The sequence below is a fragment of the Emys orbicularis genome, chromosome 24, assembly GCF_028017835.1.
Source record: "Emys orbicularis isolate rEmyOrb1 chromosome 24, rEmyOrb1.hap1, whole genome shotgun sequence".
Classification (NCBI taxonomy): domain Eukaryota; kingdom Metazoa; phylum Chordata; order Testudines; family Emydidae; genus Emys; species Emys orbicularis.
In genome coordinates this window covers 5,069,376-5,189,824 of record NC_088706.1, presented here as the reverse complement: position 1 = coordinate 5,189,824, position 120,449 = coordinate 5,069,376, and the positions used below count along the sequence as shown (strand labels likewise).

The 120,449-nt window shown below is 47.7% G+C and overlaps 1 protein-coding gene across 1 annotated transcript; it reads right to left on the bottom strand.

Moving 5' to 3' along the window:
- Positions 1–16,477: 16,477 nt before the first annotated feature.
- ONECUT3 (one cut homeobox 3) lies at positions 16,478–106,754 on the bottom strand. Its single transcript, XM_065422273.1, has 2 exons — positions 105,719–106,754; positions 16,478–16,770 (listed from the first exon to the last, which is right to left on the bottom strand). The coding sequence occupies exons 1-2, from the start codon at positions 106,752–106,754 to the stop codon at positions 16,478–16,480; spliced, it is 1,329 nt and encodes a 442-aa protein (XP_065278345.1).
- Positions 106,755–120,449: the final 13,695 nt, after the last annotated feature.

The following is a 120,449-nucleotide window of genomic DNA, read 5'->3' as shown; positions in this document are numbered from 1 at the left end:
TTTACCTGCGCTAACCACTAGAGGGGGCAAAGAGCCATCCTGTGTTAGTCTGGATTACATCCTCTATTCTTGGGAACAGCTCCGTGGGGGCAAAGGTTACCTTCTGCAGCTCCTCATTTTGGGGGGGAGGAGGAGCTGGGCTGCAATGGGGCTCTGCGCCTTTGGGGGGGTATGTGTAAAAATCCAGGCAAATTTGACTCCTTGTCCTTAAAGCAAAATGCCCCTGGGATGGGGCTTAAATTGTGACTCTTGTGGTTACTTTTACGGCCCCTTCCAAGCCAAAGGGGAAGGCCAGGGGATCTCTCAGGGGGCAGCGAAGACTCAGACGGGAACGTCCAGAGGTGGAAGAGGAACTATTCAAACATAAACGAGAGCTTTGGAAGGGAGATAAACCCAGATGCTTCAGGGCATCAGCTGCCCTCTCTTACAGAGCCAGAAGGGATTTTCTCTAGGGAGCAAGTTATCCCACGGCTGCTTCGGCAGGGTGTCTTCCTGGAACTGGCAGTTCTGGGGGAAAGGCTACCGGACTAGATGGATTCTTACGGCCCACAGGGATTTTTTTTAAGGGTGGGACATCTCTCAAATGGAAGGGACTGAAATAAAAGATCGTAGGCTGGGGCGAGGGAGGCTGGAATAACTCCAGATTTGCCTCGTTGAGACCTCAGGAATTCTGCATCGCCAGTTACATTTCTGAGGTCAGTGATCAGCAAGACATCAGTTGGTTTACGGGCAACAAAGGCAAATCTGGGTCCATAATAAGAGGAGCACTTACCAGAAGAGTGTGTGTTAACTGCCCCAGCTTTAAGCATCCCCCCTGAGCCATGGTTCTGGTAGATCTCCCAAACCGAGCTGTGCTGGTCCTGAATGGGCGTTTGAATGGGAGATCCACCAGCTAGCCCAGTAGATGGCACCAGTTCCTCTGAGTCAGCTGGAGCCTAGAGGAAGCTGCGATCTTTTTTGTGTCCCCGCGTGTGCTCCTTAAAGATCCACCCCATCCCCGTGTTCTCTTGGACTGGTTAATAACCCTGTCTCTTCAAAACCATTGCAGCTTCTTTCTGGCTTGAATTTGTCGAGTTTCAGCTTCTGGCCATTGGAAAGCCAAAAGCCTGAGCCCGTAAATGTTTATTTTAAACAATTATACAAACCTGATCAAATGTTTTCACTGGCTTGTTAAATACAATTCCCTGTAAGCATCCCCCTGCAGCGTATGCAAACCAAAGCTCACAGCTCAGGATTCGCACTGGAAATTTGGAGCACTGACCAGATTTGCAAGATATTTAAGACCCAGTTCCTCACAAGTAGGGTGACTGGACAGCAAGTGTGAAAAATCGGGACAGGGAGTGGGGGGTAATAGGAGCCTATATAAGAAAAAGACCCAAAAATGGGGACTGACCCTATAAAATCGGGACATCTGGTCACCCTACTCACACATATTTAGATGCCTAACGTCTATTGAAATCAATGCGATTTAGGTGCTTAGCCTACTTCAGCACTTTTGAAAAAACCCCAAGGCACCTACATATCTTTGAACCTCTGGCCCCAAATCAAAGCATCAATTACCCCCTTTACTTCCCTTGTGGTTCACCTGCATGGGAAACTGACTAGAATCAAAAGTGAAATGGACTCATCTGGTTTCATCACCCAAGAGAAATGAATAATCCGGGTGCTTTTTGCTGCACAAGGAAGGCTATTTTGAGATAGGGGTTTACGTGTGTGGTGAAAAATATCTGGATTATTCCTTCCACTTGGATCCTGAAACCAGATGAGTCAGTTTCACTTCTGATTCTAGTCAGTTTCTCTTTCATCTTCCCAGGCACATGGACCAAGACCTTCCCTTTATCACAGCATGCCCTGGCAACAGGGACAAAATCAGATCCTCCCAAGCATTTGAGCAAAGAAAGGGGGGTATCTGTTAGCACTACAGAATTTAATATACACAGATTAGTGGCTCTGACCCCATCCAGCGGAGAGGGTAGTGGTAACACATACACACTAGGCAGATCCTGAGGAAACCATAAACGTCTATGGTATCTAGCCAGGTTACAGCAGCCGAGGATCTGGCCCATGATTTTTAAGCCTCCTTTTTCAACCAGACAGAGGAAAATTAAATCGTACACAAGATCCCACAGCGCTCTCCAAAGGCCGAGTAAAACCGTGCTATTGTCTGACATACATGCTCCAGGGTGAATGACTAGAAAATAATTTATTGAAGAAACAGAAAGCTGCAGAAACTTACAACACAGTCATGAACAGCAGAAGATGAACAAATAGAGATTTTTTTTTTTTCCTTTTAAAATCTGCCAACAGGCTGGAGTTAAGAATACCCGGTAACCTCCCCCTGCGTGACTCACCGAAGAAGCCCAGCCCCCCAACTCCAGAATACACAGCACAGTTTGGATAAAGTGCCTAACACATACGACTCTTTTTATTTTTATTTTTTTAACCTTTGTAAATAGCTTAAACAAACATAATTGCAAGACACAGAGGAGTACCAATTGCATTTCGCTGTAGAATAGACCCGATCCCATGAGATTACCAGTGACACAGTAGCAAAATAAATCAATTCAATTAAAAGAAAAAGCCATTTCAAAATTAAAGAGATGCAATTCCCCCCAACCCCCCCCAAAAAGTTCATGCAGTACCAGGGTGAGTGTCACCTATTGCTATAGAAAAAAGACAAGTGATTGTTTTTCGAGGTGTTTGGGATAGTCCATTTTGGTTGTTCTCGGGATGATTTCTGGCCAACTTTATTTATTTATTTATTTTTAAATTTCAGAAAAAAAGGAACAATTTTTTATTTTTATTTTTATTGATTTAAAACAAACAAACAAACCCCAAAGACAGAAAGACAGAGGTAAGAGGAATTGGATTCCACACCAGGCCGTGTGAATCCAGAACCGACCCTGGCTCTCAGAGCCTTCTTGGGGTAACTGTCCCCTGAGACAAGGGAAATGACTCCTAGATTCATAGATTCCAAAGCCAGAAAACAGGACTGTAATTTGTAAAAACCGATTGAGTTAACCAGTGTAAACCGCTGCGTGGCCAAACAGTCTGGTCCAACTTGGGCTGGTTGAGCCGATACATTTCCTGAAGCAAACCAAACCGAGCAGAAAGCAGTTTCAGGGGTTCACACAGCGGTTTGCATCGGTTTCACTAAACCGATTTAAAATCACTGTGGCAGCTTTGCAGGCGGATGAGACGTTACATGCGTGTAAATGGTGAGTATGTGGGGAGGATGATGCAAAGCCCATTAAAGTCAATGGGAATATGTCCATTGACTTCAACAGTTTGGGACCAGGCCTTCCCTGAAATCAATGGAGTCATGCAGGTTTTAAACCGGGGGCAATCAGGCCTGTAACCTCTAAACATTTTGCGTTGCTTTCCTGAGATGCAGTTGGGAGCCGGAGCCTGCCCTCCTTACCCAGGCTGGCTTAGGGGCATTAGGAACAGGCCTGTGATTGACGACTGGAAGTTTCTTGATCGCTGGAAATGGACAGAGCTGGAGATATTCTCCCACTCGCCCCTGCACAGAAAACACATTCAGGCCTCCTCTGCTATAGCCCCGCCCCTCGGCTCTACGGACCAGGGGTGATCACCCAAGTCAAACCACTGGATGCGTATTGGCATTCAAGCCATGGGGGTGGGGTAGCTTGGGGGGCTCTCCTTGGCTGCTAGGTTTTCTAAGCAGCTCTCAACAGAAGCAGCTCATTGGGAAATGACAATTGGAACTGCCCTCCTACAGCACCTTAGGAGGCGCTCAGAGGCCCAGCCCCTCGATGTTATCCAGGTTCCTGAAATCAGTGGACGTTAGGAACCTAAATACCTTGGTGGATCTGGGCCAAAGTGCTTTAGAAACACCGATGAATTAATCCTCACTCTCACCGTCGGGCAGAGGAATGATCACTATCCCCATTTTATAGGTGGGGGAAACCGAGGCACGGCACGGTGAAGCAATGTGCCTGAGAATGAATGCCCAAAAAAGAGTCCATGCTTCCCCCCCACACATCCAGGGGCAGTTTCCCCTGCTTTTGCAGGCTCTGAAGTGAAAATGATTCCTCATTTTCATTTCCTGCCTGGGTTCCCTGCTCTGCACCCCCTACCGATGGCCTGAATTCCGTGGCTGAGAAGTGCTGCTCTGGAAGTTGCCCGGCAACCCTGTGTCTAATTCTCAGGGTAGCTGCCATTCCAATGGGATGCCAGCATCAGCGGGTACCGCCCAAGACCTACCGAGAGCAAACAGCTACATGGGCGAGGGTGTAGGCCAAGCCCCTTACAACAACCATCAGCCAAAAGCCAGACCCCCAAAGCTTTTGAGCCGCACCCCCCTCAGCAACACGTGTGCCAGGTCCAGGAACAACAAGCAAAACGGCAGACACAAGGGATGGGGAACGTTGTGTCATCTGGGAAGGCACCAGGGCTTCCTTGCTGGATCGCTGGGGAGATTCAAACATGCTCAGCAAGTGCCAGTATTCCCTGTTCTGCTGGAGATGCGCGTTTGACTCTCTGCTGGACTCGGGGGTCTCCAGAAGTGTCTTTGACTCATTTCCCCACTTCCTGGGGCCCTACAAAGGCTCAGAGCTCCTCTCTGTGGGCCAGATCCTGGCGACCAGCCTGGGACTCAAATGCTCTGCTGAATCGGGGCCTGGGGTTCCAAGCGCGCTCACACTTTTTGGTCCCGCTTCAGGAAGATGCTTAACTTTAAGCACATTCGTAGTCCCATTTCCCCCATTGCTTGAAGTCAGGCACCCGCTCCAGGACCCTGCTGACTTGAGGACCCCTCAAGTACCCCTGCCTTTCTGCTGGGGAGTTTCTTCTCATAGGGAACTGGACTGAGAACTAGCAAACTCATGGTCACAAAACAGTTGTCAGACGGGCATGACATGGGTAGAATTGAAAGGGATGACCTAGGGGAACTTATACATTCTGATTTTTACAGTCGGCACAGCAGGATTCATGCTGGCCACTTCTTTAAAAGAACCTTTTCAAAAGAAAACAGGTGTTATTTTGTTTGACAGTTTTCACTTTTTCGTTTTAAACAAAATGACATTTTTTGTTTCCTTTTAAAAAATTTCATTTCACATTTTTGCATTCCCCTCCCTAACCTTTCCCCACTCCCCACTGTTACAGAGCGGAGAGAAGGAAAAAAAAAACCTAAGAAAATGGGATTTTTTTCCCTCGCCATTTTGAAATGAACAATTTTGAAAATTAAAAAAAAAAAATTGACTTTCCTTTCAAAATGTTTCATTGCACATTTTTAATAATGTCACAAATGACACGTTCCCACACACATACAAAAAGTTTCGGACAAGACCCCATTTTTCTACTAAAAACCTTTTCGCTGCAAAAAGTTGGCCCAAATCAAAGCAGACTAGAAACTCTTACATAGACACCTAGCGTGGGCAGATTGGACCAGAAGGGGACAAACCTTGCAATTTTGGAAGTTAGGGATTAGCTGATCAAAAGCAAACCCCACTCAATTCCAGCTGTGGGACGAGTGCTCCAGCCCCCAGACACTGAATTAGAGAGCTGCATAGGGTAAAATTCTGTCCCCCTTTCCCATTGCAATCAGTGGCTTGAGTTTTAGTGGGGCCAGAATTTCACCCCTAGAATTCCACATTCCACCCATCCTCCAGGTATATGGGGATTGTTCTAGCACGTTGCACCAGCTGTTTGCTCTCCGAGGGTCTGGATGGAGAGCCCAGACCCAGGAACACTTGGCTCTCCCCCCCACATTGAGCACTTTTCATCCCTAGATCTCAAAGCACTGCACACATTAGCCCCATTTTACAGTGGAGCACTGGGGAGTGGAGCAGGGAAATGACTTGCCCAGAGGTCAGTGGGGAGAGCCGGGAACAGGCCCCCAAGTCTCCTGTCTCCCAACCCAGGACCAGTGGCAGGTTTAGAAATCACTAGCGCCCCTTGCTGCATTGCACCCTCGGCTTGTAATCCTGGATACAACTAGCTGAGCAACGGGAAGCCACAGGTTGGTCAGCAGCAGAATTCCACCTCCAGGAACAATCAACTGCTAGTCACCGGCCATTGCACTTCCCAGGGCTGCCCCACAGGGTCCAGAGCGTGCGTCTGCTTCCCACAGTACGAAAATGTTCTTCAGGGACACCCCTGGTTGCGAGAATGGTCCTTAGGACACAGCTAGGATTGTCGGTCGTTACCTGTACGGAAAAATCTTTGGTATCATGAAAGGTTGTTCCTCAAGCCATTTTGGTGACTGTCTGGGCAGCCGGCAGCGCCAAGGGGAACCCTGTGGGAGACAGCGGGGCACTGGTGCCGGGGTTGGTTTCCCTGTGACTCAGCCTCTCCTCCCCCGGGCAAAGCCAGGAACACTTGCTGCAAGAGGGGAGAGAGACGGAGGCCAGATTTGCCGACCTGTTCGGCGTTAGCCTCCCCCGGTGCCCACCCGAGTCAAGGCCGTTGACTCGGATGGGAGCGGAATGAAGGCGACGCTGCTGAGCACGTCTGCGAAATCCCCCCTTGCGCCCGTCACTCCGCTTTGTTGGGGCCACTTGCTCGGTGCCGGGCTGTGGAAACAAGCTCTCGGATGTGGGAGGCCCGTTAACCCCACGGAAGCGCTGTGAGCTTGGACTAAGATTCCAAAGGGACCCGAGTTTAGGCCATGCCAGGGAAGCTCCCCTGCTCCAGGAAGGATGGATGGGGCCGTGAGTGTCCCAAGCACAAGTTTCCTGCCCTTCTCCTGCCCAGCAGCTGGCATCTCCGTGACCTCGGAGATGACTCCTTGTCTGCACTGTAGGTGAGGACGTCCTGCGGAGGGAAATGTGGACTGAAGTGGTAATGAGATCTGGGGGAAACCCCTGTGCATGGAGAAGGTGCTGGTGCAGGTGGGGTGGAGGAAAGTGGGGATCTCTGGGGGCATTAGGGGAGGGAAGAAGGGGCAGGGAGGTGATGTGACAATCCCATTTATTTCCCAGGTGAGGGTGGGGCTGCTGGAAGAAAAATATTTTGAGTGCCCCCCCACTTAAAGAGCCCAAGAGCTGGGGGGGCCAGGCCAGCCTCTCATGCTGCAATCCAGTGCCAGCTCTGTGGATGACGCTAGGCAAATCGCCAGAAAGGCAAACCCAGTGGGCACCGATCCTGGCTCCTCCAGGCTGCATCAAGGCCGGGGGGGCTTTGCTTGATGGGCTGGGGTTGTTCAAGGAGTCCCCGTTTGAAGGAATTCAGCTAGCCTAATTAACCCCGTGTGGGCCAGGGAACTGCCTCCCCCTGCCATGTGCGCTAGCGATACAGACCAGGCTCCTTGCACAGCCGGGGGGACTGGGGATAGCAAATCCCTTTGCTGCCAGAAGAGCTGCTAATAAGCAAAGAAATAAAGTGAGGCCAAGGTGCCAGGAAGCCAGCTTCTGCCACTACGGGGAGCAGCGGTAGCAGTCACGGCGGGCAGCAAATGGGAGGCAAAGCTTTTCCCTTTTGCCCTGAGAATGGCTTGCCACTCGCCCTCTGGGACCAATAGGCCCAGGCCATGTGGGCACCCAGGGAAGCTTTGGATCTCAATTTCACTGGCGTAAATCCGGAGCAACCCCGCTGCAGTGAACGGAGAGTTACTCCAGTGAGTGGGGCTGCTGGGAGGAAAAGCAATTGGCGTTGAAAAGTCCGGAGAGCAAGGCTGAGAATCCATTGGCAGCCCCAACCGGTGTGGCTGGCCAGGCTGCCCAGGCCGGAGGCCATCGCTACCCCTAGAAGTCGGGGCTGCGGACTGCATAACCCACTGGGCCTGGTACAAGCCGAGACAAGGCAGCAGGGTCAAGGAGAGTGCGGGTGGCGGAGATGCTGTCTCGTGCTGCCTATAGGGGGCACTGTTAAGAACTGTCTGCAAATCCGCTCCAGTCCGGGCAGAAGCTGTATGTTGCCTGCCGCAGTGGAGAGCAGAGAAGCTAAGATCTAGCTCTTCAGGGATGGGGGCGAAGAGGGGCCTGCCGAGGGTGGGGAATAGTCATTTAAGGCATTGGCTCTTGTAGCGTTTGAGAAGCAGAAAGAGGTAGTTTATACTCTCCCCCCCTTCCGGTGTGGCTATTTCCTCGTCGTTTCATGCTCCCCCGGATATTCCTACCCTCCACCCCCATCTTTGGACAGGTGGGGCCGGGTGGACAGACCAGGATGGGGAAGGCTGCACTGCGCACATTTCGGGGACGGTGAGCTGGTTATATTTTGCCCCATGGATGGAATAGGAAGTGGGTTCTCCCTAAGCCTTTTAAAACCTTCCCCTGGCCAGCGGGACTGGGCAAGCCAACCATCTCCCTCAGCTCCCCCTGCAGTGGGTGGGGCCCCACCACGGCCCAGTCCACTGTCAAGTGTTGTCGGACCCGATCCAGCAAAGCAGGCGTTCGGCTGTAACTTTGATGCAATGACCCACCCGCTTAAAGTCAAGCACATGCTTACGTGCTGTGCTGAACACCCAAAGAGAACAGCGGTGGCAGGGTCTAATGCAAGGGAAACTGACCCGGGTTATCCCTCCCAGGGAGTTACGTATTCCCTGGGTCATATGCTGGCACAGGGGTGTGAATTTCACCCTGAGTTAAGGGCAAAAACGAGCAGTCGGTTTAAACAGCGACAATTATAATGAGATTTAACAACACAAAGAGACAACCACCCAGCTCTCCCTGTTGTGATTCCTGGTGTGTATGAGTAATGAAGAGACAGCAATTTAAGCATGGGTGTACGCACCCCCCGTGTAACAGGCACGGGATAGGAGCCTCAGTGGACTACAGCGGGGTAGCGAGGGAGGAGGGTGTGAAACTACAGCTTAGCGGACCCAGGTTCAGGCCCTTCCTGTGTGAATTTGGGCAAGTCTCCGTGTCTTAGGTTCCCCATCTGCCCCTGCCTATCACAGGGATACATGCATTAAAGCGTGTCAGGCGCTCTGAGCGTGCGGGACGTGGGGCCACAGAAGTACCGAGCCTATCGAAACAGACTAAAACTGGCTCTTTCGTCCATCCTGGAGCATGAAAGCAGAACTGTGCATGGCCAGGCATCGAAATGCTTTCCAAGCCCGCTGCACTGCGGGAGCCTCTTTTCCCCTTTGTTTCTAAAGCTGCCAAAGGATTTGGAATTAATGGGATCTGAGCATCCAAATCACTTCGGTTGCTTTGAAACATCTCAGCCCAGTTGTCTTCCTGGCCTGGTTAGATCCTGGCACCGGAGCCTTAGGGTAGGTCTACACTTACCCGGTAGTTCGGCGGCGAGCGATCGAACTTCTGGGTTCGACTTATCGCGTCTTGTCTGGACGCGATAAGTCGAACCCGGAAGTGCTCGCCGTCGACTGCGGTACTCCTGCTTGGCGAGAGGAGTACCGCGGAGTCGACGGGGGAGCCTGCCTGCCGCGTGTGGACCGAGGTAAGTTCGAACTAAGGTACTTCGAACTTCAGCTACGTTATTCACGTAGCTGAAGTTGCGTACCTTAGTTCGACTTGGGGGGTTAGTGTAGACCTGCCCCAAGTGGCTAAAACAAAGGGGATGCCGTTTGCTGGTGTGTTCATTGGTTTGGGCCCAGGCTGGGCTGTTTCCCTTGTCTCAGTGAGCGCAGAGGCCTTGCTGCTCAAGCTCCAGGGGTCACCGCGATTGATTGTCTCTCTCTCTCTCTCCTGCGCAAAGACACTTGTGATTTGCTACTAAGTGAGCCAACAGATCTGCTTAAAACAAAACAAGGTGACTCAAGATTACAAGGAAAAACTTTCAGAATGTGGGTTTTTTTCAGAGGTTTTTTTTTTTTGGAGGGGTGGGGAGGTCAGATGGGTTGGACTGCCATGATGGTCACTCATGGATGTGATAGGCCTTGTGCCCCAGACACTCTTACCCTGTTTGCTGGACACTAGGAACTGCCATGTGACTCGGTCCAAACCCTAGCCTCGATCAGCATTCCCCCCCCGACCCCTCACTGTGGGGGAGGGGCTTCTTCTAAGCTCCCCGGTGTTGTTACAACACAATTATATACAAAGGAAAAGAAGAGAAGAAGAAGAAAACTAAAGAAATAATCGTCTCCCATGAGCACATGATTTTGAAAAACATGATCCATGCAGAGAAGTCCGAGTTAAATGAAACCTGGTGGACAAAATGCACATTGTACCCCCCTCCCCCCCTCCCCCGAATAATTATTACATTACTTCAAGAAAGAGTATATTTTTCATGCATAAATCAAATTTTCATCTTGTCTTTTTTTTGTCTTTTTTTTCTTCTTAAATTACATTAGAACACAGAACACATATAATAAATACTCTCGTAAGACATGACTCAGAGAAAAGTAACACATCCCAACGCAAAGGTATCGTCCTCATCAATATTCATTTTTCTTTTTTTTAAAAGGACTTGTTTAAATATGAAATCTGTAAACTCCACGGGTCCTTTTTTAAAATCTTTCTCTCTCTCTCTCTCTCTCTTTTTATATCGTGAAACTAACCAGCTTTCGTTTCCTTAACATTCAATATGTCTCCCATTGAACGCGTCAAAGAAATAAGAACATGCCGTCTTCTGCAAAATTATAATTTAACAGTATAAAGCTTCAAGTCACAAATTCCAAAAACTAGCTAAGTAATTTTTTTTTTATCACATAAACTATACATTAAATATTTTGAGGTATTTCAGAGAACATTGTCAAAGGCTTGTAAGGTCTGTGCTGGGCCTAAAAAGGGCTTTCCCGTGCATGGAAAATTGTCTTTGGTATCAAAAGCCATGTGGGTATTGGGCAGAAGGCTGTTGGGGGGAAGAGGTCTGGGATGGGTAGGGCCAGGAGAAGGATTTGTAGGGTGTGTGTGTGGGGGGGGGTAGGGGAAGTATCGGGTGTGGGTGGCTTAACAAGGCTGATCACCCAACCTGCCTATTTTGAGGGCTTCCTATTGCATTTTTCCTTGGGAGGGTCAAGGAGAAAATTAGCTTTGGACTGTGTGTTTTCAAAGCGGCCATTACTGTCAATGGGAACGGGCATCTAAATCTGTGAGGCGGCTCTGATAATATCTCAGCCTTGATCTTTGCCTCTTCTTCACTAGGCTAAGAACTGAGGTTTGGAGACCTGGCCCCAGCGGAACCAGACAGAGTTAGCAGGACCATGTTTAAAAACCATCTTCTCGATCCCTATCTAGGTTTTGCTTCTGATCTAGTCTGGCCCCATGCAAATAGTAACCAGTTTGTGCTGCAGATCTTTGATATCACCAAGGGGGGGAGTAACACATTATTTCTCACTCACTGGTCAAAGCAGGGTGAGGAGTGGGGAGTGATCCTCAGAGGCCAATGAAAGTAATGGAAACAAGTCTCCAGGGGTATCTACACAATGCAAAATGTGGGTGAAAGGGGGTAACTTAATGAGGGGACCACCCTGAAAGTGACTTTCCAGGGAATATTGAACTTGTGCAAATGCTCATTGTTCCCCCTGGCGGATGCACACTCTGGAACTGATTCTTCTCCCACGTACACCAGTGTCTCCAGTGGAGTTGCTCCTGATTTCCACCGGTGTGCATGGGAACAAAATCAAGCCCCACATGCCTTTATGCCCCATCTAGTACATTGGTGGGTAATACCTCAACTGAAGTCTAAGAGCCGGCTTCTGATCTCGCTGACCCTGGTGTAAAACCTAAAGTGAGTGGAGAATTACTCTGGATTTATGCTGGTGTCAGTAGTTGACGCCTAGATTTTTAGCCCAGAAGGCACCATTATCTAGTCGGACCTCTTGCATAACACACCAGGGATCAGGGTCTGGCCCGATCATCTCCCCAAAAAGGATAACATACCCAAATGACTGAGGCCCCTTTGCAAATCTGGGCTGTGATTTTTTTTTTTGATCTGGAGGCGCTGCCACTTTAAGAGGCAGGCGGTAAGGCCAGGAGAGGGTGGTGGTGTTGTGGCTCTTCTACGGAGCTAAGAAATATTAGGGTAAAATTCTCCTCCTCGCTTCAGCGCTTGCCTGTATAGTGCGCGCGCCATTTTGTACACTTGGAGCTTCCAGTGAGGTCACAAGTGAGTATCTCTGTCCCCCTCTAGTGGTGGCTGGGTCGCTTAGCTCAGGCAGGAGAGGCTCATGTGCTTCGACCCGGAGATCTTCGGTTTGAGACCGGCTGATGACAACCAGCCAGGGGGCATGGCGCTATATGAGGAACAAGGGCAGGCTGGCGAGGGGCGGAATTGCCTTGCCCAGCCCCCATGCAAGGGTGGGCTCATTCTCAAATTCCCTTCCACTCCTCCCAGGTTTGGTGCCACCTTGCTTCGATTGTTCCTATCAGACACGCGGAGCCATGGACTGGAGGATACCCTGGGTGGGATCTCCTGACCCGCATGCCCACAAACTAGGGTTCAGGATCTGTATTTCGTGGCTCCAGACCATGTTCTAAAAGAGAGGGTCAAAGAAAGCTAAAGGCACAAGGCTAAGCGTCCTGCTGGAAGGATGTTCGTGTGTCCCGTATAGCATCCTCCGGGATGGGATGGAGGCTCCCAGTGAAAACATGGATGGGATGGATCTGAGCAGAGAATTTCCCCCCCCCCCCTTCCTTTCTTTCTCCCTTTAGCCTTGGTATTTGGGAGCCTCACCCTGCCAACTTCTGTAGCTGCTACTCCTTGGGCTGTGACCATCCTGCAAAAAGCAGGGAGGGGTCAAGGAATGCACCACCCTGTCCTACACAGGAGGAGGAGGAAGGGAATTTTTAACAGTGAAACACGCTTACATCTCTTTGGCATCTGCCAGGCTACAAGAGGGCCTCAAACAAATCTAGCTCCCGTTTCATCCCTTGACTTAAGGCCTGCGCAAGGGGGGGTGGTCATGGCCTGGGATAAGTGAGGGGGAGTTGATGGTGGAGGGGGTAGGGGAGTGGTAGGCATTGGGCAAGGGGGAGGTTCAGGGTGAAAGGGAGGTAAGGGGGGGGGGTTTCTGCCCATGAGGAGCAGAAACGGGGGGGGGGGGGGGGCAGAGGGGTATTTTTCTGTCCCAACACCCAAAGGCTGCAAGAATTGCCAGAATCCATCTGCTTAGAGAGCTGAGGTAATAGTGAGTCTCTAGGACAAAAGCAAAGAAGCAACAAAAAAAAATGGTCACACACCTTTGGTACAAGAAAAAGGCACTCGTCTACCACACTACCATCCGGTTCTCTCTCTCTTTCTCGCTAGGGGCTGGAAAGGGCTGCATGGGAGGGCTCAGAAAAGGAGCAGGAGTCTGGGGCGGGGCTGGAGGAAAAGGGGGGGAAGGTTTTACTCATATACCTGTCGCAAAGGTAGCTGGGAAAGTGGCGTTTCCAGCACAGACCAGACAAGGGGAACAAAATCTTTGGTATCAGACGTGATTTTCAAATCACAGAAATTGAAAACTCAAGTGAGGTAGCCTTTATTCTCGGGTTCTCACTAGAAATGTCTTTGCATCCTTGGGGCCTGCTTTACTCAATTTTTTTTGTCACTTCCCAAACCAAGGCCCCTTCTTGGCTTCTCAGCCCTTGAATACTACTAGATGGGGTTCAGGAATCCATCACCATCACCGCTTCACGACAAGACAAGAAGAAACAACGTTAGGGGAGTCTCGGTGGCAGGGGGGAGGGAAACGACGTTGGCTTTTCCATGACTGGTCACTTTTGGTTGGCAGAACGTGATGTGGCGCCTGGCCTTTGCCTTCCGTCCCTCCCGCTCTCGCGTTTGCTCACGCTTTTCTAGTAGTCAATTGTTACGTGTGATTTGGTCAGAACCATATCGATCTGAGCCTCCCTTCCCCCCGCGTTTGGTTTGTCCCAACCTCACCTTTCCCAATGATTGCTTTGGTGTGACTGTCACAAGGCGTCCCGATAGCCTATGGGGACAATTCTAATACCAATCGGTTATTTATTTCTTTGTAGGTCTATTTCTTTCCTTTCTTTCTTTCCTTTTTTTTCTTTCTTTCTATCGTTTTTGTGTCTATAGCTGTATCTCTATAGATAGCTAGATATTTTCCCCGTCTTTCAACAAGGTGCCTCGCTGTTTCACAACAGATCATTTTTCAAAGTAAAGTGAATAGAAGAAACCGTAACGCTAGATCAAAGATGGTACTGTTTTACCCGCATCAATTCAATATTGTCCCTTTTTTAAAAAAAAAATTCCCAGTGTGGGGAGCGGCCTCCCCTTTTTCCTCACCCCTGTCTTGTCCCCGCCCATGCCTCCTCCTCTCCCCAAGGAGGCACTGGAGTTTTTTATGGAGGCATATGGGAGGGAGGGTTAGTTGGTTGATAGCAGATCTTAATCATCTTTCCTTGTGATTGCTTTGTATATGGCACGAGTCACCATTGAGAGCTCAGAGGAAACAATCATTTTGAAGCTAGTACCATCTCTCTAGGATTTCGTTTTAAGGCAGGTTGTTAATTGGCACAAAAAAAAATCTGTCGTCTTTCGCAAGTTGCCGGGGTTTTTTTAGGTGAACTTTTTTTTTTTTTTTTTTTTGGTTTTAATTCCTGTTTTGTTTATTTTTCTTTTTTCAATTTCTCCCCCGCTATATATAAATGTGTGTGTATATATATATATATATATATATATATATATACACACACACAAAAACATATGAACCGTGTATATATATATATATATATATATATATTGCAAACGGATCCATATTTTTTGGTTTTCTACCGTGCACCAGTGTCGATTCCGTGACGATTTTGATTTTCCTTCTTTGGTAACAGAGACGAGGGAGGGGGGCGGGGAGGGAGGGAGCGGAGGAGACAGTGCATGTGTTGGGGATGGGGAAGAGAGACAAAGCAGTCAAAACAGAGCTTTGTTTGGGGTTGCTTATAAACCAAAACTGAAATAAAGGTGAAGATCACGGGCTGAGCCAGACTGGCCTCACCGCTCCAGTCCCCAGGAAAGAGCAGATCCTTCAGGCGAAGTCTTTCCTCTTGGGTTTTTTCAAAGGATTATTTTAATACCCGATTTATGTCGCTAAAATGTGCTTCTTGACCTGCTTGAACTCTAGGTGACACAGTGCAATTCAACGTAGCAGCCTCCGGCGCTGGCTCCCGAGTCCCCCTGCTTTGGGAGCAAGGTGAGCAGGGTTGGGGGAGTGTTGTGACGTTAGCGTCTCCACGTTTTTCCTTGGGCGTGGAATATCTTTGGAAGGAATCCTAGGAGAAAAGGATCTCCTCTTGGGGGTTTTCTTTCTTTTTTTTTTTTGGACCTCTTTTGTGCACTTGGCGTCATGACTGGTGGCCGTGATGGATGCTCTTGGGCACTCCTCAGAAGATCAAGTAATCTTCCCTGTGTAGGGTCTCTTGGCTGCGAGGTGGGGGTGGATGGAGTGAATGGGGAGAGGGGGCGATCTCTTCCTCACAGCCTACAGGTCTCATCCTGATGTGCCCGGCCCCCCAGGGGGAGCTACCGCTTGCACTGGGCTAGCTCGCGTGCAATAAGCAACACCTGTGACTACCACCCTAGTGCTTTGCTCTCCTCTCACGCTGGCCATCTCAGGGTCTTGAAAGCTCTTGACACAAACATTCACCCTTAAGCCTCCGGTCCCCGAGGAAGCATTGGCGCCCCAGGTGTTGGAGGTGAACGGAGGGTTTGGGGACTCTCTCAAGGGCCCTACATCAAGGCAGCGGCAGTGGGATTAGAACCCAGGAGTCTACTGCCCGTTCGCTATGCTCTCCCTGCTAGATAACACTGCTCTGCTCTCCCTGTGAGCAATAACACTTTAAAGGGAGCAGAGCACCGACCCTCTCCCCAGCCTTGGGTGCTCAGTTACCTTTAAAGTGTACATCTCAGCGTATCCTCTCTCCAGGTGCCCGGCACCTGCCCCCTGGGCTCGACGGGCCGGATTTTTAAACGTACGCAGGTGCCTACAGCTGCAGAGAGGTGCCTCGTGGGGTTTTGGGAAGGGTCTCGGATCCGAACTCCCGATGAAATCAGTCACTGAGATCAATGGGAATCAGGCACCTCAGCGCTACGTGCCTTGGACAGGCTGGGCCTGAATGCCTCAAATCTCCCCCCCCACACACACACACGCTCAGGGACTGAACATGTGGAGAGCGCGGGGCTGAAACTCACCCCTCAATCTCGTATCTTACAGGGGGAGGGGAAAGGCCAATAACGTGCGATGGAAAGATGAGCCCAGCAAACGCGGCAGCGCATGGGGGGCGGGGGTGGGGCACAGTCTCCTCCGCTGCAAAAATCAGGAGCCCGCATCCTCCCCCAAGGGCCTGGGGGTCACTCACTCCATTGGGAGAGATTCCTCAGAGCTCTGAAGGGAAGGAAACCGCCCTGTTCCGAATGGTTCCCCTTTGAAGCGAGCTTCTTCCAGGGCTCGTGCGTGGCAGCGAGACACGGGACTAAGCCAAGGCCCAGGGGGCAAGTCGCAGCATCTCTGCACGATGGGTTTGGTGTGGTGGTTTCCCTGCAGCACCCAAGAGCACCCACCTGGATGGCCAAGGTTGGCGTGGCTTGTTGTGGGATGGGCGGGGGGATGTGGTTGGCTTTGTCGTGAGGAGGGAGTGGCTGGGGGTCGGGGAGGGACAGAAGAGGGGCGTCATGCTTTGGAGAAAGTGCTTGTAGAAGATGAGGGAACCCCAGGGTTGGCGCCCGCATCCTCCTGCCAGCGGTTCATGCACCGCCGGCGGGCGTTCATGAAGAAGTTGCTGACGGTGTTGAGCTCCAGGCCCAGCTGCTGCGAGATGGTCATCTGCATCTCCTTGGAGGGGCGCTTGTTCTCCTTGAAGATCGCGATCAGGGTGCGGCGCTGCAGGTCCGTGAAGACCAGCCGCTGCTTCTTGGGCTGCAGGTTCCTGTCTTTCTGCTGCTCCTGTTCTTTGCGTTTGCAGGCTAGATGTTCAAAAGAAAGAACACGGCCATTAATTGGGTGCGGGCCCATGGTGCCCTGCGCTCCTTTCTCACTACTTCCGCCCTCACTTTCGGCCCATCCCCCTCTGCCATCTCTCCATCTCTCTCTTCCTCTCTATTGCCTCTGTCTCTTGAGATGGGACCAAAGGTGTCTCCTTCTCCTTCCTTTCTATTGCCTCTGTCTCTTGAGATGGGGCCACCTGCCTAAGACATGCCATGCAAGTGACAGCGTGGAAGCCCTTGGAAACTTGCAACTCATGGGTCACTCCAATATCTCCTTCTGGCAGCAGGGCTGGAATTGGAGGAAACTCATGGCTTGATTTTGCCCTCCTCACCCTCTTGCAATTTGGGGCCTCTTAATTCCTAAATCCTGAGTGGGGCTAATACAGGGAAGCATGCAATCCTCTGCCAAGTTTACAGCCCTAGAGCGGAGGTTCCAGTAGGCCCCATTGGAAACCTTCTGTTGCTCTCCATTGGCGTCTGCTGGTCTCTGCTGACCTCAGTTGGACAACCAACAAACCTGTGAACCAGTGGATCCTCAGACCTGTGGCTCTGCCCCTAAGCCCAGATGCCAACTTAAAACAGCAGGAAACAGCTGAAATTTTCTACTTGGACTTTCTGTGACGGCTGCTCACGTTTCCTGGCCCACACCAGTGGTTCTCAAAGCAAAATGAGGCAATGATCATTCAGCTCCCAGAGTGGATTGTGACGGGGTTTGCCCTCATTTCCCCTCTGTCTGTGGAATGGACTGTGTGACGGTCCAGGGAATCTAGGCTTCCCCAACTGCCTTTGCTACCCTCTTTGCTCCCTCTCCTGCTGGATTCAAGTCCATTCTCAGCACGTCACTGATACATTTCTGTCCAACAGAACCAGGTTCCATAGTTAAAAATCCCCCCAACGCCCCCGTCTCGGCGCTGAGCAATAGGTCACCCCAGGAGGTGCGTTCCCCTGCGGGTGGCACACGGAAGTTGTGGGCAGGGGCTGAGCAGATTGTGAGCTCTTTGCACAGGGACCATCTTTTCGCTTTTTGTGTTTGCGTGGCGCCTGGTCCTGGGACATGACTGGGGCTCCCAGGGGATACCTCCATAATAAAATAAATAATAATAATAAATAAATAAAGCCCCATTAAACTCTCTGCACTCTGCATGGGGGCTGAGGCAATGACTAAATATATGGATTTTACTTGGCACAAATGCCCAATTTTTGCTCTTTTGGGGAAAGCTTTTGCCATGTTTTGTTTTGTTTTTTAAAGGAAAAAAACCTCCTTGTTGAAGCAAAATGCATGGCTTTGGGTTGCCATTTTTCTGCAGTATATGTTAAAGTTGACTGGGAGTTTCAAAAGTGCCCAAGTGATTTAGGAACCTTGGGGGTGTCTACACTTCAAACGCTACAGCGGCACAGCCCTGGTGCTGCCGTGTGGACACTCATTACAGCACCAGGCGGGGTTCTCCCATCCCTGCGGTTAAGCCACCTCCCCGAGAAGCAGTAGCTAGGTCGACAGATGAATTCTTCCATCACCCTAGCCCTGTCTACACAGGGGGTTAGGTCGGCAAAGCTGCATCCAGGGCCGGCTTTAGGAGCTGCGGGGCCCGATTCGAATACCCGGCGGTGGGCCGGGTCTTCGGCGGCACTTCAGCAGTGGGGGTTCCGCTCTGGGTCTTCCGTGGCACTGAAGGACCCCCCGCCACCGAAATGCCGCCGAAGACCCGGAGCAGACCCCCCTGCCGCCGAAGTGCCGCCGAAGACCCGAGTGGACTGCCGCCGGGTGAATAAAAGAAATTTAAAAGGCACCTAAGGCGCGGGACCCTCTTAGGCATAGGGCCCGATTCCGGGGAATCGGGGGAATCGGCCTAAAGCCGGCCCTGGCTGCATCTCTCAGGAGTGTGGATTTTTCATGTCCCTGAGAGAGGTTCCTATGCTGATATCCATGTTCTAAAACGGCCCTTCGGGTGGGACTTACGGCGTGTCTACACTGCAAACAAAACCCCGTAGCAGCGAGTCGCAGAGCCTGGGTCTCTGGCTCGTGCTATGGCGCTGAAAATAGCCGTGCAGACGTTCCCGCGTGGGCTGGAGCTCGGGCTTTGGGTTCCATCCCCTTCGCCAGGTCTGAGAGCCTGAGCGGGGACGTCTACACGGCTGTTTTCGGTGCTGTAGCATGAGCCTTGCGAGACCGAGGCTGTAGACCCAGGCTCTGAGACTCGCTGCCGTGGGTCTCTTTTGGAAGTGTAGACATACCCGGAGATTCAGCGTTGCAGTGTCGGACTTGTAGGTGCCCTGTTGCCCGCTGGGATACACAGCCTTGAGTCAGGCGCCCAGGCTTCCTGTACAATGCACGGGCAGAGCGAGGTGCACGGAAGCCAGCACAGTGAGCGGGGAGCCTCCTTAGCTAGCTCGTCGGAAATGCCGAAGACAGGGCGGGGGCTCAAAGGAGTGAGGTGAGTCTGAGCTGGGGGGGGGACGCACCTCGCTCCACGCGGGAGCCAGAACTTGCGTAAGATGTAAGTCAATGGCGCTGTGACCAATTACTGCTGCTGCTGATCTGGCCCCAGGTCCCTACCACATGGCGAGCTCTCTCTCTGTAACTGCCCTTTGTGGATCAGCCGGGTGAGTGCGACATCACACACACTCAACACCTTCTCAGCTGGAGGATCTCCCTGGTGAGATATTGGCGCTCAGCTAATGGGCACGCTCTCTGCTCATGCCTTAAGCTCTTAGGCAAACAGACCCCGGATGCCATCAGCCCCCATGCCAGCCTCACATCAAAAATATCTGAGTCTCATCAGGAGTGGTTTGTTCACAGGCTTTGGCCAGCTGGAGCAGAAGGACAGGTTCCACTTGCAAGGATCTGAGCTGGAGCGGGCGGGTGAGGTTCTCTGGCCAGCAATGTGTGGGAGGTCAGCCTAGATGATCAGGATGGTCCCTTCTGGCCTTAAAGTCTATGAGTCTATGGCCTCAAAAACTCTGTGGGAGCTGGACTGCTTGAGAGGACAGATGGGCCCATGGGCATGCATAGCCCGCCGTGTCCTATAGCTGTTGTGAAATGGAAATCTCTTAAAAACCAACACCAAATAAGGAAGAACAGAGGATACAAATTAGACTGGTGCATTTTGTTGGGTTTCATGGGTATGACATCCCCTACAGCCAATCAAGAAGCTCCATTTTTGTGTCCAGGATTCCAAGGCCATTTCAGACTCGTTTCTCATGGGTCTGGCAAGGTTGGTCTGGTATTTTCACCTCTTTGCTCTGCCCACCTGCCATTTAACACTCTTAAATAGTATCCTCTCCTTTTCCCGATGATTCACAGTGAGGAGCACAATCCATCTTCATTGCCAGTGACACAAGGTAAAGGTTCCTTGCCTGTTATTTAATGGTTTTATGGGGTCAGTTCAGGAGAGCTATTATTGCACCTTCTGAGGACACTGGGACTTGGTCTCAATACTTTGGCGAGGATCTTATGTCAGGGAACTCTACTAGAGTTTGTCTACACTGGAATTTCTAGTCATGTTTTCCCATGTGCTAACTAACATGAATATAAATGCTAGTGTGGACATGACACACATTTGTTCCTAGTTGTGTTCAGCCCTAGGTTGCACGTTCTGGGCTTGATTTGCCATTGTTCTGTACCTTGTATGGTTATTTACACCAGTGCATAGTGGGTGTAAAACAAACCCATTTTGATTTTACCGCCACTTTGCACTGGTGTAAAAGACTGTACAAGGTACAGGGCAATGGAGAATTTGGTCCAGACTATCCTGTCTACCCCCGAATTTACGATTGTGTTCTTTAACATGTGTTAAAACATGACTAAATATTTAAGTGTAGCCACACCTACAGAGTCAAAGGAATTACTCTAGAATTGTAGCCATGTAAATGAAAGCAACATCTGATCTCTAGAGTTCCAAGGTCCTCCAGAAATGTAGTCATGACACTATTCTAAAAACTACCCTCTAGCTTGTGGTATTTATGGAGACGTCATCCAAAATCCAGGTAAGCCGGGGTCATGAGCACCAGAACCCTGGCATCTCTACTTAATGATGCACATCACCTTTGTCCTAGCAGTGAGCTGTCCTGGAGCTGAATTCTGAGGGTCCTTATTCACGCTTTGCTCATTGCAACAAAGCTACCATTAACTTCAGTAGTAGTTTTGCCTGAGCAAGTACAAAAAATGAATAAATAAAGTCCTGAAGATTTGGCTCTTTGGTAGGTGAGCTGGATTTTAAAAAAAAGGGTGCGTGTGTGTGTATGGGGGGGACCTGTGAAGATTTTTTTAAAGCTTTGCCCTTTTTTTATTTCAAAATTTCTCATTTCCAAAAATTTCAAATAAAATTTCAAAACGTCTTTGATCACCTCTGTACTTGGTCAGAAAACAGAGGGGAAACATAAAAAAAAAAATCCTCACAAATTTCCCCAATATATATCTATTTTTAATGTCCAGTAGAAATGTTATCAGACCTCAACAGCGTTGATGTGTAAATGGGGAGATATTTAGTGGGCAGGAAAGGGAGGGTCTCATTTTATACGGTCAGTCCCAATGTAAAGGCATCGTTCTGAAGCCGTCTGCCCTAATCTACCGGTCCCAAGCATTCCCTTGTGTCAGGCTTTGTGACGTAAAGGGATCCAGAGTGCAGGGAAAAGTCAGACATGTGGGGCTGATTCTCCACTGCTATACACCTTGTGTGTGGTCACGTACACCCGTACAAAGTGAGTGTGAAATCCCCTGGGATCAGCAGAGGAGTGTTCTACACCCACAAAGATCAGAGCGGTAGAAAATCACAATGGGATATTACTCTGTATTAAGGCCGACTTAAAGGTGAACTGAAATTAACTGTGGCCAGGTCTACACTACAGACTTACATCGGTATAACTGTGGTGCTCTGGGGTGTGAAAAATCTCTCCCGTCGGTGTAGGAGTGTCTTCACTTACATGCCGCAGCTGTGCCGATGCAACGTTTTCAGGGTAGACCTGCCCTCAGATCCCAGCTCGCTTTCCGAAGATTTGTAGAGGCTTAGGGATGGATTTTGGAGAACAGCCTTTCATTTTGCATGCGAGATCACTTGCATTTAGACATCTAAACTAGGTAATACTTTTAAATTTTAAAAAGCTATTTCTCCACTGCAAAAAATAAGCTGTGTTTTCACAATAAGCTAGCTAGCCACCTTGAAACGCTATCTCAATATAAAACACACACTGTAGTTTTTAACCTTGTGGTGGCTAGCGGAGATCAACCCTAGGTGGGGGTATATGTAAAAACTAGAGTCATTTATAGGGGAGACCAGGTTACCTAGTGGATAGAGCTCTGGATGGGGACTCAGGAGCCCTGATTCTGTCCCAGATTCTACCACTGGCCTGCTGGGTGACATCAGGCAAGTCCCTTCCCCTTTCTGAGCCTCAGTTTCCCCATCTGTAAAATGGGGATTGTAATGCTGGAAGACCAGGTGCCAGCTCATGCCAAGGCTTTTAGGCCTCACTGAACAATGCATAGCTGGACACCCGTCTGTCTCACCTGTGTGTTAGTATTGTTAAGATAGGTATTGGACTGAGATGGTGTATAGTGTTTAGACTTTATGAAATGCTTGTAAGTCACTGCATGCATTAATCTCATGCACAACTTTGATTTCCCATGCTATAAGGTAATTCTTACGTGTTTGTTCTGGCTCCTTGTTCTGTTACTGTAAAATGTTTGGTCTGAAATTATGTAACTCACCAAACAGGGGCAAACTTCACCTAATGCTGGATGCCTACAGGAGGCGTTATCTCCTGCCCATCAGGAAGGACTAGTGAATGCAAACGAGCCATTGTGGAACAGGCACTTTGCTGATTGCTTCCCCCCCAGACCTGAAGGGGGTACATGCCCAAGCCCTCATCCCATCACAGCGTGAACGCTGGGGGAAGGGAATTAAAATGCCTGTTAGAGAGAACTTCCTGGAACTCTGAGAGGTGCGGATTTCTAAGCACATGCAAGGAGCCCCCCAACTGTTTCGCATGGGTTAACCCTAAGGGATATTCTGAGTCTGCTTACTATAGACGTTGCTATTCCCTTTTGACACCTGACTGTGACTCATTTGTGTGTGTTTGCTTCCCGGCTTTAACCTTGTAAATAACGCTCGTTTCTTTTTCCTAGTTAATGAATCCTTAGTTAGTTGACTATAGGCGTGGCTACAAGCATTGTGTTTGGTGTGGGAGCTAAGGTGCAAATCGACCTAGGGTAAGTGACTGGTCCTTTGGGACTGGGAGTAACCTGACTTTTTTGTGATCTTTGGTGTAACATGACCGTCTATCACAGAGTCAAGCTTGCCTGGGTGGCAAGATAGACCGGAGTGCCCAAGGGGACTGTCTGTGACTCCATGGTAAGGCTGTATAGCGCCGGAGGAGTTTACACTTGTTATGTGATTGGTGAAATCTAAGTATAGAACTTGCAACCAGTTTGGGGTTTGTGCCCTGCTCCTCAACAGTCTGCCCTGAGGTTGGTATTCTTGCTCGTGAGCCACGCCAGACGGCATGAGAGGGATAATGATGAGGTGCTTTGAGATCTCTGGAAGAAAAGAGCTGTGTTATTCTGAGCTACATCAAGGTACAAACTACCTCTGCCTTGTCACCAATGCCAGAGCTATCTCAATATAATCCTCCCCCCCCCTTTTTTTTTCTGCAGTGACTTAGGGTCTCGTATTTCAATGAAAGTCAATGAGATTTAGGTGCCTAAGTCACTTAGTTGCTTTGAAAACGTTACTGTGCGTTTCAGGCATGCACAGCTCTTCGCACTATGGTTTGTGCAGGTAGTTTATTGCAGGAGCAAAATGCATAGATCTGAAAGCCAGAAGGGACCACTGTGAACTGCATAGTCCAGGCCAGAGAATGCCACCCAGTCATTCCAGCCTCGAGGTCAACAGTTTGTGACTGAGCTCAAGAATATTGTTTTAAAATATATCCAGGCTTGATTTAAAGACTCCAGATGATGGAGAATCCATCACAACCCGGGATAAGTTGCTCCAGTGGTTAATTACCTTTCCTGTTAAAAATGTGCTTCTTGTTTCCAGTTTAAATGAAATTGTAGGCCTTAATGCGGCTGCTTCTAATCCTGGCCTTTAACATGAGGAATAGTGAGAGTACATTTTAATTGCAATTCAGTTCCTCCTAATTACTGGCAAAACCCATTTCTTTTTCTGAATTGCTTTCTAAGTTCGCGTTCATGTACGAATCCTATTTCAATTACAGGCACCTTGAACTAACAGTATCAAGCTAACTTCTGAGGTCCTCCACTTCCAGCCAAAGTTGGGCAGGTCTTGAGCTGAGTGAATCATTTGTCCCAAATCATTTGTCCAGCAGATTTACCCTCTTCGCCTGCTGCCTGGAATAGACACAAGCAGGTTGTAATTTCCTCAAATTTATTCATTAATCAATTAATTTTAGGCATTTTTTTAGCTCCATGGACTGCTCCCAAACAGATTCTGTATGCATTCCATGCTTCTGTCAGAGAGAACCGATTGGTCATATAAATCCCATGGTGTGGATTCTGTCCCCTGATTGGCTGAGTGCACCATATTTGCTTAGCTCTAGTTAGGACAGATGGTTTACAGGAGACAACAGATTTGCCCAAGCAAATATATTCAGTTCAAGCCATTTTCTCTCTGGTAATAACGGTTAACAGAAATAAGTTTCCTGGCCCTTGCAAATGGCCCTGAATCCAGATGCTCTTTCTTCAGTGGAAACAAACATCCTACATAACAAAGATACTTTTAACCCTTTGTGGTACCAGGTGGAGCCTGTGTCCCATAAGGTCCCTCAGTCAAACAACCGGCAGATGAATGTTGTAGTGGAAAAACCTACCCTATGACCATCAGATGCTTGCAAAACAAACAAACAAAAGAAACCTTTTATAGAAAATTTGACTTTTTTTCCAGACACCAATTTTTAAAAAACAAAAACAAACCAAAACAAAGCAAGCAAACAAAACCCCCGCAGATGTGCACAATCGGAACAGTGAGTGATGTGTTTGCTACAACAATATTCCCTCCTCCACCTTCACCCCCGCCACCTCCCCGTTCGCTGCAAGACACGCTTTTGTCCAATCCTGTGCTCACACTCGACAATGTTACAATCGCGAGCCAGAGGCAAAGGTGTGCAGCAGGTCAAACCAGTGTGGACAGTGCAACTGCAATAACAATGTGGTATTGGCGTGTATAGGAATTGTTAACGTTGTGGAGAAAGCAAAGACATAACAGGCGTCAAGGCTATTTACTGCCTCTTGCTACCTGTGATAGAATGGTCACCGTCTGCCAACAGTTACTACCCAGCAATCTCTGGGCTAATGTAACATCTTCCCTGTGCTCAGAGTAGGAATTAATGCGCATGGCAAATGTTGACTTTCTGTTAGGGACCACTGTATAAATGCAGCAGCATCTCCCTCTGTTGGTGTGTGGCACAGCTCCAGCTTCTGGCTATGGGTGGCATAATAGTCATAGCTCCCGCTCTCCATTGTCTGGGCTATAGAGTTATACATTTTTAGGTCACAAAGGACTTGATCATGTTCTAGTCTGACCTCCTGAGTACAATATGTCTGTACCCCCTCTTTGCTCCTTATCCTTTATGTGGCAGAGCTGCAGGACCGCCCCATATCTTTTATCTGCAAATTCTTCCTGCCACTGACTGTACATGGCAGGGCCTAGATTTTCAAAAGTGACTAGTGAGTTTTCAGGGCCCAGCATTCAGCACCTTCTAGGGCCCTGGTTTTCAGAGGGCGACTGCTCAGCGCACTCTGAAAATCAGGTCAGTCTAAAGTGTGTCCAGGTGGGCAGGGCCCGCAAAATGCCCAGCAGCTTTTGAAAATCTGTGCTGCCTCTTGTAGCTCTTGTCTCCTGCTGTGTGTGGTATGGCTGCAAATACCTCCAGCTTCTTGCTACATGTGGTCGGTCTACGGTAGCTTGGTGGTTTGCATGGGAACTCCCATGTGGTATGTGTGAGGTCGGTGTGCTCTCCCATAGGCAGATAATAGGCCGTATTAACCCTGGGTAAAGCTACAGGGATGACCTGCAGGGTTGAATTTGTCCTTTTACGTTCCCCATGTATTGATTATCCTCTAGACAAGCTGTATTGGATAAGCATAGACAATATTGGTTATTCGGTGTTTCAAGTTTTTAAACCCAGCATTTGTTTCTAAACACAATTATTACGAGTAATTATTAATAATCATGCAATAATGAATTACTGTTGGAACACTGAGACCTCAGATATAGTGTTCTGATTGGTTGGCTACAAACAGGGCTGCTGTTGAAAACAAAGTATAGTCTTAGTATTGCTACTGAATATATTTGTCATAAACAAGTGATATGCTTAGGACGGGGGGACCATGGTCTGTTGTGATCGAGCGGGTTAGGCAGAATGCTACGGAGCAAATCGAGTTGGGTTCTCATTCTGGTGCTGATACTTTTCTGTCTGTGTGACATTGGGCTAGTCATTTTTCCTCTCTGTAAGAACATAAGAATGGCCAGACTGGGTCAGAGCAGTGGTCCATCTAGCCCAGTATCCTGTCTTCTGACAGTGGCCAGTGCCAGGTGCCCCAAAGGGAATAAACAGAATAGGGCAATTTATCGAGGGCTCCATCCCCTGTTTGTCTAGTCCCAGCTTCTGGCAGTCAGAGGTTTAGGAACATCCAGAGCATGGGGTTGCGTCGCAGACCATCTTGGCTAATAGCCACTGATGGACCTATCCTCCATCAATTTATCGAATTATTTTTTGAACCCAGTTATACTTTTGAACTTCACAACATCCCCTGGCAATGAGTTCCACAGGTTGACTGTGCGTTGTGTGAAGAAATACTACCTTATGCTAGTTTTAAACCTGCTGCCTATTAATTTTATTGGGTGACCCCTGGTTCTTGTGTTATGTGAAGGGGTAAATAACACTTCCTTATTTACTATCTCCATACCAGTCATGATTTTATAGACTTCTCTCATATCCCCCCCTTAGCCATCTCTTTTCTAAGATAAACAGTCCCAGTCTTTTTAATCTCTCCTCAAATGGAAGCTCTTCATCCCCCTAATCAGTTTTGTTGCCCTTCTCTGTACCTTTTCCAGTTCTAATATATCCTTTTTGGAGATGGGGCGACCAGAACTGCACACAGCATTCAAGGATTTATGGGGTGACATTGTGACATTTTCTGTTTTATTATTTATCCCTTTCCTAATGGTTCCTAACATTCTGTTAGCTTTTTATGACCACTGTTGCACACTGAGGGGATATTTTCAGAGAACTATCCACAATAACTCCAAGATCGTTCTTGAGTGGTAACAGCTAGTTTAGACCCCCATCATTTTGTATGTACAGTTGGGATTATGTTTTCCAATGTGCATTATGTTGAATTTATCAACACTGAATTTCATGTGAATTGAATTCATTGAATTTCATCCATTGTGTTGCCCAGAGATCCAGTTGAGTGAGATTCCTTTGTAACTCTTCACAGTCAGCTTTGGACTTTATTATCATGAGTAATTTTGCATTGTCTCCAAATTTTGTCAACTCCCTATTCAGGCCCCTTTCCAGACCATTTATGAATATGTTGAAGAGCACAGGTTGCAGTACAAATCCTTGGGCCACCCCACTATTTGCCTCTCTCCATTGTGAAAACTCACCATTTAATCCAACCCTTTGTTTCCTATATCTTTTAAGCAGTTACTGATGAGAGTACCTTCCCTCTTATCCCATGATTGCTTACGAGGCTTTGGTGAGGGACCTTGTCAAAGACTTTCTGAAAGTCCAAGTACACTATATCCACTGGATCACCCCTTGTCCATAAACTTGTTGACACCCTCAAAGAATTCTAATAGATTGGCGAGGCATGATTTTCTTTTCAAACGCTGCATTGTGTTTGTCTGTGCATCTGATAATTCTGTTCTTTACTATGGTTTCAACCAATTTGTCTGGTACTGCAGTTAGGCTTACTGGCTTGTAGTTGCCAGGATCGCCTCTGGAGCCTTTTTAAAAAATGGGCCCTGAGGTGGATTTACATTCACTGGGGAAGCAGTACAGGTGTCTCGCCTCTTCTGCATCTTAACTGAATCTGAGGCATGTGGGGAGCCTCATGGAGATACAGATAGCCAGGCCTAGAGGGAATGGTGTGGGATGTTATACTGCCATCTAGTGGCAAGAGTGAAGCACAGACAGTTGAATAAAGATGGCTGACTTCTAACCTGTGGTTGTATAGGGTTGGCTCAGGGACCCACAGATTCAAAACAGCCCAGAAGAATCTTTAATCCTTGAGGCTCTCTGACAACAGCAATGCTTCCCAGGTGCGGTATTAGCAGCCCCAAACATTCAAAAAATCTTGAGTCAGGCCTCAGATAATCATGAGAGCAGCTTAAAAATCATGCGATTCAGAAAAAAATTGGGTTCATTTTATGTATATTCTGGTTGTGGAGCCTGTAGGTTACACTTGGGTCACGTTTTCAGGCAACCATTAGAGCTAGAAACTTCCTTTTACTGAGATTCTCCCCTAATCCAAGAGCCAGGGACTTAAAAAAAGAAGAGCCAAATATGGCAACCCTTGGGATAAAATCACGAGCATTAGCCACACTGTGGCTGTGCTATCGCTGCCCTTTCTACACCCTTAGGGATTAGCAGGACTATAGAGATACTAAATATTAAACCCTTAGTCTTTGTATTAAGTTGAGACCCTGTCTGAGATCCCCAGGATGCTGGGTGCTGTGCACACGGATAAAGGTGTGTCTCCATTGCAGCTGGACGCAGGCCCTCAGCCCGGATGACTCGTGTTAGTGGGGCTTGAGCTAGCACGCTGAAAAGAGCAGTGTGGACGTGGCTGGCGGTGGAGCAAGTCCAGGGCTTGGCTGGGCCTGAGAACCTGAGCTGTAGCGTCCGCGCTGCCAGCACGAGACTGTCTAGCCAGGCTGGGAGGTGCAAGCCCAGCTGCCGTATAGCCCGACCCTAAGAGCTCACAATCTAAATAGACGACAAAGGGATGGTTCTCCCCATTTCACAGCTGGGCAATTGACACCGCAGGAGATGAACTGACTGCCTGAAAGACACGGGAAGTCTGTGACCCAGCTGCGAGTTGAGCAAAGATCTCCAGGGTCTCAGTCCACTCCTTCAACCAGGAGACCTTCTGTCTCTCAAAAGAAGCCTATCATTTAAGGGCTGAAGGTCCCTGGTTCAAATCCTGCTGCCAACCCATACAGGACTGAGAGGCCATAATAGTGGCCACCTGAATGAGGCTGAATCCTAGCTTATGATGTGTCAAAAAATCTCCCGACTCTAGTCACTAAGGCTGGGATTTGATTCTTAGCGCTGATATAGCACTTTTCACCCAGAGAGCTCAAAGCACTTTACAAAGGAGGTCGGTATCATTATCCCCATTTTACAGCGGAGGAAACTGAGGCACGGGGAGGCATAGAGATTCACCTAAGGTCACCCAGGGAGTAAGTAGCGGAGCCAGGGATAGAATCATACTCCCCTGACTGCCTATCCTGGGCCTTGTGGAGAGGATCACGGTGCCTTCTTTGGGATTTGGACAGCTTAGGCACTTTCCAGACTTAACGTGCTGAAAGGGGTGGACACAGGCAGGAGAGATGCTGCAGTGAAGTGGATCAGGAAAGAACCTCCCTGGTTCTTTCTTTCTTTCTTTTTTTTCTTTCTTTTTTCTGCTGATGCAGCTTAACATGCCTCTTCCCAGTTCAATCTAATTACAGCTCTGTGCAAGAAAAATCAATAGTGACTCTAGTCAGGTCTATTTACAATGGCTATCTAAACCCCACACTGATGGATCTTTTTCATATTTCTCATCCCTCGCAGCTGCTTTCCCAGGCAGGCTTTGTCTGCCAGGAGCTGTCTGGGCGTCCTCTGTCTGGAAGGAGGCCCTGACCTAATACCGCACCAACACGGTGGAAATGGGAGTGGGAGAGGTTTGCCACATTTGTGCAACCTATGCTGGAAGAAAGCCCAACTCTCACAAAGGCGGGGCTTCTTGGTCAGCCAATCGGTGCCCTTGGATGCTGCAGCCTCCCCCAAAATGCGGCATTCTGGGAATGGTGGGGGCAGGTCAGAGGCTAGATGGACCCTTGGTCTGACCCACTATGGCCGTTCTTGTGTCCACAGTAGAGCTGGGTGGGAACTCGATTTTCCATTTTGCAGGAAATTCTGCGCTGTCGCCATTTTTTCTGTTCAACTTTCTCAAGACATTTCCCCCCCAAAACGAAATTTAATCCAACTGGGCCCGTTTCCATGAAACGTTTGGCTTTTAACGCATCAGCCTTTTCCAACAGAAAAGGTTCCACTGGAAAATCTCCAACTAGCTCCATTAGGCAGTGCCTCTCACAAGGGGGTAGGGACCTTAGCTGGGGCCACTGCATGCTACTGCAATTCTAACGATAGTGACGAACTGTTAGGATGTAGGGTCCCTTGCTACTGGCATGGGAGGTGGGGGGGAAGAGAGTAGCCAGCACTTCCCTATACCCTGCTGCTCCTGTGTTACCATATCAGCCACTTGGTGCCACTCAGGCCTGGTCTACACTATGACTTTAATTCGGATTTAGCTGCTTTAATTCGAATTAACGCTTGACCCGTCCACACAACGAAGCCATTTAATTAGAATTAAAGAGCCCTTTAATTCGATTTCTGTACTCCTCCTCGACGAGAGGAGTAGCGTCAAAATCGGTATTGTTAATCCGAATTAAGGTTAGTGTGGCCGCAATTCGATGTTATTGGCAATTAGATGTTATTGGCTACCCACAATGCAACGCTCTGGAAATCGATGCTACTACGGTAGCTTGGACGCACACCACCGAATTAATGATGCCTAGTGTGGCCGAATACATTCGAATTTATAAAATCGGTTTCCTAAATTCGAATTATATAAATTCGGATTAATCCTGTAGTAATAACAGAATAGCTTGTAACGAGGAGTTCATTTGAAAAAACTGCAAACTGCTCGCCTAATGGAGCAAAATTCGCTGACTACATTATTTGCTGGGAATTAGTTACTCGACTCCAATCACTGACGCAAGCCCGTGGGGAAGAGGATTGTTCTGTACAGCACTATTTTATAAGGGTGCCTTTGGGTAGACAATTAAAACTCAGGTCCGGCCCACTTGTGGTCATTAAAGTTCCACTTCAAAGCTGCAGGAATACGTCAACTTGTGTCTATGCACCTAGAACAATGATGTCCCATCTTGATGGGAGCTTTTGCTTGCTAATGCAATAATAAAATAATAATAATAATTTTTAACGTTGGGGTTTTAACCAGAGGGATGTGGCCAAATTCCAGTCTGGGTAATGAATTATATTTTACCAATCTGCAATTGCAGTTGGATACATTCTTCTTCTTCACTTCCTGTCTCAAAGTGTTATTTTTATTAATGTTACAGGCGCTGTGGTGCTCGGTGTTGTATATAGCAAGAGACAGTCTCTGGCCCCACAGAACCTAACTAGACACTGGGTGGGAGGGGAACTAGAGTGGAAGTAACTCACCCAAGGTCACACGTCAGGTTACTAGCAGTGTGAGGACCTGAACTCAGGTCTCCAGTGCTTAATTTGTAATGAAAGAGGTGCCAAGGCTCAAGTAATTTTTTTACTTTCATCACTGATGTGGCAAGGCCAGAGGTGCCAGGGCTCTGAACTGCCAGGCCCAGAGGTGCCGGGCTCTGAACTGCCAGGCCCAGAGGTGCCGGGGTCTGAACTGCCAGGCCCAGGGATGCCGGGGCTCTGAACTGCCAGGCCCAGAGGTGCCGGGCTCTGAACTGCCAGGCCCAGGGATGCCGGGGCTCTGAACCACCAGGCCCAGGGATGCCGGGGCTCTGAACTGCCAGGCCCAGAGGTGCTGGGCTCTGAACTGCCAGGCCCAGGGGTGCCGGGTTCTGAACTGCCAGGCCCAGAGGTGCTGGGCTCTGAACTGCCAGGCCCAGGGGTGCCGGGTTCTGAACTGCCAGGCCCAGAGGTGCCGGGACTTAGCCCTGACACAAACTAAGCACTGCAGGTTTCATAACCCTCTGCACTAGCCACTAGCCCACGCTGTCTGCCATGCAGAGTGCAGTTGCCTGCTGTTTAAGAGCTGATTTGCTTCAGTGGTTGGTAAAGGGAACCCCGTACATATAAAATTTGCAAAGCACCATGGGATAAAAGCTGCCATAAGAGTATTGCTGTTAACTACTCGGGTACTTATTCTCTGCAGCCGGAGTAACTCCCCGCGGTGCCCAAGAGGGTTTCCATTCAGGGACGCTGGCTTGGTGGCTCTCTAGCCCCATGCTCTGTTAGACCTGGACCTTTTTATCCGGGTGTGGTCACATGTGCAATGAGTTTGTCGTTCTCCTTTGGCTCCACCCCATGGTTTGGGCATGAACGGCAGGGCTACGTCTACACAGCCCGTGGCAGCGAGGCTCCCAGCCTGGGTTGACTGACGTGGCTTAGTGGGGCTGGCGCAAGCGCTCTGAAAATAGCTGTGTGGACAGCGCTTTGAAGTTGGGGTTAGGCTCTGAAACCATCCCACTCCCCCACCACCAGCTTCAGAGCCCGAGCTCCAGCGTGAGCCGCAATGTCTGCATGGCTGGTATTAGTGCAGCGGGGCGAGCCCGAGCCGGTTCACCCAGGCTGGCTGTGTACACAGACCCTGGAAGATCAGAACTGACCTGCATTGGCAGAGCGGTGTTGGGGCCTGAGAAGGTAAGAGCGTTGCACAACAGACCTGGTTCGCTGGCAGGGCGGGGAGCTCCAGAACTGGAGCGACGGGGCAGGGGACCGTAGACAGGCCTGAGATGTGGTGGCAGAACTGGGCGGGAGCTCCAGAACTGGAGTAACAGGGGGGCTGCGGTCAGGCCTGAGGGGTATTGGGCAGAGCTCTGTGTTTATAGTATTTGCCGGCACTGTACCTGGCTCAGCCCTGCCTCTATTTCATCAGCACTGACATTTACCAAACCGCCCCTAACCCGCTCGCCAAAACACGAGCAACTGCTAGTTCCACACCTGACGCTTTCTATCTAATTTCTGCTTCAAAGGGCAAGACGAATATTTCACTCTGCTGCTGCACAGTCACTAATTACTCGGCCTGCCAGGCCTCACAGTTCTTGCCTTTGATTGATTAAGTGTGTGTTGGGGTGGTTTCCCTGAGAGTTCAGGCCCCTTCTCTATGGCGCTGCTGCCTGTGGGCAGACGGGGCCACAGCCTGAGGCTGGCTGATGGATCCAGTCCTCCTTGGATCGGTTGCCTCAGTGCTGTAGCATCGGGGCTCTGCTCCCCCTCCCCGGGCTGGCTGGAGAGGGTTCCCTGCTCCCCCACCCCACCTGCGTCAGGCTCAGCTGCTCAGGTTTAGGGCATGTGGATGGTATTAAACCACATGCTCCTGTAGCCACGGTTGGTGCCGCTCCACAGGGCGACATTATAGGCAAATTATTAAAGGAGCCAATTTGTATAGCTGCAAATAGTTTGTGTAGAGCCATAAACGTCAGCTTTAAAAACCAGTGTGGGTTTAGTGGGGGCGGAAGGCAGTGGCCTGGCAGGCCTGGTGAAGGAAGCGCTCTCCTTGTCTTCAGTGGAGGCCGCCCTGTTAGCATGCCTCATGCACAATCTAGGGGGGACGGGACCTCCTTTGTGGGCAGGTCACTCTCCATCCCCCTGGCACTTCTCTGACTCTCTGCTGAGCCTGCGCACAGCTTGGAATGGGGGAGCTGGAACTGAGACCCACCAAACTCATCTCATGGATGCCACCACACCTCCATTAGAGGAGGACAATGTTCAGTCCCTACTGGGCTGGGCTGGATTCAAACCCGCGACCAACTGAAACATCCAGCCAGCCCCCTAATAAATGCTAATTGAAGAGAGGATCTCACGTGGAGATGCCTTTGGAAATCTAAGCTCCTGCAGCTTTTTACCGCTGTTAGCTCTGCCAATGGCACTCTGGGAGCGGCGCTGGAGTCTATGCTATGTTTTCCTACCTTCCAGTCAGCGGTAACTGTGCAAATCTGCTGCTGGCAGTGGGACACCACGGGTGTCACTGCGGGATTAATTGGAAGACGTTAAGGTGGCAGGGACTGGGGTGTCACTGAGGGCATTGGTGGCCCTGCATTATGGGTGATGAAGCGTGAGATCTAATGAGTCCAGCTTGGTTCTCAGATCCCAGGGGGAGTTTGCAGGGCTGGCAGGTAGGAAAACAGCCTCTTCCTTTAAGCTGAGTGCATTTGCGACTGAGATCGTAATTAGCGAGGCAGGAGAAACATGCAGCCCTATGATCGCCTCCCCCCCAGTCACTTGCAGTAACAAGCAGACCCTCGCTTTAAAGCTCAAAGTGATCTGCACTGGCCATTAGCTGTTTATGCGGCTCACTTGCTAGATTACAAGACAACGTCGAGGAATGGACAGGAAACCCCCTTTGCACCAAAACGGTATTCTTTAAAAAAATAAAGACACCAGCAGCCCTGGAGATTAAAGTTCTCTATTCAGACACAGGGCAGGTAATAGAATACCTAGCTCTTACTGCATCACAATGGTAGTGTTTTACGTACACGCTGCACTGGTGTAAGGGATGAGACAAGGTGCAAGGCAAGGGAGATTCACACCCTAGAGCTACTTGTGACAAGGGGTGTCCATTCTATACATCTTTGTTTCAAGCAACATTGCTCTTCTAGGTGAGAGAGTGATAGAGTGGTTAAAGCACAAACTTGGGACCTAAGCACTCCGCGTTCAATTCCCTGCGTTACCACCGGCTTATTGTATGACCTTTTGCAGGTCTTACTCTTCCTGTGCCTCAGTTCCCTATCTGTACAATGGGGATAATAGCATGGCCCTACCTCGCTGGGGGTGTGGGTTGTGAAGCAAAATGCACGAAAGGTTGCAAGATACTCTGGTACTACAGCAACGGGTCTATGTAAGGGGGGAGGGATAGCTCAGTGGTTTGTGCATTGGCCTGCTAAACCCAGGTTTGTGAATTCAATCCTTGAGGGGGCCATTTAGGGATCTGGGGCAAAAATCTGTCTGGGGATTTGTCCTGCTTTGAGCAGGGGGTTGGACTAGATGATCTCCTGAGGTCCCTTCTAACCCTGACATTCTATGACCATAGATAGGATACTCCAGTGTGGCATGCACAAAAAAATCTGCACAAAGGATTTCCCATTGCATTTTTCTATTTACCACATGGGAAGTATCACAACATATGGTGTACCTCATGCCCCAACAACAACTAGGGGGTGAAACAAGACAATCACTGTGCTCTCGAATGAACTTGTGCAGGAAAAAGACAAAAATTGGAGCTCATCTGTGGGCGAATCCCTTTCACAAAGCGATCACTCTACAGCTGACCTCTCAGTGCTCGTCCTCAAAGGAAACCTGCACAACACCTTCAAAAGATGAGCCTGGGAGCTTACATTCATAACTTTGCTAGACACTAAAAAATCATGGACTGAACAGAGCCACTGGATTTATGCCTCATTACAACAATCTGTAAGCACTAACCTGCCTCCCCCTTTTTGTCCTATGACTGCAGGACTGTTCACTGGCCTTTTTACCTTGAATGGTCTCTTGAGATGTGTGTTAACTACTTATGCTAAACAATCTTAGTCCACCTTGTATTTAGCGGTGACATGCTGAGTGAGTTTCCCAGACCTGAAGAGCTCTACGTAAGCTCAATAACTTGTATCTTTCACCAACAGAAGTTGGTCCAATAAGAGATATTACCTCCCCCACCTGGTCTCTTTACTGGGGGAAGTGTAGTCGTTCCATTCAAATAGTTTCACTCTTTCCATAGAGGATTTTGGTTTGGTGCAGAGGAAAGTATTTTTTCAGAAAACAGAGAGAAAATACTTTATTTTTGTAGTAGCACCTAGAGAATCCGTTCAAGATCAGGGCCCCATCTTGCCGGGTGCCGAACAGACCCATAGTAAGAGAGAGTCCCTTCTACAGAGAGTTTACAGTCGAAACAGATAAGACAGAAAGAGGGTGGGAGGGGAAATAAATAGAAAGAGGAAGTGATTTGTCTAAGGTCAAAGAGTAGGTCCATGGCTGAGCCATGATTATGACCCACCAGCGCGATTCCTAGACCCGGGCTCTACCTGGGGCTGTTGGACCCCAGCCAATCTAGTCCCACTCAGCTAGTACGTCTGCTGTTGGGTTTGGTCTTGTTTTAAAAGACTATGGTGACCAGACTTCCTCCACTTTCCCCAGGAAACTACTTCGTAGGCAAAATCTCACCATCGGGTTTATTCTTTGACTTGTCCTGCTCTGTGAAAAGGCCCATATTTATCAATGGGCCACTCAATGGCATGGATAAGACAGTTTCATTTGTATCAAAATAATTCAGTTGAACGATGGTGGTGCAGAATAAGGAGGCAGCGTGGCTAGATCACTGATTGAATCTCAGAAGACCTAGGTCCTCTTTTTTTCAACTCCGCCACTGACCTGCTGGATGATCGTGGCCAGCTCACGTCACCAATCTGTGTCTCAGTTTCCCCCTCATGATACTGACCTCTTTGTGAAGCACTTTAAGATCTACGGATGCTAAGAGCTAGGGATATTACGAGTAGTTGCCCTGACATGGATACAATCCTCCTATGGCAATGCAGCTCAGTATGGAAATATGAGACGTGGGGCCTGGTTTTCACTTCACTTACAAATGCGGAAATCAGGAGTGATGCCGCTGAGCTACAGCTGGGTAAGTGAGAAGAGAATCGGGCACTTCAAAGGTGGTTTCCCCCCAGAAGAAGAGCTCTCTAAAAATGGCCTTGGGAGGCTCCATGTTTATGGTTGCTCAGTGACTCCAGATCAAACGTGCTCAGCTTACAAGTAAAAATATATTTTGTCCAAATGCCACCCCTGCAAACACCCCTGGGCTCCACACGCTGAGCTAGCCTCCATTCTTCTGCATCATTACCTGTAACTAAGAGTCTGCTGCGGGGCTTATCAGCCCCTCCATGACCCCTCTGTAGCCCCACGGCGAGGTGTCACTGATTGGAACTTAGCAAGCCATTCTGTTGGAACCAGCTCCCACTCCCAGACAGGGCCGGCTCCAGGCACCAGGTTACCAAGCAGGTGCTTGGGGCGGCCACTTCGGAGAGGGGCGGCACGTCCAGCTGTTCGGCGGCAATTTGGCGGACGGTCCCTCACTCCTGCTCGGAGCGAAGGATCTCCCGCCGAATTGCCGCCGCAGATCGCGATCGCGGCTTTTTTGTTTTGGTTTTGTTTGTTTGTTTGTTTGGCTGCTTGGGGCGGCCAAAACCCTGGAGCCGGCCCTGCTCCCAGAGCTGAGCTGTCTCTGCAGGGTTAACGGATAGTAGCAGCTTACTTCTGGCATTAAGCTCTGCACACCTGACTGTGAAAAACACACTGGGAGCAAGTCCGAAGGGGACATTTTCTTAGTCAACTTCCAGAGTAGAACTAGTGCCGAGAGACGAACGGCACAGAAACGACCGCCTCCTGTTTCCCCCAGACGGGTTTCTGCTCTTGGGTAAGTGTCACAGAGACGGGGGAAAGAGCATTTTCCTTGACTTAACCTTGACAACTCAAAGCAAAATAGCCACCAAATCATTTCTAAAGGGACATAATAGAGACAATCAAGCACCGATTATGCCTCCCAACATGAGCGCCGATAAGCATTTAACTAATACCTGATGGCTTTCCAGGCCTCCGCAGGCTGTCAGCCAGCAGTTTCTCTATTATACCCACCAAACCTCTGTTTTCTCAACCCCGGTGCTCTCTCCCTCTCCATTCATCTGCAATACAACCTGTAATTTTCTGCCCACTTTGCTTAAGTGCTGGCGATTTGTTGAAGTCACAAAAGACAGGCAGAGCTTTTCAGGGCCCACATGCTGGTTGTAAGTGAGGTTAGAAAAACACCGGGCTCTCTTTTCTCTTCTCTGTCAAATAGGCTTGAACTAGCCCAGGGGGGGAAATCTCCTTCAAGGTTCGGTTTGAATGAGTGTTCGGAGCTCAGGGGGGTTTATCCGAACATCTCTGTTGGAAATCAGGCTGGGAATAGCTTTCCCGGTAAGATTTCTGGCACAGCCTGCTCAGAGATACAGCGGAATCCCGAATAGCTGAACCCCCAGCTATGTGACTGGCCTTCCTGAGTTGCTGTCAGTATGTCCCACTCTGCTATAAGCCGAGCACTCAATGCAAATGTATCTCGTGTCACCTAAGTGATTTGGAAGACCAGATTTCTTCTAGACTGTACTGAGAACTGCCTTCCTTATGGGCATTTTGGTGGTTTGTTCCAGCCAAAATTGGGTCCTATTGGATGCTAGAAATGGGCCAAACCAAAACCCAAGACGGGATCACCAGACTTTGGATCTGAGATCCAAGCTTTGTGTCTGCCCTGCATGAACTCTCTCCTGCCTTCCCACCCCCCAGCCCAGATCTGAGCTTTGGGGGAATTTTGAGTCTTGATCTGCATTTCTACAAAAAATGTAGAGTCCAAGGTTGGTTTGAGTCTCTAGTGAACAGAGAAGCTGCAAAGAAAAAAACAACTTGTGCCCTTTTTTGCTTGATGATGTAACAAGAAGGCCTGAAAAGATTTGTTAAATACACTTTTTTTACCTGTAAAATTCAGGTCCTGAAGCTAAATATGAGTCAACAGTGTGATGCTGTTGCAAAAAAAGCAAACATGATTCTGGGATGTATTAACAGGTGTGTTGTGAGCAAGACACGAGAAGTCATTCTTCCGCTCTACTCTGTGCTGGTTAGGCCTCAACTGGAGTATTGTGTCCAGTTCTGGGCACCGCATTTCAAGAAAGATGTGGAGAAATTGGAGAGGGTCCAGAGAAGAGCAACAAGAATGATTAAAGGTCTTGAGAACATGACCTATGAAGGAAGGCTGAAAGAATTGGGTTTGTTTAGTTTGGAAAAGAGAAGACTGAGAGGGGACATGATAGCAGTTTTCAGGTATCTAAAAGGGTGTCATAAGGAGGAGGGAGAAAACTTGTTCACCTTAGCCTCTAAGGATAGAACAAGAAGCAATGGGCTTAAACTGCAGCAAGGGAGGTTTAGGTTGGACATTAGGAAAAAGTTCCTAACTGTCAGGGTGGTTAAACACTGGAATAAATTGCCTAGGGAGGTTGTGGAATCTCCATCTCTGGAGATATTTAAGAGTAGGTTAGATAAATGTCTATCCGGGATGGTCTAGATGGTATTTGGTCCTGCCATGAGGGCAGGGGACTGGACTCGATGACCTCTCGAGGTCCCTTCCAGTCCTAGAATCTATGAATCTCTAGTGAAATGGTGACATCACAAGAGGCCAGGAATTGAAAGCAATTGAGAGAGGAAGGGGTTTTTAGTCAGATGGGTTGAAACACGTTTTTTTGTTAAAACATTTAACTGCGATAACTAATAAACATTTCTGAGAAAAGGAGCCCATGTTGAAGATGCAACACCTCCTTCCTGCTCTTTTTGAACGATGGTATGACTCAGAGCGTTCACAAGTCACATATACCTCCAAGAAGTCCTCTGGCAAACCCCAGGCAGACCAGACTTCCCATCCCTAAGGTTTCTAGTTAAAATCCAACCACTGTATTATTTCCCCCCCGGTTTTCAAAAAAATGAAACAAAAAATGCAATTTGAAACTATTTCTTTCCCCCCCCCCCAATTATGTTGGTAAAACAATGCACGTTTTGTTGAAATTGGCTTGTTTTTGCAAAGCTGTTCGGTTTCAACAAAACTGTATTTTTTTGGATGGAAAAGGATTTCAGTCAAGAAAACTGACCAGTCCCTGAATCCACAATAGCCATCACTAGTAATAAACTTCCCTCTGGAGAAGAGCATAGACCAGTGGTCCGCAACGCAGTGCCCGTGGGTTCCATGGCGCCCGCCGGGGCATTTATGTGCGCCCGCCTAGTGCCCAGCAGGGGAGAGAAGCTGGGGCCCCACGCCTGCTGGGGACAGAGTACTCCGGGGCTGCGGGCGCCGGTGTTCTCTGTCCTCGCGGCTTCTCTCTGGATTCATATATTATATTAAATATCATGTTTTTCGTATTATTTAATGTACAAATACAAAATAAGCCTTGAAAAGTTGTTGGCGCCCGCCACACTCTTCTGAAAACATGAATGTGGTACTGGCCACAAAAAGGTTGGGGACCACTGGCATAGACAGTCATCCTTCACATCTGTCTAGAGACACGGTAATTACTGCATATCTGGGAGCAGGTAGTCCAGATGGATCAACAGCTCTAGTTCATGCTAACTAGCTTGGCTCTTCCAGCTTACTTCATAGTAAAGAGACCGCATTGGGTTGTAATAAATTATGAAGAGGATTCCTTATTGAGGCTACTGGACACAGACACAACCTGTGGGACTTTCTGGCACATGTAGCTTCCTTTAATCCTGGCTGGGTCCCAGCAGTCATGCAATGGACTACATTGCAAACCCATATCTCACACACACACAAAAGTATTTGATGGCAATATTGTCAATGTCTATCCACCATAACCTGAGGGAAACCGCAAGATTGTCAGCTGTTGGGGACAGGGAATATCTTTTCTCTGTGTTTGCACAGCACCTAACACAATGAATCCATGACCGGGGTGTCTCTGTGCAATCATAAATTATAATAAGCTAGAGGGCTTGCACTCTGGTCTCCGGTCCTGCTTTTCACCACATGATATAGGGCTGGGGTTTGGACAGTGTAGGTTGCTGATGGATATTTCACTTATCACTAAATGCAGCATATTCATATTTTTGCTCTCATATAGTACCTTCCACCCACGCCTCCCAAAGCACGTGAATTAAGGCCCATAAGACGCTAGTGTAAGCATTATACCCATTTCACAGCTGGAGAAATTTAAAGAGATTTGCCCGGGCTCACACAGTGAGTCAATAGCAGATCTAGGAATAGAACCCGGGAGTCCCAACTCCCAGTACTAATCATTAGGCTACACAGTCCTACCAGGGACTCCCATGCTAAACCCAGGAGTCCTGGCTCCCTGTCCCCTCCTCTACATTCGGCAACATTCCCTCCATAGCTAAGAAATGTGTCTTTTTTGTTTGATGAAACTTTTTTTTATTTCTTGCCCTGAAGACTCAAAAGTCACGGGGAATTTTGAAGAAAACTCCGCAGTTCTTTTTAAAAATTTCCGTTTAAAAAAAATTGGCAAGGCTCTATCTTGAATCCAGGGCTGGGGGAAATCTCAATTGCTGATGCCCCACTGTGCTGGCGAAGTCCTCCTCTGCCACAGAAAAGCCAGTGGTTACAGCAGTGCAGCCAAAAAGCCACCCAACTCTGCAGTGGCGATTTTCAGAGCCCTACTCAACTGACTCAGGCTTGTGCTATGGAGCTAAAATAGCCATGTAGATGGTCGGGTTTGGGCTGGATCCTGAAACGCAGCGAACGGGGAGGGCCTTCGGCCGGAGTGAGAACGTCTACACTGCTACCTCTGCCTTGTAGTAGGAGCTGCCAGTCGACCCAGGCTCCGAGACTCGCTGCCCCAGGGTGTCTCTGGCAGTGGAGACATGCCCAGTGAATGAAAGCACCCATACAAATGTGTGTTCAGTGTAAAGGCTGGGGCCACACTAGCGCCAGGGGATAAGCCCCCGGGGAAGCCTGCAGTTACTTGGATTCTCTCTGTGATTAATAGGAAGGCAGGCCCGGATCGGGCCGCTGGGTTTCAGAAACACTGGGCAGCCTCTATTCCGTTTGAAGTCAACCTTTGCTTCTTATATGCTTTGGGGCGAAATGTTTTCAAACTCCCCCCCCCCGCCCGCCCAGTGATTTAGGAGCCTGCGTCCTGTTGATTTTCCAATGACACTTGAGCATCTAAGTCACTCTGTGTTGCTACAGTGTTTCTTGGGTACCCATCACTCAACTCCTCTAGAGGGAGCAGGGGTTCTCCTGCTAGCTGTCCATGGTACTTATATGACCCCCTGAACTTTAATATGTATGTGTCTCACACACACCCCGCCCCCCCGGCAGGTAGAGCAATGCTATTATCTCCATTTTACAGGTGGGGAACAGAGACACAGAAAGGTTAAGTGATGGGGCCAAGACCACATAGGAAGATTGTGATAGAGCAAAGATTCAAACCCAGGCTAGCTTTAAGTTTAAGGCTAGCCCTCTAACCACTGGGCCAGTTCGGCTCTCTCGTGGAGGTACTTACTGTAGCTGGCCGAAGGGGGGGGGGGGAACAACAGTAAAATTGTTTTGAAAACGGTTTCAAAGTTTTTTAGGTTTTATAAATATTTTCAAAACCTGAACTATTGTCACCAGCTCTATAGCAGGGGAGGGGGAAAGAAAAAAACCAGAAAAAAATTAATGATTTTTTTCCAACTTTTTCCTGCTTTTTTATTTTTGAAAAATTTAAAAACTGACAGTGTTGCTTGAAAGTTGAAAAGTTCTGATCAGCTCAACCTACGACCATCGGGTCCAACAAGGGTCCATGCTTCCGCATAACTCTGCAAAACACCCACTGACTTCAACAGAGCCAGGAGCCTACCCCCTCTCTTTTCTTCTCAGACCCTGTGGGATACCAAATACCTGGGATTTGGGAAACCTAGTTCAACTACTGTATTGCCTTCTTGCACAATATCCCTCATGGCAGGGCAGCCCAGGAAAACACCAGGTGGGGGCTTGGAAATAACTTGGAGAAATCTGGGATTTTGTAACTATTTATGTCTAGAACGAAAAAGTGCTCCCCCCACCACGCACACATGCAGTGGAATGGAATGTACCAAACATTTCCAAACTCCAGAATCCACAAAATTCTAGAAGATCCCAAACTCTAGAACCACTGCACTTCCTAGACGTTCCAAACTTCAGGCAATGAAATTCTAGAAACCTTCCATTCAAAAATGTCCCCAAACTCACGCTGTTCCTAAAAAGGGGCCAAACTCCAGATGCCATGACGTTCCTAAAGCTTCTAAACAATGGAGTTTGGCTTCTTCTCTCTGGAATATTAGCCCTGGCAAATGTTCTGCATCTCATTCAAAACACACACCCACACACCCACACCACTTTAATCTGACAGTAAAAAATAAATATCTTAAAGGAACAGGCAAGGTGTGAATACTTCCGGGGCAGTACAAGCTACAAACATCAAGGCATGGAGAGGTGAAATGACTCAAAGGTTCACCTTACAGGTGAACGGCTCAATCAGGTGTAGAACCAAGGTCTCTTGAAGCCCACTCTAGTGCCCTGTAACTGCACTGCACTTGCTTAAAAGCTTGAGATCCTCAGCTGAAAAACTCTAGAGAAGGGCAAGGAATTTTGCTTATTCAACCACCTGACCCTGTCTCATGACACTGAAAACAGATCATTGCATATTTCAAATGGAACGTAGCATCTCAAACGTGAAGGCTGTAGAGGGGTCACTGTTGCAGTTCAAATGCATCACCTCCCAAGTCCTCAGGATGGCAGCACTGCCCAGCTTTGCAGTGTCCCAGCCCTTGAGACACATCTTTCATTTGTTTAGTGTATTTCACTCTTAAGCACTTTGCAAAGCGCAAAGGAATCACTTAACTCATCACTGGGATGCGGTCCCATCAGGATGGATCAAGACAACTGTTTAACTGGATGCAGCAAGGTTGCACAAGACCTTAAGATAGAATAACTGGAAGAATCCTATATCCAGTTAAAGAGAGGGAGGAGTTTGGGGGGGCGGGGGGCAGAACGCAGTTGCATGCACCTTTCCAGAAAACAGGAACTCTCGCAAAAAGCATTGGGGGGGGGGACAGTTAATGGCCCTTGATCGCATCATCAGTTGCACTGAAGCAGCACAAAGCAGATGAGGATCAGGGTGAAAGGATCTGGTCCGAGTCTCTCCAGTTGTGGGGATGGTGACAGACCTGAAGATCTTTGGTGTGAGACAGTTGCCCGAGCGCTGACCCACCGCAGCGTCTTTGGAAACCCAAATTAGGAAGCCAGACATTTAGGAGGCCGGAGCTTGTGTCTCTAACTGTGCAGCCTGCATGTGGTGGGCTGGGATTTTCCCTTCACTTCCCGGGAGTGGTGGAAAGTTGTGCTCCAGTTCTGGCGAGAGCCCATCGGTCATTGGTGTGCAGTCTGCATGCTCTGGGCAATCTGCTCTCCCACGCAGACCACTGGCAACATTTAAATCTCACGCTGCACTCCGCAAATTAGGGTGTAAGGCGATACACAAAGCTCCTGTGTGCGTCGCCGTGGGTATTGTCTCTTCCTTAAGATGAACTTAGTCGTTGGGGAAAGGCACTGGATTGAAGATGCTGGAAAGGGAAGGTCTCCGTTTGTCCATGCAGCCTAGACAGGGCAAGATTCCCCAACATCACGCTGCCCTGCCAAGGTGTCTCATCTGTGCTCACACCGTAGTGTTAGAGGGGACTTTGGTCTGCATGGCCCATTTCGCCCTTAGCCTCTTGCTGAGCTGGCCACAAAGCATGCCAGACAGGGCCAGCTGCCCTGAGTCTTTAGGATGTGGAGGAGTGGCACAGAAACCCATGAGCTCGTTAAAAGCAGCTGGCCAAATTGCTGTGAGATGGTAACACCTGACATAGCGCCGGTGTGGACAGTGTGAAACTTGGGGGAGGGCTTTTACACACCCGTGAGCGACGTAAGCAGTAGTGTAGATCTGTCCTAGGACTCAAGAAACTAGGATTCCTATTCCTGACTATGGGTACGTCTACACTGCCCGGATCGGCGGGTAGTGATCAATCTATCGGGGATCGATGTATCGCGTCTCGTCTAGACGCGATACATCGATCCCCGAACGCGCTCCCCGTCGACTCCGGAACTCCACCAGGGCGAGAGGCGGAAGCGGAGTCGACGGGGGAGCGGCGGCCATCGATCCCACGCTGCGAGGACGCGAAGTAAGTCAATCTAAGTCAATCTAAGATATGTCGACTTCAGCTACGCTATTCTCGTAGCTGAAGTTGCGTATCTTAGATTGATCCCCCCCCCCAGTGTAGACCAGGCCTATGTCACCACCCTGTGATCTTGGGCAAGTCCCTTCCCCGCGCAGTGCCTCAGTTTCCTGTCCCACCCTTTGTCAGTCTTGTCTAGACAGACTGTGAGCTCTTCGGGGCAGTAACAGTCTCTCATTCTGTGTCTGTGCAGCGCCTAGCACCATGGTGCCCTGCTCTCAGGTGTGGAGGCTGAGTTGACTAGTCCCCATTGTGACCCTCATTGCAGAGTGATCCCCTGGCACTGGGGAAGGGCAGCTGCATCGAGGTTCCCATTGTGTCCATTGCTGGCTGAGCTCTTCCTCTTTATCGTCTTCGCAGTCAGTGCTAGTTAACGTCACAAGAGCAAATTGGTGCTAATAAAGTGCTGGAGTAAGTCAACTTGGCAGGCCAAGGCCATCGGTGCCAGACGGTACCTGCCAGGACCTGGGGTGGCTAAACGCACGCCAGAATCTACAGGGGAAAATCAGCCCCTGCTGTGAGCCGAGGTAAGTCCTGGGAAATGGATTATTGGGGCTGGATGTAACGTATCATATTGGGAGGAAGGACACTATCGACACAGTGTGTGGATTTTGACCCTCCTGGGAGATCGGGACCACCCTCCTTTTCTTTATGGCTAGACTGGGGGAGGGAGCCTGAAACTTTCTTCTGTTGTAACATGGGGTCACGGCACGGGAAAGGTTGAGAATGGAGCTGTGCAGAGGACAGAAATTCTGTTTCACAAAGGATTCTGAGATTTCAAAATGTGTTCTCAGTCCCCGTTGGACCAGAGCCCCAACGTTTCAAAACTGCCTGCGAAAGAGAATTCTGGGGGAAACATTTGTTTAAGATTGATCAAAATGTTTCAGGTTGACAAACATTGAAATGTTTTGTTTTGATATTGACCTTCACTTAATTTTCCATTACAACATATATTACGGAAAAAACAAAATGAAAAACCATTTCAAAACGAAAAATCAAAACATTTCATTCTGAAAATGTCAAAACAGGATCTTCCCACCCACCCCCACCGCTGCCCCCCAGCCTTTTCTCCTAAAGGAAATTTCAGCACAATCAACACAATTTTGTGAAGCATTTCGATTTCAAGAGAACTGCACATTCTGACAGAAAACGGCTCCATCAAAGTTTTCCCAACCACCTTAAGAACTGCTGGCCTAATAGTTAAATCACAGGACTGGGGGAGGAGTCGGGAAACCTGACTCTGTATCCTGTAGCCTCAATACAGGATCTCCTTTCTATTTCACAATAGCCACCATAATGTAATGTTAAACTGTATTATACTATTCAGCCACTAGGTGGCACTGGTTTTAAAATACCTTATTTAAATGAACCTCCTCAGGGATACCTTGCAGAGCATAAAAGATCTGATGATGAGCTCATCTGGTGTGTATAAGCAAGCTCTGTAGCCAGTCCACATCTGGTATAGGAACATGACATGGTGTCAGGAGTAAATTAAGAACAGAAACAGAAGGAAAACAGCAACCAAGATTGCAGACAAAAGGAACAAAGCTACAAAGGTTGCAGGATCTCATCAACATGCCACTCTGCAATACGCCAGAGAAGTTGACAAACCTTTACAATGGACAGACTGAAAGCAGTGTTTTGCAAGATTTCAAATTGCAAACAAGTTCCACAGAGACATTGGAGATATACAGGTATCTTCTTCAATTTGTGGTATGCGGAAGCAGGCAAAGCATATCTTTAAATCCTTAGATTTTACTAAAGACAGTCACAACGATGACTATGAAAGGGCTCAGGCTATGTTTGATGCATACTTTATACCCCAGAGAAATGAGGTTTATGAAAGACCATGTTTTCACCAGAGAATTCAAGAACCAGGGGAAAATGTTGAAGGTTTTGTAAGAGTTCTGCATCCATTGGTTGAAAACTGATTTTGAGAATGCAAAACATGAAAATATCAGAGACCAGCTGCTTATTGGGTTAAGAGATTAAAAACCTTTCACAGCAGCTACAATTGAAGAGAGATTTACCCTTATCCATAGCTATACAGATACCAAAGCAGTCGGATATCAGAGGGGTAGCCACGTTAGTCTGTATCCACAAAAACAATGAGGAGTCTGGTGGCACCTTAAAGACTAACAGATTTATTTGGGCATAAGCTTTCATGGGTAAAAAACCCACTTCTTCAGATGCATGGAGTCAGAATTAGACAAACAACAGAACAAAAGGCAGGATCAACTTAAAAAAACAGAAACTAGCTTAGAAGCTTAAACAGACACTTGCGTATTAAAAGTCATTGTCAGAAACCCCCCCGAGGCAAGGAGAGAGAACTCCCAGGCTAAGAGGGACAAATTCCAGCCTACATGCACAAGGTGTAGAGAAAGTCATATCCCAAGAGATGATGCATGTGCAGCCAGAGGCACAAGGTGTAATAAATGCATGAAATATGAACATTTTGGTGCTGCTGCCTCACCAAAGTAGTCAGGGAAGTTAACTCATAACTGAATATTCATAGCAAGACTAATGACTTTAAAACTGACTCAGGAACTGACATCACAGACATTTCAGAAGCGACTTACAGTCACCTTCAACCCCTCCCAGAGGTGAAGTCACTGACTAGCCTTAGAGGTATTCTGAACTGCATGGGCCAGTTCACCACAGAAACAACTTACTGCCAGGTTCCCAACAAGGGCAGTCAGGACCAAGGGTCACAGCAGGGCAAACCTGAGGCTGGGAGTAGAAGAGGAGTTCATAGTCAGGTCCAGGGCAGGGTTGATACAAAAGGTCAGAGTCTGAGTCAGGAGGCAAAGTCCAAATCAAGCCAAGGTCAAGCCAGGAATTCAAGAGCAAGGACCAATCATAATAGCTACAGAATTTCCACACTGTTACCTGGACAGTTCCTGGAACGCCTTTGGGGTTATATAGGGCAGGGAGCCAGACGGGAGCCATGGGGCTGCTGTCTTTCATCCCCGTGAGGTGGAACTTCTCAGGGTCTGTGTCCTCAGCAGGTCATGGGAAGTGGAGCCAAAGTAGCCAACACTGCTGCTGGGTGGCAGCTTGGAGATGCCAGCTGACTGGTATCTCTACATGTCTGGGTTCTACACCTGTGGGGCCTTCCCTTTACAAAGACAAAAGCTTTGCATTCAGACTGCATGTGATCAAAGGACCACAGACCAGCAGCCTTCTCAGCATGGCTGCCACAATGGGCCAAATGAGAAGGGTGGAAGAACTTGATGGAATATTTGGTGATATTGGACTTTTGAAAGGAGATCCAGTACAAAGAACTTTGAGACCATGCTGAACCAGACAGTGTACAAACACCTGTCAGGATTCCTCACTCCATCACTCCAAAAAGTATAAACTGAGTTAAAGAGAATGGAGCCGATTGGCATAATCAAGAAAATCTCTGAGCCAACAGCCTGGTGTGCGCCAATGGCACCAGTTATAAAGAAAAATGGAAAAATACAAATCTGTGTAGATCTTAAAAGACTTAATGAAGCAGTAGTGGGAGAAAAATACATTCTTCCAACACCGGATGATTTCCTCCCCAAAATGAAAGAAGTTACAGGATTCCCCAATCTGGATTCTGCCAAATTCCTTTAGCCAAAGAAAGTGCTAAACTGACTACATTTATCATACCCTTTGGGAGATTTTGCTTTCAAGGCTTACCTTTTGGGATTATCTATGCACCTGACATTTTCCAAAGAAAGATGGCAGAACTGTTAACTAACACAAATGGAGTTGTAGTTTTCAGGGATGATATTCTAATATATGGATCTTCGATAGAGGAACATAACAAAACCCTCAATGAAGTCCTAAGCCTAATCAATCAGTCTGGACTGAAACTAAACAAGGAAAAATGCATTTTCTGCCCACCCCAAATTGAGATTTTGGGACAGACGATAAACAAAGATGGAATCGGTCCTAGCCCTGAGAAAGTAAAACCAATTCAGAATTGAATGCACCAACTAATGTACCAGAACTGAAACGTATACTGGGGATGGTAAATTACCTTGGTGGATATCTACAAAAACTTTCTACAGTGACAAAACCACTGAATGAATTGCTAAAGTCCACCACATTTTGGGTATGGGGGCTAAATCAAAATTGCCTTTAAAAAGGTAGAAGAAATGATCTCAGCAGCTCCAGTTCTCCAGTGCTATGATGTGCACAAACTCACAGTGGTAAGTGTGGACACAAGCAGCTACGGCCTCGGTTGTGTATTGTTGCAACAACACGGCTCTGAGTGGAAGTTGTCTCGTTACTCTCACACACTTAGAGAAGCTGAAAAATGCCATGCATAGATTGTAAAGGAGTGCCTGGCAAGCAGGTGGGCATGTGAGAACTTTTACAGCTGTCTGTGTGGACTGGATTAGTTTATATTCATAACAGATCATAAACCACTTGTAACCTTCAACAGAGGAAAAGACCTGCATGAAGCAGTGTTGAGATGCCAATGTCTATTACTAAGGTTAATGTGATTTAACCCAATTGCTAAATATGCTCCTGGACAAAAATCTGGTAGTAGCAGACACTCTGTCATGGACCCCAGCATCACATTCAACTACCTGTGAGCTCAAAGATGACATAAAGGCGTATGTGGATGCTGTGGACACACACAGGCCAGTGTCAGAAAGGAGACTATTGCAGTTACAAAAAGCAACCTCTACAGACATGCAACTTCAGGAAGTTCTAAGTTACATTAGGGGCGGTTGGCCCAAGTAGCTAAAGGACTCCAGCGGAGGGCAACGAAAATGGTTAGGGGTCTGGGGCACATGACTTATGAGGAGAGGCTGAGGGAACTGGGGTTATTTAGTCTGTAGAAGAGAAGAGTGAGGGGGGATTTGAGAGCAGCCTTCAATTACCTGAAGGGGGGTTCCAAAGAGGTTGGCGTTAGGATGTTCTCAGTGGTGGCAGATGACAGAACAAGAAGCAATGGTCTCAAGTTGCAGTGGGGGAGGTTTAGGTTGGATATTAGGAAACACTATTTCACTAGGAAGGTGGTGAAGCACTGGAATGGGTTCCCTAGGGAGGTGGTGGAATCTCCATCCTTAGAGGTTTTTAAGGCCTGGCTTAACAAAGCCTTGGCTGGGATGATTTAGTTGGGGTTGGTCCTGCTTTGAGCAGGGGGTTGGACTAGATGATCTCCTGAGGTCTCTTCCAAACCTAATATTCTATGATTCTATGACACTAAGGAAGTGGCAAGAGACTACTTTGCGGTGTGTGGACAATTAAGCAAGTCAAATGCACTCATGATAAATTGCATTGTACTTCCAAATGAAATGAGAGGAGAAATCCTAAACCTCCTCCATGAAGGACATCAGGGATGAACTAAATGCTATGAATGGACCAACCAGTCAGTTTGGGTCAGCAAGGACATAAAGAATAGAGTATCTGCTCGTGAACATTGCAGAACTAACAGAACAACACAACACAAGGAACCTTTAATAACAACACCCCTACCAGACAGACCTTGGAAGAGATAGGTGCAGATTGATGTGAATTCAGAGGACATCCATACCTGGTTGTTGTGGACTATTTTTCCAGATATAAAGAAATAATGTACTTGAAAGACATAACATGTTGCAGTGTTATCAAGAAACTGAAGAGCACTTTTGCTCCCTTTGATATTGCAGAACAACTAGTGACAGGCAACTGACCACAATTCACGGCAGTAGAAGTCAATTCATTCTGAACAAAATATGATTTTGATCATATTACTAGCAGCCCACATTACCCACAAGCAAACGGAGAGGCTGAGTGATCTGTACAGACAGCCAAGAAAATCCTACAGCATTTCTTGCTCTTCTGATTGACACCAGTAGCAGCTACTGGATATAGTCCAGCACAACTCCTGATGGGAAGACAACTCAGAACTACTGTTCCAACGTTGGAAAAGAATCTAGCTCCAACATGGCCAGACATGAAGAGAATAGCCAAATGGGATTAAAAGGCTAAAAGAGCTTATGAACACTTTTACAGCTGACGTCGCTCAGTTAGAGAACTGCTGGGTCTAGAACCTGGTGACCGTCTTCATGTCAAATTGGATGGAGAAAAGGGGTTGAAAACTCTCATAAAGAAAAAGAATTCAGGGCCCGGATCATACGTGATTGAGACCAACAGTGGAGAGTTCAGCAGAAACCATGGACATCTACAGTTTGTTCCTCAGAAAGAACAAGCAACAGAGCAAACTCTATAGATGGCAGATGCAGAACAAGAAGAATACGACTCAGGGATTCCAAACCGACCAAAGCTAGCCGTTGCAACTAATGGACACCCAGATGACCAAATTGTTATGCGTTCAGGTCATGTAATGAGAAACCAGGCTGATTCAGAGAGACTTACCAGACTGATATGTACTAACTTCAAAGACAGGGTGGGAGTGTAAATATTGTAAATGCAGAACTTAAAGGGGGAGATGTAGTGGAATGCTAAAGTGTATTATACTGCTCAGGCACTAGGTGGAGCTGTTTGTAAAATAGTTTATAAAAAGCTAACCTCGGCCATACCTGGCAGTGCATTAAAGGATCTTATGATGAACTCAGCTAGTATGTATAAGCAAGCTTTGTAGCCACCCTGCATCTTTCCTCTGATACATACAGTGTAAGCTCTTTGAGGCAGGGATCACCCTTTCGTTAAGTGTGTGTACAGCAGTGGGGCCCTGATCTCTGATGCGCATCCCTACTTAGACTGCAAGCTGCTTCGTGCAGGGCCCATTTCATTCTGTCTTTGTACAGTGCAGGATGGGGGTTCCTTACTGCTACGGAAATAATAATATTAAATATCCTGCTCCCACTGAAGCTAGTTGCAAAAGTCTCGCTGACTTCAACGGCACCCAGATTTGTTTCTTACTGACTCGACAGGAGTTGAGAGCCATAGCAACTTGAGAAATAAAATAATCATATTTCATTCTAATATCGCTACATCATATTGAGTCCTTCTGAACTGATCTCTGGGGAGAACTGGCAGCCAGGATTGGCACCTTTCAATTATCAATCAAGGACACATTTGTGTCTTTTTGGTTTTTTTAAGGGTAGGAGGGTGGTGGGAGAAATTGACAATAACCCTCATTTCCTGATTAACATCTAATCTTTCCAGGCCTGCTTATCAGGAGTGAATCTGAAAAGGCAACAGCTGAGCTACCCTGTGGGTTTTGTCTGATTCATTCCTCAAATGGATGTATTCTTGTCACTGGGCTCCATTGTATAACGGCGTAATCCTGCTCTCACCGAAATCAGTGGCTGAGTGAACTCCCCTGCAGCGGAATCAGACCCGTAGCCAGTTTACAGGTTTCTGTACAAGACTTGGTGGGTGCAGTAGCTCTCTGTGAACACAGGAGGTCACACACCTACGTCCAGAAGGGGTCCAAGGTTCACAGCTGGCTTTCCGCTTTGGCCTTATGTTATTTAAAATACGTCTGTCGGCGACGCAGGCTTAAGGGCAGCGAGGCGACTGCGGCAGGGATGTTGTCATGGGGCAGCGGGATCCCCAGACCCCTCATTCTCCGTGCTGCCTTTGTGCCCCAATGGGGATGAGGGAGCTGTGGGTTTGGATTCAGCAGCTTCCTAACGCTGTGGTGCACCAAGGGCCTGATTCAAAGCCGACAGGAGTCGAGAAGAAAGACGCCCATTGACTGCAGTGGGCTTTGGCTCAGGCCCCGCGTGCATGCCTGCAAACAGCTGATAGCACTTACAAAACTTCCTCTTTCTCAGGCTTCCGCCTTCACACTGCATCCGCCGCCTCTTCACCGGCAAGGCCCTCTCTAAATCTCAACCCACCTATAGTTCTGCCCCGATTCAAGCTATCCCTTTCCTTCTCCCTTTCTCTCTTTACCCCAGAGGTGCCGACTTTGTGATTTCCCCGGGGGTGTTGGACCCCCGCTGCGTCCCAGGCCCCGCCCCCACTCCACACCTTCCCCCAAGCCCTCACCCCCACCCTGCCTCTTCCTGCCCTGCTCCACCTCCACCCTGCCCCTTCCCCGCCTCTTCCTGCTCCTGCTCCTGCTTCTCCCCCTCCCCACCCAGTACCTCCTGCACGCCACTGAACAGCTGATCGAGGTGGGCAGGAGGTGGTGGGGGGAGGGGGAGGAGCTGATGCACGGGGCTGCCGATGGGTGCTGAGCACCTTTTTTATTTTTCTGTGGGTGCTCCAGCCTTACCGCACATTTGAAGAGCATGTACTTTCCCCCACTTTCCCCGCAGCTCCAGATTTCACCAGTGCAGTGTCGTGTTTGTTCCCAGCTCACTGTTCATTCCCCCCATGCCCTCCTAAAGAAAATGAAAAGTTCAGGGGCTTAAAAATCACCCAGAATGGAAGAGAGACTTTGTGTGTGTGCAAAATTGTCATTTTATTTTTATTATCGTCGCATCTAGGAAATATTTGCAAGGGCGGGGCGGGGGGGGCGGGGAGGGGGAGTTGAACGTCCTTAGCTCAGCTCTGTGGCTGGCTGCACATGGGATAATATTGCAAAAACACAATGCTCTGTGAAGGTGGCTTTGATTATTTTTTTTTTAATGAATTCACTTTGCCTGGGATTTGCTTCCCACAAAGCTTCTGGTGAAAGAGTTTGCTGGGAGGGGAGGGGGCATTTTGGGGGAAATGGTGAATTTAAAGGAGCATGTACATAGGAAAAGCATGAATTCAGAATCATTTGTGTTCTCGTTGGAAACCTCATTCTAAATTACATGCACCAGCCAGGGAGCAAAGATGTTCCATGTAACCTATTGTCCAATCAAAAGGGCTTGGGTCCAGTGACCCCAGGAGAAGCATATGTACAACGCCCGTTGACTTCAGTGGGAGCTGCGGATGTGACACGCTGTCTGACTAGTTCTTTGGAGGATAACAGTCTACAACTGCTACCAGCTCTTAGCTCATGTAGTAGAGGTCTGTGATGCCGGCTTGAGGGCCCCAGGTTCAAACCTTTCTGATGACCCACCATTGCAAAGGGAGATATGAGAGGCATTTTATTGGGGATTGGTCCTGCTTTGAGCAGGGGGTTGGACTAGATGACCTCCTGAGGTCCCTTCCAACCCTGATCGTCTATGATTCTATGAGTGTGTTACACATGTGGGCAACTGGTGATGTCATTGGGGCTCTTGGATTTCAAACGCTCACGACAAACTGCTCTCAAGTGAGCTACAGGCCAAGAATTATTCTCAGAAATGGGCTGGCACCACTCCGGGTCCAAATGGAAATGTCATGCTATTGTATTCCATTTCAAGGCGAAACACTCTATGCCCATTATGCTGAGGAGCAGCAAGTAGATCAGGAGAAGGCAGATAAAGGAGGAGTCCATGAGCCAAGGTTGCCTGCAAAGCCAGGAACTCCCCTGAGCCAAGAACAATCCCCATTACCCGAATAGTTCCCAGCAGCCAAGACATGTGGTAAAGCACAGTCATTCCCAATCTAATTGCCTTCCTCCTCCTTCCAGTTCTGTAGCATCAGCCAACTGCCAGATCATTGATCTATAGAGTGCACAAGGAATGTAACTCATATGCCATTTACAAGCCACTGTCTCACAGCAGGGCCTGATTCTGATCCTAGTGTAAATCAGTTGACATCAGCGCAGTTACCCCTGATTTTAGAGCTCGTCAGGAAAATATAGTTTCCACAAAATAAATTTTCTGCAGGAAAATGGTAATTTTGCCTCAAATTTAATATATTATTTCATTATGAGTCAGTTGGACATTGAGCTGTGTCCACCTGCACGTCTGCTGTGCCTTATGGGAGTTGTAGTTCAGGGGCCTCGTGTCCTTTATGGGCCAGGCTCCCTTGCTCGACTACATCTTCCATGATGCACTCTGGGCATGTCACAGCAGGGAATTATGGGAGGTGTAGTCTGACCAAGGCAGCTGGCCCAATGGGAGAATGGAGGCATGAGGCACTTGAACTACAACTCCCATGAGACACTGCAGCAGCTAGAATGAGGCCAACCTGACTTGAACGAAACATTCTGACATTTCTGAATGGACATTTTCTGGGAAATTTTCATTCTGCGAAAACGTGAAATTTCAATGTTTTGTCCCAGTTTTGGACAAACACAAATGTTGACAAAGCAGCATGTCCCTCAAGATGGGACTTCTGATTTCAGATCAGCTCCGTTTGATTTATACCCCTGAAGGCGAGGTGAGGAGCACCTCATGTTCCATTCATTGCCCTGATAAGATCACCGGCGAGTTTGTCCCTGAGACTTTCATGGGAGCCAGACCTGCTTACAATTGGCATGAATCTGGCCCCAGGGGCTTATAATCAGGTTTCCATTCCATTGGGAGCCAAGACCTCAAAGGCTTAAACAGCCCAGATAAGCTCATAATGAAATTCCACTTTGTTATTTATATATGACAAATAGCAATGTCATATTGTGAGGAAACAGCTGCGAGCACAGGAGAAATGTACCCCAGTGGGTCATCACAAGAAAAAACTCTAGTGGTGTGTGTGGCGGGGGAGGGGCTGTTTCTAACTGTATCCTTTTTTACCGTTTCAAAGGACAGCGTGACCAGAGGAGGCTGTCTGGGGTTTTGCTGACTCCCCGCACCCATAGAGTTCCTTTGCAGATTTGGCTGGTTCCTGGGGACTAGGTGTTTATCAGTGGGATGACTCGGAGCTGGAAGAGTTATCTACAAGAATTAACAACCGTAACAGGAAGCTGTAAAGAGAGAGCAGAAGCCTCAGTGGGTGTGGAGGGGATGAGCTGGGGCGTGGAGTTGGTCAGAAACTAGTAAAGGCTGGCATGGATTAATCCTTGCCCTGGAGCAAAGGGGGAACCGAGGATGAGATTATACATGTCTTTGCCTCTGCAGCTGGGGCAGTGCACCCTTAGGCTTGGGGCAAAGCAGCTATTCAGTCCTGAAAGAGTAAAACTGACGAAGCAAACCAAATGCATTAACATGAAATAACCATAAACACTGACCTCAATATTGTGCCCTCCGTCCTGAAGGCTCTCAAAACATTTCACTCACTGTAGAACAAATCCCTACTAAGCCTTATTCAGTTATTATTTTGGTCAAACTCCGATTCATTCCAATATAATAAGACTGAGTGATAACTTCAGGAGTTGGACCTACAAACAGAAGGATCACGTCCCTTTACCAATCAAGTGCAACCACCTCTGGGGTTGTTTAACGGCTGCAAAGCCACACAAGTGTTTAGGAAGGAAAGTGAAGATGAATCCTGATCTCAAACTGACTTCAAACAGAAAGGGGTTTGGTGGTAAAACTCTTCCCACTTCATCTGTAAATGTATGTAACTATGAGGCCTTTAATGTCAATCATTGGGGTTCTCTGATCTGATCCAATAGATGTTAAGAGCGGGATATTGGAAGCCATTTTGCGGGTCATAACAACAACTTTCCTGAACCCACTAACGTGTGAACAATTTATGTAGCACTCCTGTAACAACAGATGACCAATGATCAATTTCAGTAGCATTAGGTTCTTATTGATATAACGCTCCCAACTCCAGTGAATCCCATTCAAATCCATCTCATTGTTAGATGATGAAGAGAACAGATGTCACTCCCACTTGGCAAAATTACCATGCTTGTGTGCACTAAATTAATATGTTATAAATCAGTACGTTTGGCTTTTTCTTTTCTCTACATTTTATTTTGGTAAAGAGAACACCCCTGTACAATACAAGGGAATGGAGCATTCCAACTGATACCCCTAAAGGACACAAAGGCATGGAACATTCCAGCTGACACCCCTATGCAACAAAAAGGATTCCAGTTAATACCCCTACACAACTCAAAGGCATGGAACGTTCCAGCAAATACTCCTATGCAACAAAAGGGAATGGAGCATTCCAGTTGACACCCATACACAATACAAAGTAATGAGAAGTTCTATGAACTGTGTTATAGAGAAGGTCAGACGAGATGATCACAATGGTCCCTTCTGGCCTTGGAATCTAGGAAATCTACGGAACATTCCAGCCAATACCTCTACACAAGGCATGGGGATGGAGTATTCCAACTGACACCCCTACATGATGCCAAGAGATGGAGCATTCCAGCCAACACCCCAACGTGATTCAAGAAGATGGAACAGTCTAGTTAACACCCCTACATGATGGAAGGGATTACAACATTCCAGCGGACACCCCTACACTACACAAGGGAATGGAGTATTCCAGATGACATGGCCTACACAGTACAATGGAATGGAATATTACTGCTGACACCCCCCACACGATGCAAGGGAATGAACCATTCTAACCAAGACCCCTACATGACACACAAGAATGGAATGGTCCATTTCTCATACATTTTCTGCCCCTTTTTGAAGGGCTTGTGGGATGAAGCCTGGGTTTGGCCCCCAGCCTTAACCAATCAGCAGCCTCTATTCCAGTCCCATGCAAGACATCCCCTATTCCAACACAGACGATAGACTCTTGGGACAACATAGTGGAATGGAGAGCACTGATTGGCTGGTAGCCCAGCCTGCATTCACGATGCAACATGAAAACAAGTGCTAATGTGGTTGGCAGCCCTGGGCCACTCTGGGTGCCAGGAATAATAAACTGGCCTTTGATGTGTGTCTATAAAACAAATGTGGGTCATTTACACCCATAACAGTAAAAGGATTAGCAGCTGGCTATCTGGGTGTCTGGCTGGGACACTACTAACAAGATTAATGGGAATATTTACTCCTGGCATAAGGGAAACGATCTACTCAAACACTCGGGCTTCCCAATAAATCTGCATATGGGATGGATATCAAACTGGAAATACTCAGAGCCAAAGCAATTCATCTACATGGGAAATCAATGCTTTTTTATTATTTACCAACAGAGACCATCCCAAGGCCAAACAATGCAGGCAAGTCAGAGCAATTATCGTTGCTAAGCTTCGTCTGCATGGAAAGGAGCTAATTGAAATGAAGGCTGCTGACCCTTGCGATGCTAAATTTGATTTGATATATAAATATATACATGTGAAATAATTACTTGTAATTAACGGAACATAATGAAAAATTAATGTTCCCTGTTCTGAGCAGATTCTCTGTGGAATATGGTCTTGGATGAAATTGTGGTATGTAACCTATTGCATAAATCAGCCTCTTTACCAGATGACTGGAGAATAGCTAATGTAATGCCTTTTTTTTTTTAAAAAAGGCTCCGGAGGTGATGCTGGGAATTACAAGCCAGTAAGACTAACTTCAGGACCAGGCAAACTGATTGAAACTAATGTAAAGTAAAATAAAGAACAGAACTTTGAGACACACAGATGAACGCAATATGTTGGGGAAGAGTCAACATGGCTTTTGTAAAGGGAAATCATGCCTCACTGATCTACTAGAATTCTTTGAGGGAGTCAACAAGCATGTCGACAAGGGTGATCCAGTGGATATAGCGGGGTGGGCAAACTACAGCCCGGGAAGCAGAGGGCTTCACACGCTGCTCTTGCCTCTAGGTACCTCCCCCGAAGCTCCCATTGGCTGGGAGCGGGGAACCGTGGCCAATGGGAGCTTCAAGGGAGGTACCCACAGGCACGCAGAGCCCTCTGTGCCCCCTCCCCCAGGGGCAGCAGGGACGCAGTGCCGGCCATTTCCTGGAGCGGCGCGGGGCCTGGGCCAAGGCCAAGGCCAGGGCAGGAAGGTAGGGAGACTGCCCTGGTCCCGCTGCGCGCTGCTGCCACCCAGGAGCCCACACCCCGAACCCCTCCTGCACCTGGCACCCCAACCCCTGCCCTGAATCCTCTCCCACACTCCTCACCCCCACCCCCTGCCCTGATCCCCCTGCCGCACCCCTCCTGCACCCCAACACCCTGCCCTGAGCCCCCTGCTTCACCTTGCACCCCTCCTGCACCCCAACCCCTGCCCTGAGCCCCCACGTACACTCCGCACCCCTCCTGTGCCCCAACCCCTGCCCTGAACCCCTTCCTGCACACCGCACCCCCTCCCACACACCGCACTCCCTCCCACACCCCAACCCCCTGCCCCAGCCCTACATTCATGGCCCTGCAAGCAATTTTCCCACCCCGATGAGGCCCTCGGGCCAAAAAGTTTGAACATCCCTGGGATATAGTGTATTTGGATTTTCAGAAAGCCTTTGACAAGGTCCCTCACCCAAGGCTCTTAAGCAAAGTAAGCAGCCATGGGATAAGAGGTGTAACCCCCAGGGAGATGACCTAGATTCCTGGGGCTCTGTCTGCTGGCAGCTCAGGGGGAGCCAAGGCAAACTCAGAGTCTTCCCGGCAACCAATAGGGAGTGAGATGCCCCACCCAGGGACCTGAGGAGGGGGGAGAAACCATTTTGGAGTCAGTCTGGAGCCAGCCAGGGCAAGTGCAGGACTGGCTGTGTGGGGAGCTGGGGAGTCCCAGGCCTGCCTGCAGGGTTCCCCCTGAGAACTGGCCTCTACGGACCTGACAGCAGATCCCTCAGCTGGGCTTTTCCTTCTCCACTGATGATTCCCAGTTTGTAGAGTTTTGCTGGGAAACTTCCCCAGCCAGGCTGAGTTCGCCCTCCAGCTCCCTAGGGGAGACCAGTCCCCACATGGTCAGCTCTGCTCTGGCTGCTAGTCCAGGGCTGCTGCCTGCTGGGAGTGTGTCTGGACGCTGGGCTAGGAGACGACAGTTTGGATTTTAGTACAGTTGTGTAACCTGCACCTTGAGCCCAGCACCCCTTTGTGGGGAGGGGAAACCCTGGGACCGAAGCAGCCTGACTCTTGCCTGAAGAGGATCCCAGCCAGGCCAGCAGAGATCAGCCCCTCTGCAGTGACTGAGGGGTCCAGAGTCAGCTCTGAACCTGAGGATCATTCATGGAGTTTGTGAGTGCACCATCTTTTAGTTAGTCAGTCAGGGAACTTGTTTTGGGGACCTCCTACTCCCTGAACGGTGTCCTCGAGCCAGGGAGTGAGGGTCTGGGGATTTTATAACCTGCTGCGTATTACACCTGTGGAGGGACTTACCACCTCCTCCCACTTGTCAGTCCTTTGAGCTGTACTGAACCCCATCAGCCACACTGCTAAACCACTGCAGAGATCTCGTGGTCATCGGTCATCACGGGCCCCAACAAAGTACGCGTACCAACGGGACACTGATCTTACATTCGCTACATCAAGTCACGTGACTGGGGAAAGTCACGGGTATTAGCAGCGTGGGCACCGGTGAACTTAACAATAGTGTTACCCAGTTATGTTATATTTGTCTCCTGTTTAATATAATTATTGTGTTGAATATATTGTATGTGTTTGTGTTATTTCTTGGAAGTCTCCAACTATCTGGCAAGTAAGTGGGGGTTATCCTGCGGTTAGAATTTTCCTCCCAAGCTGCCCTGGTGACCCTGCCAGGAAGGAGCGAGGGGGGTGGAGGCACCGCCGAATAAATTAATTTGAAAAAATAAAGAAGATACACCCTGCTGAGTGGGTGGTTGGATCCAGAAGAACCCAGACCTGTCCATCAAAACCTGTAAGCAAATTGGCATTAAAGAAGGTAACTGGGTGGAGAGGGGGCGCTACAGAGGGAAGGTCCTCTCATGGGTCAGTAACAGATTTAAAGACAGGAAACAAAAGAAAGGAATAAGTGGTCAGTTTTCATAGTGGAGAGAGTACATAGTGGGGTCCTCCAAGGATCTGCGCTGTTCAACATATTCATAAATAAGGCTGTTTATGTCACGGAGGTCATGGAAGCTACGGATTCTGAGACTTCCAGAGACCTCCACAACTTTCTCAGCTTCAGCCCAGGGGCCGAGGGACGGGAGCTGGCAGGGCCCCGGGAGGATTCCAGCCATAGGGGACAACCTCCTCATGGGGCCCCTGCAAGGTTCCAATGAGAGGTGAAAGCCTCCTGAAGGGGCCCTCCTCAGGTCCCAGCAATGGGCGACAGCCTCGCGTGGGAGGGCGGGCACCTTGGGCGAGCGGCTGGGAGTGTCCTGTTTTCTTTTTGAGAAATATGGTCACCCTGCAGTTCCCAACCGCCGTGGGTGGAGGGGGCTGTTGTGAAGGCCAAAAGTATAACTGGGTTAAAACAATAATTAGATCAGTTCATGGAGGATCGGTCCATGAACGGCTGTTAGCGAAAATGGTCAGGGATACAACCCCATACTCTGGGTGTCCCTAAACCTCCAACTGCCAGGGACTGGACAACAGGGCATGATGGATCACTCAATAATTGCCATCTGGAACTGGCCACTGTTGGAAGACAGCCTATTGGGCTAGAGCATGGGTGGGCAAACTATGGCCCGAGGGCCACATCCGGCTCTTCAGATGTTTTAATCCGGCCCTCAAGCTCCAGCAGGGGAGTGAGGTCTGGGGCTTGCCCCACTCTGTGCATGCCATGGCCTGGAACCGTGGCCAATGGGAGCTGCAGGGGCGGCGCCTACGGATGGGGCAGTGTGCAGAGCCTCCTGGTCACACCTCCGCATAGGAGCCAGAAGGGGGACACGCTGCTGCTTCCGGGAGCTGCTTGAGGTAAGCGCTGCCCAGATCCTGCACCTCTTCCCCCTCCCGCACCCCAACCCCCTGCCCCAGCCCTGATCCCCCTCCTGTGCTCCGAACCCCTCAGTCCCAGCCTGGAGCACCCTGCTGCACCCCCAACCCCTCATCCCCAGCCCCACCCCAGAGCCAGCACCCCCAGCCGGAGCCCTCACGCCCCCCCCCCAGCACCTCAACCCCCAGCCCCAGCCTGGAGCCCCCACCTGCACCCTGAATTCCTCATTTCTGGCCCCACCCCAGAGCCTGCACCCCCAGCCGGAGCCCTCACCCCTTCCCGCACTCCAACCCCCAATTTCATGAGCATTCATGGCCTGCCATATAATTTCCATACCCAGATGTGGCCCTCAGGCCAAAAAGTTTGCCCACCCTGGGACTAGAGGGACTATTGGTCTGACCCAGTATGGCCGTTCTTGTGTTCTTATGTTTGTCTGAAGCCAATCCCCTCTGAGAAAGCAATGGCAGTTCCCAAAGGCCTTCTTGACCATTCACCCGCGTGAAGTGGATGTAATAGTCCTGGACTGGTCACATATACACAGCGCCCGAGAGATCCCAGCAGTGGCAGCTGGTAGATTATGGTGATTTGGGCTTAGAATCTGATCACATACGTTGCTGAGCTCCTCCATCAAATTTACATCAACCCAGGGGCTGCCTTGGCCTTTTGCATTCCCCATTTCGTAGGGAAAACTGACTGGACACAAATTTTTGGTCAGCTCTGTTCAGAAGCTCAGATGCCAGTAGAACACAATGGCTTGAGGGAAGTCAAAATAAAAAAATAACTAACAAGCTACAGTCCTGACACTTTGCTCGTACGGTGTCTGTCAGTCACTGTCTGTCTGTCTTGTCTAGTGACATTGCAAGATCTTCGGGGCAGACACCAGGCCTTCTTGTTGTGTTTGAACAGCTCCTCGTACAATGCGGCCCTGCTCCTGACCTGAGCCTTTGGCCACTACTGCAATTTATAACAGCAGTAACCATCATACTGGGTTACTTGTAAGAGTGGAACTGAAAAGCCAAATAAAGGACCGATTTTTAGAGCTGATAGAAAAATGCTAATTTTTTTTTCCAGGAAATCTTTTTAAAAAAATCATTTTTTTTTTAAATTTTGGCTTTTTTTTTCAATTTAAAAAACTAAAATGGAAAAAAATTGTTTTGAGAAAACTGTTTTTGGTAAAAATGTTCCATTTTCATTTTAAAAAATTGGGTTTTGCTTTCTGATTTTTCATCCCAAACCTGGCAAATGTTGAAATTTTCAAATTTTTCCTGTGAACATTTTGGGTTTTTGCTCACAATTACTTTTTAATTATTTTTTTTTTGACTCGCACTAATGGATATGCATTTATCTCCATGATTTCCTTAAAGCCAGAAAATGTGACCGTTATCTGATAAAACTGTTGAAGAACTGAAAGCTGAACTCTCAAGAGCAAAATTATTCTCGGTATGACTGGGACATACATGCTGGCCAGTCAAGTGAGTCAAGCTGTAAGCTTGGGACTTTTAATACACCATTTTGACATTTTTAGTTCTTCTCCCAAGGTATTTCAAAGAGTAATTGCACAGATCTGTGAAGGATTTACAAGATGCTGAAGTTATAACGGATTATGTTTTAATTTGGGCTATGGACCTTAAAGGACACAATGAAAGACACAGACAATTTTTTACAGCGAGCAAGACACCTTACGCTGAACTTTAAAAAGTCCTCAGCTGATTTAAAGCGGTTACCTCTATAAGTTCTGTCTTAAGCATAGGCAGTGAAAGGCTGGCCCCATTGAAGTCAATGGCAAAACTGCTATAGACTAAAATGGGGTCAGGATTTCACCCTGATGGTTTGACTGGTGATTCGGATAAAATAAAAACAATACTTGAAATGCCCACTTTACAATTCATAGATTCCCTGGCCCGAAAGGACCATTGTGATCATCTCGTCTGAATTCCTGTGTAACATAGGCCAGAGAACTTCCCCAAAATAATTCCTCGTGCAGATCTTCTACAAAAACATCCAATCTTGACTTTAAAATGTCAGGGATGGAGAATCCACTATGGCTCTTGGTAAATTGTTCCAATGGCTAATTACCCTCACTGTTAAAAATCTACACATTTTTTACAGTCTGAATTTCTCTGGCTTTAACTTCCAGCCATTGGATCGTGTTGTATCTTTCTCAGCTAGACTTAAGAGCCTATTATTAAATATTTGTTCCCCATGTAGATATAGATGACAATCAAGTCACCCCTTAACCTTCTCTTTGTTCAACTAAATAGATTGAGCTCCTTGAGTCTATCACAATAGGACAGGCTTTCTAATCCTTTAACTGGTTTTGTGGCTCCTCTCTGAACCTTCTCCAGATGATCAACATCCTTCTTGAATTTTGGACATCAACACCGGATGGAGTATTCCAGCAGCGGCCGCACCAGTACCAAATACAGAGCTAATGTAACTTCTCTATTCCTCTTCGAGATACCCTTGTTTATGCAGCCAAGGATTGCTTTAGCCCTCTTGGCTGACTGCTTGTAATGGGTTCTTCAGAGATTTATGCTGATGATAAACTATTTGACAAAATTAACTCCAAATCCATCCATGGTCAATAAGCCCATAAGGGGACTGGAAACTGACATTGCCTGGCATTGAGAATTCAGGCATTGGAGCAGTTAGGTACATTGATCACCAATCCACCAGTTTGAAATGATTATGATTTGACTAAGCCAGTTGCATTATCTGTAGGTGCATTTTCTGAAGATCTAAGTACATGCCTCATGCAGGAAAGACAGACAGCTGTATTGGCATTAAGGTTCCCCCACAAGGCAGAAAGGAACTACATCCAGACTGAACAGAAGGTGCCGGTGTGACAGATTGCCCCCCCCTTTAAGGTGCCACCTGATGTACTGGGATACCACTGAGCCTGCCTGTTCCACCAGCCTGGGCTCCCTTTACCCTGTCTTGCTGAGCCAGGCTCTTAAGCCTCCTCTAGCACACAGACAGGCAGGGCCACACCCAGCTGCAGAAAGACACAGACTCTGAGATCAGCTCTGAGAAGACTCAGCTTAAGGGACTTGCCCCAGGACTCAGGTGCCCACCTCCCTTGGAGTGCAGACCCAAGGGTATATTGTCTTGCACTGTATAGAAAGATCTGCACAGCGCAAGCTCATAAAAATTTGCCCTCTCCCTCAATGTGAAGAGAGATATGCACAGCTTCTTGCACCCCCAGATATGGATTGCGCAAACTGGGTTTAATAATAAATAAAAACAAGTTTATTAACTATAAAAGGTAGATTTTAAGTGATTATAAGGGATAGCAAACAGAACAAAGCAGATTACCAAGCAAATAAAACAAAACACGCATACTAAGCTTAAGATCTTAAAGAACCTGGTTTCAAGAAATAATTTCTCACCCTAAATGTTGACTTAGGCAGGATGCAGAGTTTCTGTAGCTCAGAGCTCCAGTTATTTCTTCTTACAGACTGGACCCCTGTCTCAGTCCGGACTCACCCCTGCCTTTCCCCTCAGGTTAGTTCCTTTGTCCCTCCAGGGACTTTCAGCAGTCTTTCTTCTTGGGTAGGCAATGGAGGAGAGCCTAGATTAACCCCCTCCCATGCCTTAAAAAGGATTTTCCTAAGGCGGGAAACCTTTGTCTGATCCCCATCCCCTTACAGAGGAAAAGTACCAGCAGTGTCCAAGGTGGTATTTTGTATCAGGTGACAGGACCACCTGATCTGGTAGTGTCACAGCTATGTCCCAGGACGCCTCTTGGGAAGGACAGAGTTTAGTATCCTCACAGTCTTATTGTTTCTTCCTAATGGCCCATCAAGGCTGTGATGGCCGGTTGGCTGGTGGGTGTCTCTCAAATACACACACCGTTGTAATTGTTACATAGTCAATATTCCTAACTTTAGATACAGAAACGATACAGGCATACAAATTGGATAATCACATTCAGTAAGTCACAACCTTTCCAATGATATCTTACATGAGCCATCTTGCATTAAATATATCTTAGTTATGCCATATGCATATCATAACCATATTTCAGGTTTCAGTGGTAGCCGTGTTAGTTTGTATCAGCAAAAAAAACCAAGGAGTCCTTGTGGCACCTTAGAGACTAACAAATTTATTTGGGCATAATATGGGCTGTAACGCCACAACTGGTAATTATACTTGGTTGCCTGTCATATATGGGAGAGAGAAATGCTGCATGTAGAAACTGATAGCAAGCCCCCTGAAAATGTCTTTAAACACTAGGCCCAATTATGCCCTGGCTTATACACCGTGCAATTCCATTGGGATGTAAGTAAGGACAGAAATGATCATCTCTTTATCTTTAGCATCAACTAGTATGCAATTTACGATTCCAAAACTGCAGATGAGAGTTGGATGAACTGTTTTGCCTACACATTTTTTAACCAAAAAAAGGGGGGGGGGGAGGGGCTTTTTTAAGGGGATGAATTTTTTTTGCAAAAAGTTTTTATTTCTTTCAAAATATTTAAAATTTCATTTCTTTTAGGTTTGAATTGAAATTTTTTGGTTCACCTGAATTCAAAGATAAAATTTTTGGCTTGTTTCAATTTTTTATACTCCCACCTCTTTTTTATTTCCAATGGGGGGGGGGGGAATTGGAAGAGGGGGGGGGAAAGGCACAGAAAACCAAAATGCAATGACAACTTTCAAATATGAACTTAAACAAAAAAATGTTTTGATTCATTTTGTTGAAAAATTCCATGTAACGTGTTGCAGGAATTCCTTTTGTGCATGAAATACTTGCCATTTTTCAACCAGACTTGTTGGAGATTAAACTGAGATTTTCAAAGCTGTCTAAGAGATTTGCATTCCCAGTTTCCATTAAAACAAATGGCAACTGGATGTCCAAACTGCCTCAGCTACTTAGAAAATCTTATCCAATTTATATTCCACATCAAGATAATGGCTAAGTATAGAGGGCAAGAGCACATTAAATCCATCTCTGGTCCTTATCTGGCCACCATTATCATCATATCTGAGCACTTCACAACCTTTTAAATGTATTTATCTTCACAACAGCTCTGTGCGGTAGGTGCCAGATGCACAGAGAGATGAAGGGTATGTCTTCACTGCATTGTAAACCCGGGTCTGTGGGACCTGAGCTTGTGAACTTGATGTTTTTCCAAGGCCATGTGTGAACGTCCATACTGGATTGTAAACCTGGGTTTACAATTGATGAACCTGGGTCTGGCAGCTGTACTAACACATCCTTACTGCACCACACGGACCGTCTGCGTCCACACTGCAGAATGACCAGCCCCTGGACCCGAGTCGCAGCAGGACTCAGGCTTGGACCCTCTCCCAGAAGGGTCATAGAATCATAGAATATCAGGGTTGGAAGAGACCTCAGGAGGTCATCTAGTCCAACCCCCTGCTCAAAGCAGGACCAACCCCAACTAAAGCATCCCAGCCAGGGCTTTGTCAAGCCGGGCCTTAAAAACCTCTAAGGAGATTCCACCACCTCCCTAGGTAACCCATTCCAGCGCTTCACCACCCTCCTAGTGACCCTCCTAGGACCCTAAACAATTTGAGGGTGTTTTAGCTGAATTTTGCTACTCAAACCCAGCTCCCGGTCAACACTTACTGAATTTCAGGACTTGTCTCTGGACCCCACACAAATGGATGCTAGCTAGTGCCGGATGGGAAATGGTTCTCCTATCCTGGGAACATTTGCAAGCTTTCAAGAATTTTTGCCGTTCTGCCCTGGGACGAAAACAAGACCTTTCAGCGTTTCTTGTGAAAAATAAAAAGAGCAGGAAGCCCACCCGAGAAAAGTCAATAGCCAGGTGTCTAGGGCACTCACCTGGGCTGTGAAAGATTCGGGTTCAAGTCCCTGCTCTGAATCAGGCCTGGTGTACACTAAAAAGTTAGGTCTACCCAGCTACGTCATGTGGGGGTGTGAAAAATCCATCCCCCTGAGCAGTGCAGCTAAGCCCCAGTGTAGACAGCATTAGACAGACAGAAGAATTCTTCCAACGACCCGGCTGCTGCCTCTCGGGACAGTGGATTGCCTACGCAGACGGGAGACCCCCTCCTATCGGCATAGGCAGTGTCTACACTGAAGTACTGTCGTATTTCAAGTTTAGAGAAGCGCTCGGGCTTGAAAGTTCTTCAGGCCAGAGATTGTCTTTCCCGGTGTGTTTGTACAGCGCCTCGCACCACAGGACCCTGATTTGGGGGAAATCATCAATAAGGTGAGAGAGGCTCCTCCACCCGGTCCCTTGAGTTTTGGTTTCATGAGTACCCTGATTGCCGAGGGGCCCCTTGATGTGCGCACGGAACTTGAGGACTTCTTAGGCTTGGTCTACACTTGAAAGTTTCCCTGCTCTCGCTATGCCAGTGAGGGACACGACTGTTTGTGCTAACATAGCTCTGCCCATCCATAAAAGCCCTAGTGCGAATACATCTGTATCAGTGCTTTTCCTGGCACCGGTTTTTCCAGTTCCTGAACTGAAATAAACGACACTGGTAGAACGGACCTTTCTGACAATATAACTGTGTCTACCCTAGGAGGGTTTTGATGGTGTAACTATGCCTGTGTAGTTAAATCAGCAAAACTCTCTGGAGTGGACCTGCCGTTAGAGTTATCTCGGTATTACGCAGTTGCTCTCCTTCTCTGAGTTTATTTACACAGGCATAAATCCAGAATAATTTTGTGGATTACAATGGTATTGGAACTGCTCTCTTTCTCTTTTGTTTTTCTATGCTGCCTCTAATGTTTCCTCCCTCTCTGGCTGGTTGGTTCTCTCTCTGTCTCACCTGCGGGTGATATATGTTTTATTGAATCGGGGTCGTAAATGCAGCTTGGAAAGAAACTTCCAGCCCGGCGCTACCTTTAAAAAATGACCCCCATGCACACTGTTCCTTCTGGTAAAGAAGCAATTAATCATGGGAAGGATGTGATAGATTTGTAATCAGATCTCTAGGCTGCCTCCCCTCCCACGGCATGCATTTCGCAGGCCTGGCTATATTTTTCCCGCTCCCCTCTGCTCCATGCTCTGTGTGTATTGGGGGCAGGGAGAAGCTGGAGCGGATCATTGATCCTTGAGCCTGTTGAGTTTGTTGAGCACCCCGTCGAGTAGCTTTAACTACGTGTTGGACGTTGCTGGCACACCGGTTTGATAGGTACGTGACTGGCTGTAAAGCTGGCAGCAGGGTTGTAACGAGGCCGGCAGAGAAAAGTGGCTGCTGGGGATGGGTATTTCTGTCTGAACAATGGAGTCGGACGGGATGCATATGCGGCATGTGGGGGGGGTTGGGGGGGGGTGAGGGCAGGAGTGGAAGGGGAGCGGTTCCATTATGATTGCATATAAAGATCCTGTTGGAGCTGCCCTGGGGGCTCCCCACTCTCCTCACAGCTCCCCCAAAGGGTGGAGAAAGTGGTGCACCAAAACCTACAGCTGGTTGGAAAGTTTTCCCTTGAAACACTTTTTGATTACAAAAGAAAAGAAAAGAAAAGAAAAGAAAAGAAAAGAAAAGAAAAGAAAAGATGGTTTTCAACCAAAATTAAATGTTTTCATTTGGTAGAAATTTTCAGTTTTGGGGGTTTTTTTTTACTAAAAAATGTAAGAAATTTTGGCTCTTGGTTTTCAGTGTTTTGGGGTTATTTCCCCTCTCTTTCTCTCCTTTTCTTCCCCCATCTCTTTTTGTCCCCTTCCCCCCCTTTTTTTTAAACAGGAAAAGGGAAAAAGAAAGTAAAAGAGAAGGGGGAAAAAACACAAACCAAAAATCATTTTTTTCAGGGAAACTGAGGCACACTGAGTTGAAATGATTCCAAGGCCACACAGAGGGCTAGCGGCAGAGCCGGAAATGTAACCCAGGTGTCCTGACTCTCAGACCCTTCCCTCACCAAGCAAGTAACATTTCTGTTGACTGGTATATATTCCTTATTATCTCTAAATCTCCACATTCCACAACAAGGAGTAATGGTCTCAAGTTGCAGTGGGGGTGGTTTAGGTTGGGTATTAGGAAAAACTATTTCACTAGGAGGATGGTGAAGCACTGGAATGGGTTACCTACGGAGGTGGTGGAATCTCCTTCCTTAGAGGTTTTTAAGGCCCGGCTTGACAAAGCCCTGGCTGGGATGAGTTACTTGGAGATTGGTCCTGCTTTGAGCAGGGGGTTGGACTAAATGACCTCCTGAGGTCCCTTCCAACCCTGATATTCTATGATTCCCCTGCACTGAGGTGCTGGGAGAAGTCACACAAACAAGAATAACCGGAATGAATTAGAACATCATCAAATTATCATCACACTCATGGCAAAGCCCAACAGGATGTAGCCTTCTTGTAGATCGAGCGCCACCCGGACCGATCTCAAAGGCAAATAAAGTGCTCTCAAAAAGATCCCCAAGCAGAACATTCCGAGGGGAAAATTTGAGGCACCAGACTGGGAAAATGTTCCTCCAGACATCACTTTTCCAAGAGAAATGACACTGCTTGGAATGCAGAACACATGATTAAAGATCAATTCCCTGACTCTATCGATTAGCAGCGCTTCTAGTGTGAAAAATGGGGAGAGATGCCGCTCCTTCCTGCAGTTTCAGAATTATAGACTCATGGCACTGACACATCAGGGGCCAGAACCAGCCATGGTGTCACTGCGTTGAAGTCACCTGTTACTCCAGGCAATATTTTGACCCATGGCATCTTTCTTTCTTTCTTTCACAGATTTCATTGACAATTTTTAGAAAAACAACAAAGTGGGCAGTATTCTATGATGCTATAAATGGCTGCAGCGGTGCAACCTATTGGGGGAGGGATAGCTCAGTGGTTTGAGCATTGGCCTGCTAAATCCAGGGTTGTGAGTTCAATCCTTGAGGGGGCCATTTAGGGAACTGGGGTAAAAATCTGTCTGGGGATTGGTCCTGCTTTGAGCAGGGGGTTGGATTAGATGATTTCCTGAGGTCCCTTCCAAGCCTGAGATTCTATGAACCTTTGCTAGCAGCTGTCCATGTCGCCTTGTTTAAGAAACCAGACCCCAAGTCCCATGCAGAAAGACACATGCTGAGGCACACATCCAAACCTAGTTCCCACCCTCTCAATGCTCACGCACATACATGGACAAGCAGACAGAAACCTGTATGGAGACAGATGTACACACTCATATGCCAACATGTGTGCAAATACTACTCCCACGCTTCCCATACAAAGACCTGTGCAGATACACACGCATGTGACCCACATACCAACATGCTGAGGCATTCAAGGACCCAAGGACCCATGCAGATACTCTCACAACATAACAAGGAGTCTTGTGGCACCTTAAAGACTAACAAATTTATTAGAGCATAAGCTTTTGTGGGCTATGACCCACTTCTTCAGATGCATGGAGTGAAAATTACAGTAGGCAGGCATAAATATACAGCACAGGAAAAGATGGGAGTTGCCTTACCAAGTGGGGGGAAGGGAGGTCAATGATTCAATCAGGGTGGATGTGTCCCATTCCCAACAGCTGACAAGAAGTTGTGAAGGTCAACAGAGTAAAAATTACTTTTTGTAGTGCTAACGGGGTGGATGGCCCATACTCAACAGTTGATGGGAGATTACTTCTTGTAGTGACCCAGCCATTCCCAGTCTTTATTCAGGCCTAATTTGATGGTCTCAAGTTTGCAAATGAATTCCAGCTCTGCGGTTTCTTGTTGAAGTCTGTTTTTGAAGTTTTTTGGTTGAAGAATGGCCACTTTTAAGTCTGAAATTGAGTGTCCAGGGAGGTTAAAATGCTCTCCCACTGGTTTTTGAATGTTATAATTCTTGATGTCTGTTTTGTGTCCATTTATCACTCCATACATCTGAAGAAGTGGGCTGTAGCCCACGAAAGCTTATGCTCTAATAAATCTGTTAGTCTTTAAGGTGCCACAAAACTCCTCGTTGTTTTGGCTGAAACCGACTAACACGGCTACCGCTCTGAAACTTCTCACAAACATGATGCCAACACACACACACACACACACACACACACACACACACACACACACACACACACACACACACACACACACACACACACAGCAACGCAAGCCCTAACTCAAAGAAAACTCCTACCTCCATAACATACTATGGGCTTAGTCCCGTCCAGCCTTATCCCCCCCCCCTTCCAATAGAGATCACACCTCTTTTCCCATCTTGCTACTGGACTTGGATGGAGAAAGCAGCATTTGGAGTGGGAACAGGCAGACACTGGGGTTCAGGTCTGAGGCTGCACCAGGGCTGGGGAGCGGAGCATAACCCAGCTGAAACTTCCTGAGCCGCTGTCATGAGATTTCCAACCTCCTGGGCAGCTCAGACACCGTGGTGCTGGGTGAGAGGCTAGACAGACAGACAGATGTGTACGGGGATAGAGAGAGAGAGATGTGTATGGAGAAAGAGGGTGACAGCAGCTGGACCATCTCTGTAAAACAGATCCTCTCTGGGTTTGTGTCTGACCCAGACCTGAACTAGTAGATGTGGGCTGGGAGCTGGAGTTTTGCCAGCTTCCCGCCCCATGCCTCAGTTTCCTCAACTGTAAGGAGTGGGGGATGTCACTTCCCTGCCTCACAAGCTGCATTGACTGCCTTACGGTAGCCCCTTCAAGATCCGGGCCCATTGTGGTAGGCGCTGCAAAGACACATGGTGAGAGAGAGCCTCTGCCGTGAAGAGCTCACAGACTGAAATAGGGACAGGTGGGAAATCAGAGGCACAGAGAGAAGTGGTTGGCCAAGGTCACTCGGTCAGAGGGCTCTGGTATCTTGAATCCCAGCCCAGTGCCTTTCTAATGGACTCATTAGCACCCATGAGTCTCTTAGATACTGAAGGGACGGCAGCCCTATAGCCAGGGGAGCATCAGATACCCCCGTACGCTCTGCCTTCCCCACTGGAATCTGCCGCTCTCTCTGGGCTACAGAAGCTCCTGCAAGCAGCTGATGGCGCCTTGAAGTGGGATAACAACCGGAAGCAGATCCGCTCCCCTTGTCTCTCTCCCTGGCACATGCACGAGAGAGGAAATGGGGGGCAGAGGAGTCTATCAGTGGCAAGAACGCAACACGGACTGATTCAGGAACTGAGGCGGGGCGGGAGAGAGGTGGCGATTCCTCTGTTTGTCTCTCTCCAACCAGCGCCCACCCATCCCGATGCTTGGGGCAGGGACTGACTCTTTGTTCTGTGTTTGTAGAGCACCCGGCGCCATGAAATCCTGGCCCATGATGGGGCTCCTGGAAGCAACCACAATCCAAATAAATAAATGAACCGTCAGCATCGTCCCCTTCAAATATCGGTCTCTGTAAATGTTACCATGGAATCAGAATATCCCCACTCCCCGCCTGAATACAAGAGAACAGATGCCCCGGGGCACAGCCACGCCCAGGGAGCTCACCCCTGGCATGTGTCTGGCTCATTTGACTTCGCAGCCTTTACAGCCCTGCAGTTCAATGAAACGTGCTCGTGGCGGGGGAGAGATCTGCAATTGCAAAGCATTCCATAACAGTCTCACAAATATCTAGGAGTTACACTTTAGACACCAGCCCATGCCCGACAGCCACTCAGAACATCACGTGACGAAGGATAAGCCTAGACGCTCATCTCCAGGAGCACAGGGCCCTGCCACTTGACCTCAAGGGAGAACGGCCTTTGGCAGCCAAGTGCATATGACACACAGCTGAGTAGCATAATTCCATCCAGTAGAGGGCAGCAGTGATGCATACACCCTAAACCAGTTCCTTACATTTCATTGGAGAGCAAGAGACGAGGAAATATTTGGAATTATCCGGAGTTAGTTAATGGAAGAAACAGACACGATCTGTCGTGCAGAGAGAGAAGACGCTTACGCCATCCAGCATCAGCATCCTGAATGCAAAGACCAAGCAGGGGAGAGGAGCAGGGCTCCCTGCCTTCGGGTGAACACTTGAGCAGGAGAGGGAAACCACTGGGGTGGTGGGTCCTGGCATTGTGCCTGGCATGGAAGGGGACATCAGGGATGGGAAACAAGATCTAAGATGCAGGCCAGGGCGGAGCAGTGCATGGCCTTGAAGGTGAGGATTAGAAGTTTAAAGGCAAAGCTAGAAGCAGCATGGTCTTACATAAAAACATAAGAACAGCCATACTGGGTCAGACCAAAGATCCATCTAGCCCAGTATCCTGTCTTCCAACAGTGGCCAATACCAGGTGCCCCAGAGGGAATGAACAGAACAGGTAATCACCGAGTGATCCATCCCCTGTCACCCATTCCCAGCTTCTGGCAAACAGAGGCTAGGGGCACCATCCCTGTCCATCCTGGCTAATAGCCATTGATAGACCTATCCTCCAGGAACTTATCTAGTTCTTTTTTGAACCCTCTTGTAGTCTTGGCCTTCACAACATCCTCTGGCAAGGAGTTCCACAGGTTGATTGTGCATTGTGTGAAAAAATACTTCATTTTGTTTGTTTTAAACCTGCTGCCTATTAATTTCATTTGGTGACACCCCCCCCCCCTAGTTCTTGTGTTATAAGAAGGAGTAAATAACACTTCCTTATCTACTTTCTCCACACCAGTCATGATTTCATAGAGCCCCCCTTAGTCGTCTCTTTTCCAAGCTGTACTTGGTACAGTACTTAAGAAAGAAAGCTAGGATCTGGTCCCAGCTCCATCATCAGTAATCCTGGGCAATTGGCTTCCTCGCCCCTCCTTTGTCTGTCTTCTCCATTTAGTGTGTAAGGCCCTTAGGGCAGAGACTGTGTCTGTACAGCACCGAGCACCATGGGGGGCTCAGTCTCTGTTGGAGCCTCTAGTTGCTACTGTAATATAAATACTGCTGGTGCTATGGGGTTGGGGGAGGCAATAGAAAGATCCGACGTGGGGAAAGGTGTCCTGGGACAGGGCCGCAAGGAAGAAACAGCCACAGGGTGGGTGGGTCCCATCTCTCAGAACAGTTCTTGTCGTGGGTTGTGATTGGTGCTGGTGGTCATGACTCAAAGGAAACCCAGGGTCAGAATATAATGGAGCATCACAAGGGAGGCCTTCTGCCCATCCTCAGCTCTTTGCGGGTTCCAGGACTGCCAGGAAGGAGCCCGGCAGCTCAGGATTGAGGGCATCAACAGTCAGAGGGGTGTGCGTGTGAGTGCGTGCCTGTCAGAGCCCAGGACTGGCATAGAAAGGGGCTGCAGGTGGGGACTGAGGGGCATGGGCAGAACTGTACGTGGGAGAGGGCCCAGGACTGGGATAGTGAGGGGGCGAGGAGAAGGCAGTAGCTCAGGACTGGGGTGCATCAGCAGAGCTATATATTGGGGCAGCTGGCAGAGCACCCACCTTCCTTACATTTGGGTGTGGAGTGGGTGCTATTATTTTCTCATGTTCATGTGCTTATCCTCCCTCCCCCCCAAAAAAATACTGTACAGCAAAGGGCATGTTCTGAGCCTGCACCACACAAGTTCAAAGCCCCGTTGATGCAATTGGAATAGGCAGGTACATGGCTTGGATCCCCTGGCCATTCCGGCACAAGCCCCAGTGACTTCCTGGAACCAGAATCCATAGCCCCCTCTAGCCAGGAAAGGGGGCCCAATTGAAAATAGCCCTCACGCTGCAGTGGGCTACGTACATCGTGAAGAGTCATTGCCAAGGTCCATATTGCTACTGTGCTTTCCAGCGTAGCTACCGTGTGGTCGGTTCCGCCCTGCGTTATTCTGGAGCCAGCCCTTTACAATCAGTGGGATTGGTGGGTACTCAGCATCTTTTTAAAATGAGCCACTTCCTTGGAAGTGTCAATATGGATTTGGGGGACTCACTTTTGGCACCCCAGTTTGAAAATTTCCACTCCCTTATCGTGTATCGCCGAGGGGCTCAGAGAGCCCCCATCCCTGGAGTATCTGAGCCCCTCACAGCATCCCTGTGGGGAAGGAAGGTCCCCATTTTACAGCTGGGCAACTGAGATACAGAGAGATGAAATGACTTGCTCTAGGGCATGCAGGAAGATTGTGGAGAACAGGGAATTGAACGCAGGCTCCCCAACTGTTCATGATACAGAGATGGTAGATAAAAAACATCAAATACTCTTGCTGGGAGGTTGCACCATAAGAGCTTTATTTCTTAGCACTGAGAGCAGTGATGCATATGAACCCCAAACCAGAGACCGACAAAGCAGGCTGCTCCCTCAAACAGAGGCACAACCCGCCCCCCCCCCCCTTACTCTAAGCTGGCTGGCTGCAGAACTGACTGCAGCTACTGCTGGACTCAGAGGCGTAGCGAGCGCCCTCCGTACCCTCCGACCGGAGGGGGCCCCGCAAGGAAGGGGGCCCCTAAAAGTGGCAAAATAAATACCGCATTCCAGTTTCTGCATTGTAAGGGGCCCCGCCCGGACATATGTTCGGAGGGGGCCACCGTTTGGAGGGGGCCACGTTCTTTGTTGCAACGGCCTTGGCTGGACTCATACCGCATGCCTCTCCACAGAGCCCCTTGCCTGCAAGCAGGCCCAGGAAAACCCTGAGAATTTAAAGTGATAGCTCAATACTCCACACCAAGCCACAGGCTAGCATCTAACCACTGGGATGTCCTTCCTTTCAAAGCCAATGTGAATTACACAGGAGTGTTCCTCAAACACCTCTGTCAGCTCCAGTCCGTCCTTTCATCAGATTTCACTCACAATGGCAATTGCCAGCTGCATAGCAACATTGGTTTAGTGGTGCTAACAAACTCAACTGGGGAATTCTTCCTAATCAAACCCCACCTGCCACCCGCTCACCATGGGGCTAATACTACTGTATATACGGTAAATCTCTTTTAAGAGACCACCCACCACAGGAGCAAATATCAGTCACCCAGCAGAGGTGACCTTCAGCCAACTGGCAAAGCAGATTGTGCTGCAAAGTCCAGGAGCCCTGAATGTTATCCAGGCCACAGACAAGAAATCCTCTTGTGCACCCTTTACCAAGATGACAGTGATGAATATTAATGGTCTCTTACTCATCCAGCCAAAACATTTACTCTCCTGGCAAGTGGGTGAGCAGAATTTTGACTCACTGGCAAAATGTGTGTCATGTCCCCCTCTAGTGGCTGGTCCACACAGAGGATAACAGCCTCCTACTGCTGCCGGCTACTTGAGTTATTTCTTTAGCTCAGCTGGTACAGCATGGTGCTTTGAAGCCCTGATTCAGCAAAGAATTTAAGTAGGTGTAAAAGACCCACTGAAATTAAATAGATTCCTAGTGACTTCAATGGGGCTTAAATACATACTTCAGTGCTTTGATCAGTGCTTGCCAACCAAAGTCAGACTGATTTGTGTGTAGACAGAAGGGGGGCTTGGGCTCAAACTTGAGTCATAGAATCATCCCTGATTATGAAGTGTAGGACAGAAAGGGACCTTGAGAGGTCATCCAGTCCCGTCCCCTGCCCTCAAGGCAGGACTATGTAATAACTGCACCATCCCTGGCAGCGCTTGTCTAACCTGTTCTTAAAAACCTCCAATGGAGATGCCACAGTCTCCCTAGGCAATTTGTTACAGCGCCTAACTTAACTGAGTCAGAGGCCGACTTAGTGCACGGTGTAGAGATATTCTAAGCATTTTAAGAGCCTAAGTCCCATTGTCAAAAGGGGCTTAGGCATGTAGGGCCTCAAAGATATGTAGGCACCTAACTCCCTTAGGTTTCTTAGTATCTGAGTTATTTTTGAAAATGGGACTTAGGTGCCTAAGTCACTAGGTACTATTGAAAATGTTCCTCTAAGTGCTTTGCTGAATCAGGGCTTAGCTGGTTGAAGGTCCCAGCTTCAGAGCTCACTGGTGACTTGTAGGAGTGGGGTCTTGTACTTAATACACATGGCTGCCTTTCAAGTTCACTCTAAAATGGGCTCCCCCATTCCGCACCCTGGGAAGCGCACACACACACACACACGCACGCACATGCACATGCACACACTCAGTCTCGAGGCAGTTTGGGGCCTCTTGGATGCCCACAGAGAAGCAATGACTCTCATGTGCTTCCCCCCTCCAGTTGTTGTAATTATTCGCCAACAACTATGGTTAGGTCACTTGTGAAGCCTGAACCCCAGGCCTCCGGCTTTAAAAGCTTGGACCGCTGCTGCTTGAGCTGAATGACGAAGGTCCATGACGACGGAGAGGTAGTGGCGTTCTTAAATATCAATACGTGCTTGAGCCACTAGAGGGGGACAAAGAGCCACGATCGGTTGCCGCAGGGCAGTAGGAGGGGTCAGCCCTTCTTGACCTCACTGCAGCCAGCTCTCCTGTGCCGGCTGGATGCACTATGGGACCGCCTTTGAAGGCCACTCAGCAGTTGCCTCTGGAGCAGAAGATGGCAGCCCTGCTGCTTAGCAGAACTAGGTGGTCTGGGCATGTCAGACCTGTGCTCCATGACACCCAGTGGCACCCCCATCTGCTTCCAAGGTGTTTAGATTAATTTACCCACCGCTATGGTGCTCTGGGACCTGGCTATGAAGAGACCACTTCTGCCCCGCCCCCATTCCTTCTAGACTGTACGCTCTCCACACAGGGACTGTCTCTTATTATGTGTTTGTACAGCACCGGGCACAGAGCAACCCTGACCTGACGGGGGCCTCCAGGTGCTGCTATCGTACAAGTAATGAATAAATAATAACAACGAAGAGTCATTCCTGCCCTTTGCGGACGTTTATACATTGACGTTTGTGTGTGATGCATCCTGATGCCACAGTGGATGTACTAGAAATGATTAAAATAAAAGAACTGAGTAGCATAGCTAGGTCTATAAGCATATCACACACACGCACTCCCGGGCACCTGCGTATTGCTGTCCACTCCTGTGCTTTCGGGCCCTGCAACGGACAATTGAGTTCCACTGTCTCCGTTGCTCTTTCCTCTCTGATCAGCTGCACCCTGTGGCGGCTCTGAAGTCAGACGCGTTGATATCCCTGTGAGACCCTGATACCATCGCCCATCAGCAGCTCCGAATAAACTTGCAATCTTAGCCCTAATGGAGCCAGCCTGTCCATTATCCGCCACTTATCTGTGTGGGGCTGGGCTGCTTCACACAAAGGTGAATTGACCCAGGGGAGAATTCAGGGCTAGAAACTTTAAACCTGATCCAAAGTACGCTGAAGTCAATTGACTTCCAATAATCATCCTTTTTGTCGGTGGTTTTAGCAACGCATTTTACAAAGGAGGTTAGTATCATGATCCCCAATTTGGGGATGGGAAACTGAGGCACGGGGCAGGGAAGTGACTTGACCACAGTTACCCAGCCAGCCAGTAGCAGAGCTAGGAACAGAACGCAGATCTCCAAGGCTTTCTCCACTAGGCCGTATTGGCCTATGGGCTCTGGCTCAGGCCTCCTTCTGTGGGGGTGGGGGGAGAGATTTGAGGGGAGGGATGAAGACTAGGGATGGGGGAGCCTTGGCCTTTACATTTTTCTCTTGGGATCTATTACTGTGATTGCCATTGATGAACTGAGCAGCCAGGAGCCACGTCCTCCTGGGACCGGAAGCCCCACGGTCGTAAAGAGAGACACCCCTTCCTGCCACTGCCAAAATAGCCATTCCCAGCCAGAGGGACTGGGCGGGGGAGGGTACTTAGTACTTCTACATGGGAAGTGGATATTAGATACCTCCCCTGGGATAGATATACTAGATACCGCTGCAGTGGTGTTTGGTAGGGAGATGGTGCTGATTCTGATGTCCCCTCTTTATCCCATCTGCTAATTAATTTATAAATGGTACCTGAGTCTCATATACAGGCTGGCCAGGATCTGTCCCATAATTGTGGCTCAGGCACTGGACTGCAAGCTCAGAGATCTAGTTTCAGTTCTTGGCTCTGCCGCAGACTCTCCGTGTCACCCCAGGCAAATCACTTAATTGTGTCATGCCTGTTTCCCCAAATGGGGATAATACTTCCCTACCTCCTGTGAGGATAAATTCATTGAGGCTGGTGAGGTGCTTGGATGCTACACAGAATTAGATGTGGGCGGGAATGTTTTCACAAAACATTTTTTGTTGGAAAAATGCTGATTCATCAAAACCAAAACTCCACAGGGAAGAGAGTCAGTTTTGACAAATTTCTCATCTTGAAAACATTTTGAAATTAATAAAAAAATTAGAAGTTGTTGAAATGCCCCATTTTGACAGTTTTGAAACACAAAAAATTGCAGTTTTCTGGTTCAAAACAACTTTGTGCTGCTAAAGGTAAGCTAATCACAGGACAACTTTTTTTTAAATGATATTTTATAATGGTCAAAATCAAACCAAGAGGTATCAGAATTATCGACCGAACCAGAAAATGTTCCGTTTTCTCAAATTTTCTAATTTTTGTTACAATTTGGAGGAAGAATTTCCGAAGTCTCAAAAATATTCTCAGGATGGAAAAACCTATGTCATCACAGATGAGCCCTTTGTAGGAATATTGTACATGTTCCTTTGGTCAATTGCTGTCTTCCCCTTTTCTTGCATGATCTGTTTCTTCTTCTGCTATTTCTCATTTATAACCCATGTATTATGAGGCTATTCTAGGACAATCATATTAGACTAGTTGATAGGGCAGCCAGGATGCAATTCCCATCTCTGCCACTGTCTTGCTGCATGACTTCTGGCAAGTCACTCTTCTTCTGTTCCTGCTCTTTGTCCTTCTTGTTTATTTAGACTGTAAGCTCTTTAGGGGTTTGCATATACAGCACCTGACACAATGGGGCCTGGATCTTGGTTAGGGCCTCTATAAACACAATTCCTGCATAAATAACAGACCCTGATTGAAAAATTCACCCTGTTTTATTTTTGATGACGCATCAATTAAATTTCTCTTCAATACTTTGAAACTCAGAAATAATCAACCAGCTCTAGTAAATAATAATAGTCCATCCTGACTAATAATAAACTATCTATCCTTTAACAGTGAGAGTAATTAACCGTTGGAACAATTTACCAAGGGTCAGAGTGGATTCTCCATTTTTAAACCAAAATTGGCTGTGTTTCAAAAAGACCTGCTCTAGGAATTATCTGGGGGATATTCTCTGTCCTGCATTATACAGATGATCACAACTGTCCTTTCTGGCCTTGGAATCTATGAATATATGGCAATCTCCAGAATTGTTCTTGTGATTACAGGCATAGGCGTGCACAGCACATTTCATTAGGGTGTGCACCCAGGGAGCCCCGCCCTAGTCCCGCCCCCACCCTGCCCTAGCCCCGCCCTGCCCCCATCCACTCCCTCCTACTTCCCACCCCGACTGCCCCACTCAGAACCTCCAACCCCCCCTGCTCCTTGTCCCCTGACTACCCCCTCCTGGGACCCCTGCCCCAACTGCCCCCCAGGACCCCACCCCCTATCTAAGCCTCCCTACTCCTTGTCCCCTGACTGCCCCCCTAGGACCCTACCCCCTACCTGTCCCCTGACTGCCCCGACCTTTATCCACACCCTGGCCCCCAGACAGACCCCCAGGACTCCCACGCCTATCCAACCACTCCCTGCCCCCTCACAGGACCCCCAGAACTCCCGACCCATACAACCCCCCCTGCTCCCTGCCTGCCCCAACCCCTCTCCACACCCCTGCCTCCTGACAGCCCCCCCCAGAACTCCCGACTCATCCAACCCCCCCCCAGCTCCTTGTCCCCTGACCACCCCCTCCAGAGACCCCCTCACCCTAACTGCCCCCCCAGGACCCTCCTTGCTCCCTGTCCCCTGACTGCCCTGACCCCTATCCACCCCCCACCCCTGACAGACCCCGGTACTCCCATGCCCCATCCAACCCCCCCTGCTCCCTGACTGCCCCCTCCAGAGACCCCCCCGCCCCAACCATCCCCCCAGGATCTCACCCCCTATCCAACCCACCCTGCTCCCTGTCCCCTGACTGCCCCCACCCCTTATCCAACCCTCCCGGCCCCGGACACCTTACCATGAGGCTCCTAGCAGCATGTTCTGCTCCACGCAGAGCCAGACACGCTGCCCCGCGGGAGCGGGCAGCCCTGCCCCTCAGAGCACTGTGCACGCAGCGGCATGGCTCCGGATGAGCGGGGAGCGCGTCTGCCTCCCCGTGGAGCCAAACACTGCCCCGCGGGAGCGCGCAGCTCCGGCATGGCTCCAGGGGAGGGGTGAAGGCAGGGGAGGGGCCGGCGACTTGCTGTGCTCGGCCCGGGAGCGTGGACCCCACGGCTTGCCGCGCTGGGAGTGGGGCCATTTTCCCACCCCTGCATTAGGGTGGGCCTGGGCACACCTGGCACACCCTGTGCGCACGCCTATGAGTACAGGCAGACTCACTGAATTATAATTTCCTGGCTCACATCTTTCCCCCTGTTTAAAATGGGGAGTAACATGAACCATTCCCCAAACTGCCGGTGCTCTCCCTGCTTCCAGGGGAAGGTATCTGCTGATGTGGTTAATTGCTCCTCAAAGGGTAGCTTAGGATGCAAGCTATTGGGGCCTGGTGATTTGAGTGTGTTTTAGTTTTTTGAGCGCAAAGCAATGAGGAGCCGTAGTCCCCACTGGGCTCGGTGCAAACACAGAACAAAAAGACAGTCACTGTCCCAAGGAGCTCACAATCTGAGAACAAAAGCCCCAGCTGAGATCAGGCCCTCTTGTGCCAGGTGCTGCATAGACACATAGTGAGCAGGAGTCCCAGGGCCACCGACAGCGGGTTCGGGCCCCGGTGAAAAAAAATGTTTGGGCCCCCCAGCAAGGGCTGACCGGCTAAACAGGGCTGACGAAGCCGGGGAAGCCAGGCCCCCTTCCGGACGGCCAGGCCCTGATAATTTGTACCAGCTTCTCCCCCCTCTCATCGGCCCTGAGGAGTCCCTGCCCTGCAGAGTTTACAGTCTAAACAGACAACACACACAAGGAGGGAGAAAGCAGGGGTAATTGACCAAAGTTTCAAAAAGCAACTATTGATTTTGGGTGCCCGTTTTGAGACCCCTGACGAGGACCTGGTTTTCAGAAAGTGCTGAGCACCCTCCCTCTTCAATCGCTAGCCACTTTTAAAACCCTTGGCCATTCCCTCCGTTTACCGGATGGGAAACTGAGGGTACGTCCAGACTACCCGCCGATTTGGGGGGTAGTAATCGATCTATCGGGGATCGATATATCGCGTCTCGTCTAGACACGATACATCGATCTCCGAACGCGCTCCCGTCGACTCCGGAACTCCACCAGGACGAGCGGCGGTAGCGGAGTCGACGGGGGAGCCGCGGCCGTCGATCCCGCGCCATGAGGACCCAAGGTAAGTCGAAATAAGATACGTCGACTTCAGCTACGCTATTCCCGTAGCTGAAGTTGCGTATCTTACATCGACCGCCCCCCCCAGTGTAGACCAGCCCTAAGTAATGTAAGTGGGTTGGCAAAGTTCACACCACCAGCCTGCAGCACGGCTGAGAACTGAGCCCAGCTCTGCTATAGACTACCCAGTGCTTTAACTATGTGACCATCCTTCCACTCATGCTAATGATTTTTACGCCATCATCCTTACTTTCCCTTTGTAGCTTGACTAGGATGATGACTGTTTTCACCAGTACGTTGGCCAGTTAAGCTGGGTTTACAGCGGCTTTGCCTCACGGGAGCTGTGTAGTACCCCAATGAAGCGGTCTCTCTTTAAAGAACTGGTATGCCACAAGAAGCTACCAGCTAGCCTCCGGGCAGTGTAGCCTCGTGATTAGCACTGCATGGGGATTAAGCAGACCTGGGTCCTACTCCTGGCTCTATCACATCACACGCTTTGAGATCAAAGAGCTCTGTCTTCTTCTCAGAAACACCCAGACATAAGCGCTTTGGCCTATCAACAAACCTAAGACACCGCTGCACTTTTGGATCCATTTGGTAGTTCTCCATGGATCTTGACCCCAGTTTGTACACCTTCTCAGATGTGCAGTGCCCCAAACTGGACACAGTCCAGTAGGCAGGGCCATGGCGTGGCTTTGGGCAAAGGCAGAACAATATCTCTTGCCATGTTCTTCAGATGCCCTCAAAGGTCCTCCCCTGTTGCAGCTGACCGTGAATTCCTTCTGTTGTTAGTGCATTCCACCTCGCAAGGCACATCTCTAGGATCTAGGAATTGGGTAATATCCCTTTAAATAAATTGGAAGCCCTCTAGTGAGAAACCTGTCTTCTCTTGCACAAGCCCCCAGAACCTATCAGAGCAGCCATGTCTATTTGTAGCTATGAGTCAGTGTGGTTTCTTCCTACTTTTAATATTGTTTCTTTCTCTGGGGGGGTCCCCTGTCTATTTAAAGGGGCACTACTCAATTCCTAGACACTACAGCATCCCACTTTATCTTCTTTCTTTTTTAAAAAAAGACCCAAAATGTGTTAAAAATCCACCATCCATGGTGCAGGCCGCTGCCTGGCTGGGTTTAAATCTTTCCGGAGATGAGCTATATCACTTGAGGTATTCACAAGATTTCCAATTTCCATTTCATCAGCAAATCCGGCCACTCTGTTGGGACAGCCCTGCACGAAGTCATCGCTGGCCGTTAAAATACCCTCCTCGTGACCCCTTCTCACTGCAGCCCTTTGCCATATACACGTTTTTTTCATTTGTTGTTTGTTTTGGCTTCTACCCGCTTAGCCAGTCTGCTAACAAACATATAGACTTGTGTCCCAAGCTGCCCAGTCTCAGAACCAAGTGCTTATGTGGTACTGATGTCTAGCTGCAAAATATCCCATGAATTGCCTTTGGGATTAATCCTGCTTCCTGGAAGGAGCTGAAAACCCAATGTTTTCAAGGCAGTCAACAGCCTCTGGCATGATCTATTTCACATGAATCCCAGCTGGTTCCCCGTCATTACTCCTGTGTACACACCTTCACACCATTCAATAGATCTATCCATGATGGCAGCCTAGAATTTTACCTGCGACTGCAGACAGACCAACTTGATCATGATTTCCTTTCTTGCACCTTCCCCCACACCCCACTGTTTAAAGACAGAGGTTAACATGAGCTACTCCACAGTCTTCTGGTGTTGTGACTAATACCGGGGGGTGGGGGGGGGTGGGGGAAATATAGAGAGATATGGAAGCTACCGAAGCTAGTTTTTATTGGCCTGATCCAAAACCCACTGAAGTTAATGGCAAGCCTCAGGGGCACCTGCATGTTATGCGTACCACTGGCAAGTCGAGGAGGAGCAGTGCTGGCCGCCCCACTGCCCACTCAGACTGGGCCCCGTGTCATGACAGAGGGGCCGCAGGGCCAGGCCTGAGATGTACTGGTACCCCTGTGCACCAGTTTGCAATGCCACTCACTCAATTTTGGCCCCACCCACCCATCCCAAATCTGAGTGGCCAGTGCGGGGGCCAGCACGGCTCCTCCTTGCTGTTGCCATGGGGCCAGCTCCTGCATCAGGGCTCCCCCGACCCGAGGGTCTGCCTGGCCTTGCCCCGCTTCTGCCAGCCCATGTCTCCTCTGCTGTGCCAGTAGAACTTGCTCATGGAGTGGGAGGGGAGCTGCGGTGAGCGCCCGCGTGTGGGAACCAGACACAAGGAGTTTATACCATGTGAAAATTTTCTGGGAGCTTCCCTGGGAAGATTCCTACTGACATCAGGGGGTGTTGGATCAGGCCGTATATAACATTGTCCTTATATTGTTATTTATTATTTGTATTAAGGTACCACCTGTGAGTTCAGGTCACGGCCAGATTCCTCTGCTAAATGCTGTACACACACAGGACAAGAAAATGGTCCTTGCAACTCACAGTGTGCCCGTCTGGGCCTAACCCTGTTCACCAACTCCTGGACCCCGCGAGAAAACTGTGCGCAGCTCAGCAGACCCCCACCTCCCCCCCACTCCTCATTCTATTCTACTCTGTCAGTTCTTATACCACACTCATCACACATAGTAACAATAAGCAATGTGCCTAAGATCTGTCACCCGTTTGTTCTCTCCTCCTCTCCCCAGGGGGACAAGTGTTTGCAGGGCAGTGTTTTGGTTTGGATTTTATATATATGTGGTAGGTGGATGGCTGTGTACACACACCCGGTGCTCTATATTTATGTTACAGAAGACAAGATCAAACCAAGGTCTGGCCCGTGGAGGAGAAGGTGCTGAGGTTTGTGATGATCCTTAGCTCCTGGGGGAGTTCACTGCACAATCTTGGGCCTGTCCCGAGAAAGCTTCATCTCCTGGTCCCCTCCTGTTGTCTCAAGTCCTTATCTCCCTCCCAACTCACTACTTTCGTGGGTGTTTCGAAATCGACAAGGACCAAAACTCCTTGCAGTCCCGTAGCACTGCCCCGCCATGTCACTTCTCCTGCCAGACCAAAACTAAAAGGGTATTTTGACCAGCAAACCACCCCTGGCCAGGATCAACGGGCTGGTCTGGGCAAAAGTCCTGCCTTTTCCCCTGGCAGAAGACAGATTCTATCCCGCAACCTTTATCGCTATGTATTATTTGGATGACAGTAGATTGCAGACAGGATCAGGGCCCCATTATACCAAGTGCTGCACAGACACAGAGTGTGAGACAGTCAGTCGTCCTAAGAGCTAACAACCCACCTGAATTTGACAAATGCTGTAAAAGTCCAGGAAGCTGCTGGCATGAGTAAAACCTGTTTGCGCACTCAGGGCTAGCACCATGCAGGAAATATAACGACGACATAACCCTGTTTTGTCAGTTATCCCCTGCTGCGATGGGTAGCCATGTTTTCCAGCGGAACCCGGATACTGCGAGATAAAGCCATATGAAAATAACGAAAAAGCCTCAACCCAGAGTCTCAACCCCTTCTTAAGGCCACTGCTTTCCATCCTGAGAACCTCAGACTCTCCTGCCTTGCCGTTTGAACTTAACAAAACGATAAAATATTGGATTTGTTTTCAAGAGGAAAATCCAATATTCTGTCTGCGATTCCAGCCTCTGTCGCTTTTGATTCTAAGGTTATCCTAAGGAAATGCTCCTCGCCCTGCAAATCTACCTCCCTTTCCATGATAGCCTGGGAGGGAGAGACTGTTCTTTTTAAGCCTCATAATTTTTCATGCCATGAAGCAATTTCTTTGTTGACCAATGCTTAAAGCTGTGCTCACAGATATCCCCAGACCCCATGAAGTCTGCCTTGCAACTCCTCCACAGCAGTACTTAGGCACCAGAAATGGGGTTTTAATAGATGTATTTTCAAATTAGTTCTGGGGCTTTCAAGACTTATCAGTTAAATGAGCTTTTTCAAATTGATTCAAAGGTCACTCCGAGAGTTTTCTCTCCTCTGTTATCTCTCCCTTAAGGTTTCAGTGGCAATCGGCGAAAATAAAATAAAATAAACCTCACAACCACACACTGCCAAACAACCTGTAAAAATCTGCCCCCAAAAATGACACAGTACAAAAAAATCTGCATTGACTTTAATCCAACGTGGAGAATTCTGATCCTCTTTTCTGGCACATTTTGTGAATGTTTTTCCTTTTTAAGCCAAGCAGCAAATGAAAGGACTGATTCAAATAAATGTGACCAACGAGGTGAACGTTTTGGGTGGGATATTTGGGTTTTCAGATTAATAACAAAGCCGGGGGAAAACACGATTCTTCTCAGGAAACAATGACATTAAAAAAAAAATAGTGTGAATTCTAATTTAAACCAACGCATCAGGGTGAGAGGGAGAAAGGGCTTGAGAACAGATTGTTTTTAATGGGATTGAGCAGATTTCATTGTAGAGAGGGGGAAAAGATTTAATATTTAACTCACAGTAGCTTTTATTGGACTCTTTCTGGCCATTGTGATTATTAGCAAACAGAAAATGTTTTGGCCCTGGAACGGGGGAATTTGAAACTAACAAGATAAAATGTACAGAAAAAAACAACATGGGGGGCAGATTCGCTCCTCTGGGTCCGCCCTACGGCGTGTTACTTGTAGGGAAATTTAAGGCAAATCCTTCCCAGAAACTGACCGAGTCTAAATAAAGAGGTTTCGCTCTTAATTATTTATAATTGATGGTGAATTGTTTCAACATTTCTACGGGTCTGATCGTTCTGTCTCCACTTTAGTGGGCAGGGAAAGGAGCAGATGCCAGTATTTTATTCTTCCGTGACCGGCATCGGGGCCAAATAGATTCATGTGTGTTTGAGAGTAGTTTCTTTTTTAAAAAACCCACCACCACAACGAATATTGCTCGCTATTATGTCCTTGAATAACTCAGCCACAACAGCCGCAAGGGGAATGGGCGAAAGAAAAAGGAAAGTCCGACGTGGTTTTAATTTGTTTTTCCAGCTCGCTGACTCTCCGTTTTGGAATCAGCAGGTTTCAAATCTTGGGGCTTATCCCGGCATCTTGTCAATCTCACGAGCGAGGAAACAGGAGCGAAATGTTTCCCGTTGTGAGCACGTGTTGCGGCTCCACAGCAGATCCCAGCGCCCCCCGGCAAGACGGTGATTTCAATTTCACTTTTTCAAATCTCGCCTTCCATTTTTTTTTGTTGTAGTTGGATAAATATTTCCCGCCGCCAAACGATCGTTTTCCACCAGCGCAGCCAAATTAAAACGTCTAGAAAGGCAGAGAAAATCCCGCCATCAACCCCGGGCTCGGCTTTGTGTTTAAAAGGGGCGCACGAATATTGGGCTCCTTCTCTGGTGCTGCGTCATCGAATGAAGAAAAAGTCTAATTACGCGATTTCCTAATACCCCGGTTCCTTTTTTGCTGAGCGTATTTCGATCAAAAGTTCAACGGCTGGGTAGAAAGATAGAGTCATAATAGAGTTCTGGGGCTACAGGTTATAGTACGATGTATCTGTATGTGCGTGGTACGTATGAAGAATTGCACCGGGAAATATTAATATGACATTCATTAATTCTATTATAGACTACCAGAATACGTGTACATATCGCGATCACATCTGTACCCACCTGGGCTATAAATTCCATATTTGAATAATATATCATTATAATATAAATATCTATAAAAGAACAATAATATATCGAGGACAATGGACATGTTACGATAAAAAACGTGTGTGTATATGTGATATATACAAATACCATATATATATATATACATGTACAGAAATGTTTGGTTTGCAACATATTTTCAAATACCAATCGTTTATATATATTATACATTTTCATTTGATATGAGGTATGTGTATATATAAAACACATACCATATACAATTAAATATACCCTATCTATCTATCTATCTATCTATCTATCTATCTATCTATCTATCTATCCCCATACACCCCCTGTATCTATCTATCTATCTGGTATATATGGTATTTATATATATATATGGTTAAAATACTATATATATATATATATATATATATATATATATATATATATATATATATATATACACACACACACACACACCATATATACCATATATATATATATATGGTTAACATACTCTCTCTCTCTCTCTCAAAATACCATATATATATATATATATATATATATATATATATATATATATATATATATATATATATATATATATATATAAATACCATATATATACACACCATATATACCAGATAGATAGATAGATAGATAGATAGAGTGGGTATATTTAATTGTATATGGTATGTGTTTTATATATACACACACCTCATATCAAATGAAAATGTATAATATATATAAGCGGCTGGTATTTGAACATATGTTGCAAACCAAACATTTCTGTTTTGTTTGGGCAGACGGTAGCAATCTGAGATTTCATCCACACTAACTGTGTAACTGCCCCTCGCTCTCCTGATGATTATTGGGAGACTCGTTACATCCGCATTCGATCACAACAGGTGTTTTTCTCGATTTTCAATGAGTCACATATTTTTTTTAAACACCCCCCTGCGCAGACGGCTCCTTAGCGCGCAGAGGGGCTCTGGGAAAGGGATTCTAAGAGGTGCTTTCTGGGGCTCGGGTGGTGAAATCTCAAACCCCAAAGGGGCTGGATCAGAGAAAACCGGAGTGAACATGAACCTCCTGGCGCACAGGAAGCGGTGTATGGGGGGGCTCTTTACGGCAATCGACTCCAATATTTCAGGGGTAGTTGGGTTCATACGGTAATCTGAGAGTAGCTGCTTATTAATGTCTTACTATTTGTGTTGGTTGGTTGGTTTGTAAGCCAGAGGACACAAGCCAACAGGGTGTGCTGGGATTTTTTTCAACTGCAGGCTCAGTCTTTTTTTTTTGCCAGTCTTCTCGGTGGGAAAGTGCAGGCAGCCCCCCTAGTCTGTCAAAGTGGGCAGCGCCCCCGGCCCGATCGACGCCCTTTTGCAAATATTGATCGGAGGCCATCGTGAATGAAAAGCGAAATTCGAAATATGTATCGGTCTGAGTGCATTAGCTCTTTCCCTCACACACACACACACACGTGCACTAACTGGTCTAAATCTATGTATCACACACACATCTCACGTGCACACATCTCTCTTTCCAGTTCCCACGCAAACGTCCCGCGTCACCAGCGCTTACACACACGTGTGCTAAAGGCCTGGCTCGCTCGGGGATTGCCTAGAATTCTCTTACCCAACCTTGACACAATTTTCAACTTCGGACACACACGTGTGTCCGGAGGGGAAGTCAGCGTGGGTGGAGAACCTCGCTTATTTTGGATGGAGGAGCCTGATCGTGGTGGCTGTGTGTCTGTGAGCATACGCGTACCCACATGGCGCGTGTGGGTGTGCGCGCTTGCGATAGGCTCGTGTTAACTTTACTCAGTTTCCCCAAGTACAGACTTTCCCTGGCTGGGATGGGAGTTGGGTTTTTTTGTTTGTTTTTCGCCCTGTGCGTGTGTGTTGCTTGATGGTGTTGAAAATCGCCCACCTCCCTCCCACGACGTTGCTGCGGCAAACCCAGAAGCGAATGGGGCATTTTGAAAAGGGGGTTATTATGTCGTATTATATATAATTCGTGAGCTCGATTAAAGATCCCACTGGGCTGAACTGAAGCAGGAAGTAAACACCGATCAGAATGTTACCAGAGGGAGGTCTGTGAATATCCTACTGGAATCTTTCTTTCTTTCTTTCTTTCTTTCTTTCTTTCTTTCTTTCTTTCTTTCTTTCTTTCCTCTTATGTTTTCCACGTTCTTTCTTTGAAATATGCTATGTAAAGTATTTCCTTTAATAAAAGCAGGCTTCTCTCCCTAGACAGATTAACTGCTTTCCCTAGCTATGTATATTTAATGGTAACGCGCATGAATGTGTACTGTACGCTACTGAAGAAATATATACACATAAACAAAATCAATGCCGTTCCCGAGAGTATAAAACACACATATAGAGACAGAATATATATGTGTATGTGTATATACATGATTTAATTACATGTCATATATAATTATATATAGTTCACAGTCTATGTTTAATATATATTTACCTATATATAATTACATCGTTTGTATACACACATTTTTTAATATTTACAAAATACTTCGCTTTCATATATGCCTGCACCATATAATATAATACAACTCACATGCATATATAAAAACGAAATATGCGGCATGTGAATCTGAGATCTAAATATCGTATAAACACACACATCCAGTCTATATGTCTACAATCCGCACTCTAATACACACATTTCGATGGCTCTCTAACGATTTGCGAATATGATTTTTCAATATATCGAACTGAATTTTGTCAAGTATTATTCAACATCATGAACTTCAAAACCACCACATTAAAAAGAAACCGTGGAAATAAAGCGACCCCAATAACAAGTCCATCCTCTCTCTGTTCGCCGCCGGCATTTTAACAAAAAGAATCCTATTGACTCGCTCATAAATCTGATCCGCAGATCAAATGGTTTCTAAAGCCTTTTTTGATTTCTTGCGTGCAAGTGCATCTCATAGGAGCGGGAGAAAAAACGCCCGATGATTTATTAGCTGGGCGCTAATTCAAGTTAAGGACAAATAAATTAGGAGAAGGTGGACGGATTGTGCAGTTCAACGGAAACAACTATGGTATTGACTCCCCCCCCCCCCCCAATAATAATAGCAAGTGAATTTTCTATTTCTGGGTCTATTAATAAATCTTTAGCCAGAATGGATTTGATGCTTTTCTGGTAAATCACCCATAGGTGCTGGAACTTGGGGTCCCGGGGGTGCTGAAACGGTTTCCATCATATCTAGGGTTCAGTGGCTCTCAGCACCCCCACTCTACAACCTGTTCCAGCCCCCCTGAAACTACCTATCGCCGAGGAGCAAAGAGACTCCGTGACACGTATCCTGCCTTCAACCGCCAAACCTGCTCACAGGAAAACAAAACAAACCCACGCCAAAGACATTGGAAATGACCGAAAATGTGATTGAGTCGGAAACGTACGGTAGTGACCTATTGTATTTCCACATTGTCCTTCCTCGTCAAATTGCAGAAACAGTCATATCTGTATGGCTATATCTAGACATGAATGTATTTTGATGCACACGCATACAGACATATATGTGTGCAATACGGAGCTGTTCCTACAATTTGACGAGGAAGCACAAATGTAAAATGTAATGCAGAAATAAAATGCATTTCCAATTCTCTCTCTCCCTATACGGCGAGAGAGGGGCATTGACAGAAAGATATTGAATTGGAAATGTATTTGATTTATGATTTTGTTTTAAAATTGGGCTCCGTCGTAAAATTGTAGACACGGTCATATATAATCTCTCCCTGTCTCTCTCGTTATTTTCCCCTTTTCGGTGGAGGATTTACTTGCCCTATTTCAACAGCATTTTCTGTCATCCGCTCCCAGATGTGTTTGGGTCGAACGGATGTTTGTCAATATCTGCTCCTGCTGTTTCGTGCCCAACACTGAGTCCGGCCAGAGTTTAGGTTCCTTTTCTAGTCGCTTCATTTTGCGTGATTTACGAACAAACCCACCCCAGAAAGTCTTTTGATCGTTGCTAGAGAGCGGTGGTGGGAAAACATCCCTACCTGGAGAGAGAAATCAGCTTCTGCATTTCAACTTAGGACACTTTGGTTTCTGGGCAGCAGGGGGAGGAGGCAGAGGGGAGATCAGAGACCTGTTGTTTGGTATTAAACAATTCTTCGCATATACCTAGATATTTCATTATACAGTGCTTACAAAAGAATAACACCTTAGTCTAGATAATCTATATCTATATATAATTATGCATATAAATGTTAGTCTATCAACCATCACCAACACATATTATCTGGCTAGCTAGCTACATTTAAATAGACACATACATGTAAATCTCTCTCTCTGTTACTGACCTCTGTTATTTCCCCCCTCCTAAGGCAAAGGAATACCACATTCCTTAATGACTCCACTGGATGAGTCTATAAATGTTCCTTGCCTGTCTGTATTTTGATGTGTTGCGCATCCCTGCCTAGCTGGGTAATCAAATGTCCGTAGCGGTGGTTTGGGGCTGCAGGCTTCTTGATGCCACTTGAGGCGGTGGCTGGCTTGGTTCGGGGGCAGGGAGTGGCGAGGAGACGGGAGAAGCTGCCTTACCAACAGACAGGCAAAGCCCGGGCTGGGGATCGATACAGGTTCAGTTCAAACCAGCTCGAGATCCGCTCCCGCAGAACGCCCAGGGCAGCCGGGGCTGGGCCGGCCAATGGCAGCCATCCGCACCCCACGCCCGGAGCGTACTTGTAAACCCGTAACTGGGCCCGGGGGAGTTGGTGTGCCCATGTTCTGCTACATTAGCACTTCTGCGGGGACACACTGAGATAGAGAAGGGGGGGGGGAGAGAGAATGATTAGATTTGGGGTTTTCAACAGGGCCCAGCTAAGACTACTGAGGCTTTGAGCTAGTTAACTAAATGAGTAAGTGACTGATAAATAAAAGTGAGAGACAGATGTGTATGGAGAGAGATAGATAGATAGATAGAGGGGGGTGTATAGGGATAGATAGATAGAGGGGTGGGGGAGAGAGAGAGGGGGTGTATAGGGATAGATAGAGGGTGTGGGGGAGAGATAGATAGAGGGGTGTATAGGGATAGATAGATAGAGGGGGTGGGGGAGAGATAGATAGAGGGGGTGTATAGGGATAGATAGATAGAGGGGGTGTATAGGAATAGATAGATAGAGGGGGTGTATAGGGATAGATGGACAGATACGCATGGGGATAGATAGATAGATAGATAGAGGGGGTGGGGAGAGAGGGGGGTGTATAGGGATAGATAGAGGGTGTGGGGGGAGAGATAGATAGAGGGGGTGTATAGGGATAGATGGACAGATACGCATGGGGATAGATAGATAGATGTGCATGGAGATAGTAGATAACTAGAGGTGTCTGTAGATAGATGTGTATGGGGCTAGATAGATGGATAGATGTGTATGGGGCTAGATAGATCGATTGATTGATGTGTAAGTGGACAGACAGATGGATACATAAAGTGTGTATGGGGAAGAGAGAGATTTTTTTCTGAAACGTTAAATATGCTGCATGGAAAACACCCCAGTGTCGATTAGCCCCGCTCATCCCTACTGCTTATGGCTACTTACAGGCTTCGCCACTGCCTAGATCCCTATTGGGCGCTGAAACAGACAAGTGGGAAGGCATCTGTAGCAGAGATCAGAGAGCAGAAGCTTCCTTCTCTTCAAGGAACCACCGGTGGCTCTTATGAGCCGGGCGATGCTTCCAGCCTTCCTGCGGAGCACCCTGCCCACTGCCCCCTGCCCCCCAGTGGGAATGCAGTGGGGCCACGTGCGGAGGAGGTGTGTGACTGGGAAATGCATCTGTAGTGAAGACCTACAGGACAAAAGATGAGCCGCTAGGGGCTTGCCTCTGTGTGCCTGTGATGGGCGGAGGGGAGCCAGAGGCCCCAGGTTACTCGAGAAATGCTGCCCGTGTACAGAGCCACCTCTGGACACAGACGTTCATCCACATGGCCACTGCACTCTGTGCTGATGTCCTGGCAGATCCCCGGTTACTTCCACGGGCTTTGGCTTCGGCCCTACGGGTGCTTTCAACTGCCAGATCTTTTCCACCCACCCACCCTTGGGCTGCTGGAAAGACCCCTCCCGTTGCACGTTAGTTGGGCGAACTGCCCGCCATTGCGAATCATAGACTCATAGAATCTCAGGGCTGGAAGGGACCTCAGGAGGTATCTAGTCCCGCCCCCAATTCCCTAATCTCCAGCGCACAGGGGTCCCGTTCTCCAGGTCCCCTTTGGAGGCTGTTACAGGAGCTAGGGCCTTGCTCCTGCTCTGGTTCCCGGGCTGAGCTGCGGCCCAAAGGCGGCCAGAACATGCCGTGGAAGGGGATTCAGATGGCCTCTGGGAGGTGAGCACCTGTGACCATCTCATCTCATTCTGGTTCCTCACCGCATCAGAGCGCCTACCCTCTGCTCACTCCTCCATCTCCTGGGACTTCTCTCCACGTCCCCAACCTCTGAGCAGCTTCAAAGCAAATTAATCCATCGGCCACAGCCCGGGTTTTCTTCCTTTCCATCCCAACGCAGAACGGGCCCCGCCCCAAGGAATCTATTGCGAAGTGCATGCTGGGTACTAGTCACTCTTGGTCTAAGATCGGATCACTCACAACCCTTCAGAGGGGGGGTCTTGATGCAGTAGCCAGGGGGAGAGTCCCCCTTTGCCTCCACAACATACAGTCTTGGGAAGCGCCCGGATGTTGGACATCAGTATCATTCGTGTGTATAGAACAATGAGGATCTAACCCAAAAACTATTTTTACTTGTTTCTCCCCCTGCCAAGCGTATACAGTCCAATCGATGCTCTCTAAAACAACTGGCTCCATGGGGTAGAGGGGTACAAGCAGTGGTCTCAGTATAAAGTCATCTCTGCTCTAAAATATATTTTTCTGTAACATGTGTGGCACATAGCACATACATGACAGGATCGCATTTGAGGAGTGGACGGAATGAGGAGGGTTGTTAATTGCACAGCGGTGGTGTAATGAAGGGATGGGGTGGGAGTGAATTATGATCACATGGGGAGACAGCTGTGGATTTTAGTGGTTCAGTGTAACTTGATTTTCGGATTGTTTTAAATATTACAAGGGGCACGCAGCGCATGACAAGGTGTTCTAAAAATCTAAATAAATATATAGACAAATGTCACGTTGTCTGGACGTTCATTAAGGATGACCTGGAAAATTCACTTGAGGTTTTCCCACAAAATACATTTCCAAATGTACCCCGATAAAACCATCCTACAATCGCCATGCTGCACAACTCAGATTCACCCGCGCCAGTGCACACACTAATGCACAAACACAGGACACACACGTTTACTGTGTGTAACATCCTCTACATGGCTTCTTCTCTGTGTCTGTTCTGGGTTGGCCTGCACGAATGTTCACATTTAGTTTACACGTCTGGTAATGTGTCTTCTCATAATCTCGACCCACGTTGTTCGCAGCGTTGGTCCCAGGATATGAGAGAGACAAGGTGGGGGAGGTCGTGTATTTTATTGGACCAACTTCTATTGGTGACAGAGATTAACTTTTCTTCAAGCCCTGCAGCTGGTCTCTTTCACCAACAGAAGTTGTTCCAATAAAAAGGTATTACCTCCCCCACCTTGTCTCTCTTACACACATGCGCACACACTTATGCACCTACACATCCATATGGGCACACTCACGAAGTACACACGTATGCACAACAGAGAGAACTTCCACATCGCTCAGCCTCTGGGTGTGTCTGTGCCCTTGTGTATTAGGCTCTGCGTCTTTGTGGGTGTGTTGCAGGTGAATCTGCTTCTGGAGGAGGGGGTGTACTTGTGTGTCTCTTTGTAACTGCGCTATACCCGGGTGTGAGTGCTTGTGCGGTTGTGTCTGGGAGCCCTTCTGTTTGTGCACCTACCCCCAGGACTCCCCAGGGTCCCACTCCCCCCTCCTCCCCCACCTCTCTCTTCCTAAGCAGAGTCTGAACCGGACCTAGGCAAGGAAGTGCGGAGAGGCAGAGAAGACAGAAGTTTGCAGGGGTGTATGGGGGGGGAGATTTCCACGAGGCAGGCAGAGGTAGAGATGGATGGGCAGGCGAGCGAACGGTCTATAGGGCTAAAAGAAACCTGTGGGGATGTAAAGTTCCATGAGAGGGTAAGGGTCACGATGGGACACTTGCCTGGCAATAAATCATGGCCTTATGTAAGGCCCCCTGGTGGTTACATAAGATGAGGCCTTATGTAAGGCCCCCTGGTGGTTATATAAGATGAGGCCTTATGTAAGGAACAATTGAACCAATCGGTGTGGGGCTATACATGTGATAAACACATGATTCTCCTTCTCGTCCAATCAGTAGATGTGTAACACTGGTCTACAATTTTTGAGAAGTCGTCGGCTTCAGAGATAAAATGTGCTATTTATTATGTATTTTGATGTGTTGAATTCAAATATGACAATTAAAACAACTGATTGGCTACTGTTTCTAAGATATTTAAGTTTTTACATTTTATGTCTATGTATATTGTGTAGATAGTAGAGTTTTAATCATAAATTGTAAACCTAGGTCTTTTCATGTGTTTATGGTTGCTTTACATGATAATATTTCACCTGTCCTGTTTATGTAACACTTTAAAAATCAGCCAAAGGGTTATATAAATAAAATTTATTATGAAACAAAAGGCAAAAAACTATTATGTACATAGTTTAGTCCTATTCAGTGTCTACTCGGCGCTTCTTGGCTTGTCTCTTGTATTCATTAAATGGAGCATCTCTTGTCACTGTCCAGCAATAGTCTGCAAGCATTGATGGGCTCCATTTGCCCTGATAGCGTTTCTCCATTGTTGCAATGTCCTGGTGAAATCGCTCGCCGTGCTCGTCACTCACTGCTCCGCAGTTCGGTGGAAAAAAAATCTAGATGAGAGTGCAAAAAATGTATCTTTAGTGACATGTTGCAACCAAGGCTTTTGTATGCCTTGAGGAGGTTTTCCACCAACAACCTGTAGTTGTCTGCCTTGTTGTTTCTGAGAAAATTTATTGCCACTAACTGGAAGGCTTTCCATGCCGTCTTTTCCTTGCCACGCAGTGCATGGTCAAATGCATCATCTCGAAGAAGTTCACGAATCTGAGGACCAACAAAGACACCTTCCTTTATCTTAGCTTCACTTAACCTTGGAAATTTTCCACAGAGGTACTTGAAAGCTGCTTGTGTTTTGTCAATGGCCTTGACCAAGTTCTTCATCAGACCCAGCTTGATGTGTAAGGGTGGTAACAAAATCTTCCTTGATTCAACAAGTGGTGGATGCTGAACACTTTTCCTCCCAGGCTCCAATGACTGTCGGAGTGGCCGATCTTTCTTGATGTAGTGGGAATCTCTTGCACGACTATCCCATTCGCAGAGAAAACAGCAGTACTTTGTGTATCCAGTCTGCAGACCAAGCAAGAGAGCAACAACCTTCAAATCGCCACAAAGCTGCCACTGATGTTGGTCATAGTTTATGCACCTCAAAAGTTGTTTCATGTTGTCATAGGTTTCCTTCATATGGACTGCATGACCAACTGGAATTGATGGCAAAACATTGCCATTATGCAGTAAAACAGCTTTAAGACTCGTCTTTGATGAATCAATGAACAGTCTCCGCTCATCTGGATCGTGAACGATGTTGAGGGCTGCCATCACACCATCGATGTTGTTGCAGGCTACAAGATCACCTTCCATGAAGAAGAATGGGACAAGATCCTTTTGACGGTCACGGAACATGGAAACCCTAACATCACCTGCCAGGAGATTCCACTGCTGTAGTCTGGAGCCCAACAGCTCTGCCTTACTCTTGGGTAGTTCCAAATCCCTGACAAGGTCATTCAGTTCATCTTGTGTTATGAGGTGTGGTTCAGAGGAGGAGGATGGGAGAAAATGTGGGTCCTGTGACATTGATGGTTCAGGACCAGAAGTTTCATCCTCTTCCTCTTCCTCGTCTGACTCAAGTGAAAATGATTCTGGTGCATCAGGAACCGGCAGTCCTTCTCCGTGGGGTACTGGGCGTATAGCTGACGTAATGTTTGGATAATGCACAGTCCACTTTTTCTTCTTTGACACATCTTTCCCAGCTGGAGGCACCATGCAGAAGTAACAATTGCTGGTATGATCTGTTGGCTCTCTCCAAATCATTGGCACTGCAAAAGGCATAGATTTCCTTTTCCTGTTCAACCACTGGCGAAGATTTGTTGCACAAGTGTTGCAGCATATGTGTGGGGCCCACCTCTTTTCCTGATCTCCAATTTTGCAGCCAAAATAACGGTGATAGGCTTTCTTAACCAGAGTGTTTATACTGGGCTTTTGTGATGCAAAAGTCACTTCACCACAAACATAGCAGAAGTTATCTGCACTGTTCACACAAGTACGAGGCATCTCTGCTCACTTTGGCTAAACAGAAATGTGTCCCTTTGCAAAATCAAACACTGACAAATAAGAGAGCATGACACTGTATGATTTCTAGAGCTGATATAGGGCAATTTGTTCAGCAGAATGATGTAAGCTTCGTTATGATTGCATCATCCATGACTTCTAGGAATAACATGATGCAATTCATATCATGTATGACGCAATACCAGCTTCAGATTGCATCATTCATTGTTTTGCCTAAAAAGCAAGTACTGTCCAAACCCAGTCATAGATTTATTCATAGATCCAGTCAAAGATGTATTTTAGTCATTTCTGGTTTAAATTGAGATCCCTTCTCTTTCTAACTCACTTATCCTCCGCCATTCCCAAGTCAAGGGTCGTATATACTGACCCAATAGCATAGCTTGAAAACTAGAGCCAATCAACAATTTTAAGCATCATTTTCGTTCTAAGTAACCCAGAATTAGTAAAGTTTGACTACGTTTATTTCAGAAGCATTTTGGCTGTAGAGCAGTGTAATTATAGCCTAATTGTGTTATGTAATGTTAAGAAAGACTATAAAAGAAAGCTTGTAATAAACAGAGTTTGAGTCAGCTTGCAACCACATTGGTCCTGTGCTTTATCCGCGCCGCATGAGACCCCACAGAAACCGACCACCCCCATTGGGGGGAGGGAGGGAGAAACAACCGCAGCTAGAGAGAGAGACACACACACACCCGGAGTCCAGCCTGGCAAACTGGCTCCCCCCCAAGCCAAACAAACCCGCCTGCTGGCGCCCGGAGCCGCGGCTGCGACCGGGAATGTGTTAGAGCCCGGCTGAATAATTAATGGTTCGTCTGCACGTTGGCCAGGCGCTGCGCCTGGAAGGGGGAACTGGAGTGGAAAGGAGAGAAAGGCACCAACAGCCATTTTATAGGGGGCCCAGCTTGTTTATTGATCTGCCATTTACCGGCTCTAACTCATACAGCACGGTGGACTTGTGAACCCGGCCCAGGGACTGCCCCGCAGGGGGCGGGGGCCAGGCTGGCTGCAAAGCGCCACCTCCCCCAAATGTCCGAGCCGGGCCCCCTTCCCTTCCCGGGGACTGGCCCCCCGGGCGGCGGGGCGGGGCGGGTCTGGAGGTAAAGGCCGGTAGATGGAAACACCCCCCCGCAGCTTCCTTCTGTTGGGGAGGCGTTAAAGGGGGAGGGCTCACGCACTGCCAGGGGCTGGGTGACTCCCAGGGTCTGTCTCCAGCTCCCCTGTCCTTCCCCCTCGTTCACTATTTGTATCAGGTAAATTGTATCTATCTATCTATCCCCATACCAACATCTATCTATCTACAAACAGTCCTCTACAACTATCTCCGCACAGCCCCCTGCATAGCGATCAACACCAACACACAACCCACTGTGCCTCCCTCTCTCATGACCAATAAACACACCACTGTATCTCTCTCCGTCACCACCAATACACACCCCACTTGGCCTCCATCTGTCACCATCACCAATACACACCCCACTAGGCTTCTTTCTGTCACAACCACCAATACACATATAACTGTGCTTCCCTCTGTCACCACCAATACACACCCCACTGTGTCTCCCTCACTGATCGCCAATACACACCCCACTATGCCTCCCTCTGTCACACCAAAACACATCCTATTGTGCCTCAGTGTGTTACTATCAATACACATCCCATTGTGCCTCTGTGTGTCATCATCAATAGACAGCCTACTGTGCCTCTGTCGATCACCACCAACACACACCTCACTAGACCTGTCTCTGTTACCACCAGTACACACCCCGCTGTGCCTCCCCCTGTTACCATCAATACACACCCCATTAGCCCTCCCTTTGTCACCGCCAATACACACACCACTCTGCCTCCCTGTGTAAGCACCAAGACACAACCCACTGTGCCTCCCTCTGTTACACCAAAATATACACCACTTTGCATCTGCCTGTCACCACCAATAGACAACCCACTGCATGTGCCTGTCACAACCAATCCACAACCCACTGTGCATCCCACTGTCACCACCAATACACACCCACCGTGCCTTTCTTTCACCACCAACACACACCCCACTGTTCTGCCATCTGTCACCACCAATACACACCCCACTGTGCCTCCCTCCGTCACCACCAATACACACCCCACTGTGCCTCCCTCTGTCACCACCAACAATATACACCCCGCCAGGCCTCCCTCTATCACCACCACCAATATACACCCCGCTAGCTCTTCCTCTGTCCGCAGCACTAAACACATCCACTGTGCCTCCCTCTGTCGCCAACAATACAAACCCACTGTGCTTTCATCACCACCACCAATACACACCAACTGTGCCTACCTCTGTCACCACCAATACACCCCACTCTGCATCTCTCTGTCACCACCACCAATACACACCGCACTGTGCTTCTGTCACGACTACCAATACAAACCCCACTGTACCTCCCTCTACCACCATCACCAATACACACCCCATTCTGCCTCCTTCCGTCACCACCAATACACACCCCACTCTCTATCTAGCCTTCTTTCGTTCTGCCTCCCACTCTCCGCCCACATCTAACTCCCTCAATTCTCCTTGGGTCTCTGTTCCCTTTAGCTACAAGGGGCAGGAGACAGATCGGTGCCTTAACCCCCTCCTCCCTTCGTTGTATATTCGTTCCTTGCTGGCTTCCCTCCCTTCCCCGGTTCCGGGTCTCGCCCCACACTCCCGGCTCGCCTCTCGGCCAGGGGTCGGCACAGGGATCGCCGCCCAGCCGGGGAGGAGGCTGTCGCGTCGCACCCAGCAGTGAGCTGTGGCCTGGGGCAGAGGGGAAACAGATCCCCAAGCGCCTCAGGTGTGCCGGCTCGAAGGGGCCTCCCTGCTCACACCTCGGATCCGGACTATTTCGAGCCCCTGTTTGCAATGTCCCCAGCCCGGCGCACTGGCTGTCGCTTTGTACTTTGGCTCCGCTATTGATTTCTACGCCTTGTAGCCGGTCTCAGCCATGTATGATTCAATATCACAGCCCCCCCCCCCCCCTCAAAATATAGTTGTGCTCTGGTGCAAATATTTAAACAATATTTGAAGTCGGTTAAAAATGCAATCGATCGGGGGTGTGGGGGGTGAGTTAGGGACAGTCATTCCAAGGTATCGATTGGGTGGTGGAAGGAGGCCGCCCCCTCCCCCAGACCAAGTCCACTTGCCACATGATGACGCTTTTTAAAGGCAGTCAGGGGAACGTTTGCCAAGTGTATGCTGACGATATGCAGATCAGCCGCGGGGGAAGCAAAGCCAGGAGTGACCAAAGTCACCACAGCGGAACAAAAGAATAAAACAACCCACAATCCACCAACCGACCCGAAAACACGGGGAAAATCCGCAGAAACGGAAACAACCCCCGGGGTGTCGCGCTTCTCCAGAGAACCGACATCACCACCAACACACACTCCACTGTGCCTCCCCCTGTCACCACCAGTACACACCCCATCTTTCCTGCTCCTACCTTTGCACACACATGTGCACGTAACATATACACACAGGTAGTCATACATTGGCCTGCATGGGGACTTTGGAAGAGCTGGGAATGCAGAATTAAGCTCTATGGGGGTGTATACTTTTATAACACCCTGCTGCGCGGGTATCTATCTAATCCGTCTACCTAGCGTTTGACATATAGGGACTTGGGTTCTCTTTCCCCCTTCCATACAAGTACCAAAGCAGTAACTCTCTTTTATTCCTTCCTTTCTTCATCCCTACAATGATTCCAACATAGTGTTGAAATCACGCGCAGGGGAAAGGTGCCCTTTGAAATTACACCCTCGCCCTCTAAGTACACAATGCCTCTACCAGCACATTAGCTGCCATTTTCAGCCACTCTTTGGGTTTTTTAAAAATACTGCTTGAGAGCCTTGTCTCACCCTCTCTAGTACTGGTTAATAAGCTCTCCCAAAATCCCTTGCACATCCCCAAACCCATTAGCAGAGTGTTACCAAACGTAGACAGACAATCCCTTCCCTAACTGATTGACAAACGTCATTTGCAAGAATGCCCTTTAATTTCGTGTTTGGGTTGCGATTTTCATATTATATTGTCCAGAAACACCTAGTGAATTACGATCCGTTTTACCTTTTTGTTTAAAGAACGTGGCATTTTCCTGCTAATTTGGAAACAAAACAAAACCTTCCAGAAAAAAATAATGCTCACCTTTCTTAGAATTGTAGTGTATATTTACAACGCAGTGCATTTAATATGATGCAGTATTTTGATTGTAATCGGCCTTCTTTTGGATGTTTTATTTTGGATATGTAACATAGCTGATATTTAAACGTTTGCTATTTCCTGTCATGTAATATAGACGTATTCATTTAATAGAACTGTATTTTATATATGTAACATAACTGATATTTTTAAATCCAGTGCAACATATTGCATATTATGCACTACAATACTTTTCTTTTGATCAGAACTATATTTTAATATATGCAGCAGAGAAGGTAGTTAAATGTGTATCCAACAGATTTTGACTTAAATCAGTGAAAATCACCCAGGGCAAATTACCTCCTAGTTCACAAAAAAAGTTTATAGAGGAATCCCTCATTTCATTTCAACTCAAAATTCAAAAATGGATTTCAAAAAATAATCATAAAGAGTGACCCTGTTCCAACAACATTGTGAGTTCATTTAGTGGAGGGTTTTTGTTGAATCTTTTAGCTAAAATACACGGCCATATATATACATATAGAATCCCCCTTGAATCTTCAAGCTTTGAAGTTTTTTTTTTAATTTTGGTGAGTCAGAAATAAAACACCAACTGCTCAATTAGATTGAACAACGGGGGTACTTAAAAAACCAATTGTGGCAGTGTTTAAATCTTTATTTACCAGAACCTTGTAAAGGCAGGAACAATTTGCATTCTATTAACTGCTTTTCAATAGGGCATCGACTGGAACTAAAGGATGCCACTATCTTGCCCTAATTAAAGAGCAACTGAATTACACTAAATACATATGAATACTACTATCCCCCCATAAATAACCCCAGACATCTTGCTATAGGTGAGGAGTGCTTCATCACATTCGCCCAGGCTCTGTTACGAACAGCTTGGAGCTCAGGTACTCTGACACTAGATGGCCCACAGGTCATGTGGAATTTTGTTTTAAATAGCCCAATCCACCCCCTTTGAGGCCATCAGGCACAAAATATCCATAAGAACGGCCCTACTGGGTCAGACCAATGGTCCATCTAGCCCAGTCTCCTGTCGCTGGCAGTGGCCAGGTACTTCAGAGGGCACTAACAGAACCGGGCAATTTCCAATGATTTATCCGCCCTGTAGTCCACTTCCAGCTTCTGGCAGTTCTGAAGTCCAAACCAGAGGACTTCCTTGTCATTTAGTCTATGAAGCAATCCTGTTCCCTTAGCAGCAAGGCAGGTGGGTTAGAGAACACAGAGGAGAAGGGGGGGGGGGGGGTGGAGGAGGGGAAAGAGTGCAGGTGTGGCTAGCATCCCCATGGCTGCACCATCCAAGAGCATATCTGGAAATAGTCCTGAGGCGGTAGAGAACCCCGAGCCCATGTGAAAAATGTTCTCTGCACACAGTGAGTAGAGAAAGCGAAAGTCGATGATACACAAGGAGGTTTTCATCGTACTTATGAATATATTAAACAGATCACTGTGTTTCCATATGTAGAAAATCGATCTGGGTAAATACATTTCACCCTGTATTCTGTGTCTAGAACAGGCGCATTGCATCTGTGTTTACGTTGCATTACAAATGATCATACAGTATAAAAACCAGGGTTCTGTTATGCAGACACACGAGCAGAAGAGAAAGAAACTGTCTCTGTCGTGACACATATATGGAGACATGTATGTGTATGCAGAAGAGAGGAATACTTCTCCACACTTTGCCTTCATACTGTATCATTTATAAACACATAAAGACTATGAGTATGAATATATATATATATGTGTGTGTGTGTACATATACACACACACACACACATATATATATACACACACACACATATATATATATACACACACACACATTCTGTATAATGTACATAATACATGATGCATACATAGTTATAACACACGTGTCATGGGACTATATGTTTAGCTGTATGCATCATGTATGATATATATTATACAGACCGTATGTATGTATTTTTCTAGACAACCGTGTTTATAACCATGAAATTCACACTTTAGACGGGACACATGAATCCACCCTAGCGGGGTGGTGGTGGTGGAGTCTTTGGGGTCTCTCTGCTCTGTGCTATAGTGCCATGGAGCGCAAGAGGCAACGCGTCCTGTCCCCCAGTCCTATAACCAACCCTTTTCTCCTGATTACGCCTGGGTGCATTTATTTTTCGGTGACTGTCCATTCATTTAAAATAAAGTCAGGACTGCATCAGCATCTGAGCCCTGATGGTTTGGGTACCCTCGGTTTCAGAGCCAGACAGCAGCATTTCCCGGCTAGCAAAGCCCCCTTGGCTCGCAAAAGAAAACCAGACTGGGAGAGGACCGCGTTAGATAGATCCCCAATGCAAATCATTGCCCGGGCTATAGAGAATTGATTGGCGGTGCCATTTGTAAAATGAAGAAGCTATCATATTGATCCATTGGGCAGGAGAGGGAGGAGGGGAACAGCTGAGTTTTGACTCATTCAGCAGCATGAAGAAGCAGGCCTCGGGTTTTCTGTGTATACAGACCGTTTAGACCTTGCTGGGGTAACTGATTTACCGCTATGTATTTAGGGTGGCGAGTCCAGGTCAGTATAAAGCCCTTCCAATGGACCAAAAAAAACTGAGAAGAGCAGGTAGGTAGCTAAATAGCTGTGTAGAGATAGATAGATAGATAGATAGATAGATAGATAGATAGATAGATAGATAGATAGATAGATAGATAGATAGATAGATAGATAGATAGATAGATAGTCCGAGGAAGGACAGAGAGAGAGAGAGAGGGGGGGGGGGTGTCTGAGGATAGATAGATAGATAGATAGATAGTCCGAGGAAGGATATATATATAGAGAGAGAGGGTGTCTGAGGACAGATAGATAGATAGATAGATAGATAGATAGATAGATAGATAGATAGATAGATAGATAGATAGATAGATAGATTCTAAGTAACCTATAGCATTTGCACCCCTGATTCCTTTGACCTATGATCTTTATATTTCAGACTGTCAGCAGCAGGTTGGTCGGAGGAGGGGATTTTGAGGAGGGGAAAAGGACGAGGTTTATGATAAATATGATTTCCTTTTCCATGCGATCGGTTAAAGACTTGAAACAACCGGTAACACAGAGAGAGTGAGAGAGAAAAATAAGGATTCAGCTACCCACTGCAGAGCAGTTAAAGGAGAGCACACCGTGTGTGTGTGTGTGTGTGTGTGTGTGTCCCTTCCCAGGTTAGCAGTATGTCCGAGGAGAAGCAGTGATTGGATTTTTGCAATCTGTACCGATGTGTCACACCACTGCCGCGCGTGCAGAGGGTGCCCTTGCTGCGGGTGTCCGGGCAGACCCACCCCGGTCCTTCGGGTTTCTAATGCCATCGGCAATTCCCCCTGCACAGTCCCACGCCTCCAACACCCCCGCGTCTCCTCTGCCCCCCTACCTGCGAGCCTCAGCGCCGACATCCTCTGGAATTCGGGCTCCTGCAGCCACTTCCACATTCTCCGGAAGGTCTCCCGCCCGGACTTGAGTTTACTCCAGGGCTTGGGGTTCCGCAGAAGGTCGGACAGGGTGCCCTGAGACCGGCACAAGATCCGCTGGGCAAAGATGGCCTGGGGGATGCTGTACCGCTTCAGCTCCGCCGTGATCCTCTGCGCCACCTCCTTGGTGTTGATCTCCTCCACCTGCCCGGAGCTGCCGGCCTGCGAGCCCGAGGCGGAAGCCTGCCTCTCCCGCTCGCCCAGGATGGAGCCGTTGGGCTGGCCGTGGTGGTGCCCCTGGTGGTGCATGGCGTTCAGGGGGGGCATCATGCCGGCGCCCGGCGCGCCCAGCCCCCGGGCCAGGTGCTCCTCGCTCCGGGACAGCATGGCCGCGTGGGAGTCGAAGCCGCTGGGGGAGAGCATCTTGTCGCTGGCCAGGTGCCCTCCGGGGCCGTAGGGGGCCAGCGGCTGCTGCGCGTTGTGCAAGGGGCCCAGGCCGTTGGGCAGCGGGGAGAGGGGCTGCCCCATGGCCGGCATGTCCTTGGGGTAGTGGCCGTAGAGGTTGCCCATGGAGGAGAGGCTCCTCTCGTCCCGCATGAGGGTGAAGCTGCCGCTGACGCTGGCGGGCAGGCGCTGGTGCGGGTGGTGGTGCGGGTGCGGGTGCGGGTGCGGGTGGTGGAACTTGTCCGAGACGGTGGAGATGGGGGGCAGGTGCTGCAGCGGGGTCAGGGTGGTGTAGGTGCTGCTCAGGCTCATGCCCGAGGGGGACTCGCACGCCATGCTCATGGCCGGGTGCAAGGGGCCCCCCAGGCTGTGCTCCGGCCGGTAGTCCCCGGCGCCGTCCAGGATCGAGGCCATGCTGGACACCATGGCCGGCCGCGCGTGGGAGACCAGGTTCCGGTGGGCGGCCGGCCGGCCGTGGGCAGGGCTCATCAGCTCCCCGGCCTGCGAGTGGGACACGCCGTGCAGGCTGCCCAAGCTCTCCATGGTAAGTTCCATGCTGGCCCCCCCCCACCCCGCCCGCGCTGCCCGGCTTAATTCAGAGCCATCGATCTGCCCCCGGCCAGCGCGCAGTCAATCCAGCATGGCTTGGTGGGGAGCCTGGCCTCCCTCCCGCACGCCTGGCTGCCCCCCTCCCGCCGCCACCCCCTCGCCATACAACGCCTGGCCTCAGTGGGTGCGCGCCGCTCGCCCGGGCTCTGCCCCGGCTGCTGGCTGTGGCAGCCCGGGGTCTCCGCGCTCTGCGGCCGGCGCTGGGGAAGCTGCGGATTGCATTGAATCCCGGACCTCCAGCCAGCCTCAATCTCACAGCCAGCAGGGCCTGACGTCAGCAGCTCCCGGCTCGCCACACAGCCCCCCGCCCCCCCCCCTCTCTCCCAGTTAATCTGGTGAAACTATAACTTGATGGCAACGTGCAATTGGAAAATAAATGAACTTCTGCTTTCCTGGACACCTAGCGCTCTAACCTCGCCCCCCCCCAGCCCCCAGCCATGCACACACCTCAGTGCAACCTGCCTCGCCTCCCTCCCCGCCGCCCTGTGCAACAAAGCCCAGGCGTGTCCGAGTGCAAACCCAGAGCCGTGTGTCAAAGAGGAGAATTGATCGGATTTGAAATATATAGAAAAATGTAGATAGCAAAGAGACCGTTTGCACGCGTTGCATTGGTGTAACACACATACACACAGACACACACACACTCTGACACACACACACACACTCAGACACACACACACTGACACACACACACTCAGACACACACACACTCTGATACACACACACAAACACACACTGACACACACACATTGATACACACACTGACACATACATACACTCAAACACACATACACACTCTGATACACACACATACTGACACACACACACACACAATGATTAATCGAAGCAGAGGGGGTGGAGGGAAAAATTATTCTAAAGGGTTGTGCATAGGAGAAAAAAAGTTGACAATTGTGGACACAGTTTTAGTTAGCTTCTTTCTCTGTTTATTATAGATCATATAGACTCAACTGTATATTATATATATAGCTTTGACGTTAGCTAATTTCTATATCGATCGATCGATCGATGCACATGCAGGCTATTCCATAGAGATGTGTGTGTGTGTGTGTGTGTGTGTGTGTGTGTGTGAATGTGTGTCAGTGTGTGTATCAGAGTGTGTGTGAGTATCAGAGTGTGCGTGTGTGTATCAGACAGCATGTGTGTGTGTGTCAGTGTGTGTATCAGTGTGTGTGTGTCTACATACATTCATGATCTCTTTCCCTGCGTGTGTTTTGGGGGAGGCGGGCGGGGCTCTGTTGCGGAAGGGGAGGCGTTGGAAAACACACACAGTTGTGCCCTCTGACAACCCCAGGCTAACGGGATAGTCCTGCAGAGAGATTCACCCCTTAAAGCTCGTCCTCTGGGGATTGCATGCTCGCGGGCAATCTAGGCTCTGTCCCCATAACCGCTCTGCTCCCTACAGGTATCGATCGCTCCAGATGAGGAGAGGAGGAGAAATACCTCCTGGCTCTCTTCCTGGGGAAAGCCGGGGGGAAAGGAGGGGGTCAGCTCCGGCTCTCTGGGCACCTGTGGGCACGCAGGGGAGACCGGATTCCACTTCGGGCTGCCTGCCAACTAGCGCCACCCTGCTTCGCTCCGAGGCAAAGGGGTGTCCACACAGTGGCCAGGGAACGTGGTAACCCACACTGGGAGGTGGCTGTCAGGAGCTCCCTGGAGACTGCCATGGCAGGGGTGTGTGCCTGTGTGTGAGATTGCAACGCACGCACGTGTACAGACAGACACGCACAGTAATAGGCGTGCGTTATACACGGACCACCAGGCGACCTGTAACCAGCAGTAACTTTACTCAGGTGAGTATTCCTCCCGACTTCCGCAAGGCTACTTACAACCAGAGTTCCTTACGGGTTTGCGCCATAGAGTCCAAGGAGTAACCGGGTTTTTGGCCTTGTACGAAAGAAACAAAAAATAGATAGATAGATAGATAGATAGAGGGGGTGGATGGGGATAAATAGAAAGAAAGAAGGAAGGAAGGCAGGCAATTGGTTTTCCGGATCCAATCAGTGTTTGGGTTATCTTTAAAACTTACTTGCAAAATATTACAGGCTCTTATATGTGACCCCCGCCAACAGCACAATAGCTGGCAAAATTACAAATACAATATTTCCGCCGCAGAAATAGGTTGCTCCCTGGAAATCAAAGACTGGAAGGAACCAACAGACTGGACAGACATTGCAATAACACCCACACCTCTCTCCCTTTACAAACTCCTGATCTTTAAATTCAGACCAGACCCATGCATTAAATAGAATCTTAGAGAGAGAGACAGTAGGTGAGAGACAATAAAACACAGACATTTAGCTATAGCCAGACGGGCAGACAACAACATATCATCTCTCGCCTTTCTAGGGAAAAAGCACTATTGAAATTTGAGACCATTCTTTGGCTCAAAAGAGAGGAAGAGCAGACAAAAAAGGACAAAGAATTTAGCTTCCATGGAGCCTCTAGCTAATATTTAAATTGATATTGAAACAGTTCCAATATTTTCAGTCTGTTCTGAGTCCTTTCAGGTCAATATATGCTGGTTTCCAAAGCTTTATTGGACTATGTAAAAAAAATCTATAGCTTACCATTTTTAAAGCATTACTAACTATTCTGAAGCTTTGGATTTAATAAGCGCCATCAATAAAGAACACGTCTATTCCTTTGGAAATCATCCTCCAACCCTCTAAATCTATTACAGTACCCTGCATGAGACCAAATAATTGTAATGAGTTGCGGGGGGGTGGAGGGAATAGAAGTCTCCATTTAGCTGCTATTGACCCAGATGCATTGCACCAACTATCCTCCCAAACCAACACCACAAATGCAATTTATGTAGGAGAAAAGTCATTTTGACATGCAGTATTTTATTTTAATCATTGCCAGTTTTTCTCGTTTGATCCAGTCCTTTCCCTTGCAATCCCTGGTCAATTTCTTTCTAGAAGGCAAACCTCTGAGAAGGGAAAAGAAGATAAGCAAGCACCCAGAAATTAGGGGTTATGTTGTGTCGTTTGCAAATTTTATGTGCTTTTGAATCCCTTAAACATGTCCATTGAAAGCACCTATGTTACTCGCTATATATATTCCTGCAGCAGTTTTGGTAATATGATGGCCATGTTCCACCACAGTGCCTTGACAAAAAGCTCCAAAATGCACGTTTGCTGCTTGCACCCGCTGTGTGCCTTGCATCCTTCCCTTTTGACTTCGGGCTTCCATAGATCTCAAGAAACGTCTGAGCGGCAGAGACATTTCATCTTCAACAGCATGAAATGACTGAATGCATGCATCAGCTGATATATGACAGTCTCTTGCTGATCAGAAATGGCAAAGGGAGGCTTGAGCTTAATCATTATTATTAATAATAATAAATTTAAACTCTGATTCAGTGCAGCCACTCAACAAGCTGCATGAATAGTCAATGACTACTTCATAGCAAACTTTTTTATGCAAAATATTCAAAACTGTATCAATAGACTCTGCCTTTATTTTTATCCCTGTACAGAGAAAAGGAAAAAAGCCTTCTTGCTAAAAAATGTCATGCTTTCACTATGGAACTGGTGAGACTGAATACAACTCTTTCTTTTCTTTTTCTTTGATAGCAATATAAAATCAATCCCAGAGCCAGCCATTTCCTTAGCCCTTGGTAGGCCCCTTACATGCAAAACAACAGCAGCAACCTGGAGGGAAGAGGTTGGGAGGCTCCTTGTTTTCCAGACCTCATTGAGAAGGAAGAAACCCGAGATGGATTGTACCATCAATTTCTACTCTTCAGCTGGGCAGGACATGCCCTCAAAGGGCAAAGGAGATACTGGTTCCATGCACTCCCCCTCACCCCCATTACTGAAGTGGCAACTTCTTATCCTGGAGAATGAACATAAGAACATAAGAAGGGCCATGCTGAGTCAGAACAAAGGTCCATCTAGTCCAGTGTCCTGTCTTCCAACAGTGGCCAATGCCAGGTGCCCCAGAGGGAATGAACAGAACAGGGCAATTATCAAGTGATCCATCCCCTGTCGCCCATTCCCAGCTTCTGGCAAACAGAGGCTAGGGACACTTCAGAGCATGATTTTGCAGCCCTTCCCCCCCCCCCCCCTCCCCATTGTAGGTGTCCCTGAAGCATTTGAAATGTCCCTGAGACCAGGCATCAAGGAAGGATGGTTGCCCTACAACCCATCCCCAAACCCCTCCCGCTCCACTGGTGTGAGCCCAATAGGTGGCAGAACCCCACCATGGCCTAGAACCAGTTGTGGACAAGGGAAGGGGTGGGGTGGGGGTGGAACACAGCACTCCCACTTCCACCTCTCGCATCCTTCCTCCATCCAGAGCAAGGGTGTCAGTGATGGCCCAGAGAGACATCATGAAACAGGGACTCAAGGATTTGGACTTTCTTCTCTCTCCCCAGCTCCAGGAAGTGGGCGTGTTGGAGTCTTGGAGAACATGTCAGGGCATGACACTGAAGCACCAGGTGTGTGAACAGTACGGTGTTTGAAAAGTCCCCAAGAGCTAGCAGGGAGGTCTACAGTCCGGGAAGTGTATGCCACCTCTCCCCACATTTCTACAGCATGCAAGGCCCCACCTAGTGCCATAGGGCTCCCAGGGCCCTTGTCCAGGTGGTCACAAGCAGGTGGTCACTGGTCACTATCCCCACATTATAACTCTAGGACACGGGTTCACAAACTTTTTTTGCTGGAACACCCTTTGTAAATATTTCAGGCTGTGACAACCCTCCCACCCCCAAAAAAGGGATGACCCCCCCCCATACCATGCCACCCTTACTTCTGCGCTGCTGCTGGTGGCAGCGCTGCTTTCAGAGCTGGGCACCCAGCCAGCAGCTGCCGCTCTCGCAACCCCCCTACAATGGTCTTGTGACCCCCCCTTTTGGGTCAGGACCCCAGCTGGAGAAACGCTGCTCTAGGAAAAGCTCCAATCGTCACTCCAAAGTTTGGGGGAGGAGCAGAAGATGCACTACAGCTGCCCTCCCCTAGAGGGCAGACTACTACTGAAGGAGCCTGTGTGGGAAAGTCCAGGGCCCCTTAATGTCCAGGAGACCCAGAACCATTCCCCACACCCTGCTAAACCACCCTGCTCCAAAGTCCCCCAGACCTAGCTGCTGGGGACAGAGAACAGATCATTCCGCCCCGGATCTTTATTCCAGCTTTCACGTGGTCTCAGTGTAGTAGTTTAACCTTTAAGGAAAATCAGAAGCCGAAACCCCCCTTTCCATGAGCAGGTCTGGGCGTTTCTTCACCATTTCGGAGCAAAAAGAAAACGAACGGCGGTGAGAAATCTTAGCGGTTGGAGACTTGAGGAGGGACTACTTTATAATGAATGTGTATCGCAAAAGGAGCACTCAGCCATTGCTCTGTGGGGCTGAAATGGGTCTGGACCGGATTCTGATTCGTTACTGGTCTAAATCCGGATTGACACCAGTGTGCCCCAAATCAGAATAGCGCTCTCTCTGTGTGTTGCTCTCAACGGTCTTTTCTGGTGGAGCAGGGGCAGAGCCAACCAGCAAATGCTGTAAGGTCAAACCAACCCCGTCTTTTCTTAATGCAGACACATGGCTCATTGTACAGTTGCTTTGATGTTTACTCCTCTCGTCAATAAAGCATCGTTTAAAAAAGAAGAGGAAAGACAGAAAACACGTGAGAAGCTTGGCAAGCCGAGGGTTAGTTGGAGACCATGCAGAAATAGAATGCAACGCTTGTGCATGAGCTGATAATAATAATAAATAATAATTAATGAATAACTCTCATTGCCTGCATCACTATGTTGCAAAGCCACAGATCTCTTTCCCTTTTCATGCCATCTGCAAACTTTATTTTTAGTCGTTGTAAATTTCATTTGAAAATACCAGTCACTTTTCTCAGCCTTGTTCCAACGCCTAGTCATCTGTAATTCTTCGTCTTCTGGTTTCTTAACTTGGACACGAGGCTGGTCAATTTCCATTTGTTTACAGTCAATTTCACTTTCATTTTTATGTATTTATCTGATCAACCCATTGTTTATTTCTTTATTTATTAATGCAAGGCGAGTCCCATGGGAATCCTTGTTAGCAAGGGAGTAGGAGCTGGATACAGCAGGTTCTGACTCTTGTAGGAACGGAAGCATCTCAGATGCTTTTGAAGGTCGGGCTGTAGAAGAGGTGTGCTATTGTTAATATCAAAGGGAGTACCAGGTCCTCAGGGAAATGTCACTTGTATCCCGTGGATCCGGCATGAAATGGTGTTTGCTTTAAGGAGACTTACACAGAGGATTTGTAGCATAAAGGAATACAAAACCCCCCACTGAGATCACTTTTTGATCTTGAAATGGATTTCAGACAGAAAGATTTTTCCAAACGGCCAGCTTGTGATTGAGAGACAGGAAGGGAAGCGAGTGGATCTGGGGAGCTGGGGGTATCCTAACCCCCAAAGAGAAGGAATATGGGACTGAGTCTGGGGCCATTGTGTGAATATGGGCGGGGAGGGAGGGGAGTGGCCCGCGAGACGGAGAGTTGTTACAGGTTCTCTATTTATTATGCAAACATTTCTTTGACACCTTCCCGCCCCCCCTCCCCCCCGCCATTTGCCTTTTCATTCAGGGCCAGTTAAAGAGATTTTCCCGTGAAAGAAAAACCTTCCCTTAGCCAGGGAGATGGCAAACTTTGATGGGAAGCCTAATGAATTCCTAGCGAGCATGCAGAAAAGCTACACCTCAGCTAGAACCGAGGAGGGAGGGAAAGAGGAAATCGGAATAAATATAAGACACATAAAGATCCAAACCCTAATTCAAGAGCAGCTCCGGAAGGAGGGTTTTATTCAACTTTACAAAAAATAAAACACATCAGTGTTTCGAAAACGTGGCGTATAATATAACAGCAATAACAAATCTATGTATCTATCTGGCGTGGGTTCAAACCTGCAGTCTTACTCCTGCAAAATTTCCATGGACTTCAATGGGAGTTTTGTAGGATCTGGCCCTAAACATCTTGTGTGTGTGTTTGATACGTCTGGACGTGCGTGGCTAGGTGTGGTAGTATACACAACAGGGCAAACGTCTCGTTTAATTAATCGTAATCATGCCTGGAGATTCTCCCTGGAGTGCTGCAAACAGACTCCTGCAAATTCTTGGTATCTTGGGAAGCCAGAAATTGGGATCTTCTCTTCTGCACAATAAACCTTTTGCCTCTTCATTTTACTCCGGGGCTGCTAGTCAAGGATCCCTCCCCTGCCGAAGCTTCACAAGGGGACTTTTAGTAATTAGTAAAATATAATTGAGCAATGCTCGCGCGTCTCTCCACTCTGCAAGACACCCCATTGCTCCTTCACAATCAATACAATATCATTAGGCGAAAGGCTGGCAAATGTGCTGAGACATATGGGGAGGAGGGAGAAGGGAACTTTAGGAAGAAGCAGGATTTCTGCAACAACGTGAAATGCAACCCAGGAGAGGTGGAAAGGGGGGGCGCGGGTGTCCGAGTCTGGGGGAGTTCTACTTTGGTAACAAGGGGGTGCTTGCAGTCAATACAATGATCATCAGAAGTTGTCCAGGGCGCTAGAAAGTCTGGGGTGATCAGCTGGTGGGGTTTTGGTCAAAGGAGCATTTTTCATAACAGAAATCCGCCCCAACGGTCTTTCCCTCCCTCCTCTGCTAGGAACAGGTCTATCCGCCGGCTGTTCCTGCTGGCTCCAAAGCAGGGTGAGAGGGGAAAGCCCTCAACTTCCGCCTTGCTGGGAGCAGCTAATTCACCCGGCGCTGCCGCTGTCGCTGCTAGGATTGGGGGGTTGAATGTGCCTCAGGAATCTCTGGCGGGGGCTTGTCAGTTTCTGAAACACGTCCACTGTCACACACGACTCCCCCCTCCCCTCCCTCCTAGACGGCCCCACCCGATAGTGTCCTGTCCCTTGGACGGGCAGGAATGTACAACCAGCACAACCCAGCGAGAGGCGATCGCTTGGTGAACTACAACCAGCTGCTTCCTGCCAAGTGGAGCCCAGAGACTCCTTCAAGCGGCTGAAGCCGGGACTTGTGGGACAGAAAGCACAGGGCCGCGTTTAACGGGACAGGGGGGTCGTGCTCCAGAAACCCTTTGGGCTGAGAGTAGCTTTTCAAAGGCAAAATGCTCAGGGGGCGGGGTGGTGGGGGAGAGACTGGCTTTAACTGTCCAGCAGGTTGGGCCGATGTGTATTCCTGCCCCTCGGCTGAGGGCCCACGGGAACCATGCTGGGTTTGGGGTGGGGGCTGGTTAGAACCTTGTTTTCTGCGGAGTCCCCCGGTGGACTGTGGCTGCCCAGTTCTCCTATACCCGAGCCGTGCGTCTCATTAACAGTCAGTACTTGAGCATTTATTTGGCAGGCTGGGCCAGACTCGGGCTGCTCTCTGTAACCAGACTTCCCCAGGATCAGGCCCCGTGTAAGAGCTTTCTTTGAACGATGTAGCCAGCCATCTGCCCCGGACATTCGAACCCTCTGGCCCTCCCAGCTCGAATGGATTTGAGCTAATTCGATTTCCCTGCTGCAAACAGGTTTCATTGGAAACCCTTTCCAGTCTGCAACGCCCATGCAGTTGTGTTCCCATGTACAGCACATGTGCCTATGAGCCAGATTATTTTTAAATAATTATATTTCAAAAACCCAATTAATACACGGAAGAAAACCCTATAGCCGGCATCAAATAATGTAATGTGGATACTGCCCAACACATGGGAAAGAAAATGCTACAGCATTTTGGTGTTTGGAGCTTTTTTTTTTTTACGATAGATAGATAGATAGATAGATAGATAGATAGATAGATAGATAGATAGATAGATAGATAGATAGATAGATAGATAGATGGGGTGTATGGGGATAGATAGGTAGATAGATAGATAGATACAGGGGGTATATGGGGTTAGATAGATAGATAGATAGATAGATAGATAGATAGATAGATAGATAGATAGATAGATAGATGGGGTGTATGGGGATAGATAGGTAGATAGATAGATAGATAGATACAGGGGGTATATGGGGTTAGATAGATAGATAGATAGATAGATAGATAGATAGATAGAGGGGGTGGATGGGGATAGATAGATAGATAGATAGATAGATAGATAGATAGATAGATAGATAGATAGATAGATAGATAGATAGGCAGGCATCTGACACACAATAGTTTCCTGTTTCTCCTGATGGTGGGCATTCAAATGTCACCTCTGGAAACTCACTGGCCTGGCCCTGCACGGCCAGCAGTTTGGTAAACTGGCTCAGAATACAGCCCGCTCTCTCTGATGGTCACTCGGAGTCTTTCAACAATTAGTTGAGCTGCAGTTGTGGAAGGCAGTTTTGATTTCCTTTCTCTCTCTCCATTCGACAGCTGAATCCTATTGATCCCCTCCCCTCTCTGGCTTTTTTTCCTGAGCTCCCTCTCTCTATTTAATCCTCGTCTCTCTGCTCCTCCGAAGCCGCCCGGTCAGTTTCACAAACACAGGGCGAGGAGGAGCGGGGGGGCTGGGGGTTGCATGGTGCCAGTGCTCAAAACCTGAGGAGGACGGGGGGAAGGGGGAGGGAGAAAGCTGGTAAGTTGGGAGTTTAGGGACAGAGAGGTTGTGATGAATGGGGTCAGGATCTTTCGGACCGTCATTGGGGTAGGGAACCTGTAGACTCACTGAGCCTTGTTACGGTCTGAAGTTTGTTCCCTGGGTTCCAACTTGCCTTTGAAAGAATAAGAAGGAAAAGCCCACTGTGAAGGGCTGAGTAAAGGGGGTCGCTGATCAACGGCAGGGCACTGAGTCCTGGCGTTATTCCCACCAGCCTTGTATTTAGACTTGTTTTTCAACTTCCCTTCTGACTCCGAAGCTGTTCAGGCGTGAAGAAGATTTATGGGGACGGCAAATTTGAAGGCATCTAATAAATCGTCCGTTTAAATGTGACTCCTGAGGGGTTAGCTAAATTTGTGTTCTATTTAATGATGTTCACCTATCCCCAACCCACCCAGAAATAATTCTGTAATACACAGATAGTGCTTATATCGGTCTATACACACAGTGCAGCTATTACATTTCAGAGAGAATGTTTATGTCTGCCACTATAATTACTATGATCTCCTTTGAAAGCTGCTGGATGCTTAGATGTATTCCTAAACATATTATGTTTGCTTCATTGCTTTTTCTATCTATCTATCTATCTATCTATCTATCTATCTATCTATCTATCTATCTATCTATCTATCTATCTATCTATCTAATTTTCATTTTATATTTCTTAGAATTTGGGAATAGATAAGCCCCTGAGTATTGAAAAATATTTTAATTTTAAGAGAAAAAATCTGAATGACACATTATCAATGCATTTCCCCGTTTATAATTCTCACCCCCTTGTAACTAAGGTGCTGGTCAAGGCTGCTATTTTGTTACGATTTTCGTCTGCATTTTTCTTCCCATTTAGGAATAGCTACAAAGCAAAAGTTATATGTCTCGAAATGTAGCTCAGGGACTCACTGGCCAGCTTTCTAGGGGATATGTCAATCTTATGTCAATCACCTAATTTTACACGCACAAATATCAAATCTCTTTTGCAAGGCATACAGGGTCGGAAGAGAGAGAGAGAGAGAGACATACAGGGAATATTTCCTTTATGGAGATAGGAAGACAAAGCTTACATGGTATGTCTCCTACAGAAAATCAAGTTCCTTAAAGTTCCTTAAAGCTTCAAAATAACTACAGAATCGCCTGGCCGGTGAATTATTTAGTGGCTATTGAAAAGATCCCTTTGCAGACCCTTTCATTTCGCTTCCAAATATTTTATAGCCCAGCCTGTGCCTATAGATGTCTCGATTTTACAACAATTAACTGTAAAGCAAACACCGTGGCAATTTCTGCTAATCGATTTTCCATACAATGGGCCCCAGATGATGTTTTAAAACGTGAGAAACTAAAATGTGTTGGTTTAAATAAGACTTTTACAATCAATAGCTTTAAAAAAAGGAGACTTTGATAGTGGTTCTTGAAGGGAATTCAAAAGCTTTCACCTCCAAAACAAAACAAAAAATCTAAGCTGAGAAACTTACTTTAGAACTTGGGTCCATTTATCTTGAATCTTTGGAATTCTGCTTAGGGACTCAAACTTTCTTAGTAAATAAAAATACCCTTCTCTCTCTCTCTCTCTCTCTCTCTCTCTCTCTCTCTCTCTCTCTCTCTCTCTCTCTCTCTCTCTCTAGTATGTATACACACCTATATCTGACTAACATGTATACACACATATTCATACAGATCTATACACACACCCCCATATAGACACACACCAATCTATTTATAGATGGACATATACAAACAAAAACGGTTATATATGTATAGATAAAGATCTAGATGATATAAATACATATGTATATGTGTAAATATCTATTTATATCTATTGTCTCTATAAACGTACCGATCCACGTGATTATATAATTATATATTATATATTTTTATTTGTCCCAAGATTTTTCGAAAAAAGAATTTAGAAAATTATCCACAGAGACATATCCCGTATCACACCCGTCTTTCCTTGTGTAAATAAATTCTCACACACGACACTCTTGACACACAAACATAACTTTCCATTAACCTTTTGCAACTTCTGGGTTTTTCTTTTCAACATTTCTATCCCTAGGTTCTCATTCCACGTGGTAAATTAACCGCGTGGCGATTCTGCATGATTCTGACTGAAGTATTCAGCATTGAGTGGTGGGAAATATTTTTCTCTCAGAGGAATGGCATGGTGAAAGGACTTTTTAAAAAATGAGTATGTAGCAGGATTTAAGCTGAATTTGTACCTTTTTCTATTTTCTGAGTTTATATACCCCGTTTCGTTCTTATTTTCAAATCTAATACATAGAGAAAAAACACTTCTTGCGTGCTCTTCCGGTTCGAATCCGAACGGCGTTTTCAAATCAATTGAAATAAATCCATTTATTTTTAAATTTTAAAAAATCCCAAATACTCTAGTAGGATGATACTCTGTGAAAGCTCAGTTGTGAATCCATTGTAAGGTGGTTCGATAAAGGAGATCTTTTAAAATTGGAAGGGGATTAGGTTTAAGGGAAAATAAAGGAATTACAGGAATAAATATTTTGCGTCATGCATTATATTTTTATATATTGATCAATCGGATTTCATAGCTGGATACGTCTCCAGTTCTGAGCTTCAAAAAGCCTTCCTATTTAGAAGTTATGTCTGGGAGAGATTTCTCATTTCATAGCAACTGGCTCACAACTTTCTATCATCACAACATTTTAACAAGGACGGATGGCATAAGAAAAGAGCTACCAGGGGGAAGTCTTTTAAAAAAAAATCTGTTTAACCAGGTGTCTGACTGCCTTATTTTGAAAGAAAGAAAGAAAGAAAGAAAGAAAGAAAGAAAGAAAGAAAGAAAGAATATTAAGACATGGAAGAAAATAATGTATTAAAATTTAAGGGAATTATATGATATTTTCGATATGATCAGATGACGTTTTCTTAGATATATGATTTATTCCATTAGTGGTCTATATATTATTCTTATTATCCTATATGCTTATAATTTATATAGCGACTCTCTATACACACACACATAGAAATAACTTTAAAAAAAATTGTATCTAATCTAAATGCCTTTTCACAGCCTTCCGAACTGCAAACCTTTGTTACATTGCCAGGGGTGAAGTCCAGCCCAGATGTTGGTATCTCCATTCCCTCTGCGACTTGGAAATTCAGCAAAATAACTTTTGTGCTTGTATAATATTGCAAATATCATAGTCAAGGGCTCATCCCATTCCACCAACTGAAAAAAATGCATGTGCCCAATAAGACGGAGGGGTGGGGGGGAAATCAATGGCAGACTTTGAGAGCCTTTTTAATTCGCAATTTATTTTGAAAAGTTAAATGGGGCCCAACCCTTGAACTTTAAACTCTTCCCTGAGCAAAGCACGTATTGCAAAGAGCGCAGGCTTTTGTCTGTGAAAGCAAGAAAACATTTGCTTAGGGACACAGAAAAACATTTTGTAATCATAAAACGGGGAAACATATTTTCTTTGTAAAGGGTTCCCAGCTGGCCTTTCCCTTTCTTGTCTTTTCTCCTTCTGTCCATTTCCCCCCTCTCTTTTCTCGTCTTTCTCGTCTCACAGGCAAAGCCAATTCCCCACCAGAGGTATAGACATGACTTTCGAGCAGACGATTTGAATGGGCTAGTCATGGAAAGGGCTTAGATGGGAAACTGTAGCATTGATCCTATCGGCTTCAGCTGTTTATGTAACTAAAACATTTCAACTCAGAAGAGAGGGTTTCATTTGTCAGAAACCTGGATTATTTAGCTTCTGTATCTCACAGTTAAAAGCAGAAATGAATCTGGATGGTATGGGAGATAGAGAGAGGTATATGTGTGTGTATCTATATATGCGTCTATATAGGAATTATATTATATATATGCGTCTATATATGAATCATATTACATTATTATATATTATATACTATACCATATGTTATATATACGCGTCTATATATGAATTATATTATATTATTAAATATTATATATATGCGTCTATATATGAATCCTATTACATTATTATATATTATATACTATACCATATATTATATATATGCGTCTATATATGAATTATATTATATTATTAAATATTATATGTATGCGTCTATATATGAAT

Excerpts from the sequence above, each read along its gene's own strand:
- ONECUT3 (XM_065422273.1), bottom strand. The coding sequence starts at position 106,754 with ATGGAACTTACCATGGAGAGCTTGGGCAGCCTGCACGGCGTGTCCCAC. Across the intron at positions 16,771-105,718 it reads GTCGGCGCTGAGGCTCGCAG|CCTGCAAACGCAAAGAACAG; the intron begins GTAGGGGGGCAG and ends TTGAACATCTAG.